We start from the raw sequence: 129539 nt of genomic DNA, 5'->3' as shown, positions 1-129539 counted from the left end.
ACATTTATTTTCCTATAATAGTTAATCTGTCTCCTTGTATTTCACATACTCGGCTTTTCCTCCAATTCTGAACTTGTATCAAGGCACCTCACCACTTGTCAAATGTCCTGGCCTATGGATATGTTTGTGGTGGCTACCAGATATCCACCCTCTTGTTTGTTCATTCTTCAATAGCTGCAGTCATGTGTGCACTTACCCAGGCCTTGTTCTGTTTGTGTCAAATATTCTTTCTGGTTTACCTGATATTCACTTTGAAATGTTTGATGAATAGCTTGTTAAAGGAAGTGGAGAAAAACACTCAGAACTTTCTGCAAGTCCTGGCAGCACGCATTACCAGTGTGGTGAATAGAACAGAGCTTTCGAGCACTGCAGCTGAAATACCAGCTTTGGGTAAGTTGGTTTTCTGACCAAATTTGCTGCTTTCTTCAACTCTCTGCCCCCAATCCCATCTAAAATTTGAGCTAATGTACTTATCCTGGATCACAGAATCATAGAATCGTTTGAGTTGAAAGGGACCTTTAATGGTCACCTCCTCCAACTTTCCTGTAATGAACAGGGACATCTACAACTAGACCAGGTTGCCAAGAGCTCCATCTAGCCCAGATGTCTCTAATGATGGGGCATTCACCACCTCTCTGGGCAGCCTATTCGAGTGCTTCACTACTGATATTGTAAAACACTTCTTCCAGTCTAAATCTCATCTGTTGAAAGCATTTCCCCTTGTTCTATCATCAAGAGCCTGCTAAAGACTCTATCCTCTTCTTTCTTATAGCCCGTCTTTAGATACTGAAAGACTGCTCTAAGGTTTCCCCAGAGCCTTCTCTTCTCCAGGCTGAACAGCCCCAGCTCTCTCAGCCTGTCCTCATAGGAGAGGTGTTCCATCTCTTGAATCATTTTTGTGACCTTCGTCTGGACATACTCCAACAGCTCTGTGTCTCTCTTGTACTGAGAACTCCACATCTGGATGCAGTACTCAAGGTGCAAGACCTTGCACTTGGATTTGTTGAACCTCTTGCGGTTCAGCTGGGCCCACTGATTGAGCCTGTGAAGGTCTCTCTGGATGGACCTTGGCTTGTTTTCAATCAGTATTTACTAATGATCCCTAATCAGTAGGGATTTTGGGCGCCCCTACTGAAATTGGCATAAGGATGTTACAGAGGAATTGAGAATTCCTAGGACTTGAATTTTGAATGCTCTAATCCTTGCATAATATATAGAAGGGTAAACTATTGGGATAATGTGGCTTTTAGAAAAAATATGCACAAGAGTAGGATCAAGTATTTGCAGTGTGGCCTTTTCTGAGGGCTGCTTGAACTGAGGGTCTCTTACATCCTCAAACTTTGGATTACTGATAGCTAATGGCATTTGGTGTTGTTTGATAGAGTGGTGAAAGAAGTAGACATTCTCTGAACCTTTTATGAGACCTCTCTTGTCCAGTTACTGCTATTAGAGATGGAATGGCTCTGTGCTCCCATAAATGCTGCTCTGCTTCCTCCTCCCTTCTGACTCAAACTCAGCGTGGTGAAGAAGCAGCCCTTCCCTGTCTTCCCAGACAACAGATAGCTTTATTTATCTTGTTTTCCTTCCTAAACTTCACCTTCCCACACATGTGTGTGTGTCATACCTTCTCTTCCCTCCAGGAAAAGCCCGAGGAGTAGAGATACACTTGCTCCTGAGATTGACTAGTCAAGCAGCTTCCTCTGCACATTCCCAGTGCTTTTATTCCAGGATAGTTTCTCCTCCCCTAGTCCTGCTTTCCATGCTCGGAATTTGTATTTAACTAGTTCCAGCCCTAAATATCTACCCTGCGCCATGCCACAGCCTGGAACAGATGCAGCACAAATGATTGACCCCTTTCCCTTGGGCGGTTTGGCTTTGACTGCACAAAGCAGCCAATAAAGTAGAAAGGGCTGGGCAGCTGACAGTGGGGATTCGCTTGAAGATGTATAGCTTTGTGGTCTCAGGTAGAGGAGGAAGTTTGCTTAGAAAATACAATTGCATTCCTCCTTTTGCTGCAAGCTCTTGATGACACATTTTTAGAAGTTGCCAACTACAAGAATAATGTCTGCTCGCCAGACACAGCTTGGGCTGGAGGCTGTTAGCTGTATTCCAGTGACTGGAGCTGAAGCGTGTAGCAATGCAGGTCACAATCTCCCTTGTCTAGAAGTTCTCTGAGCAGACCCAACTGAAACCTCTGCTGAGATACTCTTTCAGACAAGGATGAGTTCTCACTGCAGCTTGTCTGCTGAATCTCTTGATCTGCTTTGTGGTACATGTAGTATTACACATAGTATCCTTCTAATAAAGCGGATCTCTTTTTGCCCTTCTGCTGGTGTTCTCAATTCTTGCCTGTTTTATTGTTTTTGCTGCAGCTGTTTTCTTCAAGGACTCATGCTATAGAGTCTCTTAATGATCCTTCCCTCCTCTCCCTTCATCCCATCCAAAACATGCAAGTTGTCTGTGCTTGTTTCTGGTCAAAAGGTATACTTGTTTCTGGTCAAAAGGTATACTGACAAAATCTCCCTTAGAATACAGCACTGCAGTCAAGTTAACATATCCTAGGGGACGCTTATTGGTTTTATGTTTGATATTTATTAGCTGTACGTGGTGTGACACAAGCTGAGAAATGTGATCAAACAACTTTTACTGTACATCATACTGCTAATAAAGACTGCACAAAACCACAGATGCTTTGATGTCCTTCAGGTTCACGCTGAGTGTTGAAGTCCAGCCCCCTTTACTCTTGTTTTGTTTTCCATGTGAGTTGCTCCCTCCCATACAACTACATGTCCTAGCTCTCAGAAATATCCAAAAGAAGGGCAACAAAGCTGTGAAGGGTCTGGAGTGTGAGTGTTACAGGGAGCAGCTGAGGGAACTGAGATTGTTCAGTCTGGAGAAGAGGAGGCTCAGGGGAGACGTGATCGCTCTCTATAACTCCCTGAAAAGAGGTTGTAGTGAGGTGGAGTTCAGCCTCTTCTCCCAGGTAACAGCAATAGGGCAAGAGGGAATGGCCTCAAGCTGTGCCAGGGGAGCTTCAGGTTGGATAGTAGAAAAAACTTCTTCTCAGACAGAGTGGTGAGGCAGTGGCACAGGCTGCCCAGGGAGGTGATGTAGTCGCTGTCCCTGGAAGTATTCAAGAAACATGAAGATGTGGCGCTCAGGGATGCAGCTTAATGGGCATGGTGAGGATGGGTTGATGGTTGGACTAGATGATCTTACAGGTGTTTCCAACGTTAATGATTCTATAATTCTATTCTAAGTAGCTTCCAAGGATTCTGCTCTCAGACTGGGACCCTTCTCACCCACTTCTTTGTTCTAAAATAATTATATTTTCTCCTAGAGAAAGCAATAGAACTAATGGCCACGGAGCTGTCACTTTCTGTGAGATATGAAGCCTAGTTTCTAGTTCTGGCTCCAGCGAGCACATTTTTTAACAGTCAGTTTTTGGATGAAGCACATAAGCGGGAATGCCAGCTCGACTCCCTCATTTCCCAGTGAGTTTGCATTGCAGTGACTATTCTTACTTAGCACTAGTGATTTATTCAATTTGCTTCAAACTACCATAGACTCAAGCAATAAGTTAGGAATCAGGTCAATTTGGACACAACAGCAAAGTGTAAAAAAATAATAAAAGTGGACATTATTTGTACTCTGGAAGGCAGCCATTTATCAGCTCCTAGAAGTGCTGTGGCATAATCTGATTCTGCCCCACATAGACCAGCAGTTAGCATGCTTCTTCTCCTAGCTCTCTTAAAGGTTGGCTGTGGTCTTGGTCCTGCAGTTACTGTGCCTCTATATTTAAAGTATTTTTCCTGACAGTTGAAAGTAATCAGTCTACCAGGAGCTGAGCAAACCCATGCTGAGCCCAAATGTGCAGCAGCTTTTTCTCACCTGCCGTGACTTCTAGTGCTAAATGCTTTTCCAGTCACACTGTGCTCTGCCAAACATCGTGTTTCCTCCAGATGCAGCTCTTCCAACCATGTGTTTAAATCAGTGAGAGTTCCTCAGTGTTTTATATTTTCTTCCTGGCATTCAGGCCATCCACCAAGGCATATAAATAAAAGTGCTGGAAGGCTCCTGTTTAGTAGTTTAGTGGTGAATAAAACAGTCAAGGAGGAAAAATATCCTTTACAGACACTTGGAAATGGTCTGTTGACATATTTTGTTTAAATCTCAGTGCACCAAACTTGACTACTTCAATGAATTTCCAGAGGGCAATGCATGGACTAAGAAGTCAAACGGTGCCTTTTCTTGCCTGTGTCTCAGTCAGAACTGTCCTGGGAACCTCAGAGCTGATGCAACCTGTCTCCCACGCTGCCCCTTGAGATGACCATTATGAACTTGGAGTTTACCAGGCTCTCTGCACAACTCACCGCACTGGGTGCTGGTAATCTCAGCAATACTAGAAGTCAAGCTATAGGTTCTGTGTTCGTTACCCCGTGACTTGCTTCTTAACAGCAGCAAAACGGACTGCATTTGCATGAATTTGCTGGTTGGGGTGGTCAGTGGAGGACAACTGCTTCACAATCTCAGTAATTTTCAGCATTTTCTGCATCCTCAGCTGGTCCTCCTGAAGTGATCACTTTCTTTAGAAATCCTACTCTGAAGCCTGAAAAGATTCAGGTTGCAAATCGTTTTGAATTTCAAGATTTCCCAGGTGATAGAACTATTTTCTGGCAAAGTCTAGTTGCCTTTTTCTGACATGTCCGGTCTGGTCACAAGTGGAGAAAAGATATCAGGCTGTACCTGATCCAGTGCTGTGCTTAGAGTGGAAAGGATATACGTCTTTAACTTGCTTCATGTGTATGTAGTACAGGTCCAGGGCTGATGTAAGAATGCACGGCAGTGAGACCAAGCAGTAGGAGGATTTGGAGCTTGTGAAGTATCGATCGGTGAGGGGTGGGAATGAGCAGAGAAGCATTTCAATTTGGCATCCATACATGATTCTGATGCTGTCAGAGTGAATTAGCAACACTTTCTTTTCCCTATAACCCATCCCAGGCTTTTGTCATTGAAGCCTCCCTTTTGTTCATATCTCTCTGTTGAAAGACAAAGTGGAAAAAAAAAAACGAAAAAAAAAACAAAAAAAAACCAAAACAAACAAAAAGAAAACCAAATAAACCAACACCCAGATCTTGTGCTCCTAAAAAGTCTGGTTATGTTATGTTAGTATCCTCTGAATGGAGACTCAGTAATACTGAGCCACTGCTGCTAAAGACCATTACAACATAAATATAGGGGATTCAAGCTACAGTTATCATTTTGTACAGTCACTTAGTCCACTAATGCAGAGAAACAGGGCAACAGTTTAAGAAGGCAAGAGGACTGTCAGAAATTATTAAATCTACAGGGATGATTTGTTTTGGTAGCCTCTCCTGACCCAAGTACACACTTTGGCAGCAGACTTAATGCCTCTGGTAATTAGAGCAAGATGTGATGGGTCATCATTAGCAACTGCAAATTAAGTGGTGTATTTCATCTGGAAGGCAGCATCATCTTCAATGGGGCTTATTTGTTGCCACTGCAGATCATCTGTGAGTCACAAGCAGTACACTGGGCTAACTCATTTCTGTGATTTAGTAGAGGCTTTCTAATGCATGCTTACTGTTCCATATGAGAAGCTGTTCCAGATAGCTTCAAAACAGAAAATGCCACAATATTAGACTTTCTAGTACAGCTAATACTATTGTTCTTATTGACATGATGTTCGTGAGTTTTTGTTGTTGTGCACTTCATGGTTCAAATGATTTTTGACTGCATGTTTGAAATATATTTGTCATCTCTATAGAACTAAAGAGGAAGGAAGGAAAGCCAGACAAGCATAAAAATCATCCGTAATTGTCAGCTTCAGAAGATACAAGAACCAATCTAATACCACTCAAGGTATATATTCACCGAATACTATTGTGTGGGCTTCCCAGAACCACAATCATATCCAGTTCTGGATGTTGCCAAAGGCCCAAACAGAGATGATCTATCATAGGATCAATATAGTTGGAGATCTTAGGAAATCCTTAAATACTCTTAGAAGCCTATCAATAAGCAAATGAAGGGTACAGGTACAAAAGAGGTACAGAGGAAACTGGCCACAGTGAATGCTTTTAGAAGGCGCTACATGGGCACTGAAATAAAACAAAGGGGGAGTGTGTACTACAGCTGAATAATTTCAAAATAATTTACATAGATCAGCAGGGAACTATGATTGAAGATATTGAAGCCTGGATTGGAAATGCATGTGAACAGCTGGATAAATCAATGGATGCTCATCAAGCAGAAACTAGGGGATTGTCAGTGGTCAGCTAGCCACGTATAAGTGAAGACCTCCTGAGGGTCATCCTTATGCCATATTCTTCTCTATAGGGAGAGGGAGCTGGGGACGTCTAGACCCTCTTGGAAAAGTGCTTGCAATGGAAAACAATGATAAACTTGAAGTGTTTTACTGTATACAAGAAAAAATGGCCAAACCCATGCTTTTTGTGTGCCAGCACCTGTGACTCCAGACAGCTGTCACAAGGAGAGACCCTGTGCAAGAAAATGAGACTGGCTCCTTGCTTCCTAATACACATCTGATGTTCTGGATATTGAAGTAATTTATGGTACTGAGGTTGTTAAGGAAGTTATCTTTGTGCATACAACTCCTGAGGGGGCATGAGGGAGTTAATGTATTAGTGACATATTTATAGCCAAATCTGACCATTTGTAAAGCTCATTTTTCTCCTTTGCACACTGTTTCAACTAATTCCATCTAACCCAGCCCTACAAGCCCTTTGTAGCCTACTTGTTTTGGATCCTGTCTTTTGTCTGACCTTCCTAGCAGAGCTCTCACACCACTGGCCCCTCAGGTGAAAGACATCCAGTAAGTCTTGAAGCTAGAAATGATGAGGTAGGATTCCTGAAAACAGAGGGCTCCATCTTTTCCAGTGTCCAGCTCTCATGGAGGCAGGTTCGGGAGCCCTGGGCAACCTGGCCTAGTACCAGATCTGGAGGCTGGTGCCCCTGCCCTGTGACAAGGGTGTTGGAACTTGTTAATCTTTGGGATCTTTTCCAATCCAAGCCATTCTGTGATTCTATATGTCCTTTTTAATATTCCCTAAGTCTCTTGGCAAAAAAAAAGAAAGGCAGGTTTGGTGTCAGGGAGGCACGGAGAGAAGTTTTTGATTTGTAGATTCTGGGAGATTGGATGTCCTCAGGTATAGGTTCTCCATTAACGTACTTAGCATTCAGCTCTTAATAAGAAAATGGTGATCACAAAAGATACACAGCAACGAAAGAGCCTGCTCTGAGATTCAGAGATAGCACCCAGTGCCTACGGATGTGCTGCTATTTGCCAGCTGCTGTGGTGGTAATGTCAGTCAAGGGATGTCAAAGTTCAATTTGCAGGGGAAATAAAGATTTTACTGGAAAGTAGAGTGTGCCTTCCTTAATAAGGAAGCAGCATTGGATCTCATCCATGTACTCCATCATTCCTTTCCATGTGCTGATGTAACCCTTTTTTATAAAAGCCAGCAACCCTCACTGGATCAATAAGTCCTGATCAATTGTTTTTCTCGCTGAATTATCCATGCAGGGTTGTTAGCTGAGCTGCTGGCAGAAAGTGGGAGAGAGCGTTCTGCCTGTTTACTGTAAAGAAAGCAAAGCAAGCAACCAGGAGGGGACGGGCAGCAGGATATTTACTGTCAATACAGCTGGAGAGAGAGAGGAGATATAAGGAGAGAGGAACCGAGGCTGAAGCCTGCAACCCAAATGAATGATCAGAGTGTAAAAATACCCACACCGTTTCCGATGGAAAATGGGTGGATTGAAGTCAACAAAGGATAACTGGCAGCGTTTGACAAATGGTTTAGTGAAGGGTTAGAGAGGCAAGGAAGTACTTGTGGTGCACAGAATGATAACGCTGTGCATGAACCTACTGGGTCTGCAGTGCAACCTGAAAGGATCTGCTGAGACAAAGCAGTAACTGAGATATTTGTGGGTGTGCCTGCATGCAAAGACGTACCATTTAAGAGTAATCATAGTAATAATAATAATGATCAAGTTTAGAAAATAATAACTCAAGCTAGTTTTCCTAAGAAGTTGGGCTACTCAGGCCAGAGGGGGGGGGGGGGGGGGGGGGAAAGCATATTTTCTTGCTTCTCTCTCCATTTCTTCATGCACAGAGGAATTAGATGATCTGAGCTTTACAGGGCAAGGTGGCTCTGAGCAGCTCTCTCTGAGTGTCCCTCCTGTCTCCAGATGCAGGCGAACAAGTGAAGAGTGAATTCACACTTTAGAGAACAGTGACGACCATCTTGCCATGAAACCATTCACAGATGAAGATGTAGAAATCTACATCCAGAGCAAGGTAAGGCTTTATCTGTCCAGATTTTCTGTCTCCCACACTAGGTGTTGATTCAGAAGGGTGCCAAACTTGACAGTTAGTTGCTTGCCTTCTGTCTTCATTTTTTGAGACATGACTGGGTGAAGTTTTATGAGAACTGTATTTCTAATGAGATTTCTGGGTTTCTGTTGCAGAATGTTATCAGGGATCTTGGCTGGTAGCCTTGTTTTCTGAGTTGCATGTTCTCTTCTATATCTTCATATTTCCTGAGTTTTTGTTCCCACTCTCATAATTCCAGATGTGAGATGAGCTGTGATCACTAGCACTTAATCTAGGGAGAAGTCCTCACCTCTTTCCTTCTCCAGTGGTCTTGGATTGACAGATACAAGATCAAAGCCACAACAGCAGGGGCTGCTTCTTAAAATGATGCATGTAGGAATTGGGGAGAGGTGGAAACAGCTTGAATTCTCCCATTGTCTGTCACCTCAGCTAAGGATACTTCACTATAAACCACAGCTGAATAGCATGTCTCAGTACAGGCGGGTTGGAGACACATTTTCTATTTCATAGAATTATTCCTGCACTGTGATATTTTTCTCCAGTATGAAATGAAGTAAAACAATAAAAATAATCAATAAAAACTGTACATTCTATGAAAAGGGATTCTAAATGAGCTGTAATGTATTGTTTTTTTAAAGCTTGTGCTTTATCATAATGCTTAGCTAGATTCTATCTGATTGTCTGTTTTCCATTACAAAATGCAAGACACCGAAATGAAAAATGATTTCCAAGTGGAAAGCTGTAAGTCCTTCTTTCAGAAAAGGATGAAATATTCTAATACCATGAAAGGGCTGGTAACAAATGTTTGTTTTTTTCAATGGAAATGTTTTGGTGACAAGTAATCAAATTCCTTTGAGAACTTTCATTTTCACCTACTCAGTGTTTTGCACTGAAAGAGCATTCCATCAGAATCTATTCAGTGAGCTATAAAAGCGAACCGTCCTCTAAGGATTTATAGAGCTATTAATGAGGGAACAGAGGGAAGCCGTGCACAAGGAAGGTCAACGGTTTACGGGCTGGTTCGGCCCGGTTCCGTGACTAGAAGGGCGGAGGGATCCGCGGATCCGCGCCCCGGGAAAAAAAAAAGAAAATAAGGGACCCCGAAATAATTGAAAACAGTGGCAACAATCTGAGGTAAAACAAAGTAATTTACTAAATATGGTATCAACAGAATTTTATAAGGAGAGAGAATGTGAAATTGATGGTGGATCGGCCTTACCACAACGCTGAGATGAGAAGCGCAGGCAGAGAAGCAGAGCATCAGGTGACCTTGCCGGGAGTTATATCTCCTCGCTGACCGCAAAGCCCCCTGGGGAAACGTAGCTGCTCTTCTCCGCTGGACAGGCACCCGGAACTTGAGCATCAGCAGTCAAACCCCCAGTACATTGCATGATGTTATCATGTGGAATACCGATAATGAAAAATCATGAAACCATGACATTCCACCCCTTATTCCACATCACTACATCATGCTTAATATAGACAAACAAAATATAAACACACGCACAAGGAATTACTGACTGCACTCCCTCAACATCAAGTTCCCTTGTGGTACACTTTGAACATCCCCGTTTTCCTGCATCACCCACCAAGTGGACCCAGGTCCCTGGGCAAAAACAGTTCCACGAAGAGGTTTGTCCTTCTCAGAGGCTGGAATAACCCAAACTGCCTTTCCCAACATATTCTTTACATGTATAACAGGGACTTTATCTCCCTCTACGGTATGTAGGGAGCTGGACTGGGTTGGACCACCACGATTGATAGATCCTCTGGTATTGACTAACCAGGTGGCTTCTGCCAAATGCTTCTCCCAGTGCTTAAATGTACCGCCTCCCATTGCTTTCAGCATAGTTTTTAACAACCCATTGTATCGTTCAATCTTACCTGAGGCCGGTGCATGGTAGGGAATATGGTAAATCCACTCAATACCATGACCTTTAGCCCAGGTACCTACAAGAGAATTTTTAAAATGAGTCCCATTATCTGACTCAATTCTTTCTGGGGTACCATGTCGCCACAGGACTTGTGTCTCAAGACCTAGTATGGTATTTCGGGCGGTAGCGTGGGGTACTGCATAGGTTTCAAGCCACCCAGTTGTTGCCTCCACCATGGTGAGCACATAACGCTTACCATTACGAGATCGTGGCAAGGTGATATAATCAACCTGCCATGCCTCCCCATATTTGTACTTTTGCCATCGCCCTTCCTCCCAGAGAGGTTTCATTCTCTTGGCTTGTTTAATTGTGGCACACGTGTCACAGTCGTGAATGATTTGCGCAATAGCATCCATAGTTAAATCCACCCCTCGGTCTCTAGCCCACTTATATGTCGCATCTCTCCCTTGATGGCCTGAGGTCTCATGGGCCCATCGGGCTAGAAATAATTCACCCTTGTTCTGCCAGTCCAGATCTATTTGGGCCACCTCAATTCTGGCAGCTCTGTCTACCTGATGGTTATTTTGCTGCTCTTCAGTAGCCCTATTCTTGGGCACATGGGCATCTACGTGACGCACCTTTATAACCATATTCTTTATTCGGGCAGCAATATCTTTCCACAGGTCAGCAGCCCAAATAGGTTTACCCTTTCTTTGCCAGTTGTTTTGCTCCCACTGCTGTAACCACCCCCATAGAGCATTTGCCACCATCCACGAGTCAGTGTAAACATAAAGCATTGGCCACCTCTCCCGTTCAGCAACATCCAAGGCCAGTTGGACAGCCTTTACCTCTGCAAATTGGCTCGATTCTCCTTTTCCTTCAGTGGCCTCTGCAACTTGTCGTGTGGGGCTCCACACAGCGGCTTTCCATCTGCGGTGTTTCCCCACAATACAACACGATCCATCTGTGAATAGGGCATATGTCTTCTCATTTTCGGGTAGTTCGTTATATGGTGGGGCCTCTTTAGCACGTGATATCTCTTCTGCTGGCGGTGTTCCAAACTTTTTGCCTTCAGGCCAGTCCATGATCACCTCTAGGATTCCTGGACGGTTGAGATTCCCCATCCGCGCTCGCTGCGTAATCAGCGCAATCCACTTACTCCAAGTGGCATCAGTAGCATGATGGGTGGAGGGACCCTTTCCCTTGAACATCCAGTTCAGCACTGGCAGTCGAGGTGCCAGAAGGAGCTGTGTTTCTGTACCGATTACTTCGGAAGCAGCCCGAACCCCCTCATACGCGGCTAAGATCTCCTTCTCAGTTGGAGTGTAGCACTCTTCAGACCCTCTGTACGCCCGACTCCAGAATCCCAGGGGTCGGCCTCGGGTCTCTCCTGAGGCTCTTTGCCACAAACTCCAAGTGGGACCTTTCTCTCCAGCAGCAGTGTAGAGGATGTTCTTCGCATCCTGTTCCATCCGTACTGGCCCCAGGGCCACGGCACGGGCTATCTCTTGTTTAATCTGCTCAAAAGCCTGCTGCTGCTCAGGACCCCACATAAAATCATTCTTCTTCCGTGTCACCTGATAAAGGGGGCTTACAATGAGGCTGTAGTTTGGAACATGCATTCTCCAAAAACCCACTACACCCAGGAACGATTGTGTCTCTTTCTTATTAGTGGGTGGAGACATGGCACTGATTTTGTTGATCACATCTGTTGGGATGTGACGACGGCCATCTTGCCACTTTATACCTAGGAACTGAATTTCCTGGGCAGGCCCTTTCACTTTGCTTCGCTTAATAGCGAAACCAGCACGCAGAAGGATCTGGATTATTTGCTCTCCTTTCTCAAAAACTTCCTTTGCTGTGTTGCCCCACACGATGATGTCATCAATATACTGTAAGTGCTCAGGAGCACCTCCCTGTTCCAGTGCAGCTTGGATCAACCCATGGCAAATGGTTGGGCTATGTTTCCACCCCTGGGGCAAACGATTCCAGGTATACTGAATGCCCCTCCAGGTGAAAGCAAACTGTGGCCTAGATTCTTTGGTCAAAGGAATGGAGAAAAAGGCGTTAGCAATATCAATGGTGGCGTACCATTTGGCTGCCTTTGACTCCAATTCATATTGGAGTTCTAACATATCTGGCACAGCAGCACTCAATGGGGGTGTGACTTCATTCAGGCCACGGTAGTCCACCGTCAGCCTCCATTCTCCACTGGCTTTACGCACTGGCCATATGGGGCTGTTAAAAGGTGAATGAGTCTTGCTAATCACTCCCTGATTCTCTAGTTGGTGAATCAGCTTCTGAATGGGGAGCAAGGAATCCCTGTTGGTGCGGTACTGCCGTCTGTGCACCGTTTTTGTAGCAATCGGTACTTGTTGCTCTTTCACTCGTAGCAACCCCACGGCAGATGGATCTTCTGACAGGCCAGGCAAAATAGACAACTGCTTAACACCTTCTGTGTCTACAGCAGCTATTCCAAAGGCCCATCGATACCCTTTGGGATCCTTAAAATATCCCCTTCTGAGGTAATCAATACCAAGTATGCATGGAGCCCCTGGGCCAGTCACAATAGGGTGCTTTTGCCAGTCTTTACCAGTGAGGCTGATTTCGGCCTCCAACATAGTTAGCTCTTGGGAACCTCCAGTCACCCCATGAATATAAATTGATTTTGTCCCTTGGTGACTTGAGGGCATTAGAGTGCACTGTGCACCAGTATCCACCAGGGCCTTATATTTTCGTGATTCTGATGTGCCAGGCCATCTAATCCACACAGTCCAATAAACTCTATTATCCCTTTCCCCCCCCTGGCTGGGGGCAGGGCCCCTCTATTTGTTACCTTCATTGTCTGCAGCAACTGGAGCAATCACCTTTTTGGAGAAGTTCACCTTGGTGGTTGATTTGTCTTGTAACTCTCTTACCCGTGCTTGAAGTACAGGAGTAGGTTGTTTATGCCACTCCTTCATATCTTCTCCATGGTCACGTAGGTAATGCCACAAGGCAAAACGTGATGTGGTCTTACTGTTGTCACTTGCTCGAGCAGGAGAACGTCTTCTTTTGATGGCTGAGACATTAGATGCCACCGGCTGGGAGGAAATCAAGTTGATGAGCCCCTCCAATAGGCTGTTTTGGGAATTCTGGTCCCCATTTGATGTATCCGTTACCTCCATGGATTTATCAGCTTCAGGCACGGTTGATAGTTTGTCTATTATATCTTCTTGTTTGTTTTCCATTCTGTCCAGCTTTTCAGCTACCTTTGTAATGGCTGAAACACAAGCTCGCAGAGGGCTTAAATGTAACTCAAAGTCTTGAAGTTTATTAACCAATTCACTTATAAGGGGTCTTCTTTCCCCTCTGCCATACATTGCTGCAAATGTGCTGGCGTACCTTTCTGGTGCGGTCTTTGTGAATGTACGCCACATGTTTGGTGTACACCTGACTCTCTCGGGATCATGCTCTTGGTCTGGCTCGTCAGGAATGAAATTGGGGCTATGTAGCATTTCCACCACAGCATATTCTCTTAAATAACAGATGCCTTCTTCCATATCAGCCCATTTCTTTTTCTCAGGCATCAGATCATCTTTGAAGGGGTATCTTTCTTTTACAGCTAACAACATCCGCTTCCAGAGGGTAAAGGCCTGGTTCTGGCATGTACTAATACCTCTGTCAATGGCTGAGTCCCTGGCAATGCCACCCAGTTGGCGAGCTTCTCTACTATCCAGCCACACACTGTTGGCCCCATTGTCCCAACATCGAAGTAACCAAGTGGCAATAGGCTCATTTGGGTGACGTGAAAAGTCTTTTCTCAGACTTCGAATTTCATTCATTTTCAGAGATCGATCAACAATAGTAACGATATCTTGCTCACCTCTTACTCTTTCGGGACTTCTTGTTGCCCTCATTGGCGCCGGTGACCGTGGTCTTACTGAGGGCCCCTCCCCTGGACTTAGGGGTGCTTCTTGTGGATCTTGGAGCCACTCCTCTGGACCTCTCTCCTCTTCTTTCTTCTCTTCTAACTGAGTCGAGATTCGTTTCATTTTCCGTCCTCTTACAGGGGCAAGTGACATCAATTGTGGTGCTTCTTGTAGTTGATCAGGTTGGTCAGTTCCAATGCTCTCATCCTCCAGTTCAGCTCGGAGCCTGTCTCGTTCGATTATGAGAGTATCTAGCTCAGATTGGAGGGTGTCTTGTTGAGATTGAAGACTGTTGAGTTTGGATTGCAGGGAGTCTCTCTCAATTCGGAGGGCATCTCTCTCAGATTGGAGGCTGTTTCTCTCGACCAGGAGACTCTCTCGCTCATTTTGCACTGTTTCCCTGAGACTCTCCTTTTCAATTTCACAAACTCTCTCCCTCTCCAGGATAGTATTGAATAAGGCCCGGTAAGCATTAGCCAGGCCCCAAATAATTTGGGCCTCCTCAGATCTTCCTGAGCCGCGACATTCCTGTCTCAAATATCTGTTTAAATTTTCAGGGTCTTTCAGGTGTTCTGGAGTAAAGTTCCATGACACCGAAGATTTCCATCTCTCTAAAGTCTCACCCAGGCCTCTCCACATTCCCTGCCACTCAGTATTTACTGGTTTTGGGGCAGACTTCCTCAAAATATAATAAATACTAATAATAAGTGAAATGGTGAGCAGTACATTCACGGAGATTAATAACGTGATCAGGTGAGCATTGAAAATCCGCATAAAGAATTCAAAGGAGAGGCTGGAAACCTGCTTAAAAATCCCCAACCCTGTAAAATTAGCAGCTCCCTCTGGAATGGTATGCCACATAATATGCAGATGCCACATAGTTATTTCCATCCATGTTTTCAATTGGCTATATATACCTATTGCTCCATAGAGCAAGGTGGTGAACTTAATTAAGGCCCAGTATGTTTTTAGCATTAAGAAAGAAGAGACAGTGGCATGCAGCCCCTTAAAAGGCAGTTTCAGTAGAGAAAGCATTTTTTCTCTTTTTTTTTTTTCTTTTACAGAAACAAGATAGCAAGGCTCAAAGTTTACAAATATCCTAGAGTATTGGCCGTCCGCCTGGACTTTTCAAGGTCACGCTTTCAGACAGTACTGGTGAAACAGATAAACTTTCCCAATGAAGCTGTCTGAGAGCGGAGAGAGAGATTTGTTCAAAAAGCTAAAAAGCAACTGTTGCCCGCATTCTCCACCAAGAATGTCAACGGTTTACGGGCTGGTTCGGCCCGGTTCCGTGACTAGAAGGGCGGAGGGATCCGCGGATCCGCGCCCCCGGAAAAAAAAAAAGAAAATAAGGGACCCCGAAATAATTGAAAACAGTGGCAACAATCTGAGGTAAAACAAAGTAATTTACTAAATATGGTATCAACAGAATTTTGTAAGGAGAGAGAATGTGAAATTGATGGTGGATCGGCCTTACCACAACGCTGAGATGAGAAGCGCAGGCAGAGAAGAAGAGCATCAGGTGACCTTGCCGGGAGTTATATCTCCTCGCTGACCGCAAAGCCCCCTGGGGAAACGTAGCTGCTCTTCTCCGCTGGACAGGCACCCGGAACTTGAGCATCAGCAGTCAAACCCCCAGTACATTGCATGATGTTATCATGTGGAATACCGATAATGAAAAATCATGAAACCATGACACTCATACAGCCGCCGTGAGTACAGAACAGAAGTGGAGCCTTGTTTTGAGGCTCATAGAAGCAAATGCTTTCCTTTTTAACTGAAAATCTGTTATCTAGCAGCCTTCCAGCTCTGATGGCTTACTGTTACTAGTTTCTTCCTGTAGCAATGAATCTCTGATACCAATGACTTCTTCCTTAACCCACTCATCCAGCAAAGGAAATACGCAAGTCCATACTTAGTGCAGGTGAAAACAAACCGAACATTCTTCACAACCTCCAGTCAATCCTAGTCCTTTTTCTTTCCTCCATAATAAAGCCTTAATCAACCTTGTTGTTCTGGCAAACTTCTGAAGTCAACACTTGGTAATGGAAATGCCAATAGGTGGTAGAAATGACTGTCTGATGAACTTTTTCTGACTTTTCTCCCGATATGTTCATGCTGGTGCCTTGGCCCTTCAGAAATTGCATTCACTTGCTTATACTCTGTCTTCTGAGGTTTATGGCTTCCCTTCTGTAGGAAGGTTTTACTTTGCAGTAGCAGACTGGTGAGGTATTTGGAATTAGCTTTGGGTAACGCATGTCTCATGTCATTTGTTCTTCTACCCTTGCCTCAGTGATGAGGGTCTACATGCAGATGGAGTTGTTTAGTGGTACCTTACTGAAGTTTTTAGAGTCTGTACTGTCCTAAAGACTTCGTGACAACAGCTGAAGTTCAGCGAGTAGGCAATGAAGGTGCAATTAAATGAGGCCATGCTAAGTTGGATGGATTCTTCCAGGATAGCAAGAGAGAAGGAAGTGTTTCTGACAGGTACCACTCAAAGAGAACACAGCATGAGGAAGGAGTACAAGGGGCAGTCCTGGACCTCAGCTTGAGCCAACCAACAGTGATGATACACTTTAAGCAGTTTATTTTTAGACTCTGAAAGCTCTTAGGGGTGGATAACTTTCACTACCACTCATAACATTTACTTGTTGAAGGAGCTTTTAGGAGTCTTGTTGAACAAGTCAAGTTCATTGGACTGCTCTAAGAACCAAGGCATTCATCTGGACTAGTGAAAGAAAGTAGCTATAGCTACAGGTGGATACGTGTATTACGTCTGTATTAGATACAAGCATAATGGACTATGTATTGTTAACAAAGCAAAAAATCAGGATGCCAAAGGTAAATGAGAAGCTGGCCAAGGGGATATAATACCGCTCTCTTGATGTGTTTCCCTCTTGTAAATACTATAAAGGCTTAGTAAAAATACTATTACCTTTCATAGAATCATAGAATCACCAAAATTCGAAAAGACCACCAAGATCACCACCAATATTTCCCCACTAAACCATGTTCCTTAGTACAACATTTAAATGTTTCTTGAACACCTCCAGGGTTGGTGACTTCACCACATCCCTGGGCAGTCCATTCCAGCACCTGATCACCCTTTCAGAAAAGAAACTGCTCCTAATCTGCAACCTGAATCTCCCCTGTCACAACTTGGATAACTGATCCTAGGCAAGCAGTTATCCATTCTTCGCTTCAGACCTTTCACTGAAATATTTTTTCATAAATAATTGCACTAATGCTGCTTGAATTGAAGGACTATCTACCAGGTCACACAAACTCCCAGCCCTCAACGGGAACATCTTTGGAAAGATATCTTGTCACCATCTAGGCATGGACCCCGTACTAAGATATGAAGATAGTATGGATATTTTCAGTGTACTACATGGGCAGCTAAATGTTGCCACATACAGTTGCAATCTGACTAATGCATGAGTTATCTGTTATTCTTGTAGTCTTGCCAGCTCTTGGAGCAAAAAGTAATCCGACACTGAGTGGCTCTGCAGGCGAATAGCTGGCTGTCCTGGATCAAAATGGGTGAAGAACAAGGCTGCAGCTAATTGTTAGCAAATTCATCCATATAATTAACTCCTTCTCTTCCATTCACTGATATGGCATAAGAATATCAAGTAATCCTTGGCAGTCTAGAATTTTGCCTTTCAGTGTTCACCAGAAAGAGCTCTGCCTCGTGGTAAGTTGACTGTAATCTAGAAGGAACAAGTTTTTATTCCCATTGCAGCATAGGCACATATGTTTCAGAGTTCACTAAGCTGATTGTTCTTACCACTGGAGACAAAGACTACAGTTATCTGTAATATGAAGTGTCTTTCTTGGAACTGACAGGTGGAGCCACGCCATTATCTGGTCTCCAAAACAGTGGAGGAGGTACAGAAAATCATCCAGCAACTGACCACAGAAATCAGCTATAAGGCCATACGATTCCAAGCTATCTCCAACTCTGGCATTCACAATGAGAATATTAAGGTATGGACAAGAGATCTAGTGTAGTGTCTGTAGTTTGTAGGCAATCAGTCAGTGATTTTCCATTCTGCAAGAGTATGGACAGGTACCTCCAAGTAAAACACCACGGAAGATACACTGACATTTCAGTGTGGGGATTCTTGTGACTGGCTGAGTCATAAGAACTTACTTGTGGGCATCTTAATACTGGAGGTGTATCAGAGAGGGATGGGTAAATGAGGCAGAGTCTCTTTTCACAGCTGCTGCTTTCACAAAGAGACGCTGTTGCCAGAGCTGTCAATCTGCAAGCAGAAGCCAAAAGACAGGAAAAAAAAAAAAAAAAAAGTACTGCAGTAACATTAAAAGGAAAAAATGCCCATGCCTGTATGAGCTATGACTCATATTTTTCACAGGTGAAAAACCTGTCAACTCACTAAAAAAAACTTCAGAAAGCTTTCTTCTGCTGTGAACATAAAAAGCTTCTTCAGAAAAATATATTATTTTTTTTCTTGGTCATGAATCATAACTTATTTTTCCTGGGAAGAAACACGCTTATCAGTGGGAGAAGAGAAGTCATTTTAGACCATCGGATACCAAAACAACAATGTCCTGTCCCAGGTGTGACAGAAGACTGATTGCTTCCTCTGACTATTTAACACAGGAATAATGACTAAAAGGGTATAAGTAATAACTGGTAGCAATGGCAACTTCAGATGAAAATGGTCCTTCTCATCTGAAGTAGATTACATACTCTAGTTATGTCAACCCATACACTAAAATGCAGCCACTTACGGATAAATGCACAGTGTGTGAAAGCAACTTTTGTAGCTGTCTACGATTGAGAGGGAAGAATTTTGGGTATGAAGCTGCTTGATGGGCATGGGGGTGGAGGCAGAATAGAGTCATCAAGTCTGAAAACTGGTTGTTACTCTAGGGATAAACACATTCAGATTTACACTGGCAGATGTGTTTGCCAGTAGGAATGACCACAGTGCCACATCCTGATCCACACCTTCCTTGGTTCTGTGGTCCGCCACCCACCTCTCATACTGGAACAAACCTGCTTGGCTTATGAGGACTGACAAAACCAGGGCCAAGGTAAAATAGTTGTTCTGGAAAACAAAACAAAACAAAAACAAGGCAACTTATTCTGATCGGTAGAATCAGAATAGCGTACTGTAGCTGGTCTGAACACCCTCAGCTTAAAAGAAATTCCTGAAATATATTTTCTTAAAAAGTGGCAGATTTGTTACTTAACCCAGTGCTATAAGTCAATGACAATCACACTTGGAGGGCTGTCTGACTTTGTGCTGTAGACATGGGGCAGCAAAGAATGGGTTAATAAGAAAATGTTTTTTACTTGGTCTGTTCTGCTTACAAAAAATAGAATCTTTAATATCGTTGTTGAGATAACTCACCCTAGAGGAGACTTGTGTCAAGGGAAAGTCAGTATATTAACAATTCTCTGTTTAATTTTGCAGCATCTTTTTTTTTTTTTTTTCCCCGTGTAAATTAAATTTATGGTGACTTTTCAGAACTTCTAGTTTCTGGTTAAAAGGATTTAATTTAACTTGATACAGGGTGTAGATTTGTTGAGAAACTATACAAGCCTCCTTTTAGATACACAGGGCTATGTGGGGAATTTAACAAAGTTTGTAGATATTCATTGTTGGTTTTTTTTTCTGCAACTCAGGGGCAGCAAGCCAAAATCTTTAAGAGAACTTGAAATAAAACTCAGAGAGACCAAATTAAATAGCTCACTTTTTACAGCTTCCAAGTTGTGGTCCATTGTTTTTTTGCAGCCACCATCTGTGCAGTTCTGGTACAAAGGCTGTGGAGGCTTCAATAAAGATGTAAGGAGCAGGTTAACATCCAGAGTAATTCCTAGTACAGCACTGGCCAACCGCATTGCCAGCGGTCAGCTCTGTAATGCTGGCAGGGGAGATTTCTTTCCTTTAGCACAGAGGCTTGTAGTACGCTTGCAGCTTTGCTTGGTGAATGAGTGACCTGCCACCTGCTTTCTCTCTGATCTGTGTGATTCTCATTTTCCTCTCTGCTGCTCTCAGGATCAGCCGGCCTTACTGGCCAAGTGGTCAGCTCTGCTGCGGGGAAAGCGCCCGTTCCATCCATCCATCCAGGTACAACGCCCTCCTGGTGCCTGCTTCCTCCTCACCCATCCTCTTCTCCAGACGATTCATCCTCCTAACTTGTCCTTCCATGGCTATCTCGGCCTTTCTGCAAGAAACTTTATTTATTGCTTGGATTTCTAACCTGATGCTTCCACTTGCCTGAGATACCCTGGCTGCACTTAAATTGATCAACATGATGGAGGCAGGTTTTTAATGCAACAGGATTAGCCACAGGTTATACATTGCAGAACTGAATGCTCCTGCTGCCTGTGACTTGTTTGGGTCCTGAAGTCTGGGTCTGGTATGCAAGCCTGGTATGACAGAGCATGGGTACAGGCCTGGGCTTTGTTCAGGCCATGAGGACACCAGCTGCACGGCTGAATTTGGTATGAGTATAACCTCTCAAAGTGATGTGGGAGCCTGGTCAAACAACATACGCTTGAGTAGGGCCCAGATCTGCATTATACCCCAACACCTTTCTCCTTTTGCCTTCAGCTGGGCTGTTGTTTCCCAGCCCTTCTGGCATGCCCTTTTGATTTTGAGGAGGATGACAGCCACCCCCACACAAGCTGGTTTTGTTTTTTTAGTAAATTCTGAATGGGTTTGGAAACTAACATCTGCAGCCAAGATTGCCAAATACTTACAAGCCTGGCAATTCTGGCTATGTCCTGAACCTGTATAAATCTCTGTCACCTTACTCTGCAAAAGCTTGTTGAGTGCTGGTTTGGTTGGAGAATTATCCTCAATTCGAGACTGATTAATTGTCTTGCAAACAAGCTTGCTTCTGGGTGATATCCACTGATCATTTTTCCACCTTTACTCTGCTTCTCGCTTCTGCTCAGTGGGAGATGCAGCCTCATACAGCACTTTCCAAAACCGGTTTTTGAGAATGCCACTGCCTGTGTAGGCTCAGGCAAGTCACTTGCCTTGTTGTCTATGTCTCCTTAATGGACGATAGTTGTTCTAGTCAGAGAGAGTGAAATGCTTATAAAATGAATGGGCTGTGGACTTATTCTACTAATGTCATTAGTAGGTTTTGGAAAAGATCCAGAAAGTGCACTTTTGCTATAGTTGTGGAACTGTGGAACTCTAGGCTTACCTCTAGTAATGGCTCTGAGTTAAGAACTTGAACTATTTTGTTTCCCATTGCTGAATCTCAGAACTAGCTCTCTGATGCTCTCCTGCACCTTGGAAGCTCTTAGTTATTACATTTCGTACAATTGCAGACTACAAATAACAAGGAGTGGGGAAAACTATGGCAGATGTGGTGGCAAACCAGCCAGAGTGAGCTCTTGTCTTCTATGGGCCATGTCTGTCACATCAGACTCCTAAAAGACAATTTCCTCTTGCTCTGTGTACCTCCAAGGTAAATCTCAGACAGGTATGGAACAGGTCCTGGATGTGTTCAATCATTCCTATTTTACCATATTTTTTCCTTCCCTTCAAAGCCTCCATTTGCACGTGATACTTCCTTAACACTCGTAGCCACTGATCTGCCCTTGCCTGTATTCTTAACCTCTCTAAACTCTCCTAGGTCTTAGCACCAAGCCAATTCCTCATCACTGTCCCTCTACGTGGCCTGACTGGGTACAGGGAAAGCCAGGTCCGACACTGGCGTTATTACACTGTGCATGGAGCCAAGCTACTCTCCTCTGTGCGGGACCCTGAGGAGCTGCATCAATGGCTTGAGGTGGAACAGTTCTCAAAAAGCCTTCAGCAGTGGCACGAAACGGATGTGAACATTGAAGGTGATCTGGTTCCAGCCAAAGTCCTTATCGTCTTCCGAGAGCTGGTGGAAAAGTCAATTGTTTCCTGTAACCTCTCCAGTGAGTTTAGTGGGGATGGCTATAAGGGGAACTGGCTGTCTTCTGCAGCTAGCAGAGGGGGAACTACTGTGTACACAAAGTGTTCGTGTCATTCACATAATTAGAAGTTAAGAAACAACAAACCCTCCCAAAGTCAGGGAGCTTCTAACCCATTGCAGTGGTGCAAATGTAGGCCTGCACTGAAGACAGAATTAAGTAGACCTTGAGTTCTTCAAAATGGTGCTCTTCTTTTAGGAACTTGGGTAAGTTCTCCACCAACATCACCCTCAACCAAGATGCAACCCAGATTTTCAAAGCAGTTTGGGATTTGGGGAAAAAAAATCTTTTTTCCGGTACAGTAGCTGCAATATAACTTGAGTAGTCAGAAAGATGCTGTAGGAAAAATTGGATACGGGGTAAGTGCGCAAGCTGGAGAAGTGTTCGAAGATATGAATAGGGCAGGTAATATTCTAGGGAAGACTCAGATGCCCATACCTTTCCAGTATGTAGAAGGTCTTGAAAAAAAGTCTGTTGAACAAGTGCTCCATGTTCCCCAGTGCCCAGACTATTCAGTAGATAACATGGAAACTTGCTTTCAGTAGTGATGCTGATCCCTCTGTAAGCAATTCCAAAGTGCCTGTGTATATCCTGTGGCAATTTGTACTGGAAGTGCTGACATAATGCAATCAGTGGTGCATGCAACATGCCTTCATAGCTGCGACATCTGCAGCAAAATGCTGCCTAAACAATGATCCTCATATTTAATTCTTAGAGTCCTAAAGGCATGTTATAGACTACTGCTAATGAACACATGGCTTCATCCAAGCTGAACGGTTTATGTTCATTTTTTCACATTAAGATACTGTGACATGGTCAAGTTCAGACTATGGTGCTTTCTCACATCATATTTGCAGAATGTCTTTACCCATCAGCAGCCTGAAATGGGTCTTCTGTATTCTAGAAATATAGATGTATTTCACCTCCTCTGATGACACTTCAAATTTTACTCACAGGAGAAAAGATGTTAAAGTCAAGTTCAACTAGATAATTGCATTGTTCCAGCAACTGTTTGTTATTACTGAAAGGAAAAGGATGAGAATAAAATGTTACCATTAAGGCTCATAGAAAAGATCATATGAAAAGAGCTTTCATCTGAAGCTTTACTTATGTGGAAGTCATTGTGCTGAGGTGAAAACCTGCCATTGTGTGTAGCTGCAGCTCATCAAGGTGTTGAGCCAAAACAGGTGCTTCCAAGGGATGGCTGATGTGTGGGCTGATGATTGTCTTTCCATTTTTGTTAAGGTCAGCTAGAAGGAAATGGAGACAGAGGACATGAACTGAGTTAGGATGCTTTTTTTTTTTTTTAATGCATGTGTGAAGAATGAACTTAATCCCATGGAACATCTAAAGTTACATAAAAACGTCTCCAGTGTCATTGCTTCTCTGTTTTTTAATTTTTTGAGAACCAGCAAAAAGAGAGTTCCTTTATTGCCTCACTTGCCATTGGTGGAAAGGTAGGCAGCACAGTCATGATACTTTTGGAAATGCTGTGAATTGTGCTGACAAAGCTATGGCTTTAATGCTTTTCAGCTGCTTGATCTCTCTGCTGAGATCTTGGGAGCAGTATAGCGCCTGTTTTGATGCCAGGCTTGGCTCAGTGGGGAAATAACACCCAGATTTACTGATGTTTATAAAGTTATACTGGGGATGGACTCCACTGTGCTTTCTGGAGGAGATGCTAAATTGCCATTAGGACTAGGTGAATATTTCTTCAGTGAAAACAGAAGTTACCATCCTAAACATTAATCACTGTCCCTTCAAGTCTGCTGCATGGACTCCTTTTGGAACTGGAATCCCTAGCCAGTGTCAGTCGAATTGAGGTGGATTAACACACAATTACTTAAACTGCTTATGGTAATCTGCTCTGTATTTATTTCAGTGGGTTAGAGGATGATCACATCATTGGCTCAAACAGCAAAACTGAAGGAACAGTGATCCATCCAGAATGACAGGGAAAAATGGGGACAGAAACTTCCTCCATGAACACAGTTGGACCAACATTGACCATGTTTAGTTTTTCCTCTGCTCTCATTCCTTTGGGCAGATTGAAATAAGCTTTTTCTTGTATTCCACTTATGTCACTGAAGAGAGTGCTAAGACAGCAGTGGAACTGCAAGTCTCAATTTGGACATGGGCACGACACAGCCCCTTGCTTGGCTTGAGGAGAGGATCTTTTCACCTTTATCACCTTTCATGTTGTTCCTTCACAGATAAAGTAACGGTGCTGGAGAGCTTCAGCTCAGTGGTTCGAGTGGCTGTGGAAACATCAGAATTCCAGGTTGAGGTAGAGCTGGCTCCTACAGTGGAGATTCCAACTTGCTGGCCTGAGAAAGCCCGGTGGCCTCGTTGCCTCAAGCGTTGGCCATCACAGGAAAAAGTGCAGTGCATCAAGGTGAGCAGTGTAAAAACAACTGTAAAGTCTGTGCAGAAATTTACTTTGCAGGTATGTGATAGTGGTTTGGAAGGCTGTAGAGAAGAAATACTTATTTGGATTTTGTTGAGAATTTCTTTCCTTAATGATGGTGAATTCTGTGGAGGGAAAAATGATCTAACTGTCTGTTGCATGAGTTTCTTGCAAATAGCTTTGGCCATTTAGCTGAGTGCATTTTTTCTTGCTGTTTTGCTTTGTAACCTTTCTGCAAGTGGGGTACTACCTCAACATTTTCCTTTCACCCTTATCCTGTTTCTCCCCTTGGCTAGATTCTGGCAACGGATCAATCCTAGTTGCCATTATCCCACACACTAAGTTCTTCCTTCCAGTCCTGCTCCCCATTTGTTCAGGACCTGTTGCTCTATGGCAAAGTGCCTATAGAGTTGTGCCTCAGCTTTAGTAGCACTGTTTGTACCTGGCATCTCTAGAGCTGAATCTCCTGGGAGTAACCGATGTCACCACACGAGGAAACAAAACTAATTTCTTGTTCCATCAATCAGGAGTTACAGTGGGAAAATTAACCGTGTTTGCTGCCCTTGCTAACATACAGCCTCTTTGTAACATCCCTCTGCATTGCTCAGAGAAGTCTGCCTCTGATCTGGTGTCACACTTTCCCTTTTGCCCATAGTCGCTTGGTTTTGACCTCTTGGCCCGCTCCAATTATCACTGGCAGCTGTGCTTCTCCCGTGCTGAGCATATACTCATGGAAGGCCTCGATGAAGATGGTGGTTGTCGCATGAAATGCTTTAGAGTCATGAGGCAGATGAAGGAGGACGTCTGGTGTGTTGGAAATAAGCCCGTCATCACAGCTTATCATCTTCAGGTAGGCATCACCATGGTATCAAGATACGGTCTCAGTATCTGTTATAGGGGAATGATGTTCATAATCAGGAAGTCCGAAAGACCTGACTAGAAAAGCAGCACTATTTTTCTTGCTTCTGGAAACTTCACTGTAACAACTGCCTGTATATCTTGCAGAAGCAGCGATGGTGCTGATGGGAGATAACTGCTCTGCAAATCTCCAAGGAGTAGCTCTAAGTAAGCTACAGCTTGAATTCCTCACCATGTCTTTTGTTCCCTGGCAACATCAAAAAGATTTTGTGGTTATTGCAGCTATGAATAAAATTTGCTCACAATTGAGAAGCTATCTGAGAAGAAATTCCTCAATACTACAACAATTGCAAGGCCAAGTGGAGGGGGAAAACAGGCAATCTAGAAAATAATGCCTTATTTTGATTAACTTTGAAGGAGCAGAGGAATTGAAGGCTGCAGTTCAGCTGTGTCTCACAGCATCTCTTGGGGAGTCTCTTTGGGGCACCGAATTTGCAAAAGAAAATTTGAATTAAGAGAACACTAAGAAACAGAGTGGAATTCTTGCACCCAAGATCAGTGACTTTTTTGTTTTAGAAATGATTTTCAGGTTGATGAAGATGGTCAATATTACTTTTTTTGGTACAGTAACTGTAAGTACATCCAAAAAATTCTTCACAAACATAGAAAAGTCTGTAAAAATGCAATATGGGCAACATAAAAATAACATTATGAAAGCAATAATCATATGGAATTCATTTTTTAATCTATTGATTTCTCTTTTTATGCAGATAGATAGTGATAGGACAAGGGGGGATGGATTTAAACTGAAAGAGAGGAGGTTTAGGTTAGATGTTAGAAAGAAGTTCTTCACTCAGAGGGTGGTGAGGCCCAGGAAGAGGCTACCCAGAGAACCTGTGGATGCTCCACCCCAGAGGCATTCAAGGCTAGGCTTCATGGGTTCCTGGTCAGTCTTGATTTAGCGGCTGGCAACGCTACCTACAGCAAGGGGTTGGAACTAGTTGGTCTTTGAAGTCCCTTACATCCCAAGCCACTCCATGATTCTATGATATCACGTGAAATAAACTTGGAGAGAGAAGTCGTAACACATGCTGTATTGTGTCTCAGAAGCAGACAGGCAAGAGTTGCTTGGAATCCCAGTGTACCCAGAAAGAAAATCTGCGTGCATCTTCAGCACAAGTATGGCTGAAGCTAACAGCTATGCTCAAAAGATTATTATTCTCTCCTTCCTTGCACTTCTACACTTCTACACTTATATAATAGGCCATTTTCTACAACCTAAAACACCTGGCATTTCTGCAGAGGTCCCTGGCCTTTGCAAATCCTCCTTCCCTGCCTGCTCTGGCCCATCTGTGCAGGATCCTTGGTATGTCCAGTGAGGTTTGCAAGGCAAAGGAAAAGGGACAGCCAAGGAAAGGTGAAAGGGCTCTCTCTCAGGGTGTTGGTTGTGATCCCCTTGTCACAGAATCATTAATGCAGGAAGATTGCAGTACGAGGCTCTCCAATTTCCAAGACTGTCAGCCACTTACCAGCACTCAAACTGCCTTAGCAAGCTGTGTGAGCCCTTAGCAGAACCTTTAACACCTCTTCTTTCCCATCTGCTTCTTGCAGACAGTGCTATTCTGGACGTGTGAAAAATACCCACGCACCAAGGATTGGCGCTGCTTTCATGAAGCCTTCCTGAGGCTGGTGCAGAAGCTGCACAAGTGTGTGAGCCAGCACTTCCTCAAGCATTACTTTGTCAAGAACACCAATCTGCTCAAATATGCCAACACCAGTGACCTGGACGTGGTGGCCAGCAAGCTCGCTGTCTTCCTAGAGAACCCTGTCTTCTGCCTGGACTAAGGCCGAAGAAAGCTTCCTCACCTCAACTTTGAGCAGTTTCCCACTTCTTCTCATCGGTGTTCTTGTCCTTCCAGTAGGTGTTGCAGCTGGCTTTCTGAAGCAGTTGGCACTGATGGCATGAACAAAATGTCAAGATTGCAGTGGTGGGTGGAGAAAACTGATGGAAGGCATTGCTTGATGCCCAGCTGATCTAATTTGCTTTCAACAGCAACAGCTTGCCTAGAAGCTACAGCCCGTGAAACTCAACCCTGTGTCAGTCAGAGCAGCAACTGCCTTATTCTCTGCCTCCAGTCTTGTGGCGCATAAGCAGAAAAATGGTGCAAAGGAGTCTCACTCTCCTGCCTACCTGCTGTGCAACCTAGCACATGGATGGTGGCTGCCTCCTCCTTCCTCACAAAGACAGTGAGTTTAATTCATAGGATCATAGAATGGTTTGAGTTGGAAGGGACCCTAAAGATCATTCCCTGCCAACCTTGTAGGCCAACTCTGCAGAGGAGCAGAGGAACATTATTTTGGAGGTATGCCAAAGGTGGAAGCCTTCTCTGAGACAGCTTGTGATGTTTCCGCCTACAATCAAAAGGGGTCCTGCTCTTCTACAGAGATAACCCTGCCAGTAGTATTGAATAGCTCAAGGGAAGCAGGAGGAAGAATGTTGTTTTTTTTTTCTTGACTCCTCAGTTTTTTTCTCCTCCACCTTCATTTTTCTTCCTGTTACTTCAAATATATTTTTCATTGTGTTTGCCAGTTCTGTTAGAGCTATACAAACAGGGGGGCTTGGCCAGAATAGATTTCATTTGCACCCCCAGCTCCACCCAGCAGGCTGGAGGAGGAGTGGGTCTTTCCCTAGTTTGAAGCATCCATGTCTTCTGGGGTGGAGAATATTTTTTCAAGGGCTTGTAGCTCCAACATTCCCAGTGCTTTCAATATTAAGAAAAGAAAATAAGTTTTAGGGTTTCAAAAGAAATAAGTCCATTAGAAGAGGGGTGGCCAGCAGGGACAGGGAGGTGATTGTCCCCTCTACTCTGCTCTTGTGAGGCCCCATCTGGAGTACTGTGTCCAGGTCTGGAGCCCCCAGTACAAGAAAGACAGAGAGCTGTTGGAGAGGGTCCAAAAGAGAGCCAAGAAGATGATCAGGGGACTGGAGCACCTCCCCTGTGAAGACAGGCTGAGGGAGCTGGGCTTGTTCAGCTGGAGAAAAGAAGGCTGCGGGTGACCTCATTGCAGCCTTTCAGTACCTAAAGGGAGCCTACAAACAGGAGGGGAATCAACTCTTTGAAAGGATAGATAACAGCAGGACAAAGGGAAATGGTTTTAAGTTGAGGGAGGGAAGATTTAGGTTGAATGTCAGGGGGAAGTTCTTTACTGTGAGAGTGGTGAGGTGCTGGAACAGGCTGCCCAGAGAGGTTGTGGATGCCCCTTCCCTGGAGGTGTTTAAGGCCAGGTTGGATGGGGCCCTGAGCAGCCTGGTCTAGTATTGAATGCGGAGGTTGGTGGCCCTGCCTGTGGCAGGGAGGTTGGAGTTTGATGATCCTTGAGGTCCCTTCCAACCCAGGCCATTCTGTGATTCTGTGATTCTGTGAAGTGCTAGAATGAGCATAAAAAATGTTGGTTTTAATGTTATTAAATCACTGAAACTACACCAAAGTGCACTTTTTTCTTATACCTGTGAAAGAAAGTAAATAAGTACGTTCTTTGCTCAGGAAGATAAGGTAGTAGGGATGGGGTTTACAGCCCAACCCCAGGGAGCCGCTGCAATGAGTGGCCTGCAAGATGGCCATCTGTGGCAGAGCATCTCCCCCGTGTGTCAAATTGTGGTCTTACCATTCACCTTCAGCACAGTCTCTGCTTTCTGGCTTGGTTTTGTATGCAGGAGTTAACTCTTGCAGGAGTTATCTTGCATTTGGGAGCTGTGCTATATGGAAGTGTTGGTCCCAGGCTCATGACTTGTTATAGGTTCAGGAAGGATTCAGGAGAGGATGAAGACGTCCTCACCCATCCAACTTCTAGGATACAACCTAGAAGACGAGAGAAGCAGACTGATGGAGAAGAAAGAGGATGAATAGTATCTTTTTTCCCACTTGTCTGGTTTTCCCAAGTAAGCTTTTCATTTCTTGCAAAGGAATAGTAAGGGCATTTTGCAAAGGAACAGTAAGGGCATTTTGCAAAGGAATAGTAAGGGCATTTTGCAAAGGAAAAGTAGAAAGACACAATGCATCCTGAGATCTTAGACAATATTCCTTAGGCTCCTGGACAAGTAAGTGTATTGGTATTAAGTATATTTTTAGAAAAGTTGATAACCTGCAGGTGATGAAGTGTTGACCTCCTATGGAAATCAGTGTCTGGCAGGATTGTTTTAGGATAAGTCCAGTGAATGGAGCCATGTCCAGCATCAGCATCTTTTCCTCTTATTTCAGCCTGGTTTCCAGCACTAAGAAATCACCGAGTATCAAAGTGAAGAGCTTAATTCTGCTAATGTCCGTGGCCATATTTAGAGAAGATGATCTGGATATTCTTCACGTCTCCTATTCCTCAGTGGTCATTGCCTTAAAGAGCTTTTGCTTCCTCATCCCTCACTCAATAAAGGAGGTCTTCTTCCAGAGTTAATGCTTCAGCCTTGGGGAGAAGGGCCAGGCGGGATCTCAGTTGTGTGGCCCTTTTTGTGCTGTTTTCCTGCATCAGATCCCACCCCTGGGAATGCCCTCCAAGTTGCTTTTCCACTAGTAAACGTGTTGCATGGAACTGTTTCGAACAGGTAACTCCTCTTGCTAAACCTTTGTGCTCTGGGCTTACTTATAAAAGGAGCATGAGTGGCAATCTCTTGATGGCACAGCTTAAAGCACGGCTTCCCTGTTCCTGGTGAGCAGAGCCGTTCCTGTACCTTCCATCTAAGGAGCACAGAGATGTCAGTCTGCCAAGCAGAGTCAGAGGGCTGTGACTAGAAAGTAACGTCTCCTGATGTATCTTGATTTGTGTTGTGGTTGTAGTGTGTAGATTCTGAAGCTGGAAGTGAAAAACCATCCAAAACTCTTTATCTCAAATTTGATATTTTACAGCACCGATGCATGTCTCCATTTGGGCTTAGTGGAAGATACGACCTTCCACTGTAGCCAGGGGCAGAAGGTGTTTCAGTGGTGGTATCCTACCCTGGCTGCAGCTGTGCATCAAGGTCCTCAGCTGCTGCAGCTCACAGCCAGGTATGAAATGGCATCATTTGCAGAGGTACAGGATGGAAACACTGTTGCTCTGCCCCAGCCTCTTTAGCTGCCAGGAATGAATCAGCAAAGCCAGCAAGTGAGCCCAGAGAGATGGAGCCCTGCTTGGAGCCAGGTCTGACAACTTTTTTCTTTTTGCTTGCTGCAGGAAATTCCATTGTGACTATTTAAAACAGTAGCTGCAGTGCTACTGACCACAAAGCACAGAACCATCCCTAGCTTTTTCTCCAGAACAGCAAGTCACAGCCACTAATTAAGGGTGAGGAAAAAGGCTTTCAAGGAAGAATTAGTATAAAAATTAGGAGCTGAATATAAGGAATAATTTAATCTGAGGGATGGGTGGGGAGAATGATATATACTATCACCTAGTATAAGTCAGGTTGTGGGAATGTTTTTGTGTGGTGGTGATGATGGAAGAGATGTCTATTTTAAATGTCTTTTCCAAATGTAGCTGTTGCATCTTTTTATCACAGTAAGCTTTCTGCAAGCAGTTTTTCATTTATGCTAATTATAAACTCAGGGCCTTACTCTACAGTCTTCATCTCAAGAAGGATATAGCAATGTGGCTTGGCTACAGAATGCAGAGACCATTCTCCTTCTCCTTCTCCCTTTTTAAAATTAGTTTCTGGAGTACTTGCTGGCTCCCACAGGCACTATCGGGGAAAGAAGGAAAACTCCCGTCTTGACAGGACGAGGGATGTTTTCTGCACCGGTGTGTGCTGGGAGCCTCCAACAGACCCAGGGCATTCTCAGCACTCGCCACGGGAACTCTGCTCCCTCCAGCGGAAACCTCGATAGGAAATCTGTTGCTCCGTTACAAAGGAAAACCGTGCAAAACTAAAACTTTTACACTGCAGTTAAGTCACTAGAGGGCAATCTCGCTCTCAAAAACGCACATCTCACACTCAGGATCTTGCTCTCAGAATCGGGATCCCATTCGTTTTCATTGGGCTGAAAAGCAAATGATCCCAATAAATCCAATTCTAAATCCCGTTGCCAAAAAGGAGGAAAGGCAAGGGACTAAAGGTGTGCCTTCTAATAAGTAGCAAGGCTCAGTTAGAAGAAAGTAAGTCCGTAAATTCTGGGAACCATTCCAAGGGAGAGAATACGGATTTATTGCTTTCTGCAGCAGGGGATGGGCTGGCAGCAATTGCCAGCAGCCTTGTTTCAGGGACAGCATCAACAGGTAGAGAGCAGGAGGGTGCTGGGAAGGAGACAGCTACCACCCCACCTCTCTGTCCATGGGGCTGGGCTATGCACCTGCTGATGAGCCAACAACCATGGCTTCAGCTCCTTGGCAACTCCCTCTTTCTCTCCTTTTTCTGCCCCAAGAATTATGTTCTCCAAGCATAGCTTTCTGATGCCATTCTGTCAGCTCGGGTGATCAGTTCTGACTTTGCATCACCTCTCCTTGACGTCATAGGTACCACGTGTGCACAGTGCCCAGTACAGACCCTGTCCTCATGCTCCTCCTTGAGTTGAGTGACACTGAAGTCAGACTACCTTGCAAACTGTGTTCCTGGTGGAGCAGCCCTGCCCCTCTGGCATGGAGAGTTATAGATGCTATAACAAGCTAATTCTGCCTGCTCAGTAGATGTTTCCCTCTCCACGAATGCTAGGGTTGCTGTTTTTAAGGATAAACATTGCTTTTTCATAGAGTCATAGATTGGCTTGGGTTGGAAGGGACCTCAAAGGCCATCTAGTTCAATGCCCTGCCACGGGCAGGGCTATCACTCACCAGGTCAGACTGCCCAGTACCCAATCCAGCCTGGCCTTGAACACTTCCAGGAAAAAGGCACCCAAATCTTCTCTGGGCAGCCTGTGCCAGTGCTTTTCTCATGATGCAGGTGTTAGTCCGTTGTGCTCCAGGCAACACCTTTTGGTCAGAGCTTGGCTTTGAAGGCAACCCCTGATGGGTGATGAGGAGCACACAGATCTTACTGGCACCAAGACTGTTGAGAGACTGCAGGATATGTTTTCCACAGAAAAGATTCCCTAGCATCCCCTAGCAATCTCACAAATAAAAATCACAAGGAAACATACCAAGGAAAGAATTAATCAGACTGAGAGGCTTTATAGTGATTAGAAGAAAGAATGGCATCTTCTCATCATCCAGCTCTCCTGAATGGTGATAATTACCATTTGCACAATTCTGGTATGTGCCAGTTAGAGTTTTCTGGATTAAAATGCTAAGTGTATTCTTGTTTCTTTTCTTAGAGAAGCTACTCTTGGACTTGGGCACCTGCACAGGTCAACAGCTCAAAGAAATGTACTTCTTCCTGCCAGCAAGACAGTGCTTTGCATTGTGGGGTCATCTACAGCCTGACTCCAAGCTAGGAACCAGTTGCCTCTGGCTCATCACTTATTTGCTCTTGCCTTGGAGGAGATGGGTACCATTTGTACTGCAACAAACCAGGCAGCAAAATTTCTTCTGCTGCAGCTTCAGGTAACCTTAGACCCATGCTGCTTCTGCAGCAACATCTGGGTCATGTCCCCTGCAGTGCCACTGCAGTGCCAATACAGCACCAGCATGGCTGGTAATGATATGAAAAGACAATGCCAATCAGAAGACTTTTTTAAAATACTTCTAGCAAAAAGAATTTTTAAGGAAATGAACATGGATTCCTGTTGATCCCCTTTTAAGCAGGTGAGAAAACCAGATTAATAGTGATCTCATCAGTCACTGAATCCCATCATCTGCTCTTTCTGATCCTTATCTGCAAATGAACCAAGAGCTGTTTCAAAGGCCTCCAGATACTCAGCCCCTGCTCCTTCAGCAGACAGTTTCAGGCCTGCACAGATCATTGGCAGCTTTCTTTGAACTTTCAGTCCAAATTCATTCAACAGCCAGCATTGTGGTTTTGCACCAATACAGACTCAAGATGCCATTCTTCCTCCATAGAGTTTGCTGTCCGTACAACCATCAGAGGGATAATCATAATCTCCCTTGTTTTAGCAAACCATGACCAGATATGCTAACTCCTGTGGTCCCTTTTTCTCTGCTAAAATCTGTGTTCCAATCTTGCTGCGCTCCGTTTTCAAGCTCACCTGAGTGGGAATAACTGGGGTGCTTTGCAGAGTTCTAGATGAGGTGTCTTCAGCACCTCCTGTAGTGACACGCCACTTAAACATGGGATGTGCTACATCGGTTAGTACTGTGCTGAAAAGAACACCAAAGGGTCAAGTTCCCTTAAAGCATAACTGCAGCTTCAATGGAGGAGCAGCTATCGTCAATGATTTCCTTATTAAACCAGGTTAGGTTAGTTGAAAGGCAGGCCATGGTCCAGTTGTCTTTGAAGTGAACCAAATTTCCAAGGCTATGAGCCAGCCGCTTCATCATCTCTGTGAGCCTTGAGCTCTGGCCAGAATTAATCTCTCTGTCCCAGCCTGTTCCTCTGTGTCCTCCCCAACCCAGCAGTCTCAGGGCTATGCTTCTTCCCCATGTCTTCTCAATCTACTCATGGACATCATCCTTCCTTGCAACACCCGTCTGGCTTCCTATGCCCAGCTGAGGAGTTTGGCTATTTTCTAGCTGTGTCATTAAAATATTGCAAGCTGGAGAGGCAAGAGATCAGTGACCAGAGCTAATGGCAGCAAAAAGGATTAAATGAACAATAGGTCTTGAGCGTAATTTATGAATGCCATTAGCTGCTGAGAGGGAATTACGTTATGACTGCAGTTCTGAGGGGGAAGGGTGGTTCTTATCTGGCAGGAAGGAAAAAAAAAAGTGTATGACTGCATTTGGATTAACAAACAATGTTAATATTAATTTACCTTGGGCTGTTACATTTAGATTGGGTCTAATAACAGCCGAACAAACATTTCCTGTATCTTGCCTTGGACACCTGTGGCCAGTGAGTGTTGTGTTGGTACCCTGGGGCTGCAGCCATGCAGCATACACTGCCCCGCCTAGCAGAGCATGGTTCTCCATCAAAACTCATGCAGAATGCAAATTGTCCAGTGCAGTGGTCTGCATTGATCAGGAGGACATCAGTTAGAGGAGTGTTTGGCTGGAGTCCCACAACCCAAGGATGGCACGGAACTAACCGCTCCCTCGTCTGAAGTAGCATCTCCCTGCTTTGTTTCATAATCAATACAGCATCTCATTAAATTGCTTAGCTTGGCATCTGAGACCATCTGTCATCACGTGATGCGAGGGATCCTAATCAGATTAAACCTCAGGATCATATTGTGGAGAGAGGGATTAGGCTGGGGAATAAAGCAAAAGCAATTTTGTGTGACAGTGCAGTGGCCTCTCCTTGGGTTGATGTACTGGGGATTTATTTCACCAGCCCCCAGCTCACCCCTGAGCAGAAGAAGTTCAGTACTGTTGAAGGAAATACAGTCCAGCATGGGGTTGGCTCATTCTGCTTTTCTTCCCAAATGGGACTAGAAGTGAGGGTTTGCCTGGGGAAGGAAAACCCAGGGGATGTAGGGGCTGCCAAGAGCCAAAGCCATGCGTGCAGTGAAGCAGTACTTCTGGGCGGGGGATGCCCTGGGCACTGGCTGCTTAGTGCTGGAGCTAAAGCCAATTACGGGGGTAAAATCTGTACAGAGCACGGCTTTTTCTCAGGGAAACTCCGAGTTCAGAGGAAGTGCAAGCATTCTCATAGTCACATGCATGCCCCATCACCACTAGTGAAATCAGTGGGAATCTATAAATACACTCACTTGCAAAATGGGGCAAAGCTGACTCCTATCCCAAAAGAAGTAAACAGCTGTCAAAAAAGCAGAGATAATGTGTACATAAATTTTTTACAACTGTACCTAAGACAATTGTAAGCTCTGTTCTTTCACTCCCTGTTACTTGTCCTGGAGATACACTTAATGAATAATATATCCTTTCATCAGCTTGATCCTCTGCTGAGATATGGTGCCATTTTCCTTCCCCTTTGTCTGCTCTCCATTCCCAGGAGACTAGGTAGTCTAGGGCAGGAGCCTGGCATAGGAAGGATCTTCGTTTTCATTGTACTTCCTGAAGCTTAACACAATACAAACCCATAGAATAATTTCAGAATAAGGGCAAGAGAGGGGCAAGGGCAGCAACCTTGCTCCTGCTGGCTGAGCTTCCTGGGTACAGCAGTGTTCTGTAGCCAGGGGAAAGCAGCTCTGTGACCTCAGAAGCTCCATGACACCACATGCTTCCAGCAGCATTCCTGCTGACAAAGGAACAAAGGCATCGCAGGCTTTGCCACAGGTTTTAATGAGATCATATGCAATATGGATACGATAGATAATGAACATAGCGATCTGAAACACAGGCTACATTTCCCTCCCTCACTCTCTATGCGCATACAGGTACCGTGTATTAGGAGCAGAGCCCATGTTCCTTTTGCCTGTGCCCCATGCTGTCAGTGAGGCTGCAGATCCTATAAGCAGGGCAGGGCATGAGGTGGAGGAGGCCAACCCAGTGGAAGGCCTCTGAACGCCTGCTGACTTTCTCAGACAAAATAGCCTGCCTCCGGGCACTCTCTGTTCCTGCATTAAAGGCTCTTAAGGCATTGATCCTGCAATAGCCCCCAGCACCAAGAGGCCCTGGTCTTTGTCACGTTCATGGGATCGCAGCGTGGTTGCTTTTGTTTGCTAGGATTTAATGAGAGCACAGATTTTCCAGGCAAAAGGAAGGATCACATCTCTGTTTAGATTATTTGATTTCTGTCTTTTACTGAGGAAACCACAGCAAAGGCTGCTCTTGGTGCTCTCAGACTGGATCTCTTTGAAACCTCACCTCACAATCAAAATAAGAAAACAGAAAGCAATGCTTCAATAAATAGTCACTGTTTACATCCCAAATCCATGCAGTTTATGAAAAACATGCTAGCATCCAGAACTGGTGTCTGCTTACTGAGCTCTGCTTAACACATGGTTAGTAAACAGGAGGGCACCAGGGTCTGTGTTTTTCTGAACAGGAAATGTCTCAAAATCAAGAAATTTTGGCAAAACTCCATAGTTCTCATGCAACATAAAGCAGCACAGGGAGAGCCCTGGCACCCAATTCCCCTTTAGCCTGTGCCCAAACACTGCAGGCATGCCTTTTGGAGGGATTGATCTGGTATCACAGAATGACAGAATAGGCCAGGTTGGAAGGGACCTCAAGGATCATCAAACTCCAACCACCCTGCCACAGGCAGGGCCACCATATTTAATACTAGACCAGGCTGCCCAGGGCCCCATCCAGTCTGGCCTTGAACACCTCCAGGGATGGGGCATCCACAACCTCTCTGGGCAGCCTGTTCCAGCACCTCACCACTCTCACAGTAAAGAACTTCTGCCTAAATCTTCCCTCCTTCAACTTAAAACCATTTCCCCTTGTCCTGCTGTTATCTATCCTTTCAAAGAGTTGATTCCCCTCCTGTTTGTAGGCTCCCTTTAGGTCCTGGTAATGGTGTGCCCAAACTGCCTGTGTTGAGCCTAGGGGGAAATTTTGCACAGAACTCCAAAGAGGTACATTCCTTTCTCTTCTCACAGAGAGACAAATCTGTAAGGAAAACTGATATGTACCAAATTCTGGGGCTTAGTAGACAGAAACCTAATATTAGCTCAGCAACTTTTAACACTAACATGGCTATGTGGGAACAGTAGACTGGTTCTTACCTGTGTACAATGGACACAAATCGATCTAAAAATCACTCTGTAAGAGGCTGTAGCTATTGATTTTTTTCTTTTTTCAGCAGTCTGCTTTTACAAGCTGGAAAAGCCCTGTAACAAAATCCTCGTCAAATGGGACATGAGTGCCAGAAACATACTTGAAATGTTTGGGATATAAGGTACAAGCTGGTACACTAGGAGAAGATAACCATTAAAATCACCTCTTTTTCTTCCTTCCATTTCAAAGAATTACAGAATCATGAAGGTTGGAAAAGACCACTAAGATCATCTAGTCCAACCATCAAATTATCCCTGCCTTGCCCACTAACCACATCCCTCAGTGCCACATCTACATGTTTCCTGAACACCTCCATGGACAGTGACTTTATCACCTCCCTGGGCAGCTGTGCCACTGCCTCACCACCTTTTTCTGAGAAGAATTTTTTCCTAATATCCAGTATGATCATTGAAAAAGACCAGTAAGATCATCTAGTTCAACCGTCATCCCCAAAAGCATTCCCAGACCCTCTACTCCCTGGCTATACTCAGTCAGGCTGGTTGTGTTTGGCTGCATAGTGGCAAAAGGGTGGCTTGTCCAAGGGGCAGAGGGTGGGAGAGGCTGCCCTTGCTGCCTGCTGGGCTTTGCTGACCTAAGAAACTCATCTCTGAGCCTGCGGCTGCTCCTGACTGCAGAAAAGCTGCTGCTGCTGATCGTGACACTGTGCTGCTCTCTCTGCTGCTATTTGATATTCTTAATGGATATGGGTTTCTATATTTGTCTGTTTGTTTGTTTATATCCTCCCCGGTGATTACAGATGCATCTCCTGTCAATTTGCAGGGCCATGCCTGCACAACAGATAGCATTTCTTATGCTTTGGATGTATAGAGGCTGTTCCAAAAGTAATGCCTCCTGTTTATTTCTATGGAAACTAACTATGACAGATACAAAAAGTACAACAACAGTATTTGATAGAGCAAATTCTCAGCTAAAAAAAAGCACTATTTTTCAGCACTGTCACCACCATTAGCTGTGCACTTTCACCCATGATAAAAAGCAGAGGTGCCCCACTGCCGCTATTGCCACTGCTAGAACGCACCATCCACCACCTCACTGTGCTGACATCCACTGTTTGATCTCCATAAACATTCAGCAAGTGTCAATAACTGTCAGTGGAGGCCATTTTTTTCTGCATAGAGTAATTCAGTGATACCCCTTTGCTTTATCTGCACTTCCACACCAGACATCATTCTGTCATAATTCCCCTCTGCTGCCATCTGTCACATGGCAACAAGACATAATGGAATATTGGTGAGTAGGTTCATCCTCTACTGCCATACCACCAACATCCACTTCTGATGTCATGGGCCAAAATAATAAATTACGAGGCATTACTTTTGGAGACGCCTCCGTTATTATATTTCATTGCTTTCTGGCTGTAAATGCAAGATCAACACGAGGGGAGCATCATCTCTGCTGCTGCCCCGACCTCAGCTGTCCTGTAACAGGGCAGGAGTGACTGACTGAAGTGATGGCATTTCTCAGACGGACCTGAACTGTGCCGCATTTACAAGTTTTTCTTCTCTAACCCAGACAGACAGCTGTAGTATTGGGCCTGCTGTCAGCTGTCTGCCCAGAGACACAGCAGCAGTGTCTGCTGCATCTGGGTACGCTGCTGTCCTTCATAGTGATGGCTCCAGCAGCTCCAGCTCTGCCCAAGCCTTCCAGGAAAGGTCCTCACTCCTTCCTCCCTCCTTCTCCTCCTGCACTCCCTGACCTGGAAAAATCTAGTGTCTGGGGAGGGGACCAGCTGCTCCTCCCTGTCGCTGCAGGCTGGTGCCCCACAGCCATGTATTTTAATGTAATACAAAGCTGCATGGTTGTTGTCATTGTTCTTCCCTTTTGCCACCTGCTTTGATCCAAGCCTAATTTTTCTTCTGCGCTAGCAGTGCCAAGGTGAACAGGCAGGCTTTCCCTTTGCAACAAGCACACTGGGTGCCCCCTATCCCTCTGCTGCCTGTGTCCCTCCTTGGCCAAGAACACAGTGTACCTGCTGGGTGCTGCACCTCTGCTCTGCCTGCACTGTTCTCTTCCTCAATCCAGCACTGAAACTCCGCTCCCTCCCCCCTCATTTAAATGAGCGTGTTAGATTTATTGGGCAATGGAAACTTTCCATTGCAAATGACTCAAATTACGTTGGAAACTGGAATATTTCTCAGCAGCCTTTCACGCTGCTCTCTCTACTCTCCAGAACAGCTTCCAAACCCGCTGAGAAGTAAGGGAGAGGGGGGCCACAAATTTTGCTACCCTTTCCCAAGACCCCAGCACAGCCTCCAGCTTGCAACCCCCTTCTGCCAGTATGGGGTCTGGATGCAGCCAGGTACATGAGCCTCCATTGCTCCTCCTCACGCCAGGTTTTTGTCTGGCCGATGAGGCAAACTGGCTCTGTCTTGTCACTGAGTGCTTCCTTAATGCTGTAATCAGATCCGCCAAGTCTAAATTCCATCCTGTGCCCAGAGAGCAGTGCAGGAGGAAATGGGGTGCCCCAGCCCAGAGCAGTTTGGGGTGATGCTGTCTGAAACCTCATCTGTCTAAAAGAGTGTGCCTATAAATGGAATTATTTCAGAGCAGGGGAAAAGCATTCACCCTCCTTCCACACGTGGTGTTACTTAGGGCAGAGTGATTAACATTCAAACACCATTTGCATCCCAATTAATCGCTGGGCGAGGGCAGGCCCCGTGGCAGCAGGTCAGCCTGGCTCTGCCTCAGGGACTTGTGAGGCCTACGTGCCTGCAGTGCAGCCAGGCACACTGCTCCCAATGTGACTCCTCGGTGGCACCGTGGACACCGCCAAGCCTGGGATGGCAGCCAGGTGCCCATAGGAACCTTCCCGTACTCCACAGCACAGCCCCACAGCATGTTGCTTTCAGACGCAGGCTGCTGCAGAAGATGCTCATGGCTGGCGGCCAAGCCAGCCTCAGGGAGCCCAGAGCACTTGGCCTCTGGCTGATTGACACAATGACTCACATCACCCCATTTTTTCCCAAGAACAAGAGGCGTCGCCGAGGCTGAGTCACTTGGGCCCCAGCAGTTTTATGCAAAGTGTGAGGAGCCATCTTGGCTCTGTCCCCAGTGGGAGCACAGCCGGCAGCCAAGGCTGGCGGGGTGGGACCAGCAGCAGTTCTATGCAGCATCACGCTGGCACACCGCCTGCTGCAGCACGGCTTGAGGCTCAGTGCTGAAGGAGAGATGGAGATGACCCCTCCATGCCCTCTGGGGGCTGGATTTCCACCATGACGAATGTGGAGCGGGAGGCTTCTGGATGAAATGCTGCTTTGCTGCAGTTCTGCAGGGAGATAGAGAACAAGCTGCACCTTTTAATTTTCTCTCTCCCATCTCCAGTATGTTTGTTGTGCTCCCCTCAGTCTGAATCCCTCTCTCTTTCTGCTTCCCACCAGGGTTTTGTTTGTGTTACCTACAGGGAAACTCATAAATCCAGGTTATACCCCTCTGTTCTCGCTTGATAGCGATAATTTCTCCAAACAAATTCTTTGATTTATACTCTTTTGTACATCAAACCTCTGTCAACAATCGTAATTACATGTAAATCGCTTCCGTGGTTTTCATATCAAATATTACTTCTCCAAACCCTAAACAGAAGGGGAGAGACTTTGCTCTTCGCTTCCACCAGGACTGAAACCTGAAGGTGCAGGTGGCTGCTGACGGGCAGCAAAGCCCCAGATCTTGCAGCCATGCAATTATGAAAAATACGCTGTTTTCATTTAAAAATAATAAAATACTTTTCCAGCCCTGGGCTGTGTGGGGGTGAAATGTGAAAAAAACAAGCCTACAACCTCACATTTCTCAAACTAAGCAGCAAATAAAAACCCTTACAGTTTTCTTTCTAAAAGCCGTGATTTTTTTTTAGCCATCTTCATGATTCTTTGGAATCTCGCACAGATTTTTTTTCTTCCCCAAAAGCTGAAGAGTTGGCAATAAAAAGGAAGCTATTAATCCACCCATCAAGTAGTTCTGAAAATACAACCTGTGGCAAAGCAGCCGACATGGCTGGTGGTGCCGGGATGGCTGCATACACAGTGAGGGAGGAGCCTTCTATATTTAAAAGGCTAACATGGTGGTTTGAGCAGAAAATGAGACAAGTGAGCTTGTTAATTAGGAATATAAGCTTCATTCCCTGCAGCTCTGGTACACATCATGTTTTTCTCCAGCCCTTGGCTTCCTCTCCACCTTGATTATTTCATCTTTCTTGTTCATCTTATATTAAATTACAAAGTCTTTGAACAAAGGCTTCATTGACGCCACATAGCAGCATGGCCAGCTGCAATGTTTCTCTGCTCTCCAGATCCCTAAAAGTGCTCCTCAGTGATTCCCATGACAGAGTACAATGGCTCTCACAACTGCCTGATGCTACAGTTTAGCTCAGGACACCATTAAATAGCAAAAGATCACCTGGCACCCATGTCCACAACCAGAAGCTGACATTTCTTTGAGGTATCTTCCAAAATTTTCCCATTCCCAGTGACATTGTGATGTTCTGCCTGTAAGAAGCCAAAATAGTTGACGCTTAAGATTTTAAAATCAAAGAGTTTTGTAACTTGTAGGACTAAAGGAGCCATATCAAAATTTGGAAGAACAACAACTGCTGTGTTGGTTTTGGCCTGCTTTTTGAAGCAGGAATTGCCTGAGGTCTCATCGGGAAGCCAGTCTCCATAAATCCAGACCAATTTTGGCAAATTCAGGAGGCTTGGAAACTACAGATTACTTTTATATGGTCTTAATCATGTGGAAGTGGGAGGGTGGGAAGATGTTAGGTTCCAAGGCATTTGAGGGTTTCCTCATTGCTTACCAAGAGCCCAAGTTTCTCAGAACAGATGTTGCACCCTCTGCTGCATGTGAGCCCCTTAAGGCTAGGCACGTGCACATGCTTTGGTGTCACTCATTGGCCCTGCTGAGGGCTTACAAGACCGCGGGGAGGCAGGCGGCACTGGGACAGCTTGTTCTAGACAGAGATTGTCCTGTTCTTTACTTCTGGAGTGAATCTGGATTTCTTTCCTATAGTTCCAAGGAACCCAGTCACCCTTCCTCATGGGAGAACCATGCCTATTTTGTGGCTGCAAAGTTGGGTGTGATGGATTTGGCAGCTAACACTGCAGAGGTGATGGTGTGCTTGGAACACAATGCCCACCTTTCTAGTGTGGTCTATCCAGTATGTAGCCTAATTGAGGCAAAACTGGGATCCTGCTGCACGGTCTGTGCAAGAGAAAAGCATGTGGGGTAGCAAGGGAAAAGGAAAACATTCACCTCCCTTCTCTGGTGAAGTGGTGAAAGGGTGTTTGGGGCTCACCGAGCAAGGGCAACGGCTGGATGTGGATAGTGCTGGAGAACTGAATGCTTGAGGGGGATCTGCTCATCTCAGGCTCCCTGTAGTGCTTCCAAATACTATGCTGCACTATCAAGAATAGTAATTCCCTGGTGCAGTGATGTTCTTTACCACGTTTTCTCTGGCTTCCTGTGCTGCTCCACAGCTGAAAAATCATCCTGCAGTAGCCAGAGAGGTGGTTCTCCATCAGAGGCCCTTTACCCTGAATGCCAACCACCTGTAATGCTTTGCACTCCACCTGCAGCCTTCCTCCTCTCAATAATTCAGCATGTGCTCAGCAGAGGCTTGGCTGCCTTCCCTGGGGACTTTGCCTCCTGGCATCAGGCAGAGTGGGTGCTGCCCTTTCTTTCCCTGGGAACGGGCTCACCCCAGCAACCACCAGCACTACTGCCAGCCCCATCCAAATCCCACTACCCCCATCTTCCTACAAATGGAGGTGCTGAGCTGATTTGCCTTCTGTTGTCCTCTCTGTCCTATGGCTCCTTTGCAAAATGAAAGGCTCTGTTGTTCCTGGTGCTGGGCATTGCTTTCTAGATGTACAAAGCCCGCATTAAGGGAGGGCTGCTTATCTCCCGACCTGTGATGGAGACGGCAGTGTGTCCTTGGTTATGTCTGAGTCTGTGCACCATGCCTGAACATGATTGTCTGAGGGTATATGATAAGATAGCAAGTAACAAGCAGCAGGTATAGGTAATCACAGGTGAGGAAAGACCAAAAATAGGCTGAAAATCTCATCTATCCCCAGGCTGATGTCCAGCAGGGAACTGGGCACTGCTGCAGTGTGGAGCTAAATCCTAAATGCAGGTGGTCAGAGGAGGATTTAGCAGTATAGAAGATGGGTGGGCACTGGGGGTTACCCCAGGGGAGAAGCTAGGGAACAAAGGATGCTTGGGAAGGGTGCAGGAAATGGGTGCCTTCCTGAGAGATAGGGCGCCCAGCACAGGGCTTGCTTGCTCCAACATGGGCATCACAGCCAGTCTGAGCCATGTTCGTGACTCTTTCTGCAGTAGTTTTCCACTGGGAGATGTGTGTAAGACTGGTTATTTTCCAGAAAGTAAGACAGAAACACTGACATCTTCCAGGACCCCCTGGCCATCAGCTGGTGGAATGACTCATTTATATCTAGTTTTGGGTGCTGCACCTGCCTTTCCTTTCTCTCTCCACCAGCAGAAGCACTGCACACACCCACACTGCCAGCTCTGCCAGCCCTCCTGGCCTTCTCTGTCCCCATGGGTGGCACATGGCCATGCAGGGGGACAAAAGGTGGCCATCTCCATCCCAGTAGCATCCCCAGAGCCTCCTCCGGCACCAAAGAAATGCGTGGGTAAAGATGGACAAGGGCTGGCAGAGCTGCGGGGAAAGTGGGAAGTAGCGCTTACTGGCCCCACAGGACAGGGCTCCCGGCCAGGCAGCCTGCCCTCCTCCTGCCTCCTTGGCCGCATCAAGACTGCAGACAGCCTCTGCTTTCAGCAGTGAGACCCACCCAGCGCGGCCGTGCTCATTTATAGATGGTTGTCTGCCCTTGGCTGTCTTACAACATCTTGTAGGGAAAAGTTCCATGAAAGAAGTCTTTTTTTTTTAAAAAGCTGACCTGCACAAGCCCAAAACTAACAGCCTAGAAATGCAGGCTCATTAACCTCTCCTAGCATAATGAGGAGAGAAAGTACATAGGTCTCTTTGAAAGTAATGCCTCCTATTTATTTTCTTGGAAAATATTACAGATACGAAGAGCATAATAAAAGTATTTGATAGAGCAAATTCTCAGCTACAAAACACTGTTTTTCAACATTGTCACCACCATTAGCTGTGCATTTTCACCAGACATGAACAAGAACCTGCATGCCATGCTCGTAAAAATCCGCACCAGTGGCAGTGCCCCATTGCTACTGTCCCCTCTGCTAAAACACACTACCCACCACCTCACTATGCTGACATCCGCTGTTTGGCCTCCATAAATGTTCTGACAGTGTTGATGAATGTCAGGGGGGGCCATTTTTGTGCATGGAGGAACTGAGTGACGCCCCTTTGCTTCATCCACACTTCCATGTCAGGCACTATTTTGTCAGACTGCCCCTCTGCTGCCATTTGTTGCACAGCAATGGAATATTGGTGGGAAAGTTCAGCCTCCACTGTCATACCACCAACATCTGCTTCTGACACTGTAGGCCAATTAAGTAGGAGGCATTACGTCCAGAGCAGCCCTCATATAATCCTCCCTCAGTCAGGAAATTTTGAGGGTGTCTCCTGGCTGGTCTCTTGGACGTTAGACTCTCTAGGCTTTTGCTATAGGATAGAGCACATCAACGCTATTCCTCTTGGCCCCTTCTTCCTATTTTTCCTCAAGTCTCAGCCTCCAGTGAGATACACAGAGCCAGGTCCAGATAAACTGGCTGCCCAGAGAGACTGTGGATGTCCCATCCCTGAAGGCATTCAAGGTCAGGTTGGATGGGGCTCCAAGCAGCCTGATCTAGTGGTTGGGAACCCTGCCCATGGCAGGATGTTGGAAAAAGATGACCTTGAAGGTCCTCTCCAAGCTAATCCATTCTAAGACTATAATTTTAACACAGCCCCAGTCCTAACAAGAGCCAATCACAGTGGTGCTGCCCACAGCAATCCTGGGCACATTTCCTCTTCCCTTCCTGGCTCTGAGGATGGGAAGCTGAAGCCATGGAGCTTGCAGTGACCACCAGAGTCTGCTCATGGTTGCTTCCTGGATATGTTGGCTCTATTCCTTGGGCCAATGGAAGGCTTTTGGCACGGGAGCCAGATCAGCGAATGGGAACATCCTCTTGCGAAGTGCAGTGACATCCTGCTATTGTTGGCACCCCTTGGCAGGTTTGTTCAGCTGCTTTGGGCCTATTGACATCCTTGGGCTTTCATCAGCATGTCGGTATTGCCGTAAGGCACACGAGCTTCCTGACTCAGCACCCAAGGAAAGCCCTTTTCTCCTGTTTATGAGCAGGATGTGAAAGTAAAGGAAGTCAAAATACTACACAGGAAAATCCACTCCAGGCTTTAATCACTACTGCCACTGCTAGAAGATGTGGGGAATGCTGAAAAATAATCCCCATCCCTGTGTAATAGAATGCAGATGTTCAGGTTGTAATCTATCCAGACACCATGACCTCTTGGCTACTGGAAGACAAGCCCTCATCAAAACTCTAGAGCTGAAAAACACTGCCACCACAAGCCTTCAGTAAACGAGGACTGGCTTTGTGCATGGTTATGGGATGAGCAGCAGCTCCAACCTGGACTTTGCTATGTGCCAACAGGCAGGGATGGCTGCGGTGCCATGTCCTTGTGTCCTCATGAGCCCAGCTGTGCTGCCCTGCAGGTGTGCCACTGGGAAAGAATCACCTGGTGCCATCTCATGTTTTAAGAAGCACAGGATTGAAGTGAGCCCTCCAAATCAGAACCACAGAATCAAAGGGGTTGGAAAAGACCTCTGGAGATCGATCATCTAGTCCAACCCTTCATTGTCCAGTGTCTGCCCACAGTCTTCCCAGGCTATATTAGCTGCCAGGCCAGGGTGCTATTCTCAGCTGAGTCCCACAGCATCTTTCTCTATTCCTCCCTCCACTCTCTTGGACGCACAGACAGCTCTGGCAAATCCCAAAATAGCAGAGTTAGATAAATACAGAGGAAAGAGTTTACAAATTTCCAAGTGGGTGACAAACAGCCCTGCTTGCTGGAGAGAGGAGCTTTTTTTAACCAGGCTTTTTTTTCTGTCTGCAGATCTTTTCCTTGCACAAGACAGAAGATAGCTGACTTTTAAAGCAAAGTGGCCTGAAACTTGAAGTTTGTTTGACTGACAAGGAGAGAAAAAAAGATTTTCTTTGTGGCAAAGACATTCCGGCAAGAGATTGAATGAGCTGAGCCTCAAATTTGCTCTTTTGCAGATCCCTGGCTCTCAGCCTGCTGACTTCACGTCCAAGCTTCTGGAAACGACATGGGCAGCCAGTGCTGGGTGAGGGGTAGTGTTCGGGGGTCCTCAGGTGGGTGTACAGGGACAGACAGCACATGGGACAAGGGAATGAGTGGAGCCCCCTGCTTGGGACATGTCCCCCTCTGCCCATGCTCCCAGAAAGGTGCAGCTGAGTTGGGACGGGACAAAAGAGGCTAGAGCCATTCTCATTTTCCTGACAGATCAGTTCTGCATGCTTGCAAATCCTGCAGTAGATCAGCCAAAAGTCCTTCCCAGGTCCCTGTGCTCTCAGTGGCTGGCACAGGGGATAAGGCTGCTGTGCCACATACAGTTGCAGCTCAGCTCTCCATGCCAACCCAGACCATGGAGGGGGTGCATACCAGAGATCATGCCAGTGCCCGTTTCAGATAGGGGCATTGTTATCCCAAGGAAATGACTTCTGGTTTTCCAATATCTTTATTGGCAATGAAACAAAAATAACCCGTCCGCTCTCAAGGCAGAACTAAATTTGCCGTAATTGCTTCACAGCTCCAAATACGCTGTGGCATCCTCCACATGCCTGCTTGGCATGATGCAGCCTCAGCCCCTGCCACCACTGCTCCCACACAGGTGGGGATGGAAAGGGAAGCAGGGCTCCTCCCTCAGATCACATTTATTTTCTTCCCAGAATCAAAAATAAAAATAAAAAAGATTTTAAAATGGCCACAAGGGAAAGAAAACAGTTGGGTCGGTTTCAAACTGTTGAACAGTAAACAAAAAAACCCACTGCAAGTCTGAAGTGTATTATTTGATAGTTAAAAAACCACAAACTCCATTGTCTCAGTCTCCTCCTTCTGCTCTCTCTCCCGTTAGTTTCTGGCTTTTCTCAAGCACCTCCCTTTGCTGTCACCACTCAAGAAGGTCACATGAACTCCATTTCGTCTGTGTTTTGGCAGGGTGGTGAGAACAAACAGCAAAAAAAAAAAAACAAAAAAAAAAACTTTGGGAATCAGTTGGTGTGGCCAGCCTGTTGCTGGCTGGCTTTTAGAGCCTCTCACTCTCTGCTCAGACCTTTGTAGCCAGAGGGAGCAAAGCACAGTCTCCCAGCTGAGCACTGTGGGAGCAGCACAGTGTGTGCTCCTATTGCCCCTTCTGTTGTACAGCCCTTCATGTTAAACATTTATGGCAGCTACAGAGTATTTTTTGAGCCTCCCCAAGTCAAAGCCATGGACTCTGAAGTACACTTGATTTTTTTCATTGGGAGCTGGATAATCACAGGGCAGAGGAAGGTGCTAAAAGCAAGGCTGTGCTCAGGAGCATCCCTGGATAGGATAAACTCCCAATCCTGCTGAAAGGCACCAAGTGCCATAGGCCAGTTTGTTCACTCCACCACACGGCAAAGCCTCCACCAAAGCCTTTGGGGAAACCACAGGCACCCTAGTGCCTGCTCTCGGCACTTTTGGCATCATCATGAGGTCCCCTGAGCAGACCCAACAGGGCTGCAGTTGTGCCAACCCATTCCAAGAGGCAGGAGGCTTCATGCCGCAGGCAGACACGCTGTCTCCCCCAACTAAATTGCAGCCTTGCATGGGGCTGGCACGGAGGGAGCTGGCTCTCCCTGCTACGTGGGGGCCGTCATCCAGACCTTCCCAGCTCCTGGCTGCTACTCTGATGACTTCTTTTGGAGCAGAAGAAACCAAGGGCCTGTTCGGGTTTCCTTGTATGCCCCAATTCCTAAGTACATCTGTGGACAGGTGCAGGCATCAACCCTACTGAAATCCCCCCATCCCCGCCAGTTTCCTTTTGGTTCTGCAATTCAGTCACTTGGTGACGTTTTGGCTAGACATGGCCAGAAAGAAAAGCTCCAGAAAGCTGTGGGTTCTGGGACAAAAGCACTAAAACAATGGACAGGCTTCCCAGCAGCCAGGAACCAAAGGATGCACGTGCAGGAGCCGTCAGGCATCAAGGATTAATGACAGTCAGAGGAAGCCACTCGCCGGCTGCACGGTCGTGGGACTCAGCAGTACAATAGCATGCAGCCTCCTCTGCTTTTTCTCAGGACTAGGTAAATAATCCCCTTCCACAGGAGCTCTATGGGTTCCCATAAGGCTGAATAGCAAAAGCCGTTCCCAGGCTTATGGGCAATAGTCATTGTTTCCCAGGCCACATAATTATTATTTTGACTGTTAGAAACCTGGAAGAGAGACCGTGCAGTCACAGTGTTTTCCTGGTCAGCTCGTGGGGAGCAATTTCACTCTGCTCGAAGCCAGTTGGCGTGCAGCAGCTGGGACAGGACCCATCGCTACTGGTGGGATGCAGGGCTAGCAGCACATGATGAAAACCACATCTCTCAGGGTCTCAGATGCCACAGAAATGCCTTGGGAATTACTTCAGGGCAGAGTGAGTTGGGGATGAAGGGAGAAAGGAATGCGTTCAGCCTGCATCAAGCCTGCTCTACCCTGGGGGAAAGCACAGCCACGTCAAGGCATAGGAAGATATGGGGTACATGAGGTTTCCAGATAACTCATGCAGGTAAAAACATTGATGGGCATTCATTTGCAGTTGAGGTGGCAGCACTGCAGCCTAGGTCTCTGCTGCAGGGGTGGGAGGGCAGCTTCAGGGAGCTGCCAGCCTTGAGCAGGGAGAGAAAAACCAGAACCCAGTGACTCCGGCATGTGCAGGTGGTGCAGAGAACCAGTTAGGTCACGTTTCTCAGTTACAAGGGAATCAGTTTGCATGGCTGGAGAAAAACCACACTGAGTGCAAAGTCCTGCCCTGACAGGTCAGAGCTCTTCTCCTGACACCACCTATGGTGCACACACCAGTGAACCCATGCACAAGAAGAAGATGCAATCACTGCTGCCAGCACGTGCCAGCCCTGGGCTGCACAAACAAGGCCCTGCCCCTGGGAGCAAGCGTAGCATGGTGTGGCCAGGAGACATGTCCCGAGTGCTCTTGCCCTGATGCAATGCCAGCACTTGAAAACAGCCTGGAGGCACACCGTCACCCCTGCAGGCTTGTCCATCCGCTCTCTGCTGGGCTCTCAAGATGTGTCATCGTTTTCACGAGCACCTGGAGCCTCCCACCTGTGTCTGCTTCCACGTTCCCCTGCCAAGAGGGTTTTGCCTCCTTCAACATTGTGCAACTGCTTCCCGGTGCCAGCACCAGTTCCACCCACTCCAGTTACACAGGAGGATTCCAAGAACTGGAGCAGCATCCAAAGGGGCACAGCCACTGCCCCAGAGAATCTGCAGAATCCGCTGGTGAGATGCAAAGGCCAGGCGTGTAGAGGAATGTATGCCCTCGGAGAGACACGGCCAGATCAGAGAGATTAGTCAGGGCAGGTTTGAGGTGCAGGCAGCCCAGGCGTAGTGGTTGCCCGAGGCTGCACTCATAGCTGCATTCAGCAGCCACCTCCCTTCCATTAGGGCTAATGGGCTTTTGGCTGCAGGCCGGATTCAAGGTAGTTCCTGCTTACTGCTGTTTTCAGAGCTGTTCTGTGGAGGGAAGAAGTGTTGGCTTTTAGTGTGTGCCTGCAGCTCTGAGTAAATGCTTCTCTATCTTAAAAACTTGTTCTTGTGGGCAGGATTGCTCTGAAGCTTCTGGGCGCTGCGACTCCCCTGGCCCTTGCAGCTCTATGGGTTTGGGAGGCAGACTGAGGGGTTCACCTTGTGCCCATTGCCAGGGCAATAACGCTTCGAGTCAAATACAGCAAAACGAATCCCTGGATCCAGCCCTAGGGCAGTTGGGTTGTCATGGGTGTGACAATGGGCCCAGTAGGGAATCTTCTCCAAATAGATATTCTCCAGCACAATAACAATAATGCTGTCATATTCAAGCCATTATATCTGTTGACAATACACTTCCAAAAATCAGTCCTTGGGGCCAGTGATGTAAGTCTTTATCTGGTACCCATGTGAGGCAGCAGTGAGGGTCAGTGCCCTGAATGGCAGCGGCACCAGGAGCTGGAGACCAGGGGGGTGGAGGGTATAAAGGAGTGAGCAGAAGCGTGGAGCCTGCAATCCAGACCTTCTTGCTTTCCTCTCTCTGACGGTGCTCCTTTCCTGTAGTATTTATGTTGAGACAACCTGTTTATATTTCATTGCTATTCTGCTCCCCTCTTTGGGCTTGATAGAAAAAAAAAAAAAAAAAAAAAAAAAAAGCAGTGGATGCAATGGAAAAATGAAGTGAGAACAGAAATGTTCCTAGGTCACCCTCTTTTTCCTTTCCACTGCGCTTGCCAAGCACAGCCCATTTGTGTCTCTGCAAACAATGCTCCATGCGGCAGCAGGACGGCATGCTCTAGCCTTCAGGGCAGGAGTTAGAGCAGAAACTCCCAGGGACAGCAAGCAGGGAGGAAGGAGCTTGTGCAGCCACCACTGGGCTCTTACTGGGAAGCCAGAGATGCTTGGTGTCACGGTCCTGAGCTGTGTGCGTCAGGACACTTGCTAGGATCACAGATGACCAAGGAGGATATCCAGGACCTTGTGCCAGCCACCAGCTCCACCTTCAAGTGTGTGAGAAATGCAGTTCTGGTGAGCCCCCCAGAGGTTTACAGACCAGTTCCTTACACTCAGTTTTAAAGAGCTTAAACCTGAGCCTTTGTAACTAAGTGAACTTGACCTGTGGTCTACAGACTCCAGCAGCTCTTGGGCTCTTCCCAAAATGCCCATGAGGGGCACTTCCCAAAACACCCATTGAGTATAAATTCATTGTATGTGGCTGCATCTTCAAATTGAGAAAATCTTGCAAAGAAAATTTGAAAGCTACCTACCCAAGAGACTGGAGAGGGTAATGGGAGAGATGGCCCTGCGAGCTGTGGTGTCTCCACCTTCCCAAGGGACATTGCAGGACCTGATTTCTTTCACAATCCTCTCTTTAGCAATGGCTTATGGAGCAAATGGGAGATGTTGTATTACCGGAATATCTGTTTCCTTCTCAAATAAGCCATGTTGTTGTTTATGGAAGAAACACAAATCATGAGAGATCTTACAAAGCTTTTAATAGCTGCCTTCAGTCCCTGGATACTAGAAGGATTGATGAGATCACAGCACACAGAATAGCAGACAGCCCTGGGATCAGCCATCCCGTTCTCCTCTCCAGGGAAGGTTTAACTCAACCTAGCCCATGCTTGCACATGTTTTTTTGACATGAATTAGCAGCCCTGCAGTCCTCTGGTCTGCTCAGGAAGTGATTGGCTCAACTTAACATTTAAAGGCAGCTCATGGCATTGACCTGCCACTCCCTAATGTGTTTTAAACATCAGTTGGAATTTTCCTAGTGGGAATAGGGAGTGGGTTATTCCCTTCCCTTCTGCAGTGACCTTTCATATGTACGGAGCCTATTACTGTGGCTCCTCTCAGCCTCCTACAGACTGGACAGAAACACAAGTAGACTTTTCTAGGCCTCCCATAGCAGTCTTGTGATGGTGCTGCTGTATTTGTATTCTATTTGGCCAAAAAAGCAATCCGAGGGATGGAACATCTCCCCTACAAGGACAGGCTGAGGGAGCTGGGGCTGTTCAGTCTGGAAAAGAGATGGCTCTGGGGAGACCTGGGAGCAGCCTTTCACTATCTAAAGGGGAGCTAATAAGGAAGAAGGGGATGGACTCTTTAGCAGGGTCTGTTTTGACAGGACATGGGGAAATGATTTCAAATCAAAAGAGGGGAGATTAACATTGGAGACAAGGAGAAAGTCTTTTATATTAAGGGTAGCGAATGAAGCACAGGAAAAAGTTGCCCAGAATGGTGATGGATACCCCACTCCCTGGAGACATTCAAGGTTGGGCTGGACAGGGCTCTGAGCAATCTGATCTAGCGGTAGATGTCCCTGTTCATTGCAGGGGAGTTGGACTAGATGACCTTTAATAGTTCCTTGCAACTCAAATGAATCTATGATTCTGTTACCTGGTGTGTACCATCTACTGATATGAACCCTGTGATGTGCTCTGCTCTGACTCTTACCTCCTACACTTCCAGGTTTCCGAAAAGCTTGGACTGATACTCCAACACTGTCACCAGTTGGCAGGTTCAGGCACACACAGGTGTTTGCAAGCAGGTCTTTGCTTCACCCATGGATAATTCTCATCTGTATGGTTTGCCTCCAGCCCCAGTGTTGCGGCCACACACATACAGCTCATGGCTTGTTCTTGTCTCCAACTCCTTGGACTGCCAAAGCTCCAGGTCTATTGCAAATACCATTACCCTGAAGGAGCCAGCTACACCATCTCTTATCACATTACAGGAAAATCAATCCCTTTCGTCCACAGAGAACTAAAACTGCACTTAGCTATTTTCCAAATTGGGGGCACTCTTGAAGTGAGTGAAATGCCAATATTTTGTCCATGGTTTCTGCAAGTCTGTGATACAGCAAACTGAAGTAGGTGAGGCTAAACTTTGTTTACAACATGACATTGCTCCATGTCTCACCTATTGCACTGCTGCACTTTCTATCTCTGGCATTACTGTTTGTCCCTCCCACATGAAAATCCTGCTGTCATCCTATTAATATTGCAGATCTTTCTTAATGATACAGCAAGACAAAATCACGTCTGCAGATAAGATTTCAACAGCACTCCTTAGCCAGGCTGAAGCCTGGGGCATGTTTAAGGTGTTTGGTTGATGAAGTACAGGCATGCTGACAATGACTTTATACTGTAGCCCCATCTTCTAAAGGTTTTCTCTTACATGCTATGCAGCATCACAGTATGCTTTCATGCACACACGAATATCTAATGGGGCAGGTGTGCAACCAACCAAGGCCTTGTGCGTCTCCAGACCATGACATGCAACACCTACATGTCCAAGGTGTTCACAGAACCCCCCACCTTCTCCACGAACCATGTGTTCGGCCTCGTGTTGTGCTCTGATGTTCTTGGAGATGCCCAAAAGAGCATGAGGTTCTTGGCTATGGTATTAGGAGTTGCATTGTCCTCTGTGCACAGAGGAGCCTTTGACCCTTCAGCAGGGTGGTAGTGGGTTTGGTTATATTGATAGTCTGGAAAATATCCAGCTATAGAGTTATCTCTGTCAGGTGTTTCATGCCTCTACCAGACAATCCATGCAAATACTGCTGCTGGATATTGTACTAGCTCATTGATGGGAATGGTCTTTTGCCTGTGCAAGTTCCTACAAAGCCAATACGAGGCTCCTGTGCTGGAGTTTTTGCTGAGATGCACATGTGTCTGTATAATGGGCCTTTCTAACTTTTCCAATTTAGCACTGGGGACAAAATGTGCAAGACCCATGCTGTCAAAAGCAAGAGCGTTTTTCATAACCAGAGTAATTACATGCTAGAAATCATGTTGGTGGTTGGGTGTTCCATCTCACCTAGAGTGTCTAGTTGATCACCAACACAGGCAGGGACTATAGCATGTCTGCAGCCACCAACTCAGAAGTAACACTGACACCTCTGACACAGGCCAGAACAACAGTTTGGCTTCACCTACATCCTCAGAGCAGCTGTTTCGGTGGCCTTGGAGCTGTGATTGGCCTCATGAGTCCCTGCTAAGTTGCATGGAAAATTAACATCCACCAAGCCATCAATGATCATCTGCTATTTCTAATGAGACTACAACTGGAAGTGCTGCCATGAGATTAATATTTGCAGTAGGGATCTGTGCCAGCAGACACGCTCTGTGCAAACCCCTATACCAGTCCGCTTTCTACCTGGGGTCTGAATGAAGTCACATCTCTACTGTGGAAATGAAGTTGCAAATATAAACCCTCCTGAAGTGTACAGACACAGTACTGTCATTTTGAGTTCCCAGAATTATGATTTTGAAGCCAATGGCAAAATTTATTCTGAATAGAAAACATTCCTATTGTAGAAAAACATGAAAAACTCTTTGATGGCAGCCTACCCTTTATCATGCTCCTTTTGTTCAGAGGGCTTCTTACCTTAAAAGTCAGGTCTGATACTTGCCTGACTGTTCTGAACAGTGTGAAAACTTTGCATGATGCGGTTGTCAGAAAACCATGATGAGGCTTGTCCACTGGGGAAAATTTGCTGGCATAACTTCTTCATGTGAATTATACTGGCATAGCTAAATAGATGATAGATATGACCACATATTATATGTCATTCCTTAGCTAACAGTACTGTGCAAAGAACATGTTGTGGGCAATAGCTTGTTTTGATGTATCTGGCCTGCATAGACAGTGGCTTCCTGAGACTGTAATCTGTTCTCAGGATTGCACAAGGTTTATGGATTGCCTTCAGGCTTCCATTTGGGGACCACTATTGTGTGCAGAGGTACAGTAATAACTGAACTACATAATTCCTTTAGATGACATGCACCTCAGGGGCTTTAGGGCCAGGCCTTTGCTACATCTGGTAGCAGTTAAGACTGTGAAGAAGTGTAGTCTTTTTCTTCCTGAGCTGTGTCAGCAAGTCCCTGCTGCACTAAGCTTGGAGGAGTGAGGATAAACGATGCTGGTAGTTAGTGTAAAGCCCCAAGTATTTTGCTGTGCAAAATTAGCAGCAGGCTACATTGAAAAGGATTGTCTTTGTGAGACCTCGCAAGAGAAACAGCCTGGCCAGACAAGAGTTTTGGATCTGGCAGCCTGCACACAGCCCTCACCAAGGCACCAGAAGGAAGAAGGGATGAGGGCTTGGTTCCTGAATGTCAGCAGGGAATAGAAGCAGTTCTCAATGTCATTCTGCAAGCAGGATACTGAACACTGTCATCTCTAGAGTTGGGCAAGATTCACAATTCACACACTATTACAGCTGAAATACAAGCCATTTTTTTCCTGCAGGGAAAAAGCAGCATATGCTGTACTGTTGTTGAGCCAAGCTCCTGCTGTTCAGAGGGTCACACAGCAACCTCTCACCCTCATTAATGCCAGGTTGGGTTTCCCCTGCTGCTCTCCAGCTGTTTGCAATCATGTGGCCACTAGCCAAGGCCTGCTGGGGAAAATCCTACCCTGCAGGTGGAGTGTTGGATGACCCTAATTAAACCATAGAGCTCTTGGGCCAGGGGAATGTAAAGGAAAGCAGCAAAATGGGGAAAACTCATGGAAAAAAAAAAGGGTGAGGATTAAAAGACAGGATTAGAAGTTCAAGATGAGGGAATCAGAGCAGAGCCTCCCTGTTAGTGCCCATGTCTCTTTCCAAGCAACTCAAGTATGGGTAGAGAAATAGTCACCGCAGTCCTTCTTCATCTTTCTCCTCGTGGGGCTGCACTAGGACATCTCTCATGCTGATGAAGGGATTTGTGCCCAAGGACACGTAAACCACGCTGTGACTGTTGGACCGTGGAGCTGGTTCATGAAGCAAGCAGTCCTACTGGGCTCTGTGAACATTTCTTGAGGGTAAGGGTTAACTCTATTTAGTGCCAAAGAGGGGCATGGGGTGGGAAAAGGGAGGAAGCGGGATCCAACCAGTTTTAGTTTGGACAGTCTCTGGTAAATGTCACCATCTTCTAAAGCACCAGTGGTTCTCTGCCATCTGCACTCAAGAGGTGGAGGGTGCATGGTGGGGATTCACCTAGAAAATCTCCTCTCTGCCTCTTAGTGGTTGTAGGAGACCTGGGTATTCCAGGATGTTCACTCTGGACTGGAGAAGGGTCAGTGGACCAGACAGGCCTGAGCGGAGCATAGAGATGTTGTGGAGCACAGGTTCAAGGCTCCACCATGACCCAGGAGTGGTGGGCAGAAGAGGCTACTGTCCATGACCAGACAGACCTCCACATGCATCATGTTAGGAGGACACGCCAGCAGAAGCCCCTACAAGCCAAGGGGTTTGTGCCCACCCTAGCTTCCTATGCAGAGAGAGGAGGGTAACTTAGAAGGGTCAGGCAAGGCTGGCATGGGGGCACTGCTGTCCTGTGGTATTGCTGTAGCACTTGTACTATGATAATGTTCTGAGGAAAAATAACACAATGTTTCTGGTCAGGCTGCCCCTGGTGCTGCTTCCTATTCTCCAGCCCTGTGCTGTTGCTCATGCAGGCAGTCTGGATTGCTCACTAGCCTCCTCGGTTGCCCAACAGCCTCACTGCCTGCCTACAGGGACATAGGAAGACACAGGCCTCCCGCACAAAATGGCAGTGTGCTGGGTTGATATTGTCCAGCTGTCTGACACCAACCCCAATACTCATAGCAGGACAGGAGAGGAAATTAGATGAACTTCCCTTTTCCTTCTTCTTCCCCTCAGCTTTTATTGCTGAGCATGATACATGGTGTGGTCACACGGTATGCAATATCCCTTTGGCCTCTTGGGGTCAGCTGTCCCAGCTATCTCCCCTCCCTCTCGCCCACTCATCCCCAGCCTACTGGCCATTGTGGAGACAGGCGAAGGGGAGGAAGCCGTCACACAAGGCTGGCTCAGCAGTAGCCAAAATACTAGTGTTATTGGTGCTGTTTTAGCCACAACTGCAAAGCACAGTGCCATCGAGCTACAATGAAGAATGTTAACTCCATAACTTCATCCCAGACAGACTCAGTGTGGACACTGAGCACATCTGGTCTCTTTTACGCATGTGTCATAGAATCATCAAATGGCTTAGGTTGGAAGAGACCTTAAAGATCGCTGATCTTTAACTCCTTTGCTCTGGGCAGTGTTGCGACCCAGCAGATCAGGCTGCCCACTGTCCCATCCAACCTGGCCTATAACACCTCCATGGAGGTGTACTTGTACTTGCAATTGCTTACTCTTTTGTTTTTTTTTGCTTATTTTTCCCAATTTACCCTCAATTGCATCCATTTCTCAAATGATGTCATGTCAGCTCAGTTATAAATATAATGAACAATTCTCTGATGTCTGTAACACCTTCAAGAGAGCTTCCACCCAGAGATGTACATTTCCCTTATGCATCATATATAATGGCCCATTTACAGATTTACAGACATTCCTGTAATGGGCCATTATATATATTTGTGCTCATACACACCCATTTGTTCCTACCGCAAATACAGTGCAAACATGAATCTGAACTTCTGTACTAGCAAGATACTTAGCAACCTGAAATCTTAACACTAACCAGCCTGACTGCACGAGTGAACAGCACTTGCCATGAAAAGCACGTTAGCTTCCTTCTTGCTTCCCATTCAGACACTGCGGCAGCCTGAGAGTCACATCAGGTCAAGAAACGTAGAAGTCAGAACTAGCTGCAGCTGCCTTGAGCAGCTCTGCAAGAGTCTTTGTTCTGCTGTGATGCTGCTTTAGTAGGCAATCACAACTGGCTTACAGCAGCATGCAGTCTCTGGGAAATCCACTGTTAGAGCAGACACTGGGCTTTATCTGGCTCCTGGGCACCTCAGGCAGAATGGGGACTTTGTGTTGGCGTGTAGAAGATAACCAATTCACATAGGAGGTTCATGAATATTCAGCTCGTGCTTAGAGCTGGGGAGAACAATCCCTAAAACAAAGAGGCAAATTCTTTTACCATTCACATGAGGAAAGGCATGTGAAGCCTATAGGCTTCCAGTAGCCTGTGATCCCTGACTGTCCCGGCAGGATCAATTAATGACCAAGACTGAGCATGCATCACTTGTTGAAAATGCAGTCAGTGAGGGCCTGGAGTTAATGTTTCTGAATGAAGGAGAGTTTGAAGGTGAGTCCAAGAGCCCAAGGACCCATCCAGTCTGTTGGGGTTTTGTCCCTTTTCTGCAGCTGTGCACATCCTGGGAAGCTATGGCAGACAAATCTGTCAGCAATGTGGATGTGGCTTTTTACTGCAGAGCTGCTGTAGCTCTTCTGTGCAATGAAAAACCGGTGAAGATGAAGAGGTTTGCCATGGGCACCCTATTACTAAAGCTGGACATGGCCTCTTCCTCCACTTTCCTTGCTCAGCATAAATTTTAGAGCTGAGACACACTGTTGAGGTACTGGTGCTAATAATCTACTAAAAAATAACCACTTTATCTTGTCTCTCTGTGTTGAATAATGCTGCAAGTGCTACAAACACCAGATTTCTTCACTATGACCAGGTGATGTGCAGGACTTTGTTATGCCACAGTACCTTGGGTGCATACATACAGTCTTGTATACATACTTCTCCATACAAAACACTTCCTGATTTTTTTTTTTTTTTTTTTTTTTGCCAAATGAATTTCCCAAATGAAACAAGCTATCCTGCTGAAAGTGTTCTTTTGCAGCATAACTGTGTGTACCTATGCATGGGTTGTTACTGCTCTTACAAAGTGCTGTCTTCTCATATCCCTTAAGAAGTGATTACAGAGGAAACACTTAATCCCAGTCTTGTTTTCCTTGCCTTTGCCCTCCTGGAAAGCCTTCAGGCTCTGTAGCATTGCTTTTCCGCGTTGTTGAACCTAAGCAGCAGAACAAGTTGGGTGACCAAGGTGGGTGATGGCCGTGTGACTGATGCCACCCCAATGCAGAAGGCAAATAGCCTGGGCTGCAGGTGGGTGAAGCAAGACTGCTTGCACTAAGCAATGGCAGCATTGCCTCTGCGGGTCTCTGGTCTGGTCCCAAGACTCTGCAACTCTCCATTCTCTCCTTACTCTGTACTATCCCTTCATTACCACTCGTCTTCATTTTCCAGGATGGTCATTCAGACTGTCTATTTGCTGGGGAAGGACAGATGTGGTTCGTGGGCAGCAGAACCTGGCACACATGACCATAGACTGGTTTTGCCCCCAGAGTGTTGATGGAGAGGGATGTCACGGTTATTGTGTTGGTATGGCAAAGGTGGGTGGGAGGAGGCAGAGGACATGGAAAAGGCACTTGAAGTAGCTATTCCCCTTTGTCTTTTCACCCTCCTCTCATTTTTCTGGTGCCTGTGAAGTTTACTGTCTCATCCTGTAAGGGGCTGTTGTACTGGAAGTAGGAGTGCCTGCCAGCTGAATGCTGGACCTTGCCTCCTTTGGCCAGCTAGCCTGACCTTCAGCAACCTCACAGGGCTTAATAAGCAACAAGTTTTGTCCCAGCAACACATTTGGGCACACTGATTATCAGTTTTACAAGCAGGGAAGCAACATCGATTGAATCCAAGTCTCTGTGGTGGAGCTGAGGGATGAATACAGCTTGAGATTTCTCATACATTACTTCGAGGTTGCTAATGAACCCTTTTTCTTTCTCTTCATTCTTAGCTGGATACTTGCCCAACTTGGGGAGAATAAAAGCATTAACTCTTCCTGTTTGAAAGAGCAGACAATAGGTTAAGCTGAAGAGAGTGGGAGTAAGTCCAGCCAGGAAAAAATCCTGCCTCAGCAGCTGTCATCTGGGTGGCTTTTCAAGTAACGCATGTAAAGGACCTCATGAGCATCAACCTTATCTACCTGTCACCTCAGTGCCATAGTATGTAGTGAAGGGGGACAGGAGTCATGGTTTGAGAGGATGTAGCCCTTACATCCCACAGCTGGAAACCCATGTTTCTGAAGCAGCTCTGCTAATGCTGGTATTATAACGAAGCAAGCACAAGAGGCACACTCTGTCCCCTTGTCAGATCATCTTGTTCCCCCCTTGAGGCAAGGTCATGCATGGGATAGGAGCAAGCAGCACAGGGGCAACCCCAGCAGCAAACTCTCCCCAAGCATTGGACCTTTTTCTTGTTAACTGTTCACAGTTAGAATGGGTTGAAAATCAAAGATAAAGGCAGCACCAGGAGTCTGTCTCCTCCTAGCCCTACAGCATGGTCAGAGAAGCAGATGGCAGGAAGGAGAGCAACTTTTTACACCATCTAATAATGACAAGGACAAGGGGGAATGGCTTCAAACTAAAAGGGGGAAAAATTAGGTTAGATGTTAAGAATACATTCTTTTACTCAGAGAGTGGTGAGGCACTGGCATAGCTGCCAGCTGTAAAAGCTTTGGATGCCTCATCCCTGGAGGTATTCAAGACCAGGTTTAATGGGCCCTGGGCAGCCTGAGGTGGTGAGAGGCAAACCTGCCCATGGGTGGGCTTGAAGGTCCCTTCCAACCCAAGCCATCCTATGATTCTATGTAGAGATATGAATTTCATCCCCACTGGCTCCAAATGAGAGAGGTGCATGCCTGGGGACCATGTCATGCTGAATAGGAGTCCTCGAAGGCCATGCTAGGTGCCAGCACAGCTTTCTGAAGCAGGGTGCAGCTATCCCTTTCCCCATGCGTGCAGAAGCCTGGGGACCCATCAGCCCACCACTCTCTGGCTCTAGACATGCACAATGCCCCTGGACTGTAGCATGTAGTTATAGGGTTGTTAACTCCTTTCCCTCATTCCTGAGAGAGGGGGAGAATTAAAATGCACAGCAGCAGCCACACTCTTGTGCAGCTGAGACCCAGGAGTGGCCACCTTGCTGTGTCTCTTGGCACGTGGTATGGGTCTGCCCTCTTCCTGGGTGCAGAGTGTCAGAGGCCAAGTTGATACCCGTGAGATAAAGCTTTCTTAAAGCTGCTTCCATGCATGCGGTTTCTCAGGCTTGGTGCCTAAGACAGGGATATACAAGCTGTAAACTTGTTGAATTTGCCTTTTTTATTCTCTAGAATTCATAAAACATGAGAGACCTGCTCTTTAGTAATCTCCATTACTACCGTTCTGATGTTCTCTGAGTAGGATTTGCAACAGGATAGCCCATGGGCTAAGTGCTTCTTGGATCTATTTCAGCTTGCTTTCCCTGTAGCTGTGCCATGGCTTCTCTGGTTACCACCTGTAGATGTACTGAAACCCAAATCAGTAACACACACCATGTCTTCTGCTGCTGGGGCCTGTGGGAGGATGCTTGCTGCCCGCAAAGGCACCTCTGCCTCAGCAGGAGCCCTGTAGGCTTGGTCCTAGGGCATGCAACTCAATACGTTAGGTGCAAGCTCTTTGGTAAATCAAGCCGAACATCCCAAGTTTCTAATTCCCCTGCATTATTAAAGTCTGGCTCAGGAATTAATGTGGGTCAGGCTCTGCTTATGGACTGTGTATTAATTTCAAATGTAAGTTTATCTAAACTTTGGATGTGGCTAAAAGCAGGATTTGACTTACGAAAAAAAAAGACTATCTGTGAAGTTATGGCCTGGGGACAAGCACCCCTATAGGCAGGTGGGATCCATGTTGTGGTCTTGTTTCTGCTCCCTCAGCACAGAAATTGTTCACTTAGGGCCAAGGAGAATTTTATGCTGGTGTCAGGATTCAGACTAAGTTTGTTTTATTCCAGAAAAAAGACTCAGAGAAGGGAGTAAAATTCTGCAGGAAAGAAGCAAGCTAGACAGTGGGCTCAGAAAGCATGCCTTCTGAGGAGTGTGTTAGGAAGTGTGAGCTAATTCATGGATGTCCAACCTTTTGGCTTGCCTAGGCCACACTGAGTAAAGAAGAATTGTCTTGGGCTGCACATAAAATATATTATATAGTTAATATATAAGTGACAAAGCTTATTTCATTTTTAAACCTTTTTTTGTATTAAAAGAAAAAGAGAATAAAAAACATAAAACATAAAAGTGGGATATGTGGCCTTGTTTTGTGAAACTAATACAGTCTGGTTTGATGGCAGTGGTTGCCAATGACGAGCTCTCAAAGTGCTCATCAGAGATTTTTGATGAAATTTCACTCTTTATTTCATCCTTGGAAACACTTGTTCACAAATGTACACACCACCAAAAGGCAATGACATTGTGGAACACTAATTCTAAACAAAGGGAGCTACCTCTGTATTAGGCATCAGAAGTGTAAATACTTCGTAACCTGCTGCACCGATCCAGAACAGAGGAGATGAGGTTCCAAGGAGCACAAGAGGGGGGCAGAAATTTAGAAAGTTAACCATGACAGGTGGAACACACATTATGCCCACATCCCTCTGAAGTCCTGAAGGTACTGAGGTGCATATGAGCTTCCAGCTTGCTACAAAGGCTTCATGTCACCCTGCCTCGTGTCCCCATCTCTCATCATGTGCCAGCTTGTGCTGAAATATATATATATTTCTTTTTTCCTCATCACCTTAGAAGCTGATTTCAGGATTGCTGGATGGTCACAGATCATAAAGGCATCTGTGCTTTCTTACAGGGGACTCCAGGAGAGGTGCTGGGATCTAGCAGGCTCGTGATATGCTGCTGCCTGTGTTGGCAACATGGACAAAATGTACTGCCAAAACTCAGATGCAGAGCAGTCTCCTCCTTTGAAAGAGCAGTAAACAGATCTCCATTCCTCCTTCACTCAAATAATTCCATTTTTCTCACTCTTTTCAAAGCGGGTTGTGCCCTTTTATCACCTTGTATGTTCTCTGTTGCCTGGGAGAGGCAAAAAGGCAGCATGACAGATCCATCCTTCTTAGGATGGATGCTCTCCCCAAAGAAAGCATGAAATCCAATACCTCAGAGAACCACCTACCTAGCTCATGCAAAAAAACATTTGTCAGATCATATAAAACAGTCTGTTGTGCAACATTCAGAACATCAAATAACCCCTTATTTATAGTATACACACTCACAACAATAAAGCTCCCTTTTGAACTTGCTTGGCCAATATAGATTAAAAGGTGTGTTCCTATTAATCAACACCTGAATTTGTTGTTTAAGCATTCAGTGCTTTGGTTTGACGTGCGCTGCTCTTGTGACTTCCAGCAGGAATAGCTGATGAGGTTTGCAAAACCTTCTGTTTCCTCTGCTGTGACTCTCTAGAAGGTACTGCTCCAATTTAGTAATGCTAGTGTCTTGCTCAATACACTCAGCTTGCATCAGGAAGCCTACGAGACAGCTGTGTTTTCAGCTTGCAAATATAACTAGGAAATGTTGCCCCAAAAATGAAGAAAGAGGAAAAGGATATTTCCTGGAGCTGTGAAGCAAGATTTAAAAATATCTGTAAAATTCAAGAGGGATGGAAGGGATGTTTCTCCAATAGGTTTAGCTGTGAAGGTCAGCAGTAGAACGTCAGCTTGCAGGCAGTTCCTCCATGCAGCTCCTTTTGTCAGCAGCAGAGACACTGCATCAGGCCCTAGAAGTCACCCATATCCCTTAGCTCTGAGCTGGAGGCCTTAGCCAAGGGCAGCTCCTCATTGCCCACATGAAGTCCACCCACCGGTGTCAGGTCCTGGCTGGGTGCAGCACCTGAGTCACTCTGGGTACAACTGGATCTGGAGTGCCTTGAGATGGGCAACAGCTGATCTGCTCGTGTTGTCCCACTCATTATGCCTTCTCTACCACCCTGGAGATTACCCCAGCCTCCCTTTATTTCAGCTACAGAACAGTGAACTATCTCCATTTCTTCCTCAGTCTTCTCTGTCTTTGCCAGTGACTTCCTCAGGGCAAGGAAATACTTTCCTCCACGTGTTTGTACAATGCCTAGAGAATTATTTGCATGCTTTTATGGGCGGTCTGTGCCCTTGCCTGGAGATGCATGAATGGGTGTGACACGTGTTAGCTCTCCAGAACATACCTTGGGGTGAGCTTGGCAATGCACTTGGAGAAGTTTGTTTGCACACTGTAAGGCTCATAAGCTGAAAGAATGAAGTCAGGACTGGCGTTGTTTGTTATTCCTGTCTTCCTGCTCACCTGGGTATCAGTAACAGAGGAAGCTCTCATTCTTTGTGTTGGAACTGGAAGCAAGACAAAGCTTTCTCATCTGCACATTAGGATACCATGGAGGAGACTTGGTTGTAAGCTGTCTTTATTGCTAGTTCTTTGCACAATCTATATAAATTTTAATTCCAGTGGGATCTCATTGTTAAAATTTCCAAATGAAAGTATTCCAGAAGAGCTATCCTAGCAAACCTTCCTTGTGGGATTACTGCTTTTACTGTTACCAGAAGAGTTCTGTTGCTGAACTTGCTTAGCTGATCTCGATAAATGAAACAAAAATGGCAAGAGATTGGCAAAAAGACTTATAAGTGCATTTAACAGCATTTGCACAAACATTTTTGCCATTATGGAAATTTCAACTTATCTGCCAAAATGAACAATTAAAAAAAGCATTCCTTAACAATATTGCTATGCTGGCACAAAGAAAATGACTTTTACTGACCTGTCTTGCAATGAATTTTTTTGCAGGTATTTGCTAAACTCACTAAGTACTTTCATTGCAATTACCAGGCTTGGAACATCCAGCCCTCCTCCTCAACACACGAAGCAGAATCTGAACTCTGACACCGAGCCATCAAGCCAAAATAAACTCCTTGGGCTTGTTAAAACTGGGAAAACTGAGCTCTGGAAATGCTGGGTCTGGTGGTTTTTTGCTTTTATCTGCAAGAGAGGAGTCTGCTGGGTCTGAGCATTAGAGCAGAACATCTTGAGGCTTAAGGGTAGATCTCAATTACACAGCTCAGGTCTATCCCAAACCATAATGGGCTCTTTGCGTTGTTTCTTGAGGACATGCCCATGCAGACAATAGCTATGTGCTGGCAAGCTGAGGTCTTAACCTATCTAAACACTATATAATTGAAAAAAATACATAAAACCACATGGGGGTGGGTATAGGGAGCTGGGCTGCTGGTAAGGCATGTACTTGGCAGACACCTGTGTTCAGGGCAGTGTCATTCAAGGAACAAAGAACATTTTCTTGGGACTTTCTACTCAGTGCTGTTCCCCAGTCTGCAGGCTCCTCTGTAATTGCATCTTGGATAGACAAATGTGCACAATACAGCCTCAGGGAATGCCATTTTTTCCAGCAGCCTGTGAGAAAGAACAAAGAAAGCAACAGGATCATGCCCAGAGTAGAGCTTGGCAGTAGACTCCTTGCTCCATTAGGGAAAAATCCCAAAGTACAAGTCAGCGAATTTACCACAATTTCAACTGTTGAGAAACTGATGGTGTGGTCCTAGTAAAAGTGTGTGTTGAACGAGTGTAAAGTTGCATTTCCCCAGAGCTGCTCCCAGAAAGACATTAAAAGGAACTATTGGTATCTGGTGAATAGTGGATCTAAGCAGAGGTTACCCCGGGCTACCTCAGATATGAGAACCAAAGCAGAAATGGGGCAGATCCTAGCTCTGCCAAGAGTTTTCCAAGAAGAAAGACAAGTTGCAATGAAATTCACGGCCCCTAACTTTGTCTCACTCCAAAGTTCAGGTCTTTGAACTGGGTCAAGTTTAGTGAAGAAACCACAGGGACTTCTGTGTGATCCATCTCACCCTAGGTTCAGGGGCTGGTGCTGGGAAAACCATGTCCTGTTTGGAGACGCCTTTTCCTCTGTAGGGAGTATAGAAACAATACAAAAATCAATTCTTGTTTCTCAGTGCTGTTGTCAGATGCCAGCTCGTGCTTGAAACTTTTGCAAATTTCATTAAACCCAGTGCCAACTTTTCCTAATCTGTCTGGGTGTCATCCCCCAACCTGAGCCTTTGACCAACTTTTATCTCAGGCAGACAGAAGTCCTGAAGCATGACAGCCACATGATAACCTGCCTGGTGCAACAGATCCAGTTAGCAGCCATCCCCAGATTATTTTAAAAATTAAGCAAACCAGTAGATGCATGCATTTGTTGAAAAGGCTGGAAAAGTCCCAGGGCTAGTACTTGCCCTTGCAGCTACCGCAAATCCCATGTAATGCCAATGACAGAGAAGGGGTTAGGCTGAACTCTCTGTAATAAAGACTGAACAGATTCCCTTTGCTGTACTTCTCCATCATGCAGAGGATCCATTCTCAAGATCTTGAGATGCTTTTTAGGTTTATTTGCTTACATTCTGAACACACACATTGTAAAAACGACTTTTTTTGTAAAAGACAGCAATTGTGCCAACTATGTCTGTCATCTGAGTTCTCCCTCTCTCTCATCTCAGTTCTCTTCTTGTAATTAATTTCCCCGGTTGTTTTTTGTTTTTTTTTGTTTTTTTTTTTTCTGTTAGGTGAAATTACAGAGCATTGAAAAGCAGCTGTTTTCTCCTGCTCCAGAACAAGTGAAGTGATTAGTGCAAACAGATACATTTCAGAATAGTGTACAGATGAAGAGGACTCAAAAGCTTAAAACAAGAGTCTGCAGTTGGTCAGCGATTTGCTTGCTCGTGTCTATGTGAGTTGCTCTGGGAATACAAGATATCTCTGAGCTGTAGCCCATTTACATAGAACAATTTTGCTGCTGAGTGTGCTTTTCTTACTAAGGGCAACTGCTCATCTCAGAGCTATAATGATCCCAATGTACTCCTGAGATGAACTGCAACCCACTGTTCTGGCAGGCCGCTTGTCTTGTTTCCCTGCCGCAAGAGCTGGAATGATCTGTGTTTGCTGGCGAAGCTTCTTTCTGTTGGCTTTCCACTTTACGCAGCGGAAGATTTTATGAAGCTATCTTGATTGTTTCAAAAACATTTATAAAATCCTCTTTTTTCCCCAGTAGTTACCTTGTACTGAAACAGCCTCATATATAAACACTGACCATGTGCTTCATGTTTCCCAGGGCACAGGGCACCAAACTCACAATACAAACTCAGTTTAGGGGAATTACTGTGGGACTGCACATCCTGGCCATCGGCTCGTTTGGGACCTGTGTAGGATCTCTACTTGATTAGCAGAAAATCTGGGAGTTCTTGGTTCCCAGGCTGTGTAGCTTTATGTCAAAATGTCAAAACCTTCATAGGGAGTGATTATCTCAAAGGTGAACCAGATCCATGTCTAAGTCCCTTTCAGAGCACAACACTTCCAAACTTTTCTCTATATGCCTGAGGCTATGTAGAAGAATTCAGGGGAAAAAAAATGCCATTTGTAAACAACAACTAGCTCATTCCCAACCAAAGCTCAAGTAGTCCCATGCTAGTTCAATAAATAACCAACTGGAAATGCAACTGGTGGAAGACATGGAGTGGTCCTGGGCCTTAAGAGGATGGTCCTAATCCATAACCCATTACTGTGCACACCAGCAACCAAGAGAGCCCACGCAGTGAGGTAAGGCTGCAGTATGCTCCCTGCCTCCTTGTATAAAGTGCCTGATTTAATGAGAATCAAGTCTCTGATTCAGCAAAGCACTTAAGTGATTTGATGAACCAGGGCCAGACTGAACATCTTGTGCAGAACTCAGTTGTCTAGTGAAAAATATCAAATATCTTATTGATGGATGCAGACTTAAATGAAATTTAAAGACGTCGCAATTTAGGGCTATAGGTGCCCAAACTCATATTGTTCATTTTTTATTGTATTAAAGTAATCATCTCTACGGGAACAGAACCAGCCCCTCCAGAAAATCCATCCTTGTCATGCTCGGAAGAATATTCTCAGTCCTCCCCAAGTGCCCTGGAAATCAGATTATTTATGTAGCTAGCCTAAAAACTTAGCGCATTCAGGCTATTTTGTATCAACAAGATGCAGACACATCCTCTCTTTCACTACTGAGAACACCCAGCTTTATTAGCCCTACTGGCTGCGTAAGGTGTGGTGGACTGAGGCACAGCCTTGTATAGCTGAGATCAGACACCATAGGGTCACCATCAGGACAGTGAACTCCATCAGAGTACTGCCAGACAGATCTCAGGATCCCAATGTCATTTTTTCTTGGCACTCATTGAACAGTCTAGGCACTGAACTCTCTATAGACCCCGATCTCCAGGGCTATCTCCCCCTTTTTATATGACCCCATCCACTCATTCTCGCAATCTCTGGGATCACACCAGCTACGTTATGTCTGGGATTTCACAGAACTCAAAGCCAAACATTTTATTCTTGGTCAGATTTGACTTAAGGCTCATAAACTGGGAACACAAAATACAGGGTAGGAATTAACAGCGAAAACCCTTCTGCTCTCGGTGGACAAAATGGACTGGGTAGTATGACTGACAGGGTGCAGAATGATGAAGTTGAAACTTGGTCTACTAAAGCCTGCTCCTTCTTACTCACCAGGCAGCATTTCAGCTGAAATGGTGAATACAGTAGAATGCTGTAACTTGAAGACTGCAGCACCACGCATGCAGACAAGTGGAATGGGCAGAGACTGGGTTTCTGCAAATCCTGCCTTCATAGTGTTCCTCTTTGAAAACATCCTACTTTTCTAATGCAAATTAGAACAAGAAGTTGATAACAAGAAGTTATCAAAAAGAATTAAAAAAAAGAGTACATGAAGACTTTTGAGGTTTTGCTCAATTCTATGCTCTGTAAAATATTCCCACATAGCCACTAGTGCTCAAAAGAAGCAGTTACGTGGTACTTGGTTTATCTGCTTTGGAACGGTGAAGTGTGCACACAACTGTGCACACTTCAGTGTGGTTCCAGGGAGTCTGGGGATTTCAAAGCTGCTTTATCTCCCTGATAATTAACTGGCAAAGGAGGGCAAATTAAAAACAGTGTCTGTAACTAAAAATGGAATGATAGATTATGGGCTTAGGAAAAAAAGTATCACATGCACATCACAGCTTTAAACAGCTCTGGAACTCATAGAAGCGGGAGTTTAAAACCTTCACTGTGTTTTTAACCCATGGATTCCTAAACATTTGTTTTTCTAAAGAACTGCAAAAGTTTTAATGGTGTATTTGAATCCACTGCAATGACTTTGCTGTTCTTGCTCTCACAGCATGCTCCTACAAGTGGTCTCCTGGGCTTTTTGAACTAGCACTAAAAGTCCTTCATCAAGCAGTGAGAGAGGAACCCAGCTCTCCTAAATTTCACATTGCCTCTACCTCCTCTTCAGTAAAGCAGAAAGCAAAACAAAAACGAAAACACAACAGTTTCAACTTACTATTGAGAAAAGCTGAGCAGCTGAATTTCCCACCTACGACAGGACCCAAGTGCCTAGGAATTTTTTAGGAGTTTTGTGCAAGCATAACACTGAGGCACTCAAAATGAGTGGAATGCTTGATATTTCTGCCCTTCGCCTCTGCAACCCACACAGCCATGGCTCTGAATGAAGGTAGGACCATTCATCTGCAACGGCAAAGGATAGAGACCTCATGTTCAAAGGGCCTTTAAGGACACTTTGTCTTGTTTGTGCAAACAGCATTTGAATGACCTAGTTGAAAGGCTTCTGAAAAATGCAAAACACTGTCAGAAATGCAAAATGATGCATCCATCATCAGAGGGAGGAAAGAAAGCACACAGAGAACCTTAGCCAAGCCTGACTGGCTTTAGTGGATCACCATCTTTGCTCAGGCCACAGTCAGATTTAATGGAGTGACAGCCTTATCTCTCAAAGTGATCTCATTAAAGGCAGGGGACAAGCCAACAGGGGTGAGACCTGTAATTACAGCCAGGAGGTTGACAGAAATAGTTACATACAGTCACCTAGGGTACTCTGTGTCCCCTGTTAAGTGAACCACCCTTCAGAAGACATGAATCCCATTCTGACTGCCTTTCTAAATGGCATTTATATAGAGACTTCATGGAGGAACACAGTTTGCTTTACCTGAACCGCTGCTGGTTTTATTGCCTGCTTTAGTGTGCTGTGAGTAACTCCATCCTCTGGTGACTGCAGCCATACGGCATGCACAGATGAGGAAAAATAGCTTGTTTGGATCCATCTCTGTTCCTTTTTCTTTAATTCTGAATAAGGATGGGAGGGAGCTTTGGCAGTTGGAGTTGGTGACCCTGAAGGTTCATCTTCCAATCTAGATAATTGTGTGATCCTTCTCCGACGCAAAGGACATTGTACTGTCCACAAGCAAACTGTCCCAGTGTGTGTGTATTAATTGCTGCTGAAGCAACACCTGTGTTTTTCAAAGGGAAGGGCATAGCTCTTGTTGCAACTCATCAAAAATGGTGGTGGGCACAGAAGATCTCACAGAAAGAACAAAATAAGAGGGAGGTGATATTCTTTCCTGTTCTAGGTGGTATGTATTACAGGATCTAACATCCTAGCTTTCCCAACAAATGCAGTCCTAAGCTGTAGCAATTGAAAAGGGATAAAGATTTGCTTTTCCATGTCAAACTATATGCAGACTGTAAACAAAAGGAGTATACATGAGCAGAAGCTGTTGTCTCTAACACCAAGAGCAGAGGGCTGTCAAAGCCTTGAATAGGTGAAATATTAACAAATATTTCTTCTCAGGAGTGCTAATGCATTGGCACAAGCTGTCCAGGGAGATGGTGGAGTTACTGCCCCTGGAGATGTTCAAGAAACTCGTGGACTTGGCACTGACATCTACAGCTTAGTGGGCGTGGTGGGGATGGGTTGATGGTTGGAGTAGATGATCTTAAAGGTCTTTTCCAACCTTAATGATTCTGTGATTCTATGAACGTTCACCTGGCATTTGTTCAAGATTTTCTACCTCCTGTCTTTCGTCTTGGTTCTCTTCTCAACCCTAAAATCACCATAATAAAACTCCCTGCTGTAGAACATCCTCAAGTTCCCAAACTGAAAAATGCTACAGAAGGACTGTGTGAAGTACATGTTATAAAAATAGCAGTTGGCTTCCACGTATTGCCCTACACTACCTACATAAGGCCCACTTCTTTTACTGCACCCAGTGCTCCATACCAGCACTCCCTATCCCTGGAATTCAACAGCTTTGCAACAGCCCACAACTGGCTTCACAGTCAGGAGGGAAAAACATTCTTTTGCTTCACATCTTCAAAAAGGATTTGTGATTCTTCCTGGGATGAGCTGAGAGTGACATATAAGCCAAAGAGCAGGAATTTTCAGGCATTAAAAACCGACTTGGACCTTATCCACTGGCAAGAGTGAAGTGCCCTGTATGTTATCTCTGCTTCTCCCAGTCACCATGCCAAGGTATCAAAAAGAGTTTGTAATTGCTGTAGATACTGAAAACAGAGCTCTCTGGGTTTTTCGTAAGCTAATCTCTCTGATACCTATTAAGGGAGGAGAACACACGTACTCTACCCTCTGTTCCTGGTTTTACGTAATACTATTTCCTTTGATCCGTATGGATTTGCCCTCTTTTTATGTCACTGCCAAAAAAGGGAACTCAGCCTCGTTTTTCTCCTGGAAGAGACTTTATAGCATCATTTGATCCCTCTGGTTTTACATCAGGAAGAGACTGCAACTCATCAAGTATCCCAAAGCAGAAGATGGAACACATTCATGGTATTCCAGCTCAGCTGTACTGTACAGATCACAGCTGTTACACATCGAAGGGCAGAATGACTTGGAAGATGTCTGGAGGTCTTTCAGTGTTCTACTTATGATGCTTCACAGCCACACTGAAAGAAACTGAAGTTTGACATGGTGAATTCTTGTTAAGGAGTGAAAATGAAACAAGTAAGTGATTTCAGCCTCTGAGATTTCTACCCAGTTCCTAGTGCATACAAAGTTCCCTTCTTTCCACCCTCTAACATGAGCTAGCAATTTCAAGAGAAAGAAAACTTCAGAGATGAGTAACAGGAGTAAAATGACAGCTCTGTCTTGGGGACAGGATGGTGCAGCTTGAGAGGGAGATGGCTGCCTAGGTACCTGGAGTTTTTTTAGGTGAACTGAAAGCAGTCTCTGCAGCTGTCAAACCAGTGCCAGATCCAGTGAAGATCATTAGCGGGAGCTTAACATGAAGCTTCTGCAGATGACCAAAAACGTGTCTCTGAAATGCTTGCCTGCCATCTGAAATCACATCTGAACTCACTGCAGGTTTTTACTTTAGAGTTCACTATGTCCTGTACCAGGAGTGCCTCAGCAGGACTTGGGGACAGTGACCAAACTGAGCTCCATCAGTGGTGTGATGCTCCCCAAAAGCCCTTTAAACTGTAATTCGAAGCAGCATCCCTTCCCATCACACAAGTCTATGGACAAACAGTTGGATGACAGAGCTCCTGTCCAAGACTTGTACAGCTGAGTTTAGTCTTACTGTCCTGCCACGGGGGGTTTCAGCCCTTGCTTACCCAGAAAGCACCTATCCAAATGAAAGTTATTCCCTCTGCAAAAGCATTCCTGCTGTCCCCAGCTAGCTCCATGTGCCCAGGGCCCTCCTCAGTCCTGCAGCTTCCTGCAGGGAACAGGCCACCCAAACACTTCCTTATTGGGTTTTGCCAGGCACCTCAGGGTCTTGCGAGTTCTTCTGAGCTGACAAGAATGAGGGCAGGAGCTGATTGTCAAAGCATGAAGATAGAAGAGCAAACGGCACCACAGCTTCAGGGAGGAGTCAGGTTGGGGGTTAGGAAAAGGTTCCTCACCATAGGGCAATAGGCATGGCCCCAAGCTGCTGGAGTTCAAGGAGCATCTGGTCAGCCTCTCAGAGATAACATTTGGATTTGGGGTAATGCTGCATGGAGCCAGGGGCTGCACTTGATGATCCTTATGCATCCAACTCGGAATATTCTGTGGTTCTGTGATTCTATGATTCTCCATCTGCCCATCTCTCCCATGTGCTCAAGTGGGAAGGGAGCTATGAGACCATTGCCCAGCCAGGCACTGAGCAGCAGAGCACAGAGATACATTGTGCATCTCATCATTGGCTCCTGGCCACAACCTGCAGCAATCACAACGCTTTAAAGCCGTTTTGACGAGTGCACACACATCTCCTTACACACAGAAGAAGCTCGTAACCCCGGAAGGTGCGGCAGCCTTTCGGGAACCGCGTCACCCCAGCAGGCTATGTGGCAGATGTAGGTAGTAAGGGAACCCTGGTGATGCCCTCAGAACAGGGTCCTGTAGCCGTACCTGGCTTCACTCCGTTGCCTCTCAGCGAACGCAGTGCCACAAACCGGAGTGCGGCAGAATAGCGGGGCGCCGCGCCCACCGCCCCCCTCACCGCCTCGACATGGCGGCGGCGGCAGCGCCAGCAGGGCGGGAGCGGGGCAGCGCAGCGCCCTCAGGCGGCTTCACCCCGAGCCCGGAAGGAGTCCGCGGCGGCGCGCCGAGCCCTCCTCGGTGGGGCGCGGTTGGGGCGGCCGAGGTGAGCCCCACTTTACACGTGGGCAAGCCGGCACCACCCCCCGCCCCAACGGTCCGCTTGGAGGGGCGGGCTACGGGCGGGACGGGGCGGGGCGGTCGGGACTTTATCCGGCGGGAAGCCGGTGCTGTATCGGAGCTGCGGCGGCGAGGAGCCCGGGCGGGACAGGCAAGGAGGAGGAAAGCGGAGCGGCGGGCTCTGCTATTGTTCGGCACCTGCTGAGCCACGTGGCGTCGTTGAGCGCCGCTCCTCGCTGCCAGCCGCGTGTTCCGCACGCCCGGCGACATGGGCAAGGGGGTGAGCGGCCGGACGGGCGGGAAACTCAGGGGGCCGCCGTCCGGGATGGCTGGCGGGGAGGCTCCTGTCGGCCCGCGTTGTCCGTGCCGCCTTCGCTTTGTCTTGAGAGGCGCGGGGAGGAGGGTGGCCATGTCGGGCGCGAGGCGGGGTGCCGGGCGGCGGGGCGGCTCCGGCCGGCTCCTCCCCGGGCTCGGGGGAGGAAGCGGCGGCCCCGGGGGGCGCCGAGGGGGCAACGCGGGCTCGTGGGAGGAAGCTGCGGCCCCGGGGGGCACCGAGGGGGCAACGCGGGCTCGAGGCCGGCGCCGGGAGGGGGCTTCCCGCGGACGTTGCCGGAGGGCCCGACCGGCGCTGGAAATGGCCGCGGGGCGGGGGAGGACCCGTGCCGCGCGGTGAGGCGTGAAGCCGGCCGGCACCGCGGGGCTGCAGGTGAGGACGGTGTGGGAACGGGCGTGTTCCCCACGGGCGGTGTTATCTGATGCCCTTTTGGAGCCGCGCTGGGAAGTGCGGCTGCCCTGACGTCTCCCATCCCTGATGGAAGTACTTTAGACTAGACTCCTTGCGGCCGCAGGGCCCCGGGGGGAGGGAGTTGGCAGCGTGCGGCGCGTTAGCGGTGTTGAGGGCAGATGGGAGCTGATGGCATAAGGAAGGCGATCAGGCATGAACTTACCGTGCGTGCCCTGTTAATTGAGATGATGGCCTCCCGCCATGCTGTGCAGCAGCGGTGTGTGTGCGAAGACTCAGCCTGCCTGCCCTTCCTTCACCATATTGCAGCCTGGAGTAAGGAGAAGTCCTCCGTTCCAGATTCTGTTCTCTTAAATGTTTGGAGGTTCTCAGGAGCTCGAAGTTGGATGTAATCACAGAGCGCCATAAGGATCATTGGTTCCAGCTGTTGGAGTGGAAAGAGAATAGCCCACACGGGACTTGAACGTGTGACCTGGTCTTATCAGCCCTGCACGCTAACCAGCTGAGCTATCAGGCCTGCCAGAGGGATGACTGGACCAGCTGCCCAGAAACAGAGCTGTCCCAGCCTTCTCTGCTTCTTTGTGGAGAGCTGTGGTTGTGGCGTGCCTTGGGGCAGCAGCAGCCCTATGTCCTTCCATCCTTGGTGGTGGAAAATAGAGGTGCTGTGTGTCTCCAGAGTGCTCCTCAAGCACTCGTACTGTCCTCATCGATGTGGAGTAATGGCAGTGCCTGCATAAATAGGAGAAGGGCAAGGATGGCCGTTTAGAAGAAGGGGCTGTGTGTGGAGTGGGTTTGGGACTGCTTTCTTGCAGTTCGGTTGCCCCAGCATAATGTGTTTCAGTCTAGTGAGCAACAGGCAGCATGCGTGGTGATCTCATCTGAGGGATGAAACATGGGGGGGTGGGGATTGATGCAGTCCTATGAGTGCTTTAAATCATCTTTATAACTTAACAGTGCAACAGGTCTTGGGGTTTAGGCTTCACTTGAGGGGGTTACAATTGCTTTCTAATACAGAAGGCGTATTTTCACTTCGCATTACGTGAGTTGTATGCATAGTAAACAATTGGCTTAAGGCTGAAGTGTACTGCCGGGAAGTCTGAGGCAGCCACACACTGCTTCATTATTCTATAAGTCACAAGGTTTCTCTCATTTAGTGGTGAGTGTGCAGCAATGGGGACCCTCTGAAAAACAGGGATGTGAAAGAGACAGGCTGTGGTGAAAAGTAGGGTGTGACTGCTGGGCTGAACAGTGTGCTTGCCCTGCCTTGGGGTGCCCAAAAAGGAACCTCCTTCCCATGAGAGCATAGTGTTGTGGGGGGGGAGGAGGGAGTAGGGGGGGTGTGTGAGTGTGAGAGAGAGCTGCTGTGCTGATGGTGTGTCACTTCAGATGTTAGTGGGAGGACCCTGGGCTGCCTGGGTGTGTGTATTATCTGTGGAGAGTGTGCGTGTGTGTAAGGGAGGAGAGCTGGCTGGATGTCATTGCTGTCTGCTTCTCTCCATCCTTGTCACACATTACTGCCTGTTTTAGGTTGCTTCTGGGGATTGGCACTAGTGCGTGAATCCTGGTTAGGTGTAATGCACTAGTTCAGGGAAAACCATGCCAATCAAAGCAATCCTTATGTGGAATAATTTAGGCATCAGTATTACTCTTCCTCCTCCCTGTCTCTTTATTTGTACAGTTAAGGGTGCCAAAGAAAACCCCAGCTTAGTCAATGCACACTCTCAAAACAGCATGATGCATAAAAAGGGTATCTGACAAGACTTTTGTGCCTGTGGCTGCCCTCTCACAGCACAGTGGGGTCCTGACATGCTGCACGGTGTCAGCAAGGGGTTACTGAAGCTACCAGGTCCTCGAGGAGCTGGTGTCCAGCCCATTAATCTCCCAGTGCTTCACAAACACTGGAGATGTCTCGATGTGATGGTAAAGATGCTTTAATATTCTAGGTAAAGAACTGTATGGTGACATGCCTGTAACACAGAATAACACGAAAGCGAAAAACAGGGCAGGTTGTTCAGCTGTCTGTTGGCATTTGGGAAGCCTGCTCTGCACGTGGGTTTCCACAAGGAGTGGAGATACTTGTCCCACTATACAGAAAACTATGGTTTCCTTTCAACCCTGAGGAGCCCTTGCAAGATTTGGCACTGTTTTCACAGAGTGACAGAATGGCTTGGGTTGGAAGGGACCTCAAGGATCATGATTCTCCAGTTCTCCTATCACAGGCAGGGCCACCAACCTCCCCATTTAATACTAGACCAGGTTGCCCAGGGCCTTGAACACCTCCAAGAATGAGGCATCCGCAACCTCTCTGGGCAACCTGTTCCAGCACCTCACCACTCTCATAGAAAAGAAGGAGGACTTCTCCCATAGCTTGGGAAACAGCTGCCTGTTTGTGGAATCCCAGTGAGAAGTGCTCATGATGAGCAGTAACATGAAGCAAAAGCTGCTCTGTGTTGTCCTCATGCTGAGACACTGCTCAGCTGTGGCAGGCAGGCAGACCTTTGGTGAAGAATCAGAGGTGAAAGCAGGAGGAATGATTCCAAGAGGGCATTCGTGTCCCTTGCTTAATGTTATGTGGGGTCACGAAGCAGTGTTTCTGGTGTGGTAGGAGTGGTCACTGCTATGGCTCAGCTGGTTGGTGTATTTAATGAAGGTTGTCTCATGAGACAGCAAGACAGTAACTTCACTGTTTGCTCTGCACAGTTGATTGTAATGACATAAATACTGGAACAATCCAGGCCTCCAGAGACTGCTTAATTTATTTTGGCATTTACGTTGGTGGTTGGATTAGGCGATGTTAGAATAGGATACTTATGAACTCATCTGCTGATTTGCACCCCTCCCGTTTCCTGGTCCCATTCCTGTTTGGAACACCAGCCGCGAATGGCTCCGTTCGTCCAGGTGGAAACATAGAAGTTGCCTTTGGAAGACAATAGGGTTGCCGGGGGCTGTGTAGGATTTGTTACCCCAGCACTTACAAACGTTCTGTCTGAGCCAATGGAAAAAGTCATACATGAGAAGAAAAACTTTTTTTTTCTTTTATGTGGCAATTTTGATGAGTCAGAATTCCTATAAGTGAACTAACAGAGGTGACATTTCTAATGAGACAGACCTTCCTTTGTGTCCAAGCCGTGTGCTTGCATCTTGATAAGTCAGGAGCGCCATATGCTTTCCTCATTGTCTGGCAGGAAAAGGAGGGGAGAGGAGGGACACTTTCTGACTAAAGGAGAGGAGGGGGAAATGGATGGCCCCTTGCTGGCCAGCGCTGTTCAGTCTTTGTTGAACTGATGAGCTTCCTCTTGCCAGCACAGTGCAGTGGCCCCAGTCATAGGGAACAGAATGGGCAGCACTGTGATTGTTCTTCAAGGTCACATGTGAGTGACAGAGCAGGAAGTTCAGATTCAGAATGATAAAACCCTGAAATGAGAGCTGAGACCAATGTTACTAGGTTGGCTTCCGTCTAAGGATGGGATGCAGTAGTAAAGGGAAGGAAAGATACTCTGGATTCTTGCAGATACCTACTCTGCAGCTCATGGTGAAGCTTTTCAAAGGATTTCTAAGCAAATCACGCTTGAACAAAGGCAGTGAGCCTTTTCATGTTGGAGCTAAGTCTCCTGTGTTCTCAGGCTGTTCTCTGCTGCTCCAATAGGCTTGGTGCTCACATCACCTCTTAAGATCTTGTCAGGCTCTTCTGGTGGGAAAGGGGTGAGGCAGAGATACTGCGATGCTCGGCCGGACCCTGGCTTCTCCAGCCTCATTAATAATCACTATTTTCTTGAAGTGAGCAAGAAGCATGTTTTTTTTTTTTTTTTTTTTTGTGGGACTGTTGTTGGAACTTCAGCGTTCAAAGATGTTTCCTTCAAACTAAAGGAAAAGGGAATTTTCACGGTGACTTGAGAATTGCCCTGTGGCAAATTCTTGTGATGCTGGAATGTGAGCGCTGCCTGTTTGAAGTTCTGAGGCTTTTGGGTTTTTTCTTTGTGAAATACTGCAATGGGAATTTAGGTACAGGGAAGAGAATGTCAAGAATGCTGACGGTCTGCGGTTGTGTGCCCTCTTCCTGGATGGAAGGTGGCAAACAGACTTTTCTACTCAGTTAAAACTGTTTCTGCTGTGCTCTGTAGCTGCACGTGGGTATATGAGGGGTGCAAAGTCTGCCTTTACTGAAAAGGGCAAGAGAGGTTTCTGTACACGTGAAGTGGATGGATATGGCTGCAGCACAACGCACCCAGTGCTTGCTTAGAGCACTTGAAATCCTGGCCTAGATGTGCCTGATTGGTTTTGTAATGAAGCTGTGACTTTTTTTTCCTGAAAAATTATTTTTAGTGTAGTTCCACTTCTAGTTTTGTCTACTACTTTTCTTACAGTAACTAATAATAAAAATTTTCTGTGCTTGTTACTGAACAGGACAGTCCTTAGACTCTTAACAGTAGCCCATGTCCAGAGCGCTCTGGGGGATCCAATTTGTGATTTGAGGCACTTGTGTGAGGAGCAAAGCAGTGCCTTTGCAACTCTTTTGTCTTGTTACTGGTTTGACCACGTTGCTGCTAACTGCTGTTTCATCTCAGAATATTTCTCAAAGGTCTTATTGGGTGAAAATCCTAAAACTTGGCAGGGTGTTATAGGTCCTAGGCAGTGGGGAAGGAAGGGAAAACAGCATTCTGAGGCTTGAAAGGGTCTGGAAACTTGTGCAGTATTCATAGGAGGAACTGTTCCATGAGGCTGTGCTAGTGTCTGACTTTCTGACAGAGTGTCGAAGTTCCTGTAGTTTGTTTTTTGTTTAAGTGGTGCTTGTATTTGCTGCCTCCTGCTTTCTTTGCCTTTGGATGCTTGTTTATCTTATTGTCACAAGATCTAAGTCTCTGCATGATTTCATGTACAATTAATCATAGGTGATGTGAATGTAAGTCCATCTCAATAATGGGACTTTATTGAGCAGATCATCAGCTGTCTGAGGCTGAAGCAGGACTGTGCAGAGATTGAGTCTGTGGTAGTGTGTTACTAGCTTGTATACCATTCTTGCTAGACAAATTTCCATAAATTGAAAGCAGATTTTCACTGCATAACAGCCCAGCTAATGTGCCAAACTGAAAATTGAAAGTGCTTGGCACTTACCCCTCAAATTTGACATGTTGTAGATACCACTTTTTATCTTCACTTGTTAGGGTGCTCCTTGCCAGAGGGTGTGAAAGACTGAGCAAGGGGATGAGGAGTTAATGCATAAAAGGAATATTCATTTGTGCTCAGGGAAAGGTCTTTAGCTGCTTGAACTGTGGTTCACTCTCCAAGGCTGATCGAATGGCATGTGGCTTGCTCTCATTCTAGCTAGATGTCTGTGTACAACCTGTGTATTAGCAATGCTGGTAGTGATTGATGATTAGTTCACTTACTGTTTTTACTGAAGTGGTTTATCTTTTAAAAAAAAAAAAAAACCTAAAAATTATTTTGTCTACCTGGCAGTCTCATGTGTGTAGCTGATAGATACAGTGAATTCCTACGCCAGTAGATGTTTCTTAACAGTAGTATGTTGTCTCTTACAGGCTGGAAGAGACAAGTATGAGCCTACTGCTACATCAGAACATGGCACAAAGAAGAAAAAGGCGAAGGAGAGGGACATGGATGAGCTTAAAAAGGAAGTCTCAATGGTAAGATTTGTAAAGCATGGAATGAACAATTACAAGAATGTTCACTGCTCCCAAAGCTCCGTGCCTCATGACTGAAAGATAAAAGTGCTGGGAAGCTGCCAGTGTCGTGTCACTGAAAGCACTGATTTCTCTTCTCCCCTTTGTGTCCAAGCCAGACACCTAGCAAGTGTTTTGGTATCAAGATCACCATGCAGTAGGCCCTTAAAGTGTTAATTCTCAAAAGGCATTTGAGGCAGAATGCAAGTCCCTGGTTGCCTCTTACATGCAGCAAAGTCTACCTGTACTTCCTCACTCAGGCAAGCATTGTCTGGATAGCAGCAGTGCAGCCTTAATTGTGTTGTCACGTGGGGAAGACTGCTGTTTTCATTCCAGCTGGAATGGTGGAGTTGGATCTGGAAAGCTCCATTTACTGTTGCCCTATGGTCAGACTGACCTCAGTATTATTCCTTCTAATCATGTTTGAGACTATAGGAGTCTCCCATCTCTGTCTGTGAATGCTGGATGATGTTGCTCACGTGTACGAGCATCATCCAGCTCAGATCTGATCTTGATACAGTTGATACAGGCTTTATTTCTGTGCTCTGTAATTGGGTCTGGGCTCCCTATTTTTCCCCTCTCATTTGTTTGAGAGAGGAGCTGTGAAAAAACTTGCTCCACAAAGTTCAGGTTTTCTTTGGTAGCAAAGCTTGTTTAAAGCATCTGTGCACTCCAGCCTCACTGTGTAGTGAGGCAATGCTGTGTATCAGTTCTTTTTTTTTTTTTCTAGTTGAAAATAGTCTGGCTGTGAAATGGAGTTTTTGGTGGGGAAGAAACGCTGCTTAAGCTGACAGTGTTGCTTAAGATTTGTGAAATTATGGAGTTAATCTTCCGTACGCTCCTACCTCCTGTCCTTCTTAGCTACTTTCCTTTGTCCCCCTACCTCCCACTCCCAAGAAGCAAAACACCAAAAAACCACTGTGATTTCAGCATTTTCTCTGAGCGTGAAGACAGCACTGAGATGCATCAGGTTTTTTAAAAAGCTGTTATGTTGTACCCAAATAGCCATAAGAATGCTTTGAGTTGCTGAATGAGATAGCAAGACTAGCTTATCTTCTCCTTGGAAAGAATCTCTGTTTCACTGAAACGATGCAGATAGAAAACCAGGTGAGGGGGGAGTTGCTGAGCTCGTGCTGACTGATCTGCACGAGGGTCACTCCCTCATCTATTGCTTGTCTTTCAGGATGATCACAAACTCAGCCTTGATGAACTTCATCGTAAATATGGAACAGACTTGAGTCGGGTAGGTAGACTTTTTCTCTCTCCTTGCCTGAGCTGGGACTCTTCAAATTCAGAACACTTCACAATGGGAAACCTGGGTGGTCTGGGTGTTGTTTTTTTTTTTCTTTTTTTTTCTTGTTTATTTAATCTTTACTCTTCCAGTTAAGTTTCCCAGGCTTTGAGAGACATGTTGAGCTCAGAAGTAGTTGTCTTCCTCCTTCCACTATATAGCCTGCCTGCCATGCTTTAGTGACTTTGTTTTCTAGCAAAGTCACTGTTATCTACTTCCAAATTGTTCCAAGGTCAAGTTGATTCTTGTTTTTTTTTTTTTTTCCCCCCCATAGGAGCTTGTAATAAAGGCAAATGTTTGTTATACTGCAGATGTAGCCTAGTGAGTTAGCACATGACCAAAGACTTAATAATGACAAGTAGCAGTTAAAACTCTATCCTTTTATAGTAAGAAGTGTGCAGATATCCTGACTAATCTCAAAGGCCAGTGCAGAAGTTCTGCAGTGATTTTTTTTTTTTTTTTTTTTTTTGCAACTTTGCTCATGTTTGCTTTAACATGTTTTATTGGTGGATTGCATCTAGCAGCAAATCTGCTCTGTCCCTGTAGTAAAGGAGACTTGCATACTTCCATTGAAGACCTTGGCTTCTAACAGTTGAACTTCCTGGAAAGCCAATCCAAAGTGTCGTCATCTTTATAACCCTAGTTTTCACTTGTTCCATAATTTGATAGGATAGATTACACTGGGCTGTTCCTCCGAGACCAAAGTCTGCTTCTCTAGCCACCTTGTCCTGCCCTCCTGTGCTTGTAGTCCTGTGATCTGCAGGCTCCTCAAGTAGTTTCCAACATTTTGTGGTTCATCTTCTAGCATTCAGCTTTCACATCCTGTTGTCTGCTGCATGTTTGCTCTGCTACAGATTTCCATTATCTGTTAGTGTCCCCTTATTTCTCTTAGTAGGACTCTGCCTCCCTTATCAAGTAGAAGATGAACAAATTCAAAGCTACTTTCCTCAGTCAGTCTTGCCACAATGCCTCTAAAAAACAAATTCTTTCCTAGGGTTTGACTCCTGCACGTGCAGCTGAGATTTTGGCTCGTGATGGCCCAAATACCCTTACACCTCCACCCACCACTCCTGAATGGGTCAAGTTCTGTCGGCAGCTCTTTGGAGGATTCTCACTCCTGTTGTGGATTGGTTCCCTTCTGTGTTTTCTGGCTTATGGCATTACAAGTGTGATGGAGGGAGAGCAAAATGCTGATAACGTAAGTAGAAATGTCTCTTACCTCAGTCTCCTCAGCCTGCCTGTGGCTCAAAGCATATCAGCTTCCTTTAATCATTCAGTCCAGAAGCTTTTTCCATAAGCTCACCCACTGAATTTCCCCTACTTAACATGGCTTGGAGTGCTTCCACATAATGAAATGGGCAGCTGACTTCCTTCATGTTGTCTTAATAACAGTGGCTTGTGGATAGCCTTTGTGTACAAAATGTACAGAGAGTGCAATTATCTCCATACTTTGTAATAGAGCACTTAAATACCAAGCAATTTACTTGAACAAACTGGAAGCCTTTGAGGTAAATCCTACTCTCAGTCACTTTTTCTGCTCCTTGTAGCTGTACCTAGGTGTTGTGTTGGCAGCTGTGGTTATCATTACTGGCTGTTTCTCATATTACCAAGAAGCGAAGAGTTCCAAGATCATGGAGTCCTTCAAGAACATGGTGCCTCAGGTACAGAAAACTTCCTTGACCTGCCAAGCCTTGCTCAGGGTTATTAACTCTAATGAGTTTCAATTGCAAAAGGCCTGACTGTGAATGTAAAGTGTTGGCTTTTAGGAGACGAGATGTCTGTTCTGCCAGGTTCTTAGTGTGGGTTTCTAGCTTTTAATATTGAAGGGGATGCTTGTTCTTTACACTCAAAGTAATTGTGCAAGTAGTCCAAGGCCGATCCAGGCATCCTGTGAGTTGCACCAGTTTATTAACATATGTAACTGGTGACATAAACAAGCACTAAAACTTAGATTCTTTCATGGACAATCTGTATCACACCTAACCATCTTGCTGTCACCTTGGCAACAGCAAGGAATTTTGGTGTCAAGAAAACAAAAATAGCTCTTAAATCTCAGATGTATCTGAGATAAGCATGTTAGTATAAGTAGAAACCTCCTTAGAACCACAATAGAACTATAGTTGGATCTTTTGAACACCTTAAGAGTTGTTTGTGACATGGGTTGTTTCTTTACTGTCTTTCAGCAAGCTCTTGTAGTCAGAAATGGTGAGAAGATGAGCATAAATGCTGAAGGTGTTGTAGTTGGAGATCTGGTAGAGGTGAAAGGAGGAGACAGAATTCCAGCTGACCTTCGGATCATATCTGCACATGGTTGCAAGGTATAGCAGTGACTGTTTGAAAACTTCATAAATTAGTCTGGTATCAAAGAATGTCTACTGTGCTGTGAATGGATTGAATGATAGAGTAAATGAGGAAGGGGGGGGGGGGGGGGGGAGGGGCTTTCTAGTGTTTAAGTGGCTTTCACTGCTGGATCAACTTTCTGCCTGTGTGTGAAGAAGCACTTTCTTCCATGCAGGTGGATAACTCCTCACTTACTGGTGAGTCAGAGCCTCAGACCAGGTCTCCAGACTTCTCCAATGAGAACCCGCTGGAAACTAGGAACATTGCCTTCTTTTCCACCAACTGTGTGGAAGGTATGTGTCTGTCTTGGTGAATTAAAGTATTACATGAGGGAATTAACTCTGTGGGAAAGCGATGCAAATGTTGGATACACACACAACATATTTGTAATCCATTCCTACTATACGAGAGCAGGCTTGTTGTTTCCAGCAAAGGCTTTGCCCATTCCAACCCCAGTACTGTACAGTGGGCAAAGAAACATTGTTTTACCATCTTTCTCTCAGAAGAGGAGCTATGTGGTGCATCTTCTGGCATGGGTGCCTTATTGCAGGTACCATAATGAGAGGGCTAGGCAAAGATATAGCAAATAATGCAGTTGCTGCAGAAACCAGAAGTTTCAGATATCTCCAGCAAAACGTCTGTCGCAGTTCCAAGTATGGTGATAGGTCCTCTTTGTGTTGCAGCTCAGAGCATCTTTTCCATGCTTTGGAAAGAGAAAATGTCCTCTTTCCTCCTTTAAAGCAGAGGCCTGGTCTACTTGAAGACTTCCTTCTTTAATTCCCTATGCAACTGTTACTTGAATCAACGGATTCTTGATTCTCTGGGGAGAAGGAAAAGGGCATGCTGCATGACTAGTTGTGCAGGAAGACTGTATAGCCCTTATCTCCAAATACATCCATCCTGTTGGAGAGCATAAAAGCTGTGGTGGGAGACCTTGACCCATTGTGATGTCTACCTGCATTATACTGGACCAAGCTTACAAAGCTGCCTGGCAGGCTAAACAAGCTCAGTTTTGTGTCTTCTGGGATGTTTTTCTTTTCTAAAGCCTCTTTCTCTTCTAGGCACTGCCCGTGGCATTGTTATTAGCACTGGGGACCGCACTGTGATGGGCCGTATTGCCAGTCTGGCATCTGGACTGGAAGGGGGTAAGACTCCCATTGCCATGGAGATTGAGCACTTTATCCACCTCATCACTGGAGTAGCTGTGTTCCTTGGTGTCAGCTTCTTCATCCTCTCACTTATCCTTGAGTACACTTGGCTGGAGGCTGTCATCTTCCTCATTGGGATCATTGTTGCAAATGTACCTGAGGGATTGCTCGCAACAGTAACGGTGAGTGAAGCTGAAAAAAGAGTGACTTGAATGAGTAACCTGTGTGGTACTTTGGGAAGTGGAGTGCTTCATGATCAGTGGATGTTCTCAAAGGTGAATCTGAAGTTCTGTAGGTATTGTATGTGGTGAGTGTATAGGGCTAGGTTTTATAAATGTATTATATTTGGACTAATTGTGTAGATGACTATCAAATGCTGCAGTTGTTCATTTAGTGATGGTGGATTTCTGAGTTAGACCTGCACAGAGGCTTGGAATTGCAGAATTAAGTGGGCAAGGCTAGTTCTAGAGGTGTCCTCCCCTATTTCTGTGTTGGTGAGAGGCTCTCCCACTGTACTTTTGATATGGAGTTTCTACGTGCATGTGCCTCTCCAACCCTGGAGTGCCACTGGAGCATCCAGCAAGTTTCTCTGTTGTCCTTTCTGGCAGAGATTCTAAGTTTTGTCTCCCTGAAAGGCAGAGAGAGTGTCTGGTTGTGCTTCTCTGTAGTAGATGGTGATGGATGAAGGCAGAGGCTTCCATGCAGCCTTGAGCTGCAGATCAGTGGCTGAAATTGCTGAGAGTGAGCATCTGGAGAGGAGGGGTAGCTGGGGCTGCTTGCTTCCTTTATCACTGAACTGTTACCCAGTCTCCAGGACTGTTTTGAGCTATTTTTGTACAAGGCATGCCTCCACCTATTTTAAGAGCACTATGATAAGGGTACTGTGACTTTGACTAGAATCTTAGTCCAAGTTACATTCATTCCTTTCTAATCCACTGAGAAGCAGGAGAATGAAACCTTCTGAGTCCTTTTCTGGAGATCCTGTGGAGTAGGAATTGTCATTTAAACCCAGCAGCTGGGTCTAAAAACTGCAATCTGTGCTCACTTTGTCAGTGCAAAATAGCTAGGTAGTCACTGCAGGGCACAGGAGGTTGTCATTCCATGCTAACAGAGTTGGGTAGCACTGAATTAGTGTACTTGCATATCCAACCTATGTCTTCCTTGTCTCCAGGTGTGTCTGACACTAACAGCCAAGCGTATGGCTCGTAAGAACTGTTTGGTGAAGAACCTGGAGGCTGTGGAAACTCTAGGCTCCACATCCACCATCTGTTCTGACAAAACAGGCACCCTGACACAGAATCGCATGACAGTTGCACACATGTGGTTTGACAATCAGATTCATGAGGCTGACACTACAGAGAACCAGAGTGGTAAGATCATCTCTTTGCACTTGAGGCATCTCATTTCAAATAAAGCCTTCTGTGTAAAAACCTGCTTTTTTCTTTTTTTTTTTTTTTTTTTTAAGCTCTAGTTCCTGATGCAGGGGGCTTCTAATACGGTCTACAATAAGCACTGAAAGGTTTTGGGTAACCTGTAGAAACTTCTGCACTATGCTACAGTTCTGTTTAATCCATGTATTTCCAACATGCTAGCTTTGTTCTTATTACCATTTTTTTTATTTGTTGTTTTAGTGAGAAATAAAAAGTTTGTTACTTAGATACAGTAACTGTACTGTATACTTCATATGTGGCCCAAGAAAATTCCTCTTCATTCAGTGTGACCCAGACAAACTAGAAGACTAAATGCATATGGTTTAATCTATCAACTGATTACAGAAGTCCATAAAAAGGAGGGGAAAAAAAAAAAAAACCAACAATCCATAGCTGCTTTTTTATCAATAAGGTTTTTTTGTTTGTTTGTTTGGAATTTGAAGGATGGTAGCATGGCTGGGCTGTCTAAAGTGCTGGATTAAGTGTCCAGTCCCTTTGGGTGTGCGGGCTTGAATCCCACCACTGCCAGCAGATCTTTATGCCCCATTCCTGGAGATGTTCAAAGCCAGGTTGGGATGGGGTCCTGGGGGCAGCCTGATCTTGTTGGTGGCAACCTTGCCAATTACAGGGGATTGGAACAAGATGGGCTTAAAAGGTCCCTTCCAACCTGAGCCATTCTACAATAAGGGGCTGACCACTTATTTCTACATACAGAACAGGCTTGCTATTCTGTACTTGACAGTACTGAATTATTTCTGCCAAAATGTACTTTTCTTTAGTGATGAGGCAGTCTTTGTAAGGGTGGACAGGAGAGGTGTTGTGTCCAGTCTCAAGTCATTATCAGGGATGTGGACTGAAACTTCCCATGGTGAGGTAAACAGCTACCCTTGACCAAAAGTTTTCCTAGATCATCGTGATTATGGTAATAATGAATTAAGTGGTTCTAAGACTTATCAGTCTCTTGAAGGAACTTCTTGGTAAAGAATTTGAAATCTCAGCATGCTGTAAATTTAAGAGGTACTTATCTCTCCCAAACTATGATTAATACAACCAAATTCATTAGTCTCCTAGCTGTCATATACTTTTGAAAGATTGTGCTTCCAACACATTGCTGGCATTACCTTTTTGCAGTGGTACTGCTGCTCCCTGACCCCTACCCCAGTCACCTCAAAACATTGTTCTTGTCCAAACTACTTAAGGCTGATTTTGTTGGTTTTAGCCTTCAACATTAGTGCTAAGTGGTAAGCTAAAAATAAAGTGTTATTTGGAAGCATTCAGTTTTGGCTTGGAAATGGTTGGCTTGGCTGCAGTAGAAATAAACATAGAAGGCTTCTCTTAATGGAAAATACATTGACTTATCAGTTAACTGTTCATCTCTCTTGAAGCCAACTCGAGGCTTGGGAAAAGCAGTGTCTTTGTACTTAAATTGTTCCTGCGGGGGCTGTTCCGTCTACTTCCTGGGTGATTAATAAAATGAGACAACCCGAAGAGGGATCTGGTATCCCTTACTTAAGATAGGGATGGGAAAATGAAGTAGCTGTTGTGAGCTAATGGGCTCTGGATGAGTCTCCTGTTTCTGAGATAAATACTTTTGCTGTTACTCTTCTAGAGTGTTGAATTTGTAGGTTATTTTGGTTGATCATACTCTTCCTCTGCTTTCAGGTGCTTCCTTCGACAAGAGTTCAGCTACTTGGACTGCTTTGTCTAGAGTTGCAGGTCTCTGCAACCGTGCTGTATTTCAGGCCAACCAGGAAAATGTACCAATTCTTAAGGTAAGTTCCTGAAAGAAACAATTGTCCTGCTCTTCCCCTCCCTTTTCCCCCTCCCCCCATTTTTGCATTAATGGTATTGAGATTAAATTTCACAAGTCACAAGGAACTTCAAACTAGAGGCTTCTGCCACTCTTGATCTCTTCTGAGGCCTAACACTCTAGGAGATTTGCAATGTGTGGAGGGAATGAAGCTAGAAAGACACTTTGTCTAGCCATCTACTAGTAACTGCAGCTCGAGCAGGATCAGATACTTCAATCAGAGCAGGGAAGACCAGAAAGCTTTCCTAGGCAGTTTCTACTGTCTACTTGCTCTCTTACATAGAAGCTGGGACTGGGCTGAGATGAATGTACTTTAAAAAAAATATATATTATTGATATGTTGTGCCTTCTGTGGTGAGTTCACAGGAACGTACCCTTTAATAATTCTTTTTCCTCAGAGAGCAGTAGCAGGAGATGCCTCTGAATCTGCACTTCTGAAATGCATTGAATTGTGCTGTGGTTCTGTCAAAGAAATGAGAGAAAGATATCCCAAAGTGGTGGAAATACCGTTTAACTCTACCAATAAGTACCAGGTAAGCATGTCCTCTATGGGGGAAGACACTTTGTGAAGTGCTTAAGCAAGTTTGTGTGCAGATCACTTCAAAAATCTTAATGTCAGAATCTTGTCTAACTGTTACTGCTTGTAGGCTGCTCAAGTCTATAAAGCTAGTGAAACATGCCTAGCTCCAGTGTAAGAGCTTCTGGAGCTGCTTTGGCACTAAGGTGTCAGCTGTTGGAAGATCAGACATGTTTTCTACCTGTGCAGCAATGGTGCACAGAGAATGAAAGAACATGGATCTGGGAGTATCAGTGAAGTACAGGGAAGTGATCTTACAGGTGAAACTAAAATTCTAAAGGCATTTGCTGCATCTGTGGTTATATGGTATTGTTAAATACTATGTAGATGTACCTTACTTTGCACAATTCCCTAAGGTGTGGCTGGATGAAAGGTAGAGCAGAAAGTCACAGCCTTGATCTACTGTAGTTCCAAGGCACTAAGTAATGGTTATTACTCATGGTATTTGCAGTACATGTCTAAAAATTTTCTTTTTTTTTCTGACCTAGCTGTCTATCCATAAGAATGCAAATCCATCAGAATCTCGTTACTTGCTGGTGATGAAGGGAGCTCCAGAGAGGATCTTGGATCGCTGCGACAGCATTCTTATTCATGGGAAAGTGCAACCCTTGGATGAGGAAATGAAAGATTCTTTTCAGAATGCCTACCTTGAGCTGGGGGGTCTTGGGGAGAGAGTACTGGGTAAGGAAAAACAGCTTTGATAATAAAGACTTGTCCCTCACATTCCTGTGCAGTCACCATTGATTAGGTGGAGCGTTGTACTTCATTCCTGCAGTGTAACCATAGTGCTGAGAAAGGTCATTTCAGCAATTCGTTTAGGAGCAACCCTGCCTTTTGCCTTTAATCTAAAAAGCAGTCTGCAGGGTCTTTTCTTGCCTAGCAGCTGGGTTGCCTGGTTCAAAATGAAGTAAAATACTTAGGACCTTCAGTATCCATGGGGTTACATGATATTAGACTTGCTCCACTGCATGTGAACCGTGCTGTGTCTGGGTACCTAGCAACAGCTATTAGTTATCAGAATATAAGCATGACTGCTGTCTCAATAGCCCTGACTAAACCTCTGGCACTGTCCTGTTGTTATTGCTCTTCTGTTTGTAGAAGCAATAAGTGTTCACTCTATCTGCTTCCCAATAGGTAGGAACAGAATAAACATGGGTTTTGATGTGTTGCAGGATTCTGTCACTTGGCTCTGCCTGATGACCAGTTCCCTGAAGGCTTCCAGTTTGACACAGATGAAGTAAACTTTCCTGTAGAAAAACTCTGCTTTGTAGGATTGATGTCTATGATTGATCCTCCTCGCGCTGCTGTGCCAGATGCTGTTGGCAAATGCAGGAGTGCTGGGATTAAGGTAGCTGCTTCTTGGGCTATGAGAAATGCTTTGCTTTAAACCTGTGGATATGAAGGGCTTTCCATAATCTGTAAGAGGCTGTGATGTGGATGAAGGGAATTATTGGTCAAGTTCTAACCAGTGCTACTTCAGGTTTCACTGCCAAGTTAAATTTAAGTGTTGTATATTACTAATTAAAAAAAAAAAAAGCTAGATTCCAAACTTGGAGGGTGGTGTTTGCCAATGCTCTGGTGTCCCAGAACGTGTGATTTGGCTCAGGTGTGTTCTGTACATACCACAGTATTGAGATGAAGGAGCAAAAAGCATGAATTGGAAAATGAACTGGAGATACGTTGACTCGGGATTATCTGGCTCTCTTAAATAGATAACACAGTAATGTGTGCCTGTATTCAGGCTTGCTGTGTGCCAAGACTCGCTTATGGAACAGAAGCTGTATGCTTTCTTCATTCTGAAAGAATTCTGTCTGTTGGGCAGTGCTGCTCTAGGCAAGGCTTTCACAGCAGTCTGTGTTCCAGGTTATCATGGTTACTGGAGACCATCCGATCACAGCCAAAGCCATTGCCAAGGGTGTTGGTATCATCTCTGAAGGCAATGAAACGGTGGAAGATATTGCTGCTCGACTCAACATTCCTGTCAGCCAGGTCAACCCGAGGTACTGATGGGGAAAGCTAAAGCTTTTCAAAGGATTAAGCGTTTGCTTATCTCCTTGCCTTGGGTAATCTCTTAGCATCTCTCCTCAGACACAAAAAGCTTGACTTCTGCTAGCTGAGCATGTTGTGGCTCTTCAATATTTCACATGAGTTATGTGAAGAATGCACAACGATGTCTTGAATGTATGTCTCTCTTATGCCTGGGAAGTAGTTAGGAGTAAGCCCTACATGGAAAACTCCATCAGTTTCTTCCTTTTTCAGTGCTGTAGCTGCCTATGATCTGTTCCCTAGTTGGGGGAAAGAACCCTGTGACTGGATGGAGAGCACAAGCTGTGTGCTGGGCAGAAAGGAATAGGGTAGATAGAGGCATGGGGGAAGAAAGATGGCTATCTAGGGGCTATTTTGAGCAGTGAGGCTGCAGACCTGAAACAATGTATTCATTCCTGTGATTTCAGTTTTACTAGTAGAGGTTAAGCTGTCTTTTGTCCCCCCCAAACAAATACTTAATCAAGGTTCTTTAGGGAAATAACTTAAAGGTTTTTGGAGAAAAATCTGGCAGGAGGAAATAATTCATTTAGTAGCCGATTTAGTTTGCGTAGTGACTACAAAAAGTAAAGTTGGCTTAACTTTTTTTATACTGTTGAGAGAAAAGTTAAAACACTGAACTTGATGACTCCAAGCCCTTGCTCTCAGGTTGTGCTGGATCTGACTGCAGGTGAGCAAACAGAGCAGCACGTGGGCTGACTGGAGGAATAGTAGCTACTGACCAGCAACAAGAAGGATAAGTGTGAAGATGGAGTTCTTAGGGGTTAAAGCGTGCTGTCGTGGCCTAGTGCAGAACTGAGGTGGCCTAAGAAAATGTGCTTTGACATAAGTGGGCTGTTTTAGGAAGGCTGGTCTGTCTCTGTTGCTTAGCTTGACCCAGCCTGTGTTTGGGTTGGACTGCCATGTAGCTTTTGAACTGTGAACAGAGACAACCTGTGGGATGCTGAGGGAAGATGAGTATTGTGGCTGACTTCTCCCTGTATTGAAGGTAACTTCACAGCCTGGCAATGCAGGCTGGTGATTGGTAGGCTGTGTGACTGAGCATATCAACAGCAGCCTGTAAGGATGGGGAAGTAATTTTCCTGTCTAAACTGCCTGACGTCACTAGCTGCGTGACAGTCCCCTTGACCAATAAGAGATGGTATACTGGATTAGAGATAGTATTTTGTTCCACTGTGCAGGGTGCTAAACTAGTCTAAATATAACATCTGCTTTTGTTGCTGAAGAGAGTAAAATAGACTGCACAGGCTTAGCGTGACCTCCCTGAAGAGCCAAATGTAGATCAGTCTGTTGGAAAAAAGATTGCCTGCAGAAGACAGTTGCCTGAGCCTGGATTCCTTTCTTGCAGAGATACAGAGGGAACAGGAGAGAACCTGTGCATGCCTTGATGCCTTTAAAAAAAACAAAAAAAAACCCCACAGAAATAATTAGATTGCTTATGGGGTTTTGTCTGTTTGATACTGCCTTGTTGTCTTCTGCCTTGTGTTGCCCATTTGTCATTAAACTTGGAGCATTAGACTTCCATGCAGAGGCTGCCTAGACTGGTGTTTAGTTGGACACAGCAGGGATTTGATCTTTACCCAGAGCACTGAAAAGCCATAGCTTTATGGGACAAACACAACTAATGAGGAAGCTTAATTTGACATAAAACATCATCTTGCCTTTTGATTGCAGGGATGCTAAGGCATGTGTTGTTCATGGCTCTGATTTAAAAGACATGACTAGTGAGCAACTGGATGATATCCTGCTTCACCATACAGAAATTGTCTTTGCCAGGACATCTCCTCAGCAGAAGCTTATAATTGTGGAAGGCTGTCAGCGCCAGGTAAGAGACAGGAGACCAAGGATTTTATAAAAAAAAAAAATCTCCAGATATGCACATAAATTGCCAAACAGTGTGCTTCCTGAAGTAGTATGGCTTAGTTGCCCTCAGATAAAGGGCCAGGACTAGACCTCAGTCTTCTCAGTCTTCCACAGCAGACTTGAGGCTGTTTCACAGTGTGTACATATACAAGCTTACAGATGCACAGTTAGTGCTGAAACTTTCTTCTGATCCTAGCACTGTTGTCAGTACACTTAAATGCCTTGGAAGTACTTGGGAGAGGTGGGGTCAACATGGCTGTAATTCTTCCAGCATCTCCTTGGAAGGAGCAGTGTGGTTTTCTGATGAGCCTGATCTAAGAACCTAAAAGGTGTGGGATGAGGACAAGGAGAAACAGCTGTCTCTTCATAACAGTGGAATGTTTTGTATGCTTTATCTCTTGGAAGACAAACTTCCTCTAGCCCCAAATGTTATATAAAGGCTTCCAGTCTTTGCCTTTTTCTCTTTGTGACTAGGGTGCCATTGTAGCAGTCACAGGTGATGGTGTGAATGATTCCCCAGCCTTGAAGAAAGCAGACATTGGTGTTGCTATGGGTATTGCTGGCTCAGATGTCTCCAAGCAGGCAGCTGACATGATTCTGTTGGATGATAACTTTGCCTCTATTGTCACTGGGGTTGAAGAAGGTGAGTTCATAACTGCAGTTGTGGGGGCACGTCAGCAGTGTTACTGATTCCTTCTGAAATAGAAATTCCTGGAGAGTTTGTCTCTACTGAATCTTGCCTCCACGACAAGTGTTTTGAAGGAGGGAGAGGGACTTCCCTTCTTTAAATTGTCTTTCTTTCCCTGGAATCAGCACTACATTTCAGGATAGCTAGCAGTGGGAAGCAATTAGGTGACAATAACTATTTTGTTGCTCTGACTTGTCACTATGGCTCTGCAGTGGTCTCTGGCAAGGATCTGACATGTTTTCCTCTCAGTAGTAATAGCTCTTTAAAGAGGAGCAGAAGAAGGGGAACTTTCAGAGCTCTTGTTTGATCTCCAGAAAGCAAGACTTAATATCACACTGTTGTATGCAGTGAACCTTGCGTACAAGGATTGTCATAACCAGAAAATAGTATTTCGTATAGGTGATGACATGCTTGATGTACACAGGCCTTGCTACCTTGTAGAGTGCCCTTAAGTGCATAAGAACTCTTCAGGTTATTGCAGTAGCATTTTACTTTTTGTTTTTACCACTGAAGCTGCCTGTGATCTACTGCTAAGCAAGGGTTATGCTTGTCTTTTCCCTGCCTCAGGGCGCCTGATCTTTGATAATCTGAAGAAGTCCATTGCTTACACCTTGACCAGTAACATTCCTGAAATCACACCTTTCCTGATCTTCATCATTGCAAACATACCTCTCCCACTGGGAACAGTCACCATCCTCTGCATTGACTTGGGCACTGACATGGTGAATGCCTTTTTTTTTTTTTTTTTTTTGTCTCAAAAAGAAATGTGGGTTTCTAGTACCCTTTAAAAAAAAAAAAAAAGTAGAAGGAAAATGTTAATATGCAGTTTTCTTTAGTGCTCAGATTATAACACGTGATACTATATTATACACTACAACTGAATACTTACTGACTCATCGCATCTGAGCATCCTGTTCCTTGTAAGGACGGAATGGGGAGGGTGGAAGAGTGGGGAGGCCCTCACCTAAATCTAGGGGGTTTTGTTTTGGGCAGTACTCTTTCTCAGGCAAAAAATGTGAGGCAGGGATGGCACGTACACTGTCGAGCAGAAGTGGTTTTAACAGTCTTATGCCATCTCCAAAGGTCCCTGCTATCTCCTTGGCGTATGAGCAAGCAGAGAGTGACATCATGAAGAGGCAGCCGAGAAATCCCAAAACAGACAAGCTGGTGAATGAAAGGCTGATCAGCATGGCCTATGGGCAAATTGGTAAGCCGGTCTGTTTTCTCTGACACTGACCTGGACTTAGTGGTAGCAAGGGTTATGCACCCTCCTGAGTCGATGACTGTTCTGCTTATTTTGGTAGGGTTGAGGTTTGGGCTGCATAAACCAGGACCTCAGGCTGTTGAGATCTTGCTCTGATTCTGCCCCCACAGCACATAGCGGTAGCTTGTGCAGTGTGATCCCTTGAATTGCTTTCACAGTAATTTTATTTAATTGCATAGCGCTGTAAAGGAGCTGGCTGACAACCAGCTCTCCTCTGGTTCAGACTTGTTTAGCAAGAACATAGATCTCATTGTTAGTTTAATTAGAAGTAAAGGATTCTCTCCAGCATATCCCTAAACACACAGTATTAGGAGCCTTGATTAAAAGCGACTACAGAGACATGCCCGGTTCACAGGATAGGAGCTCATGCTTAATTGCAGCAGACCTTGGGAACCTTCTTGACTGTCTTTTGCAAAGGTTGGTTTGGGTGAGGCTAAATGAGAATACAAAGGGAGTTTTATCTGCTGTCCTTTGCAGCACAGAGCAGAACAGAAGTAACTTTGTACAAAGTTGGGAGCAAGAAGTGCTCAGTAAGAGTTGCAGTTGAGTTTGATGTTACTGTGAACTACTTCTATGACTCACTTGAGACTGAATTTCAGAAAGTGGTTGAGGTCTCCAACAAACTGCTTTCTGTTACAATTGCACTGAGCAGTTGGTTCATTGGTTTTATTCCACTTTTTATCTGTTCAGGTATGATCCAGGCCCTTGGAGGTTTCTTCACCTATTTTGTAATTATGGCAGAGAACGGGTTCTGGCCTTCTGGGCTAGTAGGGATTAGACTTCAGTGGGATGACCGATGGATTAATGATGTTGAAGACAGCTACGGACAGCAATGGGTATGTTTGGAGGCACAGTTCAGAGGCCATCAGCCAGAAAATTAATGTCTGCTGGACTTAGTGTTCACACCAGAGTAAAAGCACCATGTCTAAACAAATTCCTCTCTACTTCATCTATTTCTTAGACCTTTGAACAGAGGAAAATTGTGGAATTCACTTGCCATACAGCCTTCTTTGTCAGCATTGTGGTTGTGCAGTGGGCAGACTTGATTATTTGTAAGACCCGAAGGAACTCTGTTTTCCAGCAGGGAATGAAGTAAGTGGGGCTATCTGGAGGATTTAGAGTGGGACTACCAGGCATGGCATTCTAATTCTTCATCCCAGCAGTGGGATCTTGGTATATAAGTCTTAAGCAGTTTTGCGCCTTGATAATGGATGAAAGAGGAATTAAGTATCTTTCATATGATCTGCTGCAGTCTGCCAGGCTGAGCCAAAATGAAGTGGTGTTAGTGGGGAAGCTAGCTCACCTCAAATGACAGTGGCCGGGGGGATATTCCAGCACAGCAATTTTTTGTGGTGGCAAAGCAGCTGAAGTCTTTATCTGGTGAATCCCAGCTGCTTTCTGAACTTCTGATGAAGACAACTGACGGCTGGTACTATTGTGCATTAGACTCTCTTGAGTCATAACAGACCCTTCAGATAGCTAAGCTGTCAGGTTGGATCACCTGATAGTTTCCATCTAGTGAACTTCTGGCCTAGATCAAAATGCCTGTCTCCCTTCACTACCATATGGTTAACTAAATGGGCTTTAGCATGCTATCCTCAAGAATATTTTGTCCCTGATTGCTTTCCTGCTTCTCCTAGGAACAAGATCCTAATATTTGGTCTCTTTGAGGAGACTGCTCTAGCTGCTTTTCTGTCCTACTGCCCTGGGATGGATGTTGCTTTAAGGATGTACCCTCTCAAGTAAGTTGCATCCTGCTGCTTGTGCAACAGGCTACACCACAGAACAATAGTGTTAAGTGGGGAAATTACTAAGAGTACTTACAGAACACGAAACCAACTCTTAACACAGAAGAACTCAGGCTGGAGGGAATGAGTGAACTTCTGTTACAGTGTGACACCCTAGAGATTTGCTTTCCTTTACTGTCTGTGGAATACTTAAGGGGCACTGAACTGCAAACTCTCCCTTAATAACTAGCAGCATAACCTCTATATTAGTATTGTCATGCAGCTGCTCTTGTACTTATATGGTAGTATTCTAAGGGGTGAGGAACTGCACCTCCAAAGAAAGCAATTCAATTGGCTAGAAAACATAAGCCAAGTATCTCTTCTTTACTAAATGGTCATGACATTTTGTGCCTTCCAAAGAATTTGCACAAAGTCTTCTGAAACAGGCTACCCCATAAGTGCAGATGGATCAGTTGATGCGTAGTAACTTTCCTAATGGTTGAGAGAGTGCCAGCATCTTGACTGTTGCCCAACAGCATTGCAAAACTTCATGGCAGAGTTTAGTCTTGAACAAACTTTGAACAGTCCTGTCACTTAACTTTCATGAAATCCTGATGGCAAAAACTCCTGGTATGTTTTGTTCCATTCAGAAGCGTTGTTTGGAGTTTGAAGTGTTAGCATTTCCTAACAAGAAAGCTGGCATCTGCCCAGTGCCTGCGGCAGCTGGATGATAACACTTATAAGTCATAAGGGAAACCAGTGCAGTTTGAGCAAGGCCATGGGTACAAAGGTTACATGTACTGAGAGGAAATGTAGCTGGATTAGTAGGTGGGGAGGCCCTGGTACAGAGCTGAACAAAGATGCTGTGACCCACCTTGTCTTGGAATGAATATGCAAAAGTGGATTAACCTATTGCAACAAGAAGGTGGTAATTCTTGGCCTGGAGGGTTCTCACTGAGCCACAGTCTTGTGGGAATGGGGATGCTGGCAAGCTGATGCTTGCCTGCCTTCAAGATCTACATTCTTCTGTGCCATCGTTTTATAGCTCTGCTAGGCAAAAAGCATCTCCATTGTCTGTGTTTTCACTGTCTCTTCTCCCAAACAGGCCAACCTGGTGGTTCTGTGCCTTCCCGTACTCCCTCCTCATATTCCTCTATGATGAAATCAGAAAGCTCATTATCAGACGCAACCCTGGTGGTAAGCATGTGTTGTTGGTCTGTTTTTTCTCCCACCTCTTCTTCTCAGGGACCCCCGGTACTGAGCACCACATAAGGGTGTATTGCTGTTCTCCCTTCTTTGCCCAGCTTGAGCTGCTTATTCTGCAGTGGGCTGCAAGGCGGTTCTTTCCACCTTGGAGGTTTGCTAGCGTGTTTCCAACATGAAGTGTGGTTGGTTCAAATTCAGGACTCTGTCTTTCTGTCTCTTCCTTGAGTATATGGAAGTATCAATACACTTCACTAAGTGGAAAGATCAATGCTTGGGTGGTTTTAGAAAGTCAGAACAAGATTTGAAAGCTGCATCACATGAACACTCTGGAAAGGGTTTCTGTTATATGACCAGGTCCCTTTCTAGCACAGGATTACAGTGCGAGTTTTCAGAGGCTGAAAGTAGCTGTTGTGAACTTTCTCTGTCAGCCTTAAGACTAACTGCTCCTTACTTTCTCTTTTAGGTTGGGTGGAAAGAGAGACCTACTACTAAAAAGCGCCTGTAGAGCATTCCACGCACAGCCCACACCACCTCTCCATCTCCTCTGTGTGTGTGAGTGTGTGTGAGTGTATGTGTGTACTTCATCTTTGCAAGTGCAGAATTGGACCTGAAACTGAAGGAAGCATGAAGAAACATGGACTGGAGGAGAAAGCAAGGGGGAGGAACAGGGTGGGGGGGAAGTGTCAGACCATCAGTCCATGGAGGTTAGAGATTGAGTAGGCTCATCTGCCTTTGCTTTTGTAAAAGGAAACAGAAGATTTTATATATGGATTTTTACGAATAAATATGGATTATAAGAGGATGCCCCCATATTGTTGTAGGCAGACGTTTTTCCTCAAGGCATAAACTGGCTCAGGGGTGTGGTGCTAACTCTATGTGCTTTTAGCCTTGGCTTCCCATTTTTATAGCTGGAGACAGCATGTGAAGCTTCCATGCTGTAGCTCACTGCCTAACAGGACAAACTCTTGCAACCAGTTGCATGCCAGTACCTTAAGCACAGGAATGTTCCTGGTCTCTGTAACTGTGTATCTTGGCTGTTTTCTGGAAGGAACTTCTGCCTTCTATCTCTAGCATCAAATGCAAAATGCTGGAGGCTAAGTATCTGCTCTGGCTAAGTATCTGCTTGTTGGGTTTAGAATGGGGCATGTTGCATGCACTTGCTGGTCTGAGCATGTACCAGCATGCTGCTTGCCCTACTGCTACAGGCTTTGTGTCTCAGTGGAGACTCCAGCTTCATGCCCTACCTATCTTGCAGAGCTTTCTATTTCCCTCTCTTGTGTCTGTTCTGTTCTCAGAGCTGTCTAGTCCTAGCTCTCAGTGTTTCTTCCTCTGAGTAGACTGAGAATGTGGAAGAAGTCATACTCTCAATATTTCAATTAGGGCAAAATTGCGAGACTCATCATGATGGTTTGAGTAAAGCACTACTGTTATAAGACACTTCTTGTCTGAGATTTGAGCTAGAGTGGGTTGTGCTATTCCACTCTGCATTTCCAGCTATTTGCCATATATTTTGATATAAGTGTTAATGCTTGTATGGTTTGCTGCTGAGAGCTCAGTGGGAGGTGTGACCTTTTGCACAGGGACGGTCAGCATCTCGAGGTCTTCATATTACTTCTGTCATTGTGCTTAAGCCATGTGAAGGTTCTTCTGGCTCTCAATCATGTTCCTGAACTGCTGGTTCTGTTGGGTATGCATCTGCCTCTGCAAAGATTTGCAGTAAACCACAGCACTGAAAGGATCTGTGGTTAAAACTCATATGTTATCATTATCTTTCCTGGCTTTTTTCTTGTTTTAAAGCTCCATCACTTATCTCCTGTATACTGTAGACTTGCAAGCAGCTCTGAGAGTACAAAAGGAAGTTAGGGAGGTAGAAAGCAAGAAGCTGAAAGTTTAACGGTGTAATTTGTCTTAGATTATCTAAAGTGGAACTCTTACTTGAAGATTATGTACGGGGGGGAAAAATGTCCTCAATCTGTCTGAGTCTACCCATGCCAACAGTGCCAACAATTGTGGCCGAGGTGATGCTAACTGGGAGATGAGCTGTACTAAAGGGAGGAAGGAAGAAGGGGGATCTCTTGCTGGCTCTGCTGATGATGGAGTAATGAGGCAGAAATGACACTTGCTCCATCCACATGTTACACCTGCTTGAACTTTTTGGTTAGTCCCCGAGACTTCCTCCGAGTCCTATTTCAAAGAAATTGCAAAATGTGCCTTGTTATCTGATGCTGTCAAAAATAAAGAAGGAACCTGTTCTTCCTTCCCTGGTGTTTCAGCGTTCAACACCTCTAGGAGTGGGACTCTCAATAAAACATGTAGGTGAGAAGGGACAACTGGAGGTTTGGCTATTGATTAATGCACACGTGCATCAGTGTGTGGTCAGATTGGCATTGTTGAGCTAAGGTATGAATATCTACAACTAGGATGGAGGGTGGACACCACCAGTCCAGGGGCTATCTTGGGTTCCCTGCTCTTTGTTTGTCAAGTCCTAATTGTGAGCTCCTGAAAGAAAACTGCGCTGGAGCCAAGCATAGAGCAACCACTGGTTAGTGTGGCCTTCCAGTACTTGAAGGGAGCATATAAACAGGAGGGGGGAATGGCTTTTACAAGGGTGGATAGTGATAGGACAAAGGGCAATGGTTTTAAACTGAGACAGGGGAGGTTTAGGTTAGGAGGAAGTTTTTCACACAGAGGGTGGTGACACACTGGAACAGGTTGCCCAAGGAGGTTGTGGATGCCCCATCCCTGAAGGCATTCAAGGCCAGGCTGGATGTGGCTCTGGGCAGCCTGGTCTGGTGGTTGGCGACCTTGCACATAGCAGGGGGGTTGAAACTAGATGATCATTGTGGTCCTTTTCAACCCAGGCCATTCTATGATGCTAAAGGAAAGCTTCAGGGGCTAAAATTATGAAATGGCAGCAAAGACAGAGTACAAATTTTAGGCTAAAAAGGCACAGCAGGCCTGTACACTTTTCTCATCTTACTTTGGAGACGTGGTCCTTAGAGGTTGTGAAACTGCATGAATGCGGCCAGACACAGCCCTTCCCTCCCCAGTACAGAAACAAAGAGGATCTGAATGCAAGTTCTTTCTAGCAGTTTTCCCCATGCATAGGCCAACATGGCAGCAGTATCTACCTGTTTCAAGTATAGAGTTAGTATCCGTTGTTTGGGACTGGATAGCCACTGCTACACCAGAGGCACAGCTTTGTTCTCTGCCAGGCAGAGTAACAGACATCTCATGAGATCCAGCATAAGATCAGCGAGGCTAGTATTATCCTCTTCCCTATGATTTTCTGCTCTAAGGGCTCTATGCTGTTGGAATGGACAGCCCACAGTACCGGGTTCCTAAGGCCTTCAGAAAGGATTTCTGATCAGGACTGGTTTAGACAGGGAGTGACTGAAATAGAGGGTGTGATGGTGTTCTGTCCATATGCTGAGGCCATGCTGGTTCATTCAGCAGTGGGCCAGACCCCCTCATGGATGTTCTCATTCCATCACCCTGAGGCCACATTAGGCGTGCTCGGATAGAATGACCATTGTGAAGGTGACTTCACAATGTTACTATTTTGGGACTCTGACTTCTTCTGAGTCCTATTACAAAGAAATTGCAGAGTGTGCCTTGCTGTCTGATGCTATCAAAAATAAAGAAGGAACCTGTTCTTCCTTCCCTGGTGTTTCAGCTGCTGTTTCAGCATTCAACACCTCTAGGAGTGTAGGTGAGAAGGGACAACTGTCACAGAAGACTGGGCACTAGTTGGAGGGTGCAGCTTGGAGCACTCCTGCTGAACTTAGAACATCAGAGGATGTCATGTCAGCTGGTCTCTGTGAGAGTTCAACACAATGTCCCATCCACAAGGATTTCTATCTTGCTTGGTCACCTCAGCTCCACACAGCTTTGATTCAACACTCTCCCATGTGCCCCTGACTAAGAGGCTGCCTTGCAGCCCACTCAGCCACCCCGCTGCATACAGAAGTTTTGGCTGACTGTGGTAAGGGCATGCTCCACCTTAGGAGGGAGGTGAAAGCCTAGCTGGAAAGGACCTGAGTCTGCTGCACAGGTGCAGGCATGGAGGTTTAACTACTGCCTGGTGGCAGATGGGCTGGGTGCAGGTTTGGCACAAACAGCAGGAGCTGGGGCACCTTGAGTGCTGCTGGCAGCCGGCTCTGCATCTTGGCACTGCCTGTAGTGTTTTGTCACTGTGTTGGGCCCTGGCCACAGACAAGTTTTTGTTCTGCCCTTTTTCACGCAACTTATCAGCTCTGGGGCTCCCTTCTGTTTCCTGCTTTGGAGCTGGAAGCTTCCCAGGACATGCTGCTATGTGCCGTCTCCTCTGTGGCGGCTTTCTTAGAGGAGCAGGGATTGGTTTGGAGACCAACTCCGATCTTCAAAGCGGTCAGACCCATCCTTGACCGAGGGAGGGCAAAGGAGCAAATATCTCTGTGGCAATCCTTGTACTGGGAGATCCAAAAGGCCTGTATAACAATCACCGCAGCTCCTCATGGCAATGAGCACTCACCTGAGTGCTGAGCTCACCATGTGGCTGACTCTCCTTCCACCCTCAGATGCACTTCTGGTGGCAACAGCCTCTCCTTTATCTCTACAAGATGTATGAGATGCCTGTAACTCACCCCTTCTCTGCTGGCACAGGGGTCCCAGTAACAGTTGCTGGGAAGATGGGTGCAGGAGGGTTGCCAGAGGGCAAAGTTCATTTAGAGGGAAGAAATGAACTAACCCATCCTGGGGACTTGTTCTTCAACTCTATGCCTCAATGACCAGGCATTTTTCTGCCAGACCTGACCATGGGCAGCTTCACAGCTCACTGCTGACTCCATGGCATGAAAATGAGAAGAGGCTCATCCCCTTCAACCTATTCAGCCTTTGGATTAGCCAAAGCATGGAGCAGATTAACCCCAATGAGGTGGAGGTGTATAAAAGACTACCACAGAGCAATCAGCCCTTGGGCTCCCCAGGTGGTGGTGTCAGGGAAGACCAGGCAGCTCCAGTTCATATCTCCCAAGTTGTGTGAGTGCTCAGAGCCCATCGTGCTCTATTTCTTGAACTGTGCCTGCTTCAGGCATTGCTCTTTTCCTCTGCTCATTACCAGGCTCCACAGCCCCTTCTCCATCTTACTCCACTTGCCTCTGGGCTCTGCTGAAGATGCACTTAGAAACATAGAATCATAAAGGTTGGAGAAGACCTCTGAGATTATCAAGTAATCCATCCCCACCATGCTCACTAATCATGTCCTTCAGTGCCACATCCACACTTTTCTCGAACGCCTCCAGGGATGCTGACTGCACCACCTCCCTGGGCAGCTGTGCCACTGCCTCACCACTCTTTCTGGGAAGACATTTCCTAATGCATACCCAACCTCAACCTCTCCTGGTTCAACTTGAGGCCATTTCCTCTCCTCCTATCACTAGTTACCTGGGAGCAGATGCTTCCCTCCCCATCTCTTTCATCACACTCATCTTTCCTCATGTGAGATCATCTGTCTCCTGACTTCTTTCATCTGGTTTCCCCAAACACAGCAACACCTTCACCCATGTAACCTTTTGAACCCCTGACTCCTCCAAGGGCTGGAAAGCAAATACAGCGAGTTTGCCCAGCTCTCACAACAGCAGCATTGGTGTCTCATTTCTGTCATTCCTTTCACTTTAAATGGCCCCACATTTCCTGCAGGGTGCACACACAGATTCCCTCCACTTCCAAGAGGCTTGCACTGCTGTCAGGCAAACAGCCAACTCAAACCGTCAGGGCTGGGAGGTTCAGTCAGGAGGCAGATACTGAAAATCCTCTCCAGTGAAATGCCAGGAGAACTTTCCTACAGCAGCTGGAAAGAGCCACGCTTTCCTTGGGATCACAGGACAATGGTCTCTGTGTTGTGGAAAGTTTGTGTCACCCCTGTTGAGTCAGGAGTGTGATGCATGGAGTTTGAGTGGCTAGAGGGACAGTGACGTGGATTTTTTTTTTTAAGTGTTAAAGAAAAAAAGGATTCTTGCCAGTGTTATCACTCATATGGGCCCAAACCCACAGCTGGCTGAAATCACAGTTAAGAAAAAGACATTGACTGCAATGGGTTTGGAGCAGATGCAGGGAGTGAGTCCCAAGGTGAATTGTGAAACCAACACACCTTCACTCTGTTACAAGTTTGTTTTCTGTCAAGGGTTATTTGCCTTGGTCTTCGTACCTACCTACCAAACACAGCATACTGCTTGCAGATTTCACAGTGAGGCAGACCTGGAGGCAGCAGGCAGTGTCACTACAGGGATGCAGCTCCTCACCCAGCCTGGATGTCTGACTGTGTGTCCTCATAACACTATGTCAGGCACCCTCAACCAGCTCTGCTGGGATGCCATTCAGCTAGCCTGAGTTTCACACTGCCCCTCATACTCTGATTTGTACAGCAGCTGTGCATAAATATATGTCTCCCTCTCTCAGATATGATGCATAATATTGGTGGGAAGGTTCAACCTCTTCTCCTGTGCCACCAACATCTTGTCTCTGACAACGTGGGCTGAGGGAATGGGGATTGTTAAACTAGGAGGAGGCTCAGGGGAGACCTTATCACTCTCTCTAACTACCAGAAAGGAAATAGTTAGGAGGAGGTTGGCTTCTTCTCCCAGGTAAAAAGTGATAGGACAAAAGGCTTCAAGTTGCACCAGTGGATGTTCAGGTTAGACATTAGGAAACACTTCTCAGCAAGAGTGATGAAGCAGTGGTACAGGCTGCTCAGGGAGGTGGTGCAGTCACTGTCCCTGGAGATGTCCAAGATATGTGGAGATGTGGCACTGAGAGATGTGTTATTGGGCATGGTGTCAATGGTTGGACTAGATGATCTTAGAGGTCTTTTCCAGCCTTAATAATTCTGTGATTTTCTGATTCTATGACTTTTGGAGCAGCCCTGGTATTAGGTGGTGAGGTTCTGATCATTTTCTCTTCAACTGCTGCCCATCTTCATTACTCAGCCTCATCTGGCTGAGGTAGGATAACAGGGCTTCATTCTGGCCATATATGAACACCGCACAGAGTTTGTGCTGGCTTTGTCCCAAGTACAGGACAGGCAGCATCTTATCGTGGGAGTAGCACAGCCATAAAGTCTAGCTGCACAGAACTACCACCTCAAAAATTTAGAACCAACAAGTTTGTTCTCATCTGCCTGTTGTATTGCATGGCTGTGGTGTGTTTGATCTGATGTCAGGAATTGGGTTGACCACATCATCATCATCATCATCATCATCAGGCTACAGCCTGAGTTGGCTGCAAAGCTGTACCATTTATTCTCTGACATCCCAGAGCCCCACAGTCTTCTCCTTACTGCAGACTATGGCATAGAAAGGGTCATCAGCACTGCTGGCATCCAGCATAGTTGGTCAAAACAGTGACACCCTGGAAATACAGAAGCACGATAGGAAAGGAAATTTAACACCAGAATGAGCATCCTTGGGAGCTGCTGGGTAGGATCTATTTCTGTCACAGATAGATTAGTCAAGGCAGGATCCTTAATGTCTCCACTGGAGATGTCCAGGCATGTCATACACAAATAAATATATATATATGATATTTATATATATATATATTATAGCTACAGCTGCATAAATACAGCTACACAAATACTCGTTTGCCTGACCATTTCTTGGGCCTGAATAGGCTTGTCCCAGCATTGAGGCAGAGCACAGCAACATTGGTGGGTCCTGCCCTCAGAAGCTGTGCCCTAAGGGCTCTGGGTGTCCTCCAGCAGTGGTATGGGAAGGGTGCAGCAGCCCTCAGGGCCAGGAGCTGCACCCTGTGCTCAGAAACACAGAGGTATTTTGACCAACAGTTCATGGAGATGAGCTGAATTGCCAACTACCCTGGGGAGCAGTTTAGGATGTGCCTTGTGGCGTCATGAATACATGATGGTCCCTTAAGGGGAAAGCAAAGATTCCCAAGCCAGGTTTGGCAAAGGCATCCTGATGGGGTCAAGCATGAGGAGGAAGCACAGAAAACCCTTTTTTTTTCCCCCACAGCTTCACTCCTATCAAGCCTGGAACAGTAAAAGTGGCTCAGTACATCCCTTAATTTTGGGCTAACTTTTGTGGTGCAAACCTACTGAGGTCTGCCCCACACATCCTTTGCACCTATGGTGAGTCTCACCTTGGTGCACTGCTCCTGACATCATTTCTGGTGCACCCCAAACAGTTGTGGTGCAGTCTTAGCACCTCACAGCTCGTATCCCCTCTCTTGCCAGCAAGGCAAGCCTGAGCAGGCTCATTCATTGCTATCCTCCACTAAAAGCACTGGGGAGCAGACAACTGTTGCTATAGATGGCGGGTTTTTGCTGCTCTGCAGGGAAAACTATGTCACCCTTGACCTGGGAGAGCAAAGCCAGCCAAACCACAGTCTTCCTTTGCACCACATCACTCCCAGCTCCTGGAGCTCCCCAAGGCTGTGTGGAGGGAATGCAGGAAGGGGGTGGCCACAGGAGGAGAAGGCGTTCTCAGACAAAGATCAGATCTCAGAACATTGTATCTGCACTCATTAGGAGGCAGTAAAGAAGCTGGGCAATCAGAGATAAGAGTGAGCAACATGCTGTTCCCAGACGGATGGCTTGCCCGCTGGTAAAAGTGGGGGGCACAGCCTGATGCATTCTTGACATTTTGTTCTACCAACTGATGCCAGCTCAGTCCTTATCAGATATCTCCACGGTCAGTGATTTTTCACAGTGGATAACACCAACAAACTGCTTAGGAAAAAATCATAAACCTCTGTCCTGGGCAGCTAAGCAGAATATTCCCATCCCAGCCTTCATATGGAGGTATTTGTGGTTTTACCTTTTCCACGCTTCTCTACTTAACCTCTTCCCCACCATACACTATTACAGCCCCTCCCCCCTTGAAATTGCACAAACCTCAAAATGCCTTTGCTGCTGTTCCTCCTCTGTGCTGAACCACATGGAACAGGGCTTGGTGCCACTATGCTGTGTGAGAGGCACCCTCTATGCTTTGCTCGGTGTTCAGTCCTTTGTTAAAGCAATATTTGGGAAGCTCAGTTATGTGTGCTGAAGCCAGGGATGCAATCCCATTGCTTCCCTTTTGGCTCTGGGATAGAAAAGCTTTCCAGTGGGTTATCCACATGAGTGATGACAGTGACAAAAACATTCCCTTGAGTAACACATACTGGTACTGTTATAGCACAGTGCTGCTCTGCCCTCCATCCTCAGATTGTGCTGAGTTCATAGAATCGTGGAATCACAGAATATCCCAAGTTGGAAGGGATCCAAAAGGATCATCGAGTCCAACTCCCAGCTCCACTCAGCACACCCAAAATTCAGACGCTATGTCTGAGAGTGATGTCCAAAATGCATATTGCACTCCGGCACTCAGGGCCGTGCCCACTGCCCTGGGCAGGCTGTTCCACAGTGCCCACCACCCTGTGGTGCAGACCCTGTCCCTAACCCCCAGCTGCCCTCCCCTGACACAGCTCCATGCCGTTCCCTCGGGCCCTGTCGCTGTCACACAGAGCAGAGCTCAGCGCTGCTCCTCCGCTCCCTGTGAGGAGCTGCAGCCGCCATCAGGCCTCCCCTCAGCTCCTCTGCTCTGGGCTGATCGCACACAGGATCTCAGCTGCTCCTCACGCACCTTGTCCTCCAGACCCTTCCCCATCTTTGTAGCCCACACACACATTGCCTCTGATATACCTGCATATACCTAGATATACAAATTTACACATGTACAGATAGACATACAAACCTGTATATAAAATCTCTGTGTATATTTACACACATCACACTACTACATTATTAGCTGCTTGGCAGTGCTCTGCGGTGCGTCCATGTCACAATGACAGCATCCATGAGATGAGCTCTGTGGAGAAAGAGAACAATTATTTTAGCGGACAAAGAGCCACACCTGGTTAAATAGCCAAGTTTCCGGGTTAACTTAGGCCCTTCTTTGGGTCTGTTTTGAAACAAGCAGGATTGTTTTCCTTTCCCTTCACCCCTCCGTTGCATTGGCAATGATGGGCATCAGCAGCTACCAGCCTGAATCCCTTCTGAATGGATAGGTCTACCACAGCCCACTGAGCTGCAGTCGGTCTCATGTATTGCCATGTCATAGCATCACATACCAGCTGTAACTAGCTATGCCCATATTTTCATGGTTTGCACAGCTTTGTGTGAGCCTCCACATCTGCATGCAGTCTCCCTCAGCCCACACATTGAGCCCTGCAGCTCATGACTCATGTTGCAGGACCCTATTTGCCCATATTTTTGGAGGGGATACGTTGTGTTGATTGGCACCGTCGGGGTTAGTTCTGGCCCTGCAGCAGTCCAGCTCATTTTCAGTTCCAGCCATGGGCTGGTCTCCTCTGAGGGAGTTGACTGCATTCCTCTTTTCCTTCCTCCTCCCCTAAAAGCACCCAACCCATCGAGTGCAGCAGAGCCAAGCACTGCAAGCACAAGGGCAGCTTGGCAGGGACATGTTCTTTCCTTACGTCTTGTACAGGCACAGAGCAAAATGGGCTTTGAGCTTCCTCTGCTGCTTCCTATTAAGCATCAGTGGAACTTTAAATGCCCAATCCTTCTGCTCTGACATTTCCTCTGTATCATCAGAGAATATTCAACAATATAGATATAGAATAGCATGGCAGAGACCTGCCTATGGTCTCTGTTTATTCCACTCAAATTCTACTCGTTCTCTGTCCTGAGAAATGCTTCCCAGCACTGATAGAAACCCTTTAATACAAAACCCAGAGCCTCCCAACTCTTTGCAGTAGTGGGACAAGATCTGCCAAGTGAAATCCCATGGTAGCAAATCCCATCCTCACAGTTCTTCCCCATCTGACAAGGACAACATATTTTTCCTGACTTTGGATCTGGATGCTGGTTTACAAGCAAGATGCACCAGGGAGGTCCTTAAGAAGTTTCCCAGCAACGTCCCTGTAGTCATCAGGGATGTTGCCCAGAAGGGTTATGGAGACTGCCAAAAGCCACCTGGGCACATAGGCCTGGGCACTCTGCTCTGGGTGTTCCTGCTTGAGCAGGGATTGGGACAGATGCACCCAAAGGTCCGCTGGCCACACTGCAATTTTGTGCTTTGGGTGGATGCAATGCCTCTGGTGCACACTGATACTAATTCCAGTGATTAATAATGCTTGTTTCTCCAAACAAGGAACTCCAACTTTTGTCTCTAAGGACAAAATATTCAATATCTCCTTAACACTGCAAGCTCACAGCTGCTTCATCTGAAATAGGAGGTAAATGGGATTGAGATGAGTGAAAGTGTGTGTGTTTGTGGTGCTCATGCTACAGGGAGGAAATGTGCAAATTAGTGCACATTAGGGGAAGTGGAGGAAAAACAACACAAAGAAAATGCTGCATTGAACAGGACTTGAATTGGTATCTTGGCTGCCGGTTTGACTAAGTTATGGTATCACTAAATCCCATTCTCCGTGCAGGGAAAGAAACCCTGCAACTGTGCATTGTCAGCGTGACGGAAGAAACAAGGGCAGCTGATGCTGGCTGGGGCAGTGTTGCTCCCGGTCCCACAGACAGGCTATTGTTCAGCGCCGTGACAAAGGGCTCCCTTCTTTCCCCTACCTCACTCACTTGTTCATGGACGCATTGGAACAGTGCATCTTTTAGGACTGCATCAGTTATGGGTAGAATGCTTTGGCTGACTGCCATCAGGTCCCTACTGCCCCTTGGGAAGGGGCACACACGGTGGTTACTCTCAGAACAACCTAAACTCATCTCTTTGGCACTGCTTTTTCACCTCTCCCTACAGGTGAGTGTTGCTGGAATGGGAGGTGTTTGACAGGGTGACCACTTCCTTTGCTCACACAGAACAAAAGACTTCAGAAACATCTGATAAATGGCAAGTTGTCCCTGCTGGGGTCCTTCCAGTCTGATGTGCACACTTTACCAAGAAGATCCAATCTCTCAGTTGGTGACCTCTGACAAGTGGCAGTGTCCACAACTGGCCAGGGAAGAGAAAACAGGGAAATAATTTTTTAACCAGTGAGAGCAGCAAAAATAACACAGTGGGTAGCCAACAACACAGGTGTCACAGCTTCAGTTGTTCTGGACCATGCAAAGTGCTCAGCGTGAACACTGGTGATCATGTCTGCACTCAGATAACTTTTTGCAGGAGGAGGTGACAACTCTGCCTATGACTGGAACTGGATGGGCCTTAAGGTCCCTTCCAACCCAGGCCATTCTCTGATTCTCTGATTCTACAATTCTATGATTCAGCTTACACCTCTGACAGATGCCTGTTCTGAAGCAAGACCAAATATCTCACTGGAAGTTGTGTCTCTGGGCTGCATTCATACACAGTAGCTCAGTTGCAGGGAGCGGCCTTCCTCGCATGAAATAGGATCATTTTTGGATGGAGGTTAAACAGGTGGAGCTGACTAAATCATTCAAAACAGGGTGCACATGAGTAATGCTCTCCTCCTCTCCCCTTTTACTTTTTCAGGAGCTATCTTTTCCCCTTTGGGCTGTGCCCGAGGCCAGGCAGGATTGCTTATGTGAAGCCTTGGCAGCATTGGCACACACATGTGAGGACAGACCTGCCCTTGTCCTGAGGTCTCCACAAGCAGCCCAGGAGGACAACTCAGCTTCTCCTCCAGGGTTAGGGTCCTGGATCTCTGTTTTTTTTTTAGACCAGGATATGGCAGATAGCTGCACATGTATGCAGGGTAAGAAAAATGAAAAGATGAAAGATGCCTTGTAGTCTTGCTAAGCCGTATGTATTTATTTCCCTTACCTGTGGGGCTAATGGCAAGAGCCTCATGAAGAGCTGTGCTAACATGTCCACATGTATTGAAGAGAGCACAACTGTCAAGGTTGTGTCAAACATGCGTGTTTCGGGGAGGTCACCAAAAAATTTTCTCCTTTGTATCCAGATCTCTGGAACAATGAGACTGTGACTTGTATTCTATAGTTCAGGCTAAGCTGGGCAAAACCACTTATCCTTGAATCTATGGCACGTGGGCACGTTCACATTCTGCAGCTGGAATTTAGAGTTGCCTACAGCTAACTTTACTCACAACTAAGGGACACCTTATTCAGTATTGTTCAAGGGAGAGAGAAAGTTTGGCTCCAGAGCTATTTTTTATGGCACACATTTGTGAACAACTTAGCAGCTGTCTCCAAATGACCCTTTAGTATCCGCCCTCTATTTTAAGTAGGCAATGCACATATGTTCTCATGCCAATACTCTTCAGTCTTTCAGTTCAAATAGCAGTTCTGTTTCACTGGGATTTACCCATCTGATGTATTAATAGGCAGCAATCATATGCCCTTTTAACACTCATCTTGCCAGGCTAAAAAAAAACCCAAAACTGGCTAGGCTCCTACTATCAGCTCTCACTCTTTTTTCCAGATCACTCTAGTGCCAGTCTTCGCACTTAGTAAATATTTCTCACTCCATTTCCTGTTCTGCTGGGAGGTAAATCTGCCCTCCTTGCTACTGGCAGCACCTCTCTCTTGTGTCTCTTCAACAACAACTACATTTTTTTCTCCAAGGTCATTACTGTAGATATGAAGTTGGCTGGTGCCAAGATCAGTCCCTAAGGAATTTCATTAGCAATTGCCCACTGCTTTATGTTTCAGCATCTCTTCATTCAGCAGTTCCTTATTCACTTTCTAGTTCAATTGTGAATCCCTGTACACCCCTGCTTTCACAATTTCCTTACCACTTTATGTCAAATATAAGTACATTCCACATAACCAGTGTCTAAAAATGAGCAGATCTCTCCCCCAACACAAAAATAATCCAAAACGTCCTACATTTCATATAACCATGTTAAATGTTGTCCTACTATCACTTCAATATGTTTATTTGTTCTTGACATTCTTTTTGGCCTCAGCTGTTCTGAGATCTTGAGTTTGTAAATAATCACATCCTTCTTTTGTCCCATTACTTATATTTTGGTAAAATAGTTGGCACTATGCAACTGTGTAGTCCTTCTCCACACCTCAGTTCCACAGGATAATTGAACATCTTTTCTATTGGACTTACTACTCAGTGTGCCATTTTTTCAGGTCTCTGGGAACCTCCTGATCTGAATAAACCTTGCAAGTTTTTCCTTGACCTCTAATGGGATTGCTTCTATTTCCAGGCCTTTTGTCTTGCAACCCCCTTCTTCTACGCATTTTTTCTTACAAACTGAGCCAAAACTGGATTTATGAGGTCTATCTTGATCTTGCTCTCACTGCACAGAGATCTGATCTCTTTCCTTGATCATTCTTACTTTTACAAAGAACTTCTTTGGGCTACTTAGGTCTATCTCACCTTCATATCTGCCAATTGATGTGTCCTCTTCCCTAAGCTATGTGACCTCTGCAGTATAGGGTTTTTTGCTGAATGCTCCCATCCTTTACTGAGCAAGTTTTGTCATGAGAGAGAGGCACCTTTTCTAAACACTCTCCATCCATTCTCTTGCTCAGGAAACCAAGCCAGCTTTTGCAGTGTTAAGTATGAACATCTTCCACATACAAATACTTGAGACTTTCAGCTCGAATGTCTACATCACCTCCATCCATAAATTCTGTGATGATTCCTGTTTTCTGGATGAAAAAAAACTCACTGTGGCCCCATGAGATTGACTCTTCCATTTAATTTAAACAGAATCAGTCTGTGCCCAGTCAAGGTTAAAAGTTATCTCCTGCCACATTCTTCTGTAATGTTTCACTTGTTACCAGGAGCACAACAGCAGCTCTGATTAGTTCGCTGCCTCTTTGTGAGGAAATATGTCAGCCAATGCACCCGGGAATACCTGAAGCCAGCCAGAGCTAGTAGCAATTATTCTCCAGATAGGAAGATAAAACCTGTAGTAATGACAATTTCTGGTAGCACAGATCTTTCTTAAAACATGAGAGACCTTCATCAACATCCTGAGCCAACCTTGGGTAAATGCAGCAGAATTCCAGTCTTGTTTCTTCCTGAAACCATCTTTCCTGAAGGTAATACGAGGCAGATGCTGTTTTATCAGCTCTACTGCTTCTTGTTCCTTCACGGTCAACAGCATCATGAGCAGACAATACTACCACACAGACCACTTGCCCTTGCTCTTCTTCCAGATCCCTTTTGTGACATGGTGATTTCACTTACGGAGTCCCCAGTCACACAGACTTATATTTCCAGGTCCTCCTGGGGTCTCTGGCTCCATTCTGCCCCTTTGCAGTTCTTCCTGCAACACGTCCTCCTTGTCAGGTTTCTGGATGCCCTCCTCATGATTCTCTGAGCTCTGAATTTGACCTCTCCTCTTTTTCTTCTTTCTCTGTTGGATTTTTCCTTTTTCTTTCCCAGAATTGCAGGAGTTGGAAGGGACCTCTGGAGATCATCTGGTCCAACCCCCTCCTTGATGCTTTTCCTCCCATTTCCAGTTTGTGAGCTTTTGTTGAACTTCAGATGATGTAGTAGCAGGAAAGAGTTCTCTAATGTGTTTGGTAAGCTCTTCTCTGGTGTCTGCTCAGAAGGTATGGTAGGGATGACCCAAGCATATCCATGCTTATGCTACAGTGAGGGTACAGGGACTGGGATGAGGGAGTCTGCTCCTTGCTGCAGTAGGATTTCCACATCTCCTGACAACCTAGAATGACGTAAAGGCATCCTTATTAGGCATACACCAATAAGTGAAGCACAGCAGCTCTTGAGCATCCTGAAAGAAAATACAGTATAGCTTTCAGAGCATGAGAGTGTATTATTCCATAGAAAGTGCTGGCTGCAGCTATCTAAAGCAAAAACGTGAACTCGTGAGAGCAGCTGTGAGATTTCATCAGCCTTTGTAAGCCTTTCATAAGCCTTGTTGAGTCTCCCAGCTCCAAAGTGTCTGCTGACTTAAGACAGCAAGGGCAGGCCACAGTAGCACAGAGTCAGAACGTGCAACTGTTTTCACCTGTAGGCAGTAATTCTAATTGCAGTTATGGCTGGGAATCTCATTTCCTTAGGAGGAAGACAGCTGCTGTAGGATTGCACAGTGTGGTTGACAGAGGTCAAGTAACTCTCTTGTGCAATGCATCTGGTCCTAGCCAAGTATCAGATGAAGGCAAATGGGATGGACAAGTCTCCAGCACCCTACACCAGATGTCAAACATCCTGCTCCCCTCTGCCAACACTTGAACCACATTCCTCCCTGCAACTTCCTTGTCTCTTTCCCTTGGGTACCAGGTTTTCCATCACCATTCTGCTGGGCAGCATCATTCACATGGAGCATTTCCTCCATTACATTTCTGTCCTAGAGGTGATGTCCCGGCACAGCAAAGCCTGACGGCAGCATCACGGGACAGCCTCCCATTGCTTCCCGATGGCTTTGCTCAAGGTCACACCGCGCGGCAGCGACAAGAATAGAGCTTGTGAATGCCACCTTCTTATCCTCTTGTCCCAAGGCCAAGCACCTGGGACAAAGTAATATCCGGCCAAGTGTAACAGCAATGCCTGGTTGTGACTGTGGAGCTCAGGAACAGGTTACCGCCACTGCAGCAACCCCAGCAGTGCACACAATAGGCAGCGAGAGGTGCCAGCTCCGGAGACTGGGGGCCTGGGGACACAGTGTGCTGGAAACACTGGGGCCCCATCCAGCAGCACCAGCACTCTCTTGCTGCAGGACTGCCAGTTCCTCCCAGGGAAAGCAGCAACGCCCTGCTGCTGGTGCTCCAGCCCCAGCAGGAAAGTGGGGATTTAGGGACAATGCTCAGGAGGGGGGAACTGAGCCGTTCAGCAACGTGCTGGCCAAGGTGCAAGTTCTGTGACGTGTGCTCTGTACTTGCTTTTTGCATAAGCCCTCATGCTGAGAAGGCAGCAGGCATGGGAGTTGCAGGGTGATCTTTGCCCCACCTGCTTCAGCTCTGTCCTAGAGACGTCCCTTGCAGAAAGGCTGTCATTGACCCTAAAGGGACAGCTATCAGATGCTGACAGCATGGCCCCTTGAGAGCTTGGGGGATTTGGGCAGCCAGCCACTATGAAGCGAAGCTCTAATTTTGGTAGAAAAAGGTCATGTAGCACAGGCTACTGCCAGCTAATGAGAAACGAGTCTGGACAATTAATCAATACACAATCTCCTCCGCTAATCATATTGATGGAAGATGAGCTCCATCCCCCAGGAAGGGCAAAGGCCATTGAGTTAAACCATTTAACAGCATTTATTTATATCCTTGGTGGTTCAATAATCTGAGTCTTCCCTGATAGCATCAGGCTCCCAGGGGTAGGCAATACTGTACATCAAGAAAAGAAATACAACAAAAAAGCCAGCTATTTCTTAAGAGGAAAATAGCTCATTAAGAGAAGTGAGTACTTTAAAAGGTAAACACGTTCCTTTTTTTTTTTTTTTTTCCAAAATTTTCAACCATATGCATGTATACACAATTTCTGCAACATTCCATAGAAATTCTCCAAAAAGCATCATTTCCTAAAGGGAAATGTTAAAAAAATATATTGGTGAGGTCTTAGGGCATCCCTTGCTTGCAGTTGAAGCAGGATGCCCTGCTCTAGAAGCCCCAAAGCGTTAGAGGAGAATTTGCATCCTCAAACCACACCTTTCCTCTGGCAGGCACAAAAAGCTTTTTAAGAAACCAGGCCCTGTGGGTAAGGCAAGTTCACACTTGTGTAATTATGGCCTGTGTTGTAACACACACGTGCTGAGGGACAAAGATGATGTCAAGGCACAGCTGCTTCTGCCACACAGCTGGCTTCCTGCCTCCCTGGTACAAATCCTGCTCTTGCTGGGCTGCAAAGAATCGGGTGCTTGGACTGTAAATTGGTGGCTTCAGATTGTTCTTCGTGGTGCTTTTGTTGTCCCAGCAAAATAACGCAGCCCTTCTCTTGCACTGTCCATCCATCTGAACAACCTGGGGGAAAGGCCCTCCTGCTCACAAAGAAGCTGTTTGCTTGCAGAGCTCCCTGCTGGGACTTATTTACAGAGCACTGCTGAGAGTCACCAAATCTGCTTGTACAGCTCTGGAGATTGTTCAAATTCTCAGTTCCCAGACCAGTGATTAATGCTGTGCAGGGAGAAGTTAGGGCTGAGGATAAAACTCTGCTTTCAAAACAAGGACCGCTGGTCTCAAACTGAGTAAACATTTTCCCTTGCCTGTGTCAGCTAATCTGATTGCCAATAGAAGGGGAGGCTGTGGGAAATGGCAGCCACACTGCTGAACTGCCATGGCACTGAGGAACTTGTGTTAGCGGGCACAGTGGCGATGGGTTGATGGTTGGACTAGATGATCTCAGTGTTTTTTTCCAGCCTCAATGATTCTGTGATTCTATGATTCTGTCTCCCAGCACTCTGTTCTGCTCCCTCCACTGGGGCACAAACAGAGCCCTTGTGGTACAAAGCAAGCTAGGAGGTAAATCTCTATCTCCGATTCTGGAAGGAACAGCAGGTTACTCTCCAGAGCTCATCCCCCATTAACTCTTACTAACAAACAGCCACAGGACCAATGCATGCTCAGAGGATGTGCCTCGTCCTGCTGGATCCCAGCACAAAGGTACTGACGCAACAGATAAACCCGCCCTTTGAAAGAGTAACTGAAGCCAGAATGGGATTTTCTCACACTTTGAAAGCATCTCTGGACAGGAAGGCTTAGCTGCATTGGCAAAGATGTGCTCCATGTGCCCAGGTCTGTGGAGGCAACCTACAAAGCTCTGCTGACAGCAGCTGCCCAAGGCAGCATCCAGATTGCATGGCTGTCCATGAAAACCTGTGGCTTTTAGTCTACAGATACAGAAAGCACATGCAAGTACAGATATATATATGTGCACACACATGCCATCCTCCAGACAGTGCTGCTGCAAAAGCCCATCCAACCAGCAGCTGTTGCCTCTGGTACTGCCAAAGGCTAATGAGATCTTGTTGAAAAGGGCTCTAAGCCTGCGTGCATTCAGGTTTAATTTTGTGCTCATCTTTCCCAGCTGAGTTTGCAGAGAACGCTGCTATTGTGAGGGCAAGAACCTTCCTGCCATGCCAGCACACGCGGGGACTGACGTTTCATAACCTGCCTGCCATTAGGAGGACAAAGTCCCATTGAGGGGGGCATTGGCTCTGCCTTTCCTCCCAGATAGTGCAGGATCACCTGAATGTAAGTTTGGCACGCTCCCAGGGCATGGCACAAGGCTGGCCAAGAACGTGAGGCAGAGCCATTATCGATGCACTGTCCCTAACAAAGTGAAGACATTCTGTTTCATCAGAAACTAATATTTGTCCCTGCTCTTTCCAAGCAGAGGAAGAAAGGCGCAGGCTGTGCCTGCTGCAATGTGTACCTTGTGTGGGGGCTGCCGATCAAACACTTTGACTTCAGAATTCAGGAGCAGCATTCAGACTGAGTGTAAAGCAGAAACAATAAAGAAAGGCTCTTTGGGAAGAAAACAAAATTGTAGAATCATAGAATCATCAATTTTGGAAAAGACCTCCAAGATCACCTAGTCTAACTACCCACCTATCACCAATTTTTCCCCACAAAATTTCCCCTCAGCACAACATCTAAATGTTTCTTGAACACAAATAACACAAAATTCCAAGCATTTTCCCATCACAACAACCAAAGAAGCTATGATTTGCAAAGGGGCTTGTCCATTCCCCTTAGGTGATGGAAGGTGCTGGTCACGCAAGGCCTCTTCTCTGGTGTTTCCCCATTATCTTTAATGCCAGAAGCAGGAAAGAAGAAGCTCTAGGACTTCTCCCAGCATTTTAGTTTTGGCATAGGACCCAACCAGCCAGTCAACTAAACAGGATGCTGAAGTATCTAAGGAGATGATGTTAATCTTAATTCTGTATGACATTTGTTTATTTTCTTTGTAACTTGACTCTATCTACAAACCAGACTCTCTTGCATTTGTAAGTAAATACAATCCATTTGTAAACCAAGACCTATTGGCACAGCTGAGTCTGAGTGATATGAAGCATACTGGAAGACTCCCTGCTTCTGCTGGGCAGTGACCATTTCACACAAAGCTGTCCTGGAAAACTTTGCATGACCATTGCCTGTGAAGTGGTGGGGATGCTGTGGGTCTGCCCACAGACCACTGAGTTGTGAAGTTGTGATGCTAGGGAGGCAAGAGAGATTGTCTGCTTAGGGAGGTTCCTCCATAGGCATTAGGCTGAGACAACAAGGCAGAGGGAGAGGGAGAGGGAGATGGGAAAGGGGAGAGGGGGAGAGAAGGAGGGGGAGGGGGAGGGGGAGAGGGAGAGAGAGGGGGAGAGGAAGAAGGGGAGGGGGAGAGGAAGGAAGAGGGGGAGGGGGAGGGGAAAGGGAAAAGGGGAAGGGAGGGGAGGGGAGGAGGTCAGTGTGAACCCGCCAAGCTCAGAGCACAGGCAAGGAAATGGATTTAGTGTCCCATCTGTGAACACAAGCCCTTGCTTGCTTCACTGAGGAATGAAACCACACCAGCAGCAGCTTGTATTCACCTCATTCAGATTTCTGGGTCCCATAGCCAGCCTTGGAAGCTGGACTAGTGAGATGCAAAGGGCTTTGGAGAGGCTTCACAGCAGAGAAACTAGAGTGGCTCTCCACTGTTCCCTTCCAGAGTGAAAGTGACGGGCTATTTCAGTAAAGGGGTCTGCTCTTGGGGTGCCTGGCATCTGCAGAACTCACCTGCAAGCCTTTGTTTTTTTTGAGCTGTGCAGCCAAAGGCAGTGGTGAGGCAGTATGTGTGTCTGTTGGGAGAAACTAGTCACATGGTGGTTTTTAAGACCTGGATGCTATGTTACCATCTCTGTCCCACAGCCTGTCTCTTCCCTTGTGCCTCTGCTTTACTGCCTGCTGTTGCCTCTGCACCCAGTCCAGAGTTAATATTTTATCTAGAAGTCCAGGGAAGCTTGGTGAAAATAGTGATAGCCTTGAAATGCCAAAGCTAACTTCAAAATGTTTCCTTCCAGACTCTGAAACACTGCTATTATAGTACTCCCTGATAAGGAAATGGCTTGGGCTAACAAAGCTGGGGAGATTATTCACAGAAATCAGTGCCGTGATTTTCTCTGGGTCCCTTTCATCTTTCTTTCCTGAACTCCACCTTTATGGAGAGCGAGTGGATTACTCTTCCAGCTCCAGGGAGGCAAAGTGGGACAAGCTCTCCAGCAAAAGAAAAGCTGCTCATCCTGAAAAGGTTTCTTTGTTCTTATTGCACACAATCATTTTTCCACCACGCAGCATAATTATGGGAGGGACAGCAGTGGCAAGGGGACCAATGACGCCTTTTTGTTTAATAATTAACTCACGCGGTCGCCTGGTGCCACACATTGCAGCCAGTGCTGCAAGGCGGTAAGATTGTGCTGGCTGGAGAGCTCAGCACAAGATGGGCAGTATGGGAAAACTGATTTCTCATTCTTCTGCTCACTTCTGTTGTGCTCCAACCTGCCAGAGCTTGGGTTTCTCCATCAGCGACACCTGAGTTGCTATGGATGTTTCTTCCTACCTGCTGAGCACTGTCCCAACAGCTTTTTGCATACACTGCACACACTGTTTTGCAGAAACAAAAGACACTGTGGTATATTGTTTCATGGGGACCGTGTAACAACTATTTAAAAGAGCAAAGCTAAAGTACGTAGCAAAGGCAGCCAAAGAGATTCATCTCATTGAGTCCTCTGGCTGCAATCAGTCACAAAGCTCTGCTTTACTGCCCAACACCACTCAGTCACGAAACTGCAGCTCAAAATTGCAGCTCAAAGATATAGGTGTCAGTAGAATTTTCTGGGAACCTTCTGCCAAACTTTTTTTCCAAGTTTTAATGGAAGTTCATAGCTTCCAAATAATTTCCAAGGGAAGTGCTGCTTCCAAGTAACATGTCAGCATGACATACCACTCAGGGGATCCTTTTGTGAGCATCATAACATTCAGATGTTTTTTGAAGTCAAAAGGTCTTCACCGTGGATTTACAATACTTAGTCATTAAAAAGCAGAAGGCTAACCATGTCTGCGTGGTTCTAAAGAAAAGATTTGAAGGTTGCTGAAATAGAACATTTCAATTGAACAAGGAGAGCATTTTTTTCCTAGTGAAATATCAGTTCTTTGAAAAGGTAGAGATTTAAACTTTTTATCCCAATTCACGACACATCTTTTTACTTAACACCATGACAGTTTTGTAGAAGGGGAGTCTATTTCCCACTCTGTTTGACTTATAGAGAGGCAGAGACAAATCTTACTGGCAGAAAAACCAATCTCAACAAACATCCTTTAAGGTAGTGAAAATTGCCCTAAGGCAACCAGTGACATTTGCAGCCAAGGCTGTCAGCTGCAGTTTTAGCAGTCCCTCCCTCTGAGCAAGAGCCTGAGATGTCAGCACATGTCCTCGCTGTCTGGGAAATGAGTTCTGTTCCTATATCTCTGTCTATTTTAAGGCATATCCCATTTGCAATCCTTTCAGCTCTCCATGGTCAGGAATGCGGCTCCTTCTGGAAAGCATCCACTTGGCGAGACAACTGTGCTTTGACTGAGGACCAAGCATGCACCATGAATGCTCGTGTGGGGTTGGGATGCCCTGCCCAGTGCCATCAGCAGCAGCATGTGTCTGCGAGCACTTCTACACAGCAGGTTTCCAAGGTTTCACAACCTCAGCTCTTGAGGTAGAGCAATGGATGCGAGAAGGACTTGGGTTTATACAATTCACACAGCTCTCACTTATTCCCAGTCCTCATGCATCTAGCAGTGCTTCAGCTATACTCTGTTGCCCATATCCTCCCTACCTGCCCCACATCAGTTTCATTTTGAGGCCTCCTTCGCACTCTTTAGGCCATGAGTGCTCCCAATAGGTCATGCTAGGCAACTGCCACTCCACATCTTGGGGAGGCTGCCAGCCAGGCTGTGCGGCTCAGCTAGTGCAATGACCTTCAGGAGGCTGGCTGCGAGGTGAAAGAACACAAGCAACTGGTAATTCAGCATGCAGGGATTAGCGCAAATAAAGAAAAGAAAAAAAAAAGCTTATTTGATTGCCTTCTGTAAAATGTTATTGTCTAAAAGTCAGATCTGCAAGCTTCAAAACAGAAGCTAGGAAGAGCCAAGGGCCAGGGTAATCTCAGCTGAGGGTCCTGGAGGACACTTGGCAGGCTCCCAGTGCTGAGAGAGCATGAGAACCAGTGAGGAGTGGGACCATATTGTTCCAGACCACATCTAATTGAGTACACCAGTTCCCATCTAATTGAGTACACCGGTTCCCTATATTTCCTGCTTTCTATATGATCACTCCCACAGAAACTCAGTATGATGGTATCATCTCTGATTCAAAGTAGGAGAGACAACAGTCCAAATCAGGAGCAAACTTTGTAGAAGATCAAGTTTGAGATGAGATTCTTGAAAATCCTCCCCCAATCAAATGTCCTAATGGTTCCTGAGAGAGGTGGTGCAGATTTTAATTGCTCTGTGATCACCGAATATTACTACAGTGTTCAATTTATCTATGCTCAGAGCACTCCCAGGGCAGGCTGGCTGGGCTGGAAAGGGAAACAGCACCTCAATTGCACCCCAAAATCAACAGGTGGTTGATTAAGTCAGAGCACAGATGAGAGACCTGGGAAGGGGAAAAGGGAGATCTCAACAGATCTCAACACCATTTCTGCTTCAGTACAACAGCGCTCCTGCAATGCCTAGAATGTAAAGGTGGAGCCCAAGCTTAGAATAAAATGAAGATTTGAGGCTAAAATTCTCCTTTTTCAGTCCTTGAATAAGAAAAGTGTCTCCATATTTCTTCCCAGGCTCATCAAGCTCATTGATGTGTGACTAACTCCTTCATTGACCAAAGCCTAACCACTTCCCTCACATGATCTTACATAACTGCTCATCTATTTTGTTAATGAATGGAGCTTGAGAAAATTTCCATTGCCGAAGGCCCTTGGGGAAAAATGCGCAAGCATAGTCTCCACATTTTGCGTACCAGCATGGGATTTTCCTATGGATTAACTGAGAGCAGTGGAATGTTTTTTTGATTGCTGTCACCCGTGCCTGAAATAGTAAGCAAACGGATGAGCACCACACAGAAAGAAAAAAAAAAAAAAGAGCCCCTGCCTGAGCCAGAGGAAACAGGAGACTCCCTGTGCCAGGAGGAGCAGCAGGGACATCATCGCCGTGGCCACAGATTGCACCTATTCCCAGGCAGGTGGTCACTATCAGGCAAATGCTGCTGTTTGCTCAGTGCTGTACAGAGCCAAAATACCTTCTGGCCTCCCTCTCTTCCTCCCTGGCACAGACACAGCAGCAATAGTTTGCTCGTGTCCTGGGGAAGATCTAGTCCCGGGGCGGCAAGCAGCTCTCCCTGACCTGCCATAGCCTGGACAGAGCAGACACGAGCACAGTTCCTATGGAAAGGTCTCTTAGGGTACTTCATAAGCTTAACTGTTTCCTCAGTGAGTTCTTCAGCCTCACGTGGAAGGAGGCAGAGAGCCCACTGTTCTCCTTCCCCTGAATGCTGCATAATGCTCCAACTCCCAGTTTGATGCTAGGCAGCAGTGGAAGGAGGTGATATTTCCTGTTGGCTGTATCAGCACGCCAAAGGCACACGCACATAAGCGTGTACTGCAGATAGGAGCTGGAAGGAAGTTAGGGATAATTCTAAAAGCCCATACTGATGCTTCAGATTTTCCCAGTTTAACCACTTCACTGTAGTGCTCCCTAAGTCACTTTTATCCCCTAAATCATCCCACAGGTGGAAGGCTGGAGTAGGGGAGCTCTACCTCTGCTAATGCAATACCACGCAAAGGCATTTATAAGTGCTAGAGATACTGTGTTTCTCAGAAATGTGATTCATGCTGTTCTCTGAGGATGTACTTTGGAACCAAAGTATTTGTCGTGTGTATGGCATGGGCTCCCTGCTGTGTGAGCTGCAAGTCTCATGGCCATAGGGCTTGGGGGGATGCTGCTGAAGCTAACAGAATAGCTAGCTTGAATATGGCACTGCACTACCATGAAGGATGGAAATAGCAGCAGTGAAATACTGGAGGATATTCCTTTCTCTTCCAGTTCATGAGGAAAAAATGCAAATGCAAATGCAGCCCTAGCCTCTATAATGTCTGGTCCATGTGCAATGCTGAGAGAATATTTAACTGCTGGAAGAACATTCCCTTCCAGAGGATCGAAGTGAAGTTAATCAGTTCCAGACTATATTCAAGTCACGGGTGCTAAGAGGACAACACAAGTACAAAACCTTGAGGATGTTCAAAGTCTTCTGCTACTCCTGGCAGTTCCATATCTCCCCTGGGATGCTACACGGAAGCATCTTTTCACCTCCTGAGAAAGCAGGATCGTTAACTCTCTCAGGAACAGGCCTGTTAGAGAGGGGAAAGGGCTGGAGAAGTGACAAAGAGGGACTTTTTAGATCCTCCTTTTGCATCTGGATGGTGCTTCAGAAGCCTGGGAGCAGAGGCTGCTGCAGCAACTGAGCTGGGAAAGCCCTGAGGCAGGTCTGGAGAGGTTCCCTGACCAAGAAGTGTGCTGGGTGTTCACCATCTCCTGCTGGGCTGAGATTCTCATGACAAACTGCCAGTGATTGTGGTTCTCAGGTTTTGGAAGGTGCTCAGTTTTTGCCAGATCCTCCTCTTACGCAGCAGCATATTTAGTTATTCTTTCACCCTATAGTATAGTTGATTTGCCCTCACCTAATGGAGACTTAGGTATCAGCATACTTTCTCCCACATGCATCACTGGCTGACTAGCTAATGAGATGGAGTCTGGGCTGTCACTTCTCAACCAAATTCTGATTTTTCCTAGCACTTCAGCATGGAGATGCCACTCTGTAGAGAGGGGAAAAAAAAAGAAAAAAGTATTTCCAAAATGTGTTTACCATAAGCCCTCCTCTTTCCTGCTGTCTCATCTGAAAACCCCCTTGAGGCTCAAGGTGAAAGTTTCCAGTCCCCTGCAACAAACAATATTCTTTTCTCTAGAGCCCAATTTGCTTTGAGCTGGGAAGAGAAAGGAGGGAAGTGATGCAGTCTCTAAGTTCATTTGGATGACTGAGCACCTCTCAAATGCTCCAGCCAAAGCACTCATTACTGTTGGTTTGTTTTGTTGTGTTTTTTTTGCTTTTTTCAGGGGAGCTTTTTTTTTTTTTTTCTTGTTAGCAGAGGTCTTACTATACAACTGAAACCTTCATGTATCATGAAAAGCTCAGCTACTCCTAGAGGAATGATGACTTAGAAGCTGCAATGGTAAACTGAATTCTGTCTTCAAAATAACAAAGAAAAATCTGTGTTGCTATTTTCCACCTTGGATTTAAATCCTCTGGAATGAGCAGCCCTACCCAGGCACTGCATAAAGTTTTTCCTGAAGTAAGACGACAAGCGGGGAGCAAGCTAAGCTGATTAGTGCAGCTAAAGCTGTATCACATTGCCACAGCGGGGTCATATGATGGATCACTGGGGTAAATAGTCAGGAAGCTTCCCAGGGGCCAGGGAGCAGACCAGACATGGCAGAGAAGCCAGGTAAAATGGGCACTTGGGGAATGTCTAAGAGATGATCCGATATCACTTGTCTGCTGTACACAGTCTGAAAAAGCAGGTACACCCTTGCTTTGGATTACATTTTCCACTTGCTCTGAATACATGCTCACCACTGACCCACATCTTCAACACGAGGTCATGGGTCCAGGGATGGCACAGTAGCCCACTTGACCACTGAGGAGCCACTTTGGAGCCAAAGGCAGCGTCCCAAGATGGCATGCACCCTAAGATGGCACCCAGTGGCAGGCGCAGCCTGGGCCCTCCAGCCTGAGCCCAGCCCTTTGCAAGCACAGCTAGGACTCGGTGGCGCCTGTGCACCCACATGACACCAGAGCAAAGGCTAGGCCTGAGACTTTAAAAAAACATGAAGGCCACAAGGTCGTGATGATGGAAAATGAGCGCTCAGCCACCCCATAGAACGTGCATTATTAAACAGATGTGAGCACTGGCTGCCACCTGCCTCAGGAGCTGTGCTTTCCATACACGCAGAACTTCTACAAGCTATGCTTCTTATTGGACTTGGCTGTTGAAAAAGAAGGCCCTTCGTCTGATACCTCCATGTGAACCTTCTTTAACCACAAATTTTCCAGCTCTCACTTTCTCTTTGCTTTTCTTTATTGCCCTAGCATAGATCAAGAACATTTGCCAGAAAATAAGACAAAGGCTTGCTGCAAGAAATAGCAGCGAGTGGGCAAGCAGGGACGCACAGAGCTGCATGGAGAGTGGAAGAGAATAGCTTCTATTATTTTGGTAAGCCGCTGTTGACCTTGAGTTAGGACTCTCAGGGAAAGGTAACAGCTGGTATTAGACAAATGATACAGCTAGGGAAAACAGAAGAGCCTTCAGACACACAAATCCTCCTGAGCTGAAGCAAAAGACTGTGAATATCAACCAATGCATAAACCACAAAAGTTTTCCGTGCCTCTCTCTTCTTTCGTCAGAGAAAATGCAGCTCTGCAGATAAATACCTTGCTTCTGGACACATAGCAAAACAGGAGTGTGACAATATCCCCTGATTCAGGCTTTTCTGTGATGGTGTGGTACTTGTCCATCCGCAGAAGCTGTGGCTGTTGCTGGAGCCACCAACCAAACCTGTTATGGCACTGCGCTAGCACCCCCAGAACTTGAGAAGCACTGGCAGATGTCATTGCATCACTGCACACAAGCAGTTTTTTTTAATGCAATGCAACCCCTGCCTCAATGCAGGATTGTGACTTACACTGACTCCAGAGACACCAGGTCATCTCATGCAACTGCTCCATATCAGACTTCACTGCAAGCAGTCATTGCACTTTACAAAAAAAAAAAAAAAAAAAAAAAAAAGTTGTTGGCTGGCACTGAGGAGAGCTACCAGGGTTCAAGAGAGCTCAGCATCACCACTGAAGAAGCAGGTGGGGTTAGAAGAGACATCACAAACCTACCATAGAGCTGTATCTGATGGGTAGTGAAGCAAAGCATATTCGCCTTATTACAGGGACAAGCAGCAGTAGTATATTGATTAATGATATCAAAGCCTCCAGGGGATCTTTCTGAGATGCAGACAGTTTACTTAGCATTCTGAGATCTCTGTTTCAACTTTAAGCCAGCAATTCCTGATTTGTCTGTGAGCAGACAGACATCTTGGCTTCAGTATTGCACAATGGGATTTGCACAGGAGACTGTATTTGAGTGTAATCACATTGTGTGTCACAGGAGAAATCCAGCCTATAGGGAACGAATCATGACTGGTTGCTCAGCTAGGCAATTTCTTATTGTATAGCATGGTTGTTTTCAGACCTGCTGCTTTGGGCCTGTGTCACTCTGCTTTCCTTATTAAAAAATTCTAGGGGCAGTTCCCCAGCAACAATACTATTTTGTTCAGGAGAGAAAAACTTAGGACTGACCAACCCCGTTATCAACAAGAAGGTGTCTCAGATAGCAACAAAAGAACCAGCATCAATAATGGAGAGGGGAGAGAGAGGAAGATGCAATGGAGTGGAGAGAGAGAAGCCAATCAACTTAATGAAACAAGGCCCAAGGTTAGCGAAGGGCTATTTATAGACTCCAAGTGGTTCAGCCCTGTGCATTTAAAGGCTGGTTCAAACTGGCTCCTTAACAGCAGTTATAATCATTACAGAAAAGCAAGAGAAAAAAAAGTGAAAGCTTGGAAAATTCACTGCCGGAGGTAAAGCTTTAGAGCCAGGGCTGGCTGGAATCAGAAGTAACTGCATTACGGAGAGATTGAAAGGTTAATAGGAAACCAGCTGACACTGAAAGGGAACAATTAGAGAGGTTAAGGGGCTTAATATTAGATTAATGGTTGCCTGGAGGAAGAACAGCAGAGATTTCAGGAAAATGGAGAACGATGCACAGAAGGGTGTTTTTCATGGATGGAGAGCCCAAATCTACTCCTGCCACTCCCTGGATAAACTGGAAGGAGATGGCTCTGCCATTACTTGCCAGTCTTATTCAGTCTCTGCTCCATCTCTCTTCTCTCCTGTCTCCCTTCCTTACTTGCTTTGGGTTTGCTTTCCCCCCTTAAGCGCTGTCTGTGTGGTCTGTACTGTGTGTCTTCTTTGTGTTCTTCACCCATCCCCCCACTGTCTCCTTAAAGGTCATGATAATAAAATTATGCTGAGAATTCCCATGGCCCTTTAATTCCCCTTCAGCCTGCTGCTCTCCTTGGTGGGGATTGGACATAGCACTTTTATCAGCATTACCTGTAACCAAGAGTCAAGATTTCAAAGAGAAGCGTTTTGCCAAAGATCAGATGACACGTTTGTCACCCAGTAAACTTCTCCCAACTCGATGGACAATAATGACATTGATGAGGCCCCTGAATACCAGAATACTTTAAAAAGCTTCTTAGCAGGACAGCATTGGACATACTGCAAGGAGTGCTGAGTTAGCACAATACAAACTTACAGAACGGCTCGATCGCATCTCAAAACCCAAAGGGAGGTTGGAATGTGCTACAAGTGGCATTCAGCACATGGGCTGAGTGACCACAAGGAGCACTGCCCTAGCAGGTGAAGGGCCATATGTACATTGCTGCTGTATGGGACAAAAGGTTAAAACAGGCCTCTTAGAAGGAGAAAGGGAAAGGAGAAAGGAAAGGAGGATGTTCTATAGCTCAGAGGTTCAAATTGCTGTTCTGGCGCTGCAGGGGGAAGGAAATAAGCAATTCTCCATCTCCCAGAGGATGGGATGAGCGGTAAGGAGCTTGAGATGGGCTCTCCGCCTCTGTACAGAAGACAGACTCTGCAGCCAGAACTTGACCTGTTCCACTCCCCCGGGGTGCATTGCCCCTGCTAGCACACTCGATCACTGCACCTCAGTGCCACAGAACCTTGTCATGCAGCACCGCCAGCTGCTGCCTAGGACAATGTTGGGAGCATCGGGCTCCTCCCTGCACCACGCTGGGGGACATCTGAGGCCCAAGGAGAAATTCCTCCCCCCTGCAGGCTCAAGGATCTTTCCAACCCCACGTGCTTCTCCCATGGGACAGAGGGAACTTTCCCCGAGTGCCTGGCCTTCGACTGCTCCTCGTGGACTCAAACAAGTGCAAGCTGGCTGGATCCATCTGTATCCTACACTGATTCCCACAGCACAGCCTCTCCTCTGAAAACCTCCCAGGGCAAGATTAGAAAGCAATGCACTCAGCACTTCCTTCTAGGGCTGTAAAAGCCAGGCTGGGTCTCAGACACTGCACAGGCACCTGACAGAAAAGTTCCCCCACTTGTGATAGTGACAGTGAATGGTCCCAGCACCGACGAGTCACAGCCTTCTGTGGCATGTTAGCTCCAGCACACTTGAGATGTGGCTTAATGCAAACTGCGGAGGTCACCCATGGGCTTCCAAGGGGAAAAAAACAAGGAGGCTCTGGTTGGCATCAGGGGGCCACTCAAGCTGTTTTCTTCATTTATTCCTGACAGCTGAGCACTGCCGAGGCACTGCAAATTGGTACACAGACTGGAAAGATTGCCAGAGAAGTGGTTGTGGATGTGTGTCTCCCTTCAATGCATCTTAAAAGCAACAAGCCTGAGAAGAGAGCCCTCCTTCCCACCTCCCTGTCCCACACAGCACTCCCCAGATCTAGCACAAGCCTTGCTCTGCACCCGGCCAGCCTCAGTGCTGGGGCTGCACTCCCACTGCCCAGCACCTGCAGCCCGCAATGTCCCAGAGCTAAACATACACTGCAGCTGGGGAACTCCTAGCGCTCTACAAACAGCCATTAATCCTCAAATCATCCCTAGGAGCCAGGCTTCTAATTATTTGGCTTGCCATTATCTCTGGAACTCACTGTGCTGTTCCTCCAGCCCTAGGATGAAGAAAGGTAAAACAATACCCACTATTTCATAACAAATTGCAAATTAAATCGACTCCAGCTCAGCCATTAGGGGAAATGTTACCTTTTCCATAATCACCCCCTGCAGGCAAGAGCCTGAGAAAATGTAGCAACAGCTATTCTTTAACAGTTAGGTAAAGTTTGACATAAACCTGGTGTGACAGGCTCCAAGTGAGACAGCCAACAACTGGCCGATTTCTGACAGCAGAAAGCAGGAATCCTACCTTCTGGTTCCTTGTTTTATCAAACAAATTGTCTCCCCCTGTGAGCCAAAGGTGAGTGCCGAAGGAAAAGAAAAGCAGATCATGCTCTCCATGTCTTTGTAAGAGATCAAGGATCCTGAAAGATTTCGGTCCAAGGGAAAAAAGCATTTTTCCACTTGTTTTGGTTTTTTTTTTTTACACCAGTAATGTGGGTCTTCAGGAGTCTGGAATTCTCCAGTCTGTCTAGCCTACACAATGAACAAACGAAATACAAGAAAGTACAGGCAGGGAGAAGGAAGGGGAAACTGAATCAAACTCCCAGAGTGCTGTTTGTGAGTAGCAACAGCATAAACACGGCAGCACAATATACAACATATCAGTAAGCAAAAAGGTGAAGTTCAAGAACAGAGTCAGGGTATGAGAACATACAGGGGTCAAACTCTGAGTAACCCCAGAGGCCTACATGGACAGAAGACAAGGAACAAAACAGGGATCCCCATACCTTCTCCTTCTGAAAGAGAAGCCCTAAGTGGTGTGAGATGTGGAGTAAGGCACACCCAGCCTACAGGAATGGGAAGGACCGGGTAGCAAGCAGAGCCACAGCTCTCCTTTTTATTCCTCCTGTGTTGGCTGGGCTTGTGCAGATGGATTCCCAGAGAGGCAATGCTGAAGGAAAGGAGATGGAAGTGGGTGGGAAAGCCAGCAACACAAAGGACAATTATGAAGCAAAGCAGAGGCGAAGGAAGCAGCAGGAGAACAGGGCTGGAACAAATGTCAACACACGGAGGAAACGGTCTCACTTCAGTGAGCAGAAAGGTCACTCGCTTGGCTTTCAGAGCTGTCCCTCTTGCAGTCCTTCTCTGCCCTCTTCCTGCCTTTCCCTCCTGTTACTGCTGTGCAGCCCTGCCCTGCTTTAAGGCAATAAAGAACATCCCTGTCCATTTCACCCCCACCTCTATCTCCCTTCCAGCTGTACCTGTTTAAACGACTTTTGTGGCTGGGAGATTTAATTATGGCTAGTCTGCTTTGCACTGCCTCGATAGTATTGCTACTTTTAGATATACCGAAAAGCAGAAATCCAAGAACGGTCTGCAGTAACGAAGTACAAACCTTGTGCAAACAAACCTCGTGCAAACTTTGTGCGAGGAAGCAGAGAAACACGCTAACTGCTCAGCTCGGAGCCCTCGGGCCATGCTCTGAAAAGACCAGACCGGAGCCTTGAGCTGCAGCCACAGCACCCCGTGCGGAAGGCAGAGCTGTGAGCAGCCCTTCCCACACAGCTGCGAGCGACTGCTGATACTCGAGCGGTGCCTGCTGGCCTCTCGCACACGGCACTTGGAAATATAATATTAACATGGGGGAACTTGCAATCAAGTGCGGATAATATTTCTGGAGAAGAGATGTTTGTCCAGCTCTGCTGTGGTTCTGCCCGAGAGCTGGCATCCAGGTTCATCTGTAAGAAGGTGTCTCAGTTTTGTGAATCAGTCCGGTATTTATTTCTATGGGATCTCCAGCCCCACGCTGTAACTCATTTATCTTTAATTTCTACAGTTTCAATGACTTCCAAGACAATCCCAAGGTAGTCGATGACTACAATACTTTGGCAATACACTTTGTACCTTGTACAACTGGAACAGCTTTGCAGTTCTGCATGGAAGCTCTGACTCCAGCTGATGTTGCCCCAGCCAGCACCTGAACCTGTCAAATGGTGTGTACTAAGATCACAAAGTCCCAAACCAGTGAAAGCCTTGACACAGCTTGACAGAAATGTGCTCAAAAAATGCCAGTAATGTCAGTGTTATGCAAACTGGGCAGAACAGGTGTCAAAACCTCTGTCCTACTGTACTTATG

General features: G+C 46.0%; 2 protein-coding genes and 2 long non-coding RNA genes across 19 annotated transcripts; 2 read left to right on the top strand and 2 right to left on the bottom strand.

The window, feature by feature from the left end:
* The first annotated feature begins 226 nt into the window (after nt 1-226).
* On the top strand, nt 227-40937 carry MAB21L3 (mab-21 like 3). 14 transcript variants are annotated; one of them, XR_014886689.1, is made up of 10 exons: nt 5919-7968; nt 8233-8341; nt 18012-18152; nt 20195-20266; nt 21792-22083; nt 24333-24514; nt 25182-25376; nt 26996-27631; nt 29644-29981; nt 30283-40937. XR_014886689.1 is itself a non-coding variant. In XM_085236915.1 (9 exons), the coding sequence occupies exons 3-9, from the start codon at nt 8294-8296 to the stop codon at nt 27227-27229; spliced, it is 1164 nt and encodes a 387-aa protein (XP_085093041.1). In that variant the 5' UTR covers nt 227-390; nt 5789-5883; nt 8233-8293; the 3' UTR covers nt 27230-28873. The 14 variants fall into 14 exon arrangements, 12 of the variants coding, with proteins under 12 accessions (XP_085093041.1, XP_085093031.1, XP_085093084.1 ...); XM_085236915.1 differs by lacking the exons at nt 5919-7968; nt 29644-29981; nt 30283-40937 and adding exons at nt 227-390; nt 5789-5883 and having other exon boundaries at nt 26996-28873; XM_085236921.1 differs by lacking the exons at nt 5919-7968; nt 29644-29981; nt 30283-40937 and adding exons at nt 2591-3494; nt 5789-5883 and having other exon boundaries at nt 26996-28873.
* A 20852-nt stretch (nt 40938-61789) lies between these two features.
* Nucleotides 61790-72894, bottom strand: LOC104913288 (uncharacterized). Of its 2 annotated transcripts, XR_014886695.1 has the most exons (3): nt 72703-72894; nt 68839-69023; nt 61790-65372 (listed from the first exon to the last, which is right to left on the bottom strand). It is a non-coding gene; the product is annotated as an uncharacterized LOC104913288 (long non-coding RNA). The 2 variants fall into 2 exon arrangements; XR_004161584.2 differs by lacking the exon at nt 68839-69023.
* Nucleotides 72895-73049: 155 nt separating this feature from the next.
* On the top strand, nt 73050-99018 carry ATP1A1 (ATPase Na+/K+ transporting subunit alpha 1). The gene is made up of 23 exons (XM_010719100.4): nt 73050-73231; nt 79231-79335; nt 80555-80614; nt 81657-81860; nt 82210-82323; nt 82846-82980; nt 83178-83295; nt 84064-84332; nt 85322-85520; nt 87243-87352; nt 87789-87923; nt 88456-88648; nt 89140-89315; nt 89831-89967; nt 91685-91835; nt 92348-92516; nt 93129-93283; nt 93645-93768; nt 94516-94661; nt 94787-94917; nt 95466-95567; nt 96658-96749; nt 97222-99018. Exons 1-23 carry the CDS (start codon nt 73220-73222, stop codon nt 97248-97250), a joined length of 3066 nt encoding a protein of 1021 aa, XP_010717402.1. The 5' UTR covers nt 73050-73219; the 3' UTR covers nt 97251-99018.
* Nucleotides 99019-106489: 7471 nt separating this feature from the next.
* LOC146545454 (uncharacterized) lies at nt 106490-129025 on the bottom strand. Of its 2 annotated transcripts, none has more exons than XR_014886653.1 (3): nt 128799-129025; nt 111154-112334; nt 106490-106600 (listed from the first exon to the last, which is right to left on the bottom strand). It is a non-coding gene; the product is annotated as an uncharacterized LOC146545454 (long non-coding RNA). The 2 variants fall into 2 exon arrangements; XR_014886654.1 differs by lacking the exon at nt 128799-129025 and adding an exon at nt 128191-128418.
* Between the last annotated feature and the right edge of the window lie 514 nt (nt 129026-129539).

Source organism: Meleagris gallopavo, chromosome 1 (genome assembly GCF_905368555.1).
Source record: "Meleagris gallopavo chromosome 1, MGAL_WU_HG_1.1, whole genome shotgun sequence".
In the NCBI taxonomy this organism is placed as follows: Eukaryota; Metazoa; Chordata; class Aves; order Galliformes; family Phasianidae; genus Meleagris; species Meleagris gallopavo.
The sequence above is the reverse complement of the archived record's forward strand: the minus strand, read 5'-3'. Positions and strand labels throughout refer to the sequence as shown.

Excerpts from the sequence above, each read along its gene's own strand:
- MAB21L3 (XM_085236905.1), top strand. The coding sequence starts at position 8,294 with ATGAAACCATTCACAGATGAAGATGTAGAAATCTACATCCAGAGCAAG. Across the intron at positions 18,153-20,194 it reads TTCACAATGAGAATATTAAG|GATCAGCCGGCCTTACTGGC; the intron begins GTATGGACAAGA and ends TGCTGCTCTCAG. Across the intron at positions 24,515-25,181 it reads AAAAAGTGCAGTGCATCAAG|TCGCTTGGTTTTGACCTCTT; the intron begins GTGAGCAGTGTA and ends TTTTGCCCATAG.
- ATP1A1 (XM_010719100.4), top strand. Across the intron at positions 82,981-83,177 it reads TATCTGCACATGGTTGCAAG|GTGGATAACTCCTCACTTAC; the intron begins GTATAGCAGTGA and ends TCTTCCATGCAG. Across the intron at positions 85,521-87,242 it reads CACTACAGAGAACCAGAGTG|GTGCTTCCTTCGACAAGAGT; the intron begins GTAAGATCATCT and ends CTCTGCTTTCAG.